Genomic DNA, 144,179 nt, shown 5'->3' with positions numbered 1-144,179 from the left:
GCTGCTCTGTGCCATTTAGACGGCATTTAAAATCTCTTCCACACACTTGAAACAATAAATCACATTCTTTAAACAAAACCACTTAAGTGTTTAATCTGCAAATGCTTCTCGGACAGCCAATTGAAAACATCAAGTGCTGTAGGTTAATACCAATATTTCAATGGGAAGAAACCTGGTTGTTATTGCGATGATGCAAACTCATCTTTATTATAGGGGACAGTTTACTGTCTTGTGTTTTCATTTCTTCGTCAGCAGCTGGCTACGTTGTTGAGTCGTATTTAGGACAAATACTAACTAAATGTGCTGCATGAGTTTTACACACAACAGTAAAACAGAAAGACAAAACATTAAACCTGAAATACCTTTTCTTTGGCCCCCTGGGGGCAGCAGAAACAGCTCTGACATACCATCACTAACAGTTGTGTTATTATTTACAAATCCAGAAAATAAAAAACATCAGCAGTAATTTAAAAGGTGTGTTTATGTGTTTATGGCCACTTAGTACCATAGTCATGCACTTCTCTCTTTCGTCACACTGTAATAGAGGGTGACATAGCTAGTGCATTTAAGACACAATCAGAAACCGATAAGTTTGCATGAAGCACTTGATGTTTTAAACAAAGCCGTACTTTATAGATTAAGGTTAACTGTGAGCGTCAGTAAATGTACGTGTGCAGTGAAGTCACATCTTTCTATATCATAAGGACAGAAGGAGGTCATTATCGTATTGTACCTAAGAGTCAGTAAATAAATCAACAATGATCATGTAATGTTAATGCAGTCAAAGTGACTCCCTCTGTGCCATTATTAAAACATTTTAATTATTAAGTGTCTAATGGTCACTGTTAATTCACTTAGCTTCCTGTGAGTGTGACAGGGACCGTACCTCTTGATTCGTCGGAGACGTCCCAAAAGCAATTTACTTCTTAACACGTGTCCTAAAGGTCTGCTCGGTGTCCCTGCCTGTCAACCATCGAACACTTAACTCAGACCGACCTGGAATGATACGTATTGACAAATTGGGTTCATATGAATCATTCAGGCGCACCTTTCATTTGGCCTTCAGTAGGAGAGGATTCCTTTAGTTTACGCTGATTAGCAGTTATTAGCGTACACATCATTTCGCTTCATCACTTCATCGGTGGAGCTGGAAGTTGAAGTGTATGAATCTTCTTTAACGAGGCCGGTTGAGCACGAAGAGGTTCGGATCACCTCCGCTCCGTTAATACCGAGGCAGCCGTGACAGAGGCTGCGCCGGGTTTTGGCCCCATGTTCAACAGGATTCCTTTGTGTGTGTTGAGAGCCAAACAGATCATCATTTATTTACTTGTTCCGTGGCATGCGATAGGCATTGTTGTTTTTGTAAACACGACTGATGTGTTGGGTGTAGTTATAGCTGGAAGGTTGCAGATCAACTTACATGTTGGCTCTTCTCATACCTTCACACAGATGGACGTTGACCTTCGCCTCTACATTTATTCTCTAATAATGTAAAGCTTTGAACAGCAAACGTGTTTCTGTATCGTTTGAAGCAACGTTATTCAGTGGAACACAAATGAGTTTCTATTTTAGGAGAAGAAGTGATCATTTAGTTATTTAAATATTAAACAATAACTTCCTATTACTGACACATAGACCTCCTAAATAAGAAATACTTAATACTTAAGTATGCCTTATTGTTTAGATGTAATACGATTCTTATTCTTTAATCCGTAATCCAACATTTTTGAATGAAGCTATTGTTTGTAACAAAAAGTTTGCGTTTGCTTTAACATTTTCTGTTCTGTGTTATAATAGTACAGCAGGACAAGTATTAACATGATGCCTACTGTAGTTTATCCGTTGAGTAAGACTGTTGACCTTTACTTGTGATAAGTGAAACTATGATGAACATGTGACTAATGTCATTTCAATAAGCATCCCGAGAGAAGTCTAGTGTTGTATGTTTTCCCCCTCAGCTTCCTTTCAACATGAACAAATATCGTATAAACCTCTGACTTTATTGTAAAAATACTTCTAAATGTCGTCACCTAATTTGCTTTTCCTTGCTCCCGTCCCCATAAACGAGAGCAGACGATGTCCCATGCCCTATGGATATAAATACACCCGCTACTCTCACTGGAAAATGAAATGGACACGTCAATGCCAGAAACGAGGACATTGGCAGATTGCAAAGTAATTATTTTGGGATTAAGATGCAGTTTTAGGGTCGCACTAACCATTATTAAACTCTGTAGCTTGATGTATTGTTTCCAAGTCCATAGTCTACAGAGTAAGTCTCATGGTCATTTAAATTCAGTGTCAAGGCTTCAAATCAGTCACTCAGACGGAGGAGTCTTCACTTTTGTGTCTCCAAATACAGAATCCTTGTAAACTAATACTGATCATATTTGTAATTTCATTCATTTACTAATGAACTGCTTAGTTCTCAAAACTTAAAACGTTTGTGTTGATAGCTTAATTGTATCAGTAATAGTTATTAACAATTAAAACATTCTCTGGATACTTGTAAACATTTGACAAGCAACAAAATGGTACAGCAGTTTATCTTCTGAATTAATGATGCGAGCGGGTAATTAGGGGGCTTTTCACGACACACTTACAATGACTTGACCAATTAGCAGCGGTTGTGACAGATCCTCCAATGTTAATAACCTTAAATTATTTAGATTTTTCTAAATCATATGCACAGGAGATGATGCTAATGAAGTAATGTTGTACAGTGCGGTGTGCAACAAGGAGCCTGTGAGGAGAACGTGTTTGATTAGAGACAACTCAGCACTTTCATCGCGCTGCAGTGTATTTGGTACAGTTTTAAAATCACTTAACACGATGTATTAAAAGTCAGTAAACTGAGAGAAGTTAAGGAAATACTAACTTTTATTTTTTGCTATTTTCATTCAAATGACAACACCTGCATTTGGCAATAACTTCCTCCATATCAAGTTTACAAAAGTGTCTGTAAACATTAAAGTGCAAAGGATTTGTTTGCCATTTAGGGCACATATCTTTTAAAGGTTCATGCTACAAGCACTTCAATCTAGTTTCATGTGAAGAATCCAGTCACTTACCTTTTCATTCCATCCACACAAATATACCCTACTAATGTTTTTTTCAACAAGTAAAACAAAAATGCTATTGAATAAATTCTGACGATGGTCCATAGTTTCAGATCAAACAAAGAGGAAACGGAAAGGCAAAGGATTCAAAAATAAAAAATCAGCTGTTTGTATAGTTAAGCCAGTCTTATGTACCCTGTGGCTGTTTGAACAAGGAACAGCATTACTGATGTTTAAAGTTGATCATACCAAGTAAAGGAAACAAAAGAACAAGAACAATAGAAAACACTTGTGTTTAACTGCTTGAAATTCCAACAACAGTCTTGGTTTGCGACACGGTTCAGAATGAGAGTTTTTGTTCAGTATAGGCTTGAATGGCCCCTTGCTGGTTTTAATTCATGTAAAGTTCAGTGCATTTAGGACCTATTCAAAGTGAGAATTCCTGATGAAGAGTGTGTCCATGAACACATTGGACTCCCCCGTACTGGGATGTTATAGTCTTTGTGCTTTATCAGGGAATTTCTGATTTCAAAAATCCATCAAGGAGGAACAGGGGAGGTTGGACGGTACGGCAAAGGGCCTAGGAGTTCTTTGTTGTCATTTCTACTATTGACTTCTGAACACGTCAAGTTAAGGAGCATCAGTGTTAGCTGGAAGCTAAGGCTCAAGCTTGCTCTGGATTGGCTAAGATTGGATTTACACAGCAACAGAAAAATCACATTTTTTTAAATCTGTTTTTTGAAATGTGCATCTCACGACGTTTCCCTGCCTCAACAGTCCACATGTTATGCCAAACATGGTGGCAGCAAAAGAAGAGAAAAGACTTCTGTTTGTGTGTAAATGTAGCTTATGTGTCAGGCATGTGGCCCAGAGGTGTGTCAGCGGGTCCCAGGAGCCGGTACTTCTCCTCCAGGGACGGCTCAGTGCTGCCCTGCAGGTGGATCAGTGGCTTGGTCTGCAACAGCACACAACCTCTTCCCCGGCCTCGTCTCTCCTCTTGGTTCCTGCGGTTGAAGATGTTTATTCTGTTGTCCAGCTCCGGGCTGGCCTTCTCTGAGCCAGTAGGGCTGGGAAGCTTAAGGTTGACAGGGTCCACTGCCAGGCCCTTTTGAGCAAGGCAGGAGTCCTCAGAGAGGGAGCAGAGTAGCTCCTGCACCACTATGCTGGGGTCCCTGCAGGGGTCCTGGCCTGAGAAGGAAGGAGGGCAACAGCGATGGGTGCTGAAGCTCAGACTGAGCTCCTGAGCTGTGCTGCTGCTGCAGTCTGTCATAGACGAAGCCGGGGTGTGGCTGCTCAGGCTGTGGGGGCGGGCCGTCAGGCTGCCACTGGACCGTGATATGCTAGTGGAGGCGTCACTTACGGCGCTGCCCACCCGCTCCATAGCGAGCATCTGGTTCGACTGAATGGGATTTGGATTGTTGGGAAGGTGGACGTCGATGGCTGCCGTGGTGATGACCCGGGCACCAAGACCAGAAGCTCCAGCATCTTGAAAAACATCGTATACATTTAGAGGAAACCGGACAACACAGAGTATCACTTTACTCCAACCACACAACAGTGTACTTTCTATCAGTCATAGCGACAACATTATGCTTTATATAACATATATAAAGGTCATCATAGGTACATCATTGAGATTTTTAAGGTTATACGGTAAGCTTGAGTTTAGATTTGAACTAGATTTCCAGCTCGTGTCAAAGTTTATAAGCAGCATCAGCCAAATGTATGACCAATGAAGTTTGTCCTATAACTTGGCGGCACTATAACCACTCAGAAAGACTTTTGACTCACTGCTTTAATTCATTTGATTTACATGTTCATGGGTTACAGTGAATGTTCAGTCACTTACCACTGCTTGCTTCACTGTAGTATTGGCTGATGTAGTTGTTCATGTCATCTCGCACAACTGGATCTGAGTAACGAAACAAAGTAAATAAAAAGATAAATAAATAAAGGATTTGACATCATTAATATTTCTTAATAACAACATAGAGCGCTGTAGGGGTAATTTTATTTAATGTAATTAATATTGTATTTTTAACTGATCTCTGGAGCAAGCATGTTTATTGTTATATATTATTCTGTAATGTTTTAATGTTTGCATCCGAAACCTTCCGACTTCAACACCTCCGCACCTCTCTATACAGACATGAGTCCTTCTTTTCTTCTCCACTGCCACTCCATGACATAAGACTGATGTCCACACCGTTAAAGTCATGTGCTGTTGTATTTGCTCATTAAAAATGCATAAATGATGCAAAGATATGCCTGTTGTCATTGTTATTACTATCACTTCATTGTTAGTTTGTGTTTGCGATGGTTTTTAAATGTTGGATTACACATAAATAAATACAAAACACATGTTATTATTATATTATGAATACAGAATGGAACATACATTGCACGTATATAGTTAGAAATGACCAGTCAAATGATGGTGTAATATAGTGTGACTGACTCATACTGCTAATGCTTTTTTATTTATTTAACCGGGCAAATGATTAAGAACAAAATGGTATTTACAGCGTCAGCCTGGTACAACACTGTGTGTGGCAGTGACACTAATTGGACCTTTTTGTCTGTAGGTCCATTTCAGTGTTAACCACCCGAACTAGTGCAAATGGAAAATATCTCTTATGTTTACAACATAATATTGACGGAGAGGACTTCTGCCTCAGGCCACAGGTACTTTATTGTCAAGTAGTCGGGATCACGCACTGCTACGCTGTGCATTAGCTGCACCCTAGTGCACCAGAAATAAACTGGGACAGGGTGGGGTTGGTTTCAGGGATGAGAGAAATGGGGGGAAATGGGAGTGGGAGCTCTTTGTTCATGCACAGATCCCTCCAGTCTAGTAGGCCTCAGCGTGCGTGGTGAATGGCTGTGATCTGCTACGCTCCTCTGTTCGCTTGATTGGTCTTGAGCTCACTGTCCGCTGGCTGAGTGCGAACCCAGAGTACCCTGAGTGCTAGCCCCTGTCCCTTGGGACATGTTGCAGACTCTGATGGGTAATTTCATTTATTTTTCAGCCTAAAATATTAATCCCTGAGCCACCCCTGGAGAGGAAGCATTGCACTCACTAAAACAAGACTGAGACAATCGCTCCACAATTAATAACACATGAGTCTTAAGAATGGGCTGTCCAGCATACATTAAAGGCTCTGCCCTTCTTTCTGTGACAGTCAAGTTAGCGGGCTGTCATCTGTCTGTGGAAGAAGAGAGGCGACATGCTGAGGTCCTTTTAGTTCAAATCTGAACTATAATGTTCAGTTCTGCAGCACAGGTGAGAGTAAGTTAAGAAACCGCTGCAGCTCATTTTAACAGGTAAACTAAGTGAACACTAAGAAATCATTTTTTATTAAATAATGGCATTCCCATCAGCCTCATCTGTACTTTGTGTTTGGTGCAAATGTTGGCATGCAAAAGATGTATTGACAACATGCCGATGTTAGCATATATGCTAATGCATATCCACATGACAAATGATGAACATGATAATCGTTATACCTGCTTAAAATCTGCATGTTAGCATTTAGCTCAAAGCACGGCTGTAGGAAAGGCAACAAAGCGCTCTCAGTATGTGAGAGAAACTCCACTGGCTCATTGATTAACACTTATTTTCACTGGATGTTTTTAAACATCTACATGGTTTGGTACTTTAAGGTGTCAAAAACCCTCAATCTCCTGAGAATATCATTCTGGTGAAGACCACTGCCCTGATAAGAGTTCTTGATAGTTTGATAGCACCGTGCAGGTGAGTGTGAGAGAAGGCCTTTGAGACCATGTGTGCAATATTGAGCAATACAAATCAACTTGGTTTGATTTGAGTTGACCTGACTTGACTTGAGCCCCGTGGCCTAAGTGCTCATCCCAATGACCATGTTTCTGTAAAAAGCCCTACTTGTTTCTGAGAGCCAGATTTCCCACTATGCCCTTGGGGTAATATTGTGGCCGCTGTGCAGACTCGTGGTGCCCTATTGTGGTTTACAGGTGAAGGGCAACAGATGTTGACAGGAGCCAAATCTCCCCGAACAAGACCCAATGCACACAGCACTCTGTACCTGAAATAGCCCAAGTGGTCTGGGCTGGCTAGGCTGGCCGCGGTAAGAGAGATAGTTGGAGCATGACAGAAGCCCATGCAAGCTGACGTAGTGTCACAGAACATGCTTGTTTTCTGCAGGATTCACCAGATCCTAAAAGCTTTTTTGCCCTCATATTGATCCTGGAGCGCCTGCGGTCAGATGGGTGTTGTGTGCGAGCGCGAAGGGGCTAAGAGCTTGGCCTCGAAGGTGCTCCAGGGCTACTGCTCCAGATTAACTGTACACTGCTCTGGCATCCAGTTGACCTGATGTTACACTGTTAAAGACTTTTTGTTCCACATAATTATGTACATAGTTTATGGTGCACCTCTCTCCTGGTTTGTCATGCTGCTTTCTCAAGCAAACACACTGCACGAGGTAATGTGTGTATTCAAATTAGCTATGTGTTTAACGCCACAGGTTTATGTCTTAGATGCATTCATTTTCAGTTTGTGAAATAGTGTTTTCAACCGTAAACCTGTTGCATTAACTCACTTTTATGCCTTTTTTTGTTACAGTTCAACTGTATAGTATGCATGCGTTATTTACTAAACCTAATCACTTAACATTTTAGTATCTTGCAACCCCGTCCCTAAAAGCTCTTCTTTAGAGACAGTACTGTACCTGCGGTGGCGTGAGGCTCCCTGGGGTTTCTCTGGCCTCCCTCGTCGTCAAACTCCCCAGGAGTCAAGCCTTCTACAACCTGGAAACTCCTGCCCTGTTTGCCCCACACATGGTGGATCTGCATGGCTGCTTCACGTTCGGCCGCAAGGTCCAGGTCCTGCTGGGCCAGATGGGCCCTCAGCTGCCTGATCTCAAACTGGAGATGGTTGGTTTGCATAGTAAAGGAGAGGGAAAGCAGCAGGTTAGGAGAGTGTGAAAGGGAATGTAGAAAAGGATAAGTGATAAGGTCAGATGTGGGAGAGGGAGAGAAAACTTGATCTGCATAGATATCAAAACAAGAACGTCACATACACTGATAGCAATATGGATTTGTCTCTATACAAGGAAAATGTACACAATACATTATGTATGACACCATCATAGATATACATTATGCACATGGACAAGTAAAGCTCGTCTATACTTATACGTGTAGAAGTTGATTAGTGGTGAACTGGTTCAGCACATTATCTAATCATGTGTTAGCCAAACTGAGTGCTTTACAGCTGTGATGTCACTGTATTGATTTGTTTATCCTGGAGAATCAACACGGACAAGAAAACAGCAGTGAAGTTTGTAAAAGGAAGTAAATGCAAAATATAGAAAACACATTGAAGCGACCTCTTTCATAAATTATACATGTGTGTGGTATTATAATTATTCCAACTGAATGTATTCTTAGTATACCTAATTAAATCACTGTTGTGTTTCGACTGAGGTCATATATGAACCTACAGCACCATGAAGTGTACATTAAAATAGTACCTGGAAAACTATTTTCTTTATATTCATGAAGAGCAATTCAATCAACAATTTTGAAAAAGGATCTGATCATTTCTTTTATGATTATTTATTTATAATAATATACGTCTGACGGGATCATCAGAGTGTGTGTGTGTGTGTGTGTGTGTGTGTGTGTGTGTGTGTGTGTGTGTGTGTGTGTGTGTAAAGACCTGTTTGTAAGGTGTTGCTGCCCTCCTCTGGTGGAAGATGAACGTGCAGTGTGATATGAGCTCATGTGGCCTAAATCAGACGGTCACTGTAGCAAATCATTTATCTTGACACTTTTCTCAGACTGGATGGTTATATGATTATAAATTGACAATAAAATGGTGACTGAGAAACTTCTACCATTTATTTGGAATGCTTTTACTTTTGGCATACAACTTAAACCTACAGTAAGTATGTGTGACTATGTCCATGATGACTTCAGAGGTCTACTCGGCGTGTGTTTCGTGCATGAGGACCCACATCCTGGTTTAAGTGGATGTGTTATCTTATTTTGTAGACGTGTCTGGGGACAAGCAGCCTGCAGGTTACATTTGTGGGCTTTTTGGTACTCACAGCCTGTTCCTGGCAGATCTGAGTGAGACGCTCCAGCTGCTCCTCTCTCATAGCCTTGGTCTTCTCACACTGCTGGATCTCCAATTCCATCTCAACTTTGACTTGTAGCACAAACGCTGACATGGAAAAAGGGGGACAGAGTTTTAAAACAAAGACTACAATGTGTTTTTAGAACGCTGAACTACATGATTAAAAGGCATTGCCAGGTGTTTGAGCAAGCTAAGCGAAGAGAAAAAAGTTTCTTAGTTAAGACAGCTGGTATAAAACATCGAGCACATCAAGGTCAAAGGTCAGTGTTTTTGGAACATTTGTCCTTTGCTCTATATATGTCTGTCATCACATATGCAACCCTCATTAATTACTGGTTACCAGTAACTCTATACCTGTACTGAATGAATTTTGCAAGGTGCTGAAAATGTTCCACAGTGATCTTGTTTCATGGGTGGGCGGAGGGTGAAGCGGACGATTTTATGGTTTCTTTACCCAACAACTTGAGAATACCGGACAGGCAGCTGAATCCATGCGTGAAAGCGTGATGCAGGTAACTAACTTTACATCTGTTGTACACAACATCTGCATAAACTGAAGTCACATTCCTGGAGAATGGATCTGTGTATTGGTTTAATATTTTGGAAATTTAAAGAAATGGTGAAAAATGGACAATGTAGCCTATAATAAAAGAAATGATAAAATATTAAAAGTATATTTTGCAGTGTAAACACTGTTGTTTTAATTACTTTAAGGGTCTGTTGTGCATGACAGATTATTTACGCAAAACTAAGCAATAATGTCTTTTTTGGAGCAATACACAACAACATTTGGATTTATTTGACATAATTTAAAATCCAAATTAGTTGCTGCTCCTTTAAAAAAAAAAGTACCATTATGGAAATGTTTCTAGTTGTATAATCTTGGCGGTCACATGGTCACATGAGTTTAATCTTTTTTCTACTACAGCACAGCCTTGAATCACTGCTGCTTCTTTCCTGTGACCTCTCTCGTCGAGTTCGAGGCGCACGCACATACAGTATTGGCTGCATGGTGAGCTCGTCGCATCCACCCCGCTCTCTTCAAGTCTTCCCATGCAACATTGTTTTTCCTTTAATCCTCACTCTGAACGCAGAGTTTCTTGTTGTCCTCTGCAGAAACTTAGTTTACAGAAGACTCCGAGCTGCTGCTCCGTCACTTAAATCTCTCCTGTGGTAATTACTCTCTCTGCCAGAGGGGGGAGACAAAGGTTCTGCACTCTCATCATCACTCACCAATCACAAAAATGCAATTTATTGGTTATTTATTCACGTAATAATTGTTTCAAAATATATATTTAATAAATGATTCCAGGTTAACTACAGGAAGTATAATCCGTAGCCATGCTGGAACTGATGCATCAAACACTTAAATCACATCTTGATAAATTAAAGTCCACCTCTTACAATCTTGACTGCACACTTGATGTTTTTACACGACGCACTTTCTGGAGCAGGGTGGGAAGGTGCATCTAAAAAAAGGATAGTGAGAGTAAAATGTGGATACCTGTTGTCATCACAGGTGGCAGACAGTCGGTCCCTCACACCTCTCTGTTATCACATTTGTCTGCCAGCCACACGGTATTACACATGGAAATACTGTGTTTCCTGAAATGTTGCAATTGGCAACATAAAGAGGTGAAACGTATTCAGTAATTACACTCGTCCTATTCCAATATCTCTGTTGATGTTTGATTGTGGTGTCTGAACTATTACGAGACTCAATTGCCGGCTTTGTCATAACAGTAGGAGGAGAATGAAACAGCCTTTCTGGTGCTGGGGGGGGCAGAGCAAAGCACGCAGCCATCGCCACATGCTCCTCGTACCTATTTATAGTCATGTTGGCACACACACGTTGCACAAGTGGGGACATCAGATGGGGTCAGTCCAGTAAGAATTCAAAGAGGCATGAAAAGCTCTATCGCAGGTTCCTTATTTAGCCACACAATATGCAGCAGCAATATATTTGTGCTGCTGCATATTGTATCTGTGTTTGTCACACCAGGACTCCATCGAGGCTCCTCTCTCTCTCTCTCCTCTCACCTGGAGTCAAGTGACTTCATTTAAACACCAACCAATAAAGCCCCGTTTCTGATCCGTTGTCTGTCTCTAACTATTGTGCTTTTTATGTATATTACCATTTACTATTATGGCACATTTAGTGACTTTGGTAAAATGGCTACACTTGCACAAGTATTGGTTTCATTGTCTTCATGTATAGAAAGTAAAGAGTAAGAACATTTGGGTTCTGAAGTCAATGCAAAAGAAGATATTCAACATCTCAGACTGTTTTTGGATCACGTATTCTACATATTTGGGAGGTTGATATTCCTATCTGACATATCACTCTGCTTATACATTCTGCTGCAGTATTTCCACTCCCATCGGACTGACACAAACATCACCAATTCATACGTCAAGCTAATTCTGCAAGAGTCTCAATCCCTCTCCTACGATAACCGAGCCGGTCCCTCAGCTGTACATTTATTGGTTTGAGTGTGATTTCTTTTCCTCTGGAGGTGTGTTGCCGCCTGCCTTAACACAGAAACTCAATCAATCATAAATATCAAATCTAACAGGTCGAGGTGCGCGGCAGGAAAATCACCAGTTCATTCCCTGGAAAGCAACACCGCAGCTGCACGATAAGAAGAAGGCAACATGCTTCTGCTGAATCAATGATGTTGAAAGCTGCATTGTATCGATTCCTGAAATGATTAATCATGTCATTACGATGTGTCCCTTTTTAGTTCAATATATTTGATCCATTAAAACAATGTACTCGTGTATGATTAAGAGTCTGGATAAAGCCATCCTCAAATCAACCGAGGCAGAAATGTCTATTCAGGTCCTGATCGAATATAAAAAGGAACATTTAAAAATATATAAATTAATAAGTAAGACATTAAAAAACAACAACATCTGTGCAACACTGTGGTAGAGATCACAAGGGATAAAGCATACGCTGCTTTGTCGGCTATTTTACACTAAATGGGAAAAAGAACATTATGCTGAATTGAAGACTTGACCATTAACTTGTTCGGAAAATGTTAAGTGAGGTAATAAATCAAGTGAGAAGTCTGGACATTTTCTCATAAACGTCTAAACAATCGGACTTCTTTTTACAACCAGTGGAGTCGCACGCAGGCCATCAGAAAGAATGCAGGTTTAAGGCACTTCGGCATTGGCTTCACTTCTCAGACCCGGAGGTCGCCGCTCGCTGCAGCCTCATCTGACTCCTCCAGAAAGCAAAAAAAAAAAAGGGGGTTTTCCTAAAACGTCAAACTATTGCTGTGAGGAGAGATGTTAGTGAAAACACTGGTCCACTGTCTCACTGGACATGAACACATTGCACACTGTGTGGTTTGTGTGCAGCTGATCCTGTATGCAGTCAGAGGCCCGTAGTGAGGGTGACCTCCCAACAGATATCGAACCAGTCTGCATTAGCATAGGAGAGAACAACCACTATATTCATTATGGCCTCTCTGAATCTACTTAACCATCCCCTTACAATCAATACAAGTTAGAGTAGCACAGTGGCAACAATTCACTATGAGGGATGATCAATAGCTATATTGCTCTGAATAGTAAATAATTAGTGTAATCATGGAGAGAATGGGGTCATTTAGCTCTTTCAAGGAAAGCTGATTTGTATGCATTCGTGTTGTCCTTTTGAGTGAAGAAAGACTAGGTAGCCTATTTCCTTCAGTTGCTCACACGCAGTTCTCTTAATAACACATCTTTGATAGACACAAGGTCTTCTGCCTCACCATCAATAATCCTCTTGACCCTCCAGATGCGTAGAGTGATGATTAGGCTGATGGCATCCCAGGGGCTGCTGGGTCCGTTGGCCACCGTGGAGGCCACCATGGGGGCCAGGGAGAGCACGATGACAGCACCATCAAACACCTGGGAGGTCACACACACACACACACACACACAAGCACATGCAAAATTCAAATATGTGCAAATGTTGTCGTGTGTGTGTGTGTGTGTAACGTGCATTTCTATTTATCTTACTGTTAAGTGTAGTCAATTTGAAAACGGGTCATCAATAATAAACACACAACACCAGCACTAACCTCAACTTTGTTCTCTATATAGTCCCAGATCCCGAGCACGACAATTCTGAAGACAGTCTAAGACAGACAGGGGGATATAAATGAAAGCATTAAAATAGATAGGTGAGGGAGTATGATTCATATAAAAAGCTCTTGTGATATTCTTAGTCTTTTGAGGTGTCATCACATCCAACACCCAAGATGTGTGAGCTTAGACTAGAAACTGAGAAGAGGCCTGTGCGGTGCAGTTTTCCCAAATAGAATAATAGCTATGCTAGAACGCTATATGTGAACATTAAAGCAAAACAATAAACTATTTGATTAGTGTGAAATATGTTGCCACTACAAATGTGGCAAATGTGTTCCCTCATCTTGATCTTTGACCTACTAAAGAGCAAAACAACACTTGTAATCAGACCACCCATCACATTCTACGTTGTGCAGACGCTGTTGTTTGTGGGATCCTTTGTTGAGCAGGGCCACTGATTTACACTCCCAATTAGCATGGGGTGTCATGTCCGACTGGTCGTGCTAATCCATCATCCGGAGCGCATGTTGGACAAAAGCGCTGGTGACAAATGAGAATTGCGGGGACTCCGCCCACATGTTTGAATCCTGTGTTCTGATTGGTGCAAGGGGGCCCGGCTGGTGATATGCTCCATCTATCTATCATCATTCCCAGATGACTCTTCTTCTGCGATGTCAGTGGGCGAGGTGTTTGGATGGATCGTATCACTGTAACCCCATCCCCGCTGCTCATTAAGCTCAGCTTTAATTATTGCTCCTGCTGGCTCACTGGTAATTAATGTTTGGTTTAGGGCATTGGGGCTGAGGCTGTCAGGGTAATTGGTTCGCACTGGAGTGGAGGCCTGTGGGCCAAATTCTCCCCACTCCATTTTGTTTTTCACAATTCTAGAGTGATGGTGAGACATTATCTTATCAAACAATGGCTAAAATTGTATTAACACTAATTACAATTATGGTTTACACAATAGACATTTCACCGACCATCCAGTCTCAAGGTAGCTGAAGCTGCATCCTGAGGAGAAGATAGACTATACTATATATAGTAGTAATAGTATATATAGTATAGTAATATATTCTAGTTCCCTTAGGCCTGTACCTGGTTTGCATTGCTATAAATATGACATCATCTACAGTTAAAAAAAGTTACTTTGGTTTAATTTAATTATGATAGAAATAGAAATACAACATGTCAGGGTGTGTGTGTGTGTGTGTGTGTGTGTGTGTGTGTGTGTGCCCATAAAGAACTCCTGTTACTATCAGATTTATATTAATGGTGTTCCCAGAAATAAGGTTTTGTAGACAACAATAAACGTCTCACCTCTGAAAAGAAGAGTGACAGGATGATAAGGCTGATCCAGTGGATAATGCTGGCAAATTGGAAAGCATTGGAAACTGTTGAGAGAAGAAACAAGGACGAATGTTAACCTGCAAAGATCTAAAGAGGAGCACACGAGAAACGAGATAAGCAAGATGTTCCTTTATCTATAATGTCACTCCAGAGGAGGACAGACTTTGTGGGTTTGTTTGTTGTGTTTTTCCCCCACTGTCCCGTCTACGAGGACATAAGGGATGCACAGTTTATTAAAATGAATTGCAATGGATTAAATATTTGACAACAACTGCAACTGTGTTTTTGGTGTCTTGTAAACACATGAGGGTCGGGCACTTTGTGTGCATGAAACTAACATAAAGAATATCATCATCATCATCATCATCATCATCATCATCCATGAGTTGAGCAAATTCATTTAAATTTAGAAATACAAATAATTGCCTAAATTCTTTTGTGCATCTTAGTTTGTATCTTGTAAAAGCATGTGTCCTTCCATTCAGTGGAAATATAATGCTTTCTTGATTCCAAGGACTAACACAAAGAAAAAACAATTCCCCTTTCCTGCCTGAATTATTCTTTTACCCACATCACTCCTCTCGCTTCTCCTAAACATTCTGTAAATCAGCATTTCTAGTATTTCCCATATCTCAGGGTCCACCCACCACAGTGCTAACCTGTATCTACTCTTGTCCTACGCCATTAATCTCTCTGTGCACTCCCACACTCACTCCCGCCTTATTGACCACTCCTCTGTTTGTCTTGCTGCAGACACAGCACTGGATTACAATAGATCTGAAGTGAGTCCTGCAGTCCCCGCAGTGAGACTCTAGCATCATGTGAGCTGGACGCCGGCCAGTAATCGATGGGGACGTGGCGCCCGCTGCCATCGACGAGAGACATGGTTCATTATCACCTTTCTCCATCACAACCATTTACCGTCCAACACCATCAGCTCCTCTGTGACGAGCAAAACTACGCCCGTTCTTGCCAGTGTTGGAAAGAGTGGACACTAAATGCACACAGGTGACTGTTTCATGAATAAATGTTATGGTGATTTCTACGACACTTACAAGTAACGGATCTTCAGACATGAAGCTTTGTAAATTGCTCTCTGTGGTGAAATAGAATGAGGGACAAAAGTCAAACTCACGTAGATTATTTGAGTTTCTCATTCTTCAAGTCTAAAGTATGTTGCTGTCACGGTAACCTTACATTAATTCATATTACAAGAATATATACACAAGTATTGGCGATAACCGTGATATTTAAAAGATGATAATTATCGTGTAACTACTCCAGTGCTTCTGTTCTCACTTTCTCTCCCTACCCCAATGCCACACACACACACACACACACATGAGTGTAATTCATTTTTCAAAACACACAAAAGTGAAAAAACCTTTTTAATTATTTTTATTTTATATATTTTATATATTTTATATATTTTTATGCGACAATATCCTTATTTAAAATAGTTTTGTCCACGATAATCATGTAGTGAATATCTGATATTGTGACCAGTGGTAGATCTGAGTAAAAAAAGCTAAATTACCATAAAATGAATACACTCAAATAAAGTGCAATTAACTCAAAATTGTATTTAAGTACGGTGCTTTAATTTAAAATGTTTAAGAATGTACCTATCGGCAGGTGGGTCACAGTGCAGGAACAGCACCAGTCGAGTTAGTAAAGATTCAGTTAACTGCTCAAGGACACTAAAGCGTTTAACTCCCCGCTGCTCCAGTGGAGCTGCTCCTGCGTGTTGCACTGGAGGCCTCCCAGCTGTTTTAACATCACACAGTGTATTGCTGCAGAAGAATATGCATGCTCAGCAAACCTCCCCCTTGATACAAAATAAAAGTTTGCAAAAAGGAGAAATAAATAAGCAGCCCCTATTTACATTGTAGGAGTTTGGTGTCTATGAGCAGCTCCAAAGACAGGAAAAGCACCACCAGGATGACGCAGGCCACCAGGATACAGTTGAAGCCAGCGCTGAGCAGACAGACCTGCCACAGGGCCACGCGGCGACCGCAGCAGGGCTTCAGCCAGTTGGACCTAAAGAGAGTAAACACAAACAAATGAGGTAGGTGTTTACAATATTAAGTGATTTGTGTCAGTGTTGGTTATTCTATTGCATTTCTAGACTACATAATGCACAAAAGAATAAAAATGTATAACATGAAATAAAAGTAAGATAGGCTTAAACCCCTGATAAATAATAATTAATCTTTTATAGCCACAAATTCGATCATTTGAAGTGAATGTATTGCCTTTAAACAAAGTATAACCAAGGCGAATGAATGAGTGACATACGGACATGTGACACCTAAATAATAAATTATATTCCAGAATACTTGCATTGAATCCCAGTGTGATTGCAATGCTGAACAATAACGGTTTGATCTTGATATTTGAACTCCCTGACATGGCCAACAGAGGGTGGTGGTTTACACTTATGAAAGGTGATGTCTGTTTAATCCAAGTAAAAGTTTTGGTGCTGATGGCCACAGCAAATGGAAAGGAAGTGTGGTCAGAGACAGCATTGACAGAGAAAAGGGACAGTGAAGCTCTGTGAACCAGCGACTGCACCAGCAGCCGTAGGTGTGACTGGCATATTGATGGACTCCTTTTAAAAAAGGCAATGAAGGGAGTCACTGTGGAGGAGGCTGCTTAGAGGGAAGGAGTTCACGTTCAGCAAAACCTGCGGCCCGAGACACAAGTGAAGGTGAGGGATGTAAACAAATATTTTCAAAGAAACATCAACCACATTAGCAAGCAATCTCGTATCTTTAGTATCCGGAGAAAATGGCAGGTGAACATGTTTAAAGACTTGAAAAAACATTTTGCCAGGTACTGTAAGAATCCAGCATTTAGGCCATTGGAGTGTTTGGCAAGATGACTCAATGCTATTTTGAAATAGTGGCTAGTCTTACAGACCAGCTACTACAAGGGGCTGACAGTAGGCGATGAGAGAAACAATGCCTCTCACCGGCTCTCCAGCTGGAGTGGAAAGTTGGCTCTGGCCACTACCTTTCCCTTCTCCCCATGCACTGGCATGGAGCAGACAGACGTTGGCAGAGCGTTTCTCTCCTCTGATCATGTCTTCATTCCTTGGCGTGGCGCTAATATGAGCTGCAACGGTGGCAAAATGGCTCCGTTGTCACTGTGGCTTCAAAACTGATTATGCTGCACTCATTATGGAAGAGTCTGGATATTTTATCCTTTTTTAATACCGATTATATCCTATTACACCACATCACGTTCTGGGTTTTAAATTGTTGGATGAAGGCGCTTTCCATCTTGGAAAAAGAGTTTTTATAGGAGCTGCATTTGAATGGGATGTAAATCAAACATCTATCATTAAGAGTACTGGAAGGAAACAAATGAATCCATTACAAAAGTGCTACCTTACTGTCAAGGTTTACATCCCAAAAACAATTCCTTTTGAAAATTAAGCTTTGAAACGACACATCTTTCAGTATTGTGATTAAATATATCGACTTCCTTCTACATCAGATACTTTCTTGGCTGGCTCGCAGTAAAAGCACATGACTACAGAAACATGCAGAAACCATTGACTGTAGTTGATGTAATGCTGTTGAACTATCCCTCTATCTATCAGCTGCTGTTGAGTTGATCACTCCCCCCCCACCCCTCCCCTCCCATTGGCTTTTCAGAGCAAAGTGTTCGTTCAAGGCTGGCATGGACGGAGCCACAAGCCTGTAAACAATGCACAGCTAATCTAATAAAGACGTAATCATGCTGATAGCAATCATCTTCTTGGCTTTGGGTGGGGTGGCACAAATGTGCGAGCTCCAGATGGTGTAGAATCTGCTCCACCAGAGTCTTGGCGAGACTCTGTGGATGCCAGGTGCCATGCCGTCCTACGAGGCAGCCTACAAAAATACGAAATCAGTGTATTTGTATGTTAATATAGTGTATTAATAACCAAAAGGCAACATGTAAACCTGGCCTAAACCCTATGCTTTAACCAACCGAGCTCAACTTTCTTTGCAGCTGCATCCTGCCATGACAAAGGACCAACTGACCACAAACTACAATCCTTTAAGGTAAAGTACACCACTCAGTGTCCAGTCACATGTATATTCATTTCAACAATACATCTGCAGCAGTTCATGTCTCATGCATGCCAGCCACATCATATGTTCCCACATTTAAAGGAACTACAAATCAAGCTGCTACATTACATCCCTGATTCTCCCCGAGGCAGTTGTGAAAATTAAGAATATTCTTCCAACCAAAGACAATTTGACTATGAAAAGTAAACCAAATAATCATTGTACACACAGTGTATGAGCAGTTGGAGTTTGGTGCCTCGCTGAAGGCCACCTTGACAGTTGAAGGTGAGGAGAGTTACTCATTCACCCTCTCCACCCACATCGTCCATGAGACTCTGGGGATTTGCACCAGTCAACCTCCAGTAATAACCTTCTCTCAGCTCTGATTGTATGCACGTAATAATACTGTGAGGATAGTAGGCAGTTTTGTCAGAAAAACTCAATCAAAAGGTAAAAAAAAAAGAAAATCTGTGCATTTCAGTCATCCGAACAGTTCACTGGTTCAAACAACCTCCATTTCCAGAGGTTGTGGTTTAGCAAACTTCCACCATATGATTAGATAGTCCATCAAAGTGCATCTCATATCAAATGATTTCACGCTTCATTCAGCTGCTGCAGGGAAGCAAAAAATAAGAAAAAATTACCAGAACAATAAAACTCCACGAGTGGGAGTAGTAAAAGGATGTGGTAAAAGTGAAATACTCTTCTCACAAACTTTATAAGGCTACAGTCTCCTCAGGCTTTAACGGCTCTAGGAATCCTGTCATAGTGGGGCCAATCACAATAAACACCACTGAATACAATACTTAAAGGGACAGTCCATGTGTGGGATCATTTCCCTCCGTACATCCCAAAATAGAGTAATAGCAAAGGATTGTAGATTCACTGAGGTCAAGAGTCAAAGTTCCCCTGGCTAGCTGCTTCCCCTTGTTTCTGGTCTTTATGCTAAGCTAAGCTAAGCTAATGGGCCACTGCCTGTATCTTCACATTTAGCAAACAAACATGAGAGGGGTGTCGATCTTCTCATCTAAGTCACTAAAATATCAAACTATTCCTTCAAACCCTTGGTGTACTTAGTGACGCTTGATCCAATAAACATCCAGTTCGACAAAAAAAAAAAATGCTAATCTCACCATACAGCAGGGGTGTCAAACTCATTTTAGTTCAGGGGCCGGATTGGACACTCTGGCGGGCCGGTTTTGGTCCCCGGGCCGCATGTTTTACGCCCCTGCTTTAAGCACAACATACCAGCGCCAAGGCAACATCCTGGTCAAGATCAAATCTATCACCTGAGGATATTATAATGAGTCAACAAGGCAATAAACATGTGTGTTACAATCTGTCCAGCATTGATAGCATGCATTTTTTACAGGCTAAGTGCACCGCACAAGCATCACACACACTCAAACACACAGATGAATAAGGGATGCGAGTTCACCAGCAGTGCGAGGACTTTGATACGTTAGACGAAGAGGCTAAATTCAGTGAATGTGTGTGTCCTATGTGTGTCCTTACTTCATGTCATGCCAAAACTAGCCCAGCCCAGAGGGGACACAGTCAGACGCTGCTGGTGACACATGCAGTATATTAATGAGTCTTATTAAAGCAACAGAACAGTAGCAAATGTTGTTTCTCTGACCCGCTCAGCCCTGACGTCCTGACAGAACCACCTGGCCCAAGTCACTAAGCACATACAGTGGGACAAGGTCACCTCCCAAACTGCTAGCTTTCAAACTCACTTTGGCTTCATGGATTTTAACATCCAAAAAAAGATTTCCCCACAAAATGTCCTTTTAGTAAGATTTTCTTTTAAACAAAAACAAGGAGATGTATTTGCTGTTTCCACTTGTCTGTCTTAATCTCTCATGCTTTCTCTACATCCTTTCTGCTGCCAGTGTGTGTTGAGCAGGTTGATATAGCTGTCACTGTTTCCCACTGCCGGCGAGATTGAGTGAAGCTGGACAGGGAAACAGAGGAGGGAGATTAAATCAGGGAAAGTAATCGATAGCAGCATGTTGAGTGAGCCACCAAACACTGGGACTGTCAGACTCACAGCACCTGATGGTCTCGGCAGATAAAGTACTCCACTGCAGTGGAGGGGGTTGTATTCCTTAAGCATTCATTCATTCTTAGTCCAATATAAAGTCCTTTCACTCGTCTATAGGTTTAATTTGAAGTTTTCCTCATTGGGAAATATGTTTGTACTAATTCTATTTCTCACAAGCAACTCGTTTGGCTCTGAAAGGGTCAAATGATGGTAAATCGATGCCTGTTTAGGATGAAAAATCCTTAATTTTTTAATTTTTAGAGTTGTACTAGTAACTATAGTTCCCATATTTGATTGATTACTTGTTTAAAGTGAATTCCACAGAATTACCTTGAAAACACGAAAGCTTCACAGAGACGAGACCCGGCAGGCCAGTGGATTCAAACATAGTAAAAAAAGGAAATATGTAAAGGGCCATGTAAATGTGTGTGTAAAGGGTGTATCACTGCTGCACACTGTGTCAATTATGGATCTGATTTCATTTCAAATACTCAAGCTCACCTGCACTTTTACTTTGGTCTTCGCAGACACAATGTATATTGCTGTAGTTCAAGTCCTTGGAATATTCATAGTAAGCAGATTAATTGATTGCTTTGTTTTGTCCAGGCACAAAAGAACATATCCAATTTCTTACAAACTGACTTTCAATTGAGTGTAATGAATCATTTGAAATAACATTTAAATACATTTTTACTCAAGAGATTTTTTCTTTGACTATTATTGTCCTATCACCTGAGGTGCTTTGAAACTGTGATGACAACTATTCCTGGGATAGAGAGAGAGAGAGAGCAAGCGAGAGAGAGAGAGCGAGAGAGAGAGCGAGAGAGAGAGAGAGCGAGAGAGAGAAGGAGCGAGAGAGAAAGAGAAGGAGCGAGAGAGAGAGAAAGAGAGAGAGAGAGAAGGAGCGAGAGAAGGAGCGAGAGAGATAGAGAGAGAGAGAAGGAGCGAGAGAAGGAGCGAGAGATAGAGAGAGAGAGAAGGAGCGAGAGATAGAGAGAGAGAGAAGGAGCGAGAGAAGGAGCGAGAGAGCGAGAGAGAGAGAAGGAGCGAGAGAGAGAGCGAGCGAGAGAGAGCGAGAGAGAGCGAGCGAGAGAGAGCGAGAGAGAGCGAGCGAGAGAGAGCGAGAGAGAGCGAGCGAGAGAGAGCGAGAGAGAGAGAGAGAGACAGAGTTTAGTTGAACAAGAGTAAGTCTACAGCTACACTCGCAGCTCTATGAGTGTAATCATTTCGCAAATGGGCACTGAAGACGCAGGTTCACTGACGTCAGAAGTCTCCATCCTCTGGAAACCATGAATGTGTGTAGAATATTTTATCACAATAGTTGTCAAAGTATTTAACGCCGGTGGACCGGCCAACAGAATCCTAATGAGCATTAACGCGTTTAAAGCTACGTTGAGCAATTTCTGACCACTAGAGGTCAGAAAGTGAGTCGAAAGCAAACTTCTAAAAGTAAATGTTGGCATGCTATCTCAACTTATCAAGTGTTGCTACATTACTCACATATCAGCAGGAACAGAGACGCATGGGATCCCCTCAGGGCATCTGTCAGTGTTGTATGTAAGAAAGAAAATCTGTTTCTGTGAAGTAATTACATTTTTCTTCTGAGCTTTCTCCACATTGACCTCACAGCACAGGCTCGTTAAATTATGAAACAAAAACAATTGCATACATTGAGTCGTACAATCACATCTATAATACAAAAAAGCCATCATTAATACGGGTATAGATTATTGCCCTTCAGTTTTAGTTTTTTTTTTTTTTATGACCGTCAGTAAATAACACCATCTTTGTTCATTTGTGTTATCGCCAAACCAGAACCTCCTACAGCCAGTGCTCCCAGCAGTGGCTTCAAGGCCCAGAGGTTGTCCATGTCAAATCCTGCAGCCAAACAACATGCTGCCAAGAAGCACTTCAGTACTCGTGGAATTGGTTTCAACAGGAAAGAAGAGAAGGGACAGCCTTTCTGAAGGAAGGATAACAAGTGTCCTTTCAAGCTAAATCACAGTCTGCTGATGGCAAATTCAGACTCACCTGACAAAGCAAACACCAAACAGTGTTCACCGTGTCTATCATCCCCTAGAAACAAATGTGTCTCCAGCAGGATCCCCATTTCAGCAACCAATGCACACACACACACACACACACACACACACACACACACACACACACACACACACACACACACACACACACACACACACACACACACACACACACACACACACACACACACACACACACACACACACACACACAATGTGTTATGCTAAAGCAAGCGTGGAAAAGGGGGAGCACCAACTAAGCATAAAATACATGCTGAGTTTCCTTGATGCTGTCAGATTGCAGGTAATTCATTTTACATTCGAAAGGTTCCCCGTTACAAATGCCCGTGCAGCATTGATCAGAAGTTCACAACACATCAGCAGGCAAGAGGCAAGCCCCAAAGCTCCTGCAGCGCTCTCAGTGGAAACAGAGGATCCAGAGGAATAAATGACTGACCCTGGAGTCACGATATAAATCTCTGAGGTGCTGACTTCTGCTCAGAGATAGAGCAGCTTTGGTTTTTTGGAAACTTTCACTCTGGCTAATAGCTAAAAAGAAATGACCCACATGTGAATATTATTATTATTATTATTATTATTATTAGTATTTACCTTCTTACATCATCAGTAGTTCTCAGGCAATCATATTATTTATTCAAATTGTTTATGTGTGACAGTTACATAACAGTTTCTTAGTGTCACTAAGAAAGTCATGATAGCAACAATAGCTGATACTGTGCTGGTTAAATAACATCATAAAATGTTAGTTTATGGAAAGTAATCTAAAGTTTAACGACACAATGAGTAGGTATAGACTCATACTAAAATATTCCATCTCAATCGTTACATGACCCACTAGAAGTGTCTACATCTACCAGGTGCCAGATCTTAAGCACCGATCCAAGAGGAAACTACAACAATGGTGAACACAGCGCCGGAAAAACGCAAATATAGCGAAGCAAAGGTACCAGAAGGTAATAAGTAGTCGGCTTGACAGTATCAGATCTAAATATCAAGCGACGCAGCCGCATCTTGTGTCTCTTTCACTCTGGCTGTCAGGCTCTTGCTTTATGGCAAAAATGATTAAACCTGATGCTGAAAGGTATCACATTTGATGTTACATATATTCTCCATGAGTGACATGATTTAGATTACATGTAACCTGCAGCTAGAGGCTTAAGTTTACTGGGAGCAGTTCCTTGACACAATGAACAAGGGCAACTGGTGTTCAGCTTTTCCTCGCAGTCCTGTGGGAGCGCTGGGGAGAGACTCATTTGTATGTTACAAGGGGACAGGAAGGTCAGTGTGTGTGTTTGTGTGAGAGTGCCTGCATGGGTGTATTCTGTATTCTGTGCGGGTACACTATGTGTGCATTCATATGTGTACAGCCAATCAGAGGCGGCCGAGTTCGGTATACTCTGCTGCAGTTAGTTACAGATCTCAGCTGAAGTGACAGAAGTGATCTGAATGAGAAGCCTTCGTGGAGCTCATTTAAGATGTAGGGGGTTAGAATTAATGTTGTTCTAATACAGGAAAATTATCTTTTAATACAGAGCTAAAGAAAAACAGACAACTGCACTGAGGCCCTCAAGCTGCTAATAGGTTTATGCTCCAGCACTTATCTCCCCCTTATTAGCTAGAAAAGCAACGTCACACTTCTAATATATGGGAATATAAACCACTCTGCGCCTCGCCGACGAAGGTGATTCAGGGGTTGAGTGTGGATAGGGGTTAAATGAGCAACACACGGGCTGTGCAGGTATTTCTTTGTGACCTTTATCATCTTATCAATACTACAAATGTGCAGCCTGTGGACAGCAAAGGCAGAACGATGTGTAAAATGTGGCACAGCTACAAAAATACAAAACAGATGACCTGGATAGGAGAAGTGTAAACTTGTACATGTGCCACTAGTGCGGTTATATTTAACTATATCATTTATTTGAGTGTCAAAAACTACCTTATTTTATCTGAATATTTTACATAATGACTAACACACAGACTAATTAATGATTGTGAAATTTAATTTAATCAAATACTTGTAATTTAGTGTTTTAGTTTTAGGTTTAATGGGCTGTTAAAATGACTGGTGTATTATAGAAAGAAGAGGGGTGGGAGGGTAAATTACATCCTCTGAACACATGTTTCAGAATCCCAAAATAAAAGCACTATTTCACCATTTTTCATCACTTGGAGGATCTCTGATGTAAAAGGTTTCTCGGTGTCCATTTGTCCTCGAGACAGACAGAAAACATCCACTTGACAAACATTTAGCTTCTACATACACGGGCCAGCAGCCATCCCTGTGGCAGAGGAATTAAGAAGCCTGGGAGATAACAGGGAGGCCGGTCGCTCCCCGGTCGCCGTCTCAGACAACTTCCTGTACTCTCTAATTAAATCAGGCCAAATTGGCTCGACCAGGTAAGAGCCTTCAGAGAACGCATTATTTCAGAAAGCGGGGCTTCAACATTTGACTCCTCTAACAAAGTCGCAGCGTGAAAAGTAAAAAGTAAAAATGCAGTGATGATTGCACAAATCTGTTCTGGTTTTGCTTGCTGAGAGAGGTACATTGTTAAAACTAAATGTTCCTTTCGAGCCTGCTGCAACGTTCCCCAGAGATGGTTACGAGTATATGCTGAATGCATGTTTACACGTGTTTATTTCCCTTCTTAAACCACTTTCTAAAAATTGCAAATAGGCGAGTAGTTATTTACAAAATGGAACATTTGGACCCTTGGTCTAAAGCTGGTGGGTGGCAGAGGATAGGAGCACTTGTTTTTTCCTCTCCCCCCCCCCCACCCCCCACCTTGCTCACTACAGATTTAGATGAACCATCTGGTGTTGGTACCTAACCCTGGACTCCTTGCACATTTGGAACAGCCGTATCAGCAACATATGCTTCTGTCTCTGCGTCTGGCAGCCACACACCCATCACTGGGATGGGAGGTGACATCATTCCACTGCTCAGGTGTGCACTTGTAACAGCAGGGGGGGGGGGGGGCTTGAATCTTAAGATATTTCTACACTGCAGGCTTTTATCCAGGTGTTATACCTTGTCTTCAAACAATGATAGTTCCCCTTATCCCTTCTCACATCGTCAGCATCATACTGACCTTTTCTTTCACCTCTTAATGTGTGTATCATACCACAGACGTCGGCAGCGAGATATTTTCAGCCACTGAGCAGGTATTGCGGCGGCTTGTGGAGTATCAGTGCCTTGCTGTAAAGTGGTGTTTTACACGGGATGGACTTAAGCTGAGAGTTAAAGTTAAGCCTAGTCTTGTGAAGTCATTGTCACATTACTCCATGACAGTGGACCTACGAGGCTTTGGATGTTGTTGCCAACAGGCTTTAATCGATTTGTTTTGACTCAAACTGTTTTTTTTATTCTGATAGAAATGAGCCATAACACAAATTCAATAATTCAATATAAACTTTCAAAGCTCAGCAAAATATTACCTCTGATCAAAATGCTGCAAACTAAATATGCGTACTATTGTGGAATATTTGGTTTCATTGACAGTTCAAAGCATCGATGCGAGCCGCAGACGAGGCCTTTCAAATCTCCCTCGCTGAAATTCTTTGTAACACCCGGCATCCCCCCCCGGCATCCCCCCCCCCCGATTTAAAAATCACACACCAGCAGCAGCCTACACAGATACAAACTGAAATGCACCAAAAGAACCCTTCAACCTAAAAAAATATAAAAAGTGAGCAAACAAACAAAAGCAGCTTGATGACTAGGAGGAGAGTGGGCGACCATGAAAGTGCTGAACACAAGCCCACGCCACCTTGGTCCTCCCAGCATTTTCCTAGACAGGAAGATGGATGGGCCCAACTCTATTAATAACTACACTCCACTTACCATGACGCCAAAACTGCTAACACTGCAACTGCCCCCTGATGCTAGCTAGAAAAACCACCTCCCACAATGTCGCCCACGTCTCTCCTGATAGGAACACTGTGTTAGGCAATAATACAGTAAACGAGTGCTGGAAGTCTCCAACCTGTCCACCTTTATTCGCTCTCACCACAGGACTGAGGCTCCTGGAGGCTTGTGAAGGTGCCTCTGGTAGTCGTGGTCAGTGTGATGTGCTGACGAGTGCGTACAGCATGATTTACGGTGATGAGAGGCGCTTCTTGGCATTTAGTTCAGTTACAGCTCAGATTGGCTTTCAGTATGGCGAGGCATACTTTGTGTGAAAGAGACGGCAGCGAGACACCGAGCGCGGAAAGAAAAGAGTAAGAAATTTGTGGGAATGGGAAGAAAAATCAGGAGAAATATAGAAATGTGTAGAAAGGTGGTGAAAGAGAGAGAAAGAAAAGCCTATCCTAATGTGCAGAAGCATCAATGAAGGAACGCTATTGTTCCTAATGAGATGTGACAGCGCAGTATAAACTGGAATATGAAGTGAACCATGATTACAGAGGATTAGATTAACAACCACAGTGAGAACGCTTTTCAGGCCTGGCATTGTTTCCTCCCTCCCTCCCTCCCTCCCTCCTCTCTCTCTCTCTCTCTCTCTCTCTCTCTCTCTCTCTGTGTATAAACACTCTGTGTGCTGTGTTTTTGTTCATGCGTGCAGAAATGTGTGTGTAAGAGAGAGGAGGGGTTGTGTGTGAGTGACTGCTTTGCCGTCATGTGAAGTGAGGGCAGCGTACTATACGAGAGATAGCAGTAAGGTCAGCTCCACCTTCACAATGCTACAGGCTATGATATGCAAACATGGCTGACAGTAGGTGCTTCATCACACAGTGGCAGCTTGACACAGGAGCCTTTTCTCTTGATTAATCCCCCCTCTGCTTGCTTCCTGCTATGAAACACATCACAACCATACAGTATAGGCAAAGCGTAACAACACAGAGCTCTGTTTGTTCAGCATCTAATCTGTAAACCTGTGAGAGAATAAAATACAACCTGCGAGTCGTCTCCGTCTCCCAACATGTAAATGTGATTCTTTTATTTTTTTGCGGTTTCAATTTCAGGGACTCATCAACAAAACTGATTAGTTCAATATCTTTGAAATACGCTAAAAGCTGGAACATTAAATTTGATGTAAACCTTTAACAGCCTACAACAGAAGATCTATCTGTTTAGTTTGCATGGGGTTTTTTTTTAACACCCACTTTCTTTCTGGAACGAGTAGATGCAAAAAGTTTTGCTGACAGCGATGCATTCCCAAACTGCCAGTGGGAATAACTTCCACCTCTCACCCAATGAGCCGTCACCATATTGATGAAACACCTCTACCGCGGTTGTGACATTTTCACTTTCAGGAGCGCGCGCTCTCGTTTTGCCAAACATCACTACAGAGCGTGCCTAAATATGTCCCATGCACAGCTTTCTTCATGACGCTCCTTCACTATCTCAGGAAGCCAATGAGCCAGCTAATGCAGGCAGGGGGTGGAGGTGTGGTGGTGGAGGGGCAATCCACTTTCTCAGGTAGGGTCAGTGGAGCAGCTAACAGATTCCTTTCCCTACATACATTTTCATTTTCATGTCTGGGGATTGCTTTCCCACCGTCGCTGTCTTGCCTTCTTTCAACTTCACTTCATCATTCCTACCTGCCCATAAAGAAAAGGTTCATTTCCTCTGCCCCATTTCCCTAAAAAAGGTGAGTCTCGCAATAGTTCTCTGCTAGATGCACTCCAGCATTTACTACCTGCCTTCTGAAAGCAAACGCATATATGGGCCTGATGGTGCTTACATACTGTTGTGACCCAACAAACTCAACTCGCATGTAAAGCGCTGACTTAAGGAACCCACCCACTGCTGCGTGAGCCTGTTGTAAAACATGATGATGGTGCACGGGCGTGGTGCTCATGAATGTCATTTAAAAAGGCTAATGGCCGCTGTCTGTTTGAGGGGTAGATCGATACGTTAACGAGGAGACGGAGGCGCTGGCGTAATCACCGAAAGCCCAGCGGTGCTGAAACCCACAGAATGGGAAAAAAAAAAAAGAATTGGGTCCTGGAGGGCGGCGGGCGGCGGGCTGACTGACACATTCAGTGAGACGCTCTCTCGCTACATCTTACTGATTCTAATGACGTGGCCTTAATGTCAGACGAGGACTAGTTTTCTCTGTCGGTGCTGATTCTCGCTACTTCACTGTGTTCTGTCTGACAATCTCACAAAAACACCTGATGTGATGCAAGACTTATAAACATCAGGGGCTCTTGCTGCTTCACCTCTATTATCACACATTAAGAGGTATAGGTAATAGTGATTAATGTGAGGGATTAGTATGGCGTTTATGGGATAGTGGAGATGTAACACACACATCACTGCAGCTCATGCCTGGTGGATTTAAATGGAATTTCATTAAAGCTAAACGAAAGAATGATGACTTTTACAACTCCCACTGGCAGCATTTTTACAGGCAGACATTTCGCACTAATGACTTGAATATGAAATAGTGACCCCATCGCACTAAGCACAGTTTGAGTAAATTGGGCTCACTGGTGAAATAACCTTCACCGCAGCGACTGGTAAATCTGTTGTTAGAGCTTCTTACAGCACGAGATCTTACAGCTTTTCAGCCTCGGGACCACAAGGAAGAACTTTAGTCTCTGCGCTCGGACCCGAGCTCATTTGAACATATTGGTAGTCTGGTTTTTTGATTACTCGACAACAGCAGGCCCGTGACCCAGTTATTGGCCGAGTCTCTGCTTAAGCAGCCTTACAGGTATTTCACAAGTGGAGCTACAATAGGAAGTGGCGCATGCATAATTATCACTGTACACCAAATGTTTCATAACAACACCAGCCCAAGACAGCGAGGACAATCACAGTAAACATACGCACGTCTATACATTATGCATAGGGATGGAAATACATGCTATCACTGACCCTGATATGAAATAGGACACATGAGGGTTGTACTGGCTGCGATACAAGCACAGTGTGAGTGTCGGCACCGCCTACTGTTGACGGTGCGTCTGCGAGATCCATCTGTTTCTGGCCACGACTAGCTAACTGAAGGGAACCAATGGAGTGAGACCTGATTTGGTGTCAAACGGAGTACTTGGATGAGGTAGTGTGCATGGATTTGGCGTGTGTGTGTGTGTGTGTGTGTGTGTGTTGGGTCATGTTCTACAGCTTATGGTGTTTATGTGCATCCTAGTGAGAACGTGTGCTAAGAGCCAGGTTTGAGTCAGAGTTGCAGGACAGAAGGGAAAGACTGGACGGTGAGCAGAGTGACTGTTAATGTTGTGACTAATCAAAAGGACAGCTGTGACGTGACCTCATGTCCGTATGCTGTGTCAGCGTTTCACACAGTTGTGTTAAAGTGGAAAAAGTAAGGAGCACGTGCACGATCAGCAGGTCGTAAGTTTAACTGAAATGTCGTTTTCTTATCATTTATAATTTAGCGTTTTCTTTCTTTCCTGCCTTGATTATTGTATGTCCGTGGTGCAGTGGAGGTGTCTATCATAAAAACAAAAACACACAGTCAGTCAAGAACAGTGTTTGGCAATGTGTAGGTTATGAATGACTTCATAGACGGCACTATGTCAATGACAAACAGCTGGAAGCGTTGCAGTTCAACCTTAAACAGACGGCTTTTGATCACTCATGCGAGACACAATAAAATAATTGAATGCGACTGCAGGTATAGTTAGACTGCACAAAAGACTTATGAGAAATTAAAAGTGGGATATTATCGTCTCCTGTGCTGCAAGATGTCACTTATAATAAAAGCTCCTATTGTCAGCAGGCGGGGGGGGGGCGGGGGGGGGGGATATTTTTGTGTGAAATGATGAATTGATCTCAGTTAACTTATGGAAGCTGGACAACTCAGACGTTGTCACTTAATGATAAATGGACGTAATACTGAGTAACGGGGACAGCAAGTCAAGGACTTGGGGAGGGAGACTTAATACATGATGGATGATAATCATGCATACTATGTGGCATTTAAGCAAGTGTGATGGGGCGAGAGAGAGAGATCTTGTATATACGTGTAAGTGAGTGATGAGTAAAAAGAAAAAAGTGATCGTAAATTACTTGTATAATATTTGCAAAACATTTTAGAGTGCATCGAGCAAAATGGAAATTCCAACAGTTGAATTAGGGGCGTCGTCATACAGTATATTACAGTGTATTAATGAAACCGTGACGTTACATCGAGTAAATAATCCAGCGCTTTTGTTCAGTTGTGGTTCCACCCTGCACTTGGATTTTGATTGCAAGTCATTTACCAAAAAAAACGCACAATGATCGACGTTAAAGGTTCATTTGACTGATGTCATAATAATATCGTGTAGTGAAAATCTGATATGGTGATAACCCTAAATTGCATTTACATACAAATGTTGGGGACAAACAAGAGACAGATCAAAAAATAAAAAGGAATCATCTCAAACGAAGCACCAGAGGCTCAAAATGTCCTGACTTATAGTCCGTAGTATGGGTGAAGCTACAGAAACAAAGCCAGCTGAATGTCCAACTCTACATCCTAAATGTGTAACACCGGCTTAAATGTTTAGCATCCAAAACAGACAAGGTGACATTGGAAAGCTCTCTCCAGATCCCCTCAAGTGTTTGTCGTTACACACATATTGTCGTTGGAGTTCTGAAATAGACGCCATCTTTATTTTCAGCACCTGGCACAAACTTTATACAACTTTGGTCGACTTTTACTGAAATGATCTAGAATTCCTTATACTACCGCATTTTAATTCATCTCTCCTGGAAGTCACAGCTCTCCCACAATTCATATTTGCTCATGAGACCAAAGTGATGGCTCCACACTGGTGTTGGTGTAAATGATCTTTCCTCACTATGTTTTCAGTGCAGACATTTGCTATAAATCACATCATGCTGCTAACAGTGGGACGATCATTAAAGTTTGTTTTTGCATTAATCAGGTCTTTAATACCTCCATTGTTGTGTATGAATACACAAAGTAATTGGGCTTTTCAGAAGAGTGATGTGTGTAGTGCTGAGAAGATGTAGAAATCTGTTGGCTCAACACAGACTGTGAGTGTGCGTTTGTACAACTTCCAAATTATTTCAGAAGAAGTCACCTACAGTCAAAAACAAAATAGCACCAGTGTGTCACTTACGCCTCGCTGTTGCCAAACTGTTCACACAAGCAAATCGCTGTCACTCGAATTCACCGAAGAAGCTGTTTGAAAGCGATAAATGATCACGTCTGTCACTCACTATCGCCAAATCATATTAGAAAACAAACAAACCAAATGTATCCATGAAACAGAACAATGCTCTCTGTACAACAGCAGCTTCACTCACCCTTCCCTGTTTTCATCTTCATCTGCATTGGAGAGGAGCTGCGAGCCAGCCAGTGAGAGGTCCAGAGCCGCAGAGGGGAAGATCTCTGTAGCCAAAACTCACCAGCTGGACTGGAGGAGCCAAGTACTGGTTCTCATCCTCCACAGGCTGCGAGATGATCTCCAAGTCCGAAAGACCTGCCTGCTCCAGTTCCCTAGTTACATGCCAACACCAGCAACAGAAAAACACAATAAACACACATGCAAGCACAAAGAGGAGAGGGAGAGAGAGAAAAGAGAAAAGCATACATTACTTGAAACAAAAAACCCACATTTCTCAGATGTGTGCAGAAATATTACATTACAGTTAAAACTATTTAGACTTAATGCGATGAGTGCGACTTTCAGGAAGAAAGATGCTACATTAGTGTCAATCTGGTGGTTTCTTAAAGAAGCCTTTTTTACATTTCAGGTAAATGTTTGAATACTTTGAATATCAAAACCACAGTTGTGATATTCACCAATTATCATAGAGGGAGCAGATATAGCCTGGATAACAGAGGAAGAGGACAGAAAGGGTTTTGTTGAAGAAGCGTATGTACGAGCACAAAAGCAGTGCGGATAAAAAAAGACTAATTATTCAGACCAGCAACTTCACTAAGAACGTATTCTTATTTACAGTGATGGCCTCGGGGAGTAAACGCAGGGTCAGAGAGGGTTACACACAAACACCCACTCAGCGTGAGAGAGATACTGAGCACTCACACAATGCTCCACAGATGAGGAGCAGAGGAGTTGCATGTATATGTGCCTTGCTCATGCTCAAAGACAGTGATCCAAAAGTAAACGAGCTTAATTCAAAAACAACATAACGCAAAATGTTCAGGTTAAAATAAGAAACAGTTGCATTGATGAAGAGGAAGAGGAAGAGACAAAGTGAAGACAGCTGAATACTGAGAGATCAACATTTTACAGTTTATATTGAAAACAATGTTGTGATGATAAAAGATTATTGAAGTAAACAACTCTAGATTGATTCTGTAGCGCGAACGTTTGTACATTTAGACCCATGTGGAGTAATAATACACATCTGTGGGAGTTTGAGGAATATCTGGAAAATAATATGACAAAGAAACAGAGCCTGATCATTTAAGGGGAAATTATAGAAATTAATACAATAAATTAAGTTCTAGTTTTTGTATATTAAGTTTTAATTCATGAAATTTGCAATGAGGGCATTAAACAATTTCACAGAACACTTTCAACAAGAACATTTAAATAATTCATACAGTAAACGACACGATGGATGTTAAACTAATAACTATGCCAACCTTCCTCCGCGTTCATACCAGCAAACCCTCTGTCCTACACACTTCTCCACCCAGAGGGTTTAAACCTCAATCTAAACACATCAAGGCTCCTCAGTTGTGGGCCAACAGCACGTAACCCAGCGTGCCCACAAGCCCCAGTTGTGTAAAAGCTGTGCCATATCAGTGGAGCGTGGAGGTGGAAACAAATGCTGAGTGCAGCTGCAGACTAACTGTGTGTGTGTGTGTGTGTGTGTGTGTGTGTGTGTGTGTGTGTGTGTGTGTGTGTGTGTGTGTGTGTGTGCCCTGTGGTGTGTATTTTTAGACCAGAGCAGATGCTGGTGTATCATGTCTGCTGTGACGTCATCACCTCTCCCTTTGTCAGCTGAGTGGATCCCCACTCTCATTCAAACGTCAAAAGGAAGTCAGGAAAAGAGTGAATGGGGATGGGAAAGTGGGAGAAAAGGGGGATGGATGTCAGGGGTTATAGAAGAAGGACATGGGAGGGCAATAAAGAAAGAGGAGACGGAGAAATAATAAATGTCGGGGTGGGGGGAAAAGCAGCACAAAGGTTGAGGAGGAGGACTGGTAGTGAAAAGAGGAAGTCATACATAACAGTAAGAAAAAGATAAGGGAAGAGAGAGGAGGAAATAAAATTGACCGTAGATAGGGCGTGGAAAACAAAGATGAAATGTAGAGGTGATAATAAGATAAGGAAGTCAGTAAAAGAGAAGAGAAAGTGCCTCCATGTTTTCTCACAGATACAAATATAAAATAAAGATAAAACCATACGACCGTTATCGGACAGTAGGAAACAAACTGTTGTGTGTAACTTTAATCATGATATTGCAGGTTATTCTCCATTTACCTCATGGCATAGGCACTCCAAAGAAACACTGTAGTGATTGCACTAATGGTTGTGTTCAGAGAGAACACCAAGGGTATTCCCAGCAGCCATTTGCCAAACACTGTTACACTTTGCCTTTCTGAATTCCTCACTTCCTCTCCTTCTTTCTCCCACAGTCATTTTCAAAAGGGTCGTGACAGAGAGCGCTGAGTGACCTAAAACATTCGGAGGACAGACACGCACTCTGACAGACAGGCATACCTTTAGGAAAGGACAGACAGGTAAACAGACAGGACAGGGCAGATAACCCCCCAACACACACACACACACCATGACCCTAAACTATAGTTTATGAAAATATACAGTGATAATATCAACTCTATAAAAGGACCGTTGATGCAATCTGGAGTGACCTGAGCAGTTGAAGGGCATCCTAATATCTGGGAATGAGTTAGAGTGTGTGTGTGTGTGTGTGTGTGTGTGTGTGTGTGTGTGTGTGTGTGTGTAGCCTATAATGGGAATCATAATGACGTCAACAACACATTTCTATAGAAGTACATATAACATTTATGAAAGTTAAATTAAGAAGGCAATGTGAAGCAAAAAAAGTGACGCATTAATCAGCAGTAAAGGTGTGAAGAAATTCCCATCGACATATATCGTAACTGTAACCTGAAGCAACAATAAAGCCGAGCAGCCTCGACACATTAAACCCAACAAGTGAACAAATGGACAGTTTGTGAGATGAACACCAACAGAGCATGAATATGAGGGGAAAAGGCACCAGCTGTAGTTATGTTAGCACACCATATCCACTGAACAAATGAACGATCACATCTATTGGAAGCAGGTGTATACCGTTTCAGGTGAGGAAGCATGTGCTCATTGGCTGCAAAGACCTTTAGCTCTACACGCTCTTTGTCCCAAACTCATGCACAGGCCAGACTCATCAAATTATCAATTTAAAATGAATTGCATAGTGATGCAAGTTAAGGGTTAAAGCTTCTTTAAAAAAGTAGGAGCTGCAGTTCCCAAGAGTAGTCCATCATTTCTGCATGTGTAGCATACAATAGCAGCGTTATTTGTTTTTCATTAATAAAAACCTTTTGTTTTCAGGAAGAAGAGTTATTATTCTCCAGTCTCAAGAGTTACTGCCCTCATCTCAATTTGATGGGATTATTTCCCTCGGCAAGAAGACCTTACATTTCTTTGAAGAGACATATTCTATATAGTCAAAGAGATAGTCAGCAGAGGCAGTGATGTTGTTGACTCATGTACAATGCAATATGTATTACACGAGAGAAGAAAATGGATATGAAAGTAAAAAATAACTTATTTTTCTTTGTAGGCAGCAGCGTTTGGAAAATGTAGTGATTGAAGTAATGTACAGGTACAATAGATGCATAGGAATGAAATACAATGAGGAATGAGAGAATAACACAGCGGGGCAGACGATGTAAGAAAATCTGTAAATGTAGGTTTAAAAAAGCAAGTCTAAAAATAAAGTTAAAAGAAAACGGATTTAAAAGAGGACTTCAGAGTCGGTTTTATAGCTTTATATTCTCAAACAAGGTCAGAAAGTCTGTGATGTAGGAAGTGACTGTTCTGAGGCAGCTTCACAAGTGAAGCAACAATTTAGCACTAATTATTCTCCTTTAAAAAAGGTCCTGAAAAACGATTTAATCATTTCCCCTCTTACTATAAGCGATGTGGTTCTACATAAAACACACAATGCTCCGCCAAAGTTGGAAAAGTTGAGAGATTTGTGTATTTTGTGTTTAGTCTGTGATCTTCTCGCTGGTTCGAGGTGGGCGGGGCTTAGTGGTGATGCATTTCTGAGCACCAATCAGGATTTGGCAACATGAAATCACATGCTTTGTTGCCAGGCTACTGTACAAGTGTAGTAAACTCATATATATATATATATATATATATATATATATATATATATATATATATATATATATATATATATATATATATATATATAGTTTTCAAGGGCTCCAGGTTTCACTTAACCAGAATTTAAATAATAAAACCAAAATAAATGCCATTTAGAAGAAGCAACATCCCCTACTGTAGTCATTAAATCTTTCAAGCCTACCACTTGTTTTGTTGTTTAATGTTTAATGTAACTTACATTGAGTTGCTTCCAATGCAACATCACTATCACTGACTTACTTCTGCAGCCAGTGCTGTACTAACTAATCACTAACCGACCGAGGGGATGCAACGTGTCATCATGTGTCCCACTACAGTAAATGTGCGTCAGGATGGACGCGTGCATTGTTGTACTGCAGGAAGTTGTATGAGCCTCTATGACAAAACACCTCTACACTTATTTCACTTGGCAAAGACTTAATTCCCGCTCTGAGACTGTGGATACACAGTATTACGCCACAGCGTGTTGGCCCTGATAGATGTTGTCCTCTCCACGCTTCTCCTACACACAACATCTCATCCATACCACCTCTCATCTACAGCACAGCAGCAGGTTTGGCTCTCTTCCCAAACAATCAGGACCATACACATAACCACTCATGACAGACTCAAGCTGTCCAGAGCCCGACTGCTCACAGCTTACAGTAATGTACCTGGTGCGCTGCCTGGCTGCCAGTTGAGATATCAGGAAAAGCTGCCGACCCAGCACATGGGTGTGAAGCGAAAAGGTTAGGCATGTATTTTGTGATAGATCAGTCTGTTTCGTTACTCAGAGACTTAAAACTTGCTTCTTATTTTTGCAATAGTTACATTAATGTTGCATGGGTGTGAAAAAGCAGACTCATTTTACAAAGTGGGCTTTACATCACAGCTCCTGATTGATGCTGTAAGAAAGAAACATGCTCCTTGCATTACAATCGTGCTGTTCAGCAGTGTTGTTGTTATAATAGAGTTGTAATTCATTAATATAATACATGGCATTGACTTTAATGCACTAAAATCCAAACAGTGTCGATGAACAAACAAAACCCGCCTCCGTTTCTATCCAAGTACAAATATAAATACAACATTTGTTGCTGTCTGAAATACAAATACTGACCTTTCCGAGTATCCCCGATGTTCTTATCTAACGGAAAGTGGCAATTGCAAAATTCTCAAAAACATTATTTTATGGAAAGACTAAAAAAAGACTGCAATTGCAGAAGAGCACCCACAGGAAATAAGTGATATTCAGGGGAGCAGGATTCCCTGAGGGTGGCAGATAAAAGTACATTGTGGACTGTAGAGTTGTGGGTCAGGTAGGAAAGGTCATTATGTGACAAAAGTTGCTCAAGGGACTTCACTGGCCAAAACAGAAGGTCATGCAAGTAACTGGGAGCCAGTGGAGCTGAAGAATGTTCTTCCTCTGACACCTGGAGGTGTCTCGCTCATGGCCCTTGTGACCCCTGTGCAATAAGACAGAATTACAAGCAGTCTTGGGGAAAAGAAACTGAATACTCTGGCTTTGGTTGCTTATTAGCAAATGTTAGCATAAGCATATTAGCATGCTGGTGTTAGCAGTAAGCTACAAGTAAAGCTTAACAGAGCCTCTAGCCTGGCTGTATAGTAGAGACTGCCTAACACATAAAAAGGCATAAAATGCCCCAAAAGTTATTATTCATTTGAATAAAACTCCTTGGAAGCCGAACTACAAAGAAAACAATTCTTACAAAAGATGTATGGACAATCCGATTTTGAACTCGGTACGTTAATATCCCGTTTAAAATTTAATTGGACACTGTTCATTAATCCTAAACTTCGCCCACACTCTGCGTCATGAAAATACGATCTACTATTCTCGGAATGAGATCCCCTTCATAGTTGTCCTATTAGCAGTGATACAGTGTTTGGGTACATTAGGTACTTGATTTGTGTTTGTCAGGTAATCTAGTTCAATAAAAAGAAAAATGGTGCCATGAAATGGTAATATGTGGAAATGTGAAATAAAAATGTGCCGTTTTTTTGCTCTCATGTTTTGACATAGTGTAAAAGATCTATGAAGAAAACTATGAGCCATTATTTCAAACATTACATCAAACATAGGTGCTTATCACCTCCCCTTGAAAAGCCCAATGGCAGCTTTGAAAATACACTTTCTGTGGGAGTAAAGAAAATGTATTTCCATCCAGGCACATTTTATCCTGAGTGGACTACAAGATCAACACGCACACGTTAGATTAGGCTGTCTGACCACAATGCCTGAGGATCTAAAACACACCCAAAACTTGGCCAGAACGTGGAGACACAAAGCAGATGTTCTCTGCTCCCACCAGCTGCTGTGGAGAACTTTGGAGAAGCTGGACATCACTGTGTATTAGTGTTACAAAATCATCGCATACGAGCATGTACACTGGTGGCAGAAGAGCAAACACAGCAAAGTATTCCACAACTTCTTACTTAAAGTCAGCCTTGATGAAGTGTAATAATTGTGTCTTGGCGACATATAGAGATTTCACACTTTTGTTGTAGCACCATAAACTAAAGAAATGTATTTTTCTTGCTGCTAGGAGAGTAAAAGGCAGTGAGTAATGTTTGTCTTTGCTGCTGACTCACATACAACGTAATATGGATTTCACATCAAAAGATGAAGATGAGGCAAGAAAAAGACCGTCAGCTTTTACCTACGGGACTTTACTGGCATCCAGATTAAAACATGCTAAAACAGGGATACCAGCAGAAAAACGATTCTTCACATCGCCTTTCTTACCACTTGCATTTTGGTCAATATACACCTCATTCAACGCACCCACCAGTCTTTTTAAAAAGGCAAAACATACCTTGTTTAGTACAGTGTTCTTGTTCTATAGGACAACACACCTGCCACTTCGACAGGATTTACAGATTGCTGCTGGTAATTTCCTAGAACACCCAATTCAACTTCCAGAGAAACTTTTGTAATTTGATGCCAGGGGATATTAATGAAGTCTGCCAGGCACATTAGCTCATTAATAATATTACAGATTAAACTATGATGAATTGGTGGACTGCACAATGGGTTGTTCTGGCCCTGGTGTGACCAGTCTCTTATCTGACCTTTACAGATACACGCTGTATAAGACACAGGAGACACAGAGACCCTCGTGGGGCAGGACTAAGACAGCACATGCACATAAGCTTTCTTCATAATGGAGAGGTCCGTGGACCTTTTTATACTGTGTCGGTTTCCAATAATAGATTATTTTAATTTCTACAGACACTTATGGGAATGCAGGTCTTGAAAGACTTAATGAGTGAAAAGGCAGATTTTCTGTAGACTTGTAAAATTTATATTTGAGGTGTTGCATATTGAGCATTTTGCAGAATTTGTAGCAAAAGCTGCATTCTTAATAAATTGTCAATGTTTAATTCAATAAAAAAAACTGAGTGAGTAATTATAATGGCATTTACAGGAACAATTTACGAGACTTTACCCGCAGTTAAATCTGATACGTTTGAAAATGACAACAATATGATGATATATGGAGGAAGCTGTAATGATACATGTCAAAGGAAAGGCAAGGATGGCTCCAAATGTCATAAATAAATTAAAAATTAAAAATTAAAGGGGCACTCCACTGCCCCTTTAATTTGACAAACTGACTGACTGATATTTTCCTGTCCAGCTCGGAGCCACTTGCACAGGCCAAATGTTTTAAAATCCATTGCTTCCTTGTTTTTTAAAACAAAATCAGCACTAACACATGTCATGGTGATATTGTAACCAACATTTGTTTTTATCCATAGCCAATAAACATCAAACATTATGCAATGGAAACAGCCAGTTAGACAGAATACGGGGCTACTCGTAGGCAGCATTTCTCCAAACAGGTAGAAAGACACCATGTGCTTGTCAACTCCTACCCTCTGAACAAAAGAGGCAGAGCCATCCAACCTCTCCGCTCTCACAGTGGCATTGAATAAATAAACAACAGGGTAAACAGCGACGTGGGGAGAGAGATGAATGGTCCCGAACAGCACCGAGGACCCTTCAGAATCCTAAAGGGAAAATCCACTGTATGCATTCATCCTGTGAAGTTAGACACTTCAGATTAGGGACATGAACGCATTTTTCTCTAAAGCTCGAGTCCATTCACAATTCTCGGACATCGTAAGGAGACAAAACATAGAATTGGTCAGCTAAAAGCAAGCAGTGGTGGAAAGTGTTTCCATTTTCTGATTCTTACGTCTATTTTACTACATCTCTGAGGGAAATATTGGACTTTTTCTCAAATACATTTCTTTGACATCTATAGTTACAGGTTACTCTTCAGATTTAGATTTTTGATTTAAAAAAACACATGATAAACTTGTTAAATACCAACAATTAAACCAGTGGCTCGCAGCCTTTTGGATTGTGACCCCTGCTTCAACGTCCAAATTGTCCAATATATATAGATTTTTTAAAGAAAGCAAAAATTACAGAAAAGTCCAAATAATAAATACAAATGTGTGCAGAGGAAATTATTTCTTCTTTCCAACCCCATTTAATCATCTCACAACCCCTCAGATATATTGTGTGACCCTTCGAGGGGTCCCTGACCCCTAGCTTGGTAACTACTGGACTAAACAACCCAACCGTATAAAGTAGTAAACAGAAACCTGCTCCTCCTCAAACAGCCACAACAGTAAAAGGTTTACACATCAGTAGAAACAATCTAATAACATCATAATAATACAATAATAATAAATAATAAATCAGTCACATCGGCCATTTTTCTGCAGAACCAGTAAAAATAGGATTTTGAATGAAGTACTTTTATTTTTATTTAAATAGTTTAACATTGTTATATTGGAACTTGTACTTAAATAAAGGATCTAAGTACTTTTCCCAACAATCTAAAGACGATACTGATTTAAAAGAACACCGATTCATTCACACTTTAAATCTAAATATGAATCTTTATGAAGCTGAGAATATGTCAGACTCACTCATTTGTATAAATAAAAAGTGTTTCCCTAATAATAACTAAGTGTAAATGATGTTCACACTGTACGTGCTACTTCACTATAAACAAAAGGTTGAAAGACACATATGAATGAATAATAATAGGAGGAATATAAACTGTTTCTTTCTCATTACAGATGGTTTGGTTTTCATACTGTATCTCAACAACATGATCATCAGTCTTCAAGAGTGAAAGCTTCTTTCTGCGACTGTGAGCTTTAGTCATCTGTTTTAGGACGATTTCACCTTAAACACAGCATGAGATGACATTGCTACTGAGACCCGCTGAGCTGAGCTCTGTATGGGACCACGAGCAGAACTGGTTCTCATATAAAAGCACAAATGGAGCAATGATTTAGGGCTATTCATCTGGGTCAAGAGAATAAATGCATCTAGTTACGAAGAGACAAATTAAAGAGTCATGCTACGTCAGCAGTATCATGAGTTAACAGAGAATAAAGATGTTTAGTGTTCACTTACTTTGTCTTCACACACGCACGCACACACACACACACACACACACACACACACACACACACACACACACACACACACACACACACACACACACACACACACACACACACACACACACACACAACAGCACGTTCTCTCGGCAATGCATCAGCTGTTCTCACTACGCACTAAGAGAGAGCAGTTTAAAAATGGAGAGCTGGGAGAAAACTGGAGGTGGAGAGGAGGTGTTGGAAAAATGTATTCATTTGTAACAATCATGGATAATAACCATGGACAACACTAATAGTAATAATCAATATACTTTATGTTGCTCCACAGACAGGATCAGCACAGTGACCTGTGTTTACGGCGGCTGAATGGACGCTCTGTAATCAGCATTGTGCAGGTGTGTTTCTGCATCTCAGTGTGCGTCTGTGTTTAGCATTCAAAATGACGAGGGTCAGGGACACCCCAACGGTAGCAGTGTGTGTGTATGAATAAAGGTCATTATTGTAGAAAGGGGAAGCACAGAAACATGGGGAACAGAGGAAGAGAGGAGAAGTTTAGATCAGAAAAAAAAAGAAGCATGCTAGGAAAATAAGTGTAATGTGAAAGGAAGAGGAAGGAATGCAGAAGACTGTGCTCTATATCCTCCAGGCACTCCCTATTAACAATTCTGCATCGCTGACATTTGACCGTATATTTTTTATAGGTTACACTTTGACCCATTTTTGCCATATGCTGAAAGAGAATATAAATAGTGGTGTGGAGTATGAGGAGAGAGGGAGGAAGACGAGAAATAAATACACTGTACTCACTCAGCATTTGCCATGATCCTGGCTGATGGAGAGAGGAGAGATGTGGAGATGGTCGTCACAAGGTTTCCCCTCAGTTCTGTCTTGCAGTTCACCTTTTCACCTGATAGTTGCTGCTTTCATGTTGAACCTGGGAAAGAACGTGGTCATTATTGCAAGTGAGGAAAAAAAAAGTTATAACATAAACGCAAAAGCCCACGGTGGCAGGAGAGCCAGACGTTTAGTTTAAAGCAGCATTATAATATCAAACACGACTGTGACTTTCTAAATATCGTGACAGATACTTATATTATACATTCTGACTTTAGGGACATTCGATAACATTGTTTTAAGAAAATTGGTTAGCCAAGTGAAGCTCCTTGCATCCTATGCTTTGTTACTTGTATCTGCTCGTGAAAAATGTTACATTTGGTGGAATCGATTGCTTTCATCGCACCCTTGATGAGCCAGGATGGACCTCTTCCAGGGCTTTTCCTCACGTAAATGTCAGACGAACAGAAACACTCGCAGCTTTATAACAAATGTTTTTGAAAAGTAGAATTAAATGAAAATGTAAGATGTCAACAATAGACTGGATCGACTCCACTAGTCTCCAAAAGACAGCTGTAACCCCACACAAAGTAACTTTTGTAAATGCAAACTTTTGATCACACCCTTTAAGCATTTGTCAGCTCACAGGGGTCAAACATACAATAAATACTCTACAAAACACAATTGGACGCATGTCAGACTTTTCTATTCCTGCCAACAGAGAAACAAATGCATCCGTGATGAAAACAGAACTGATTCACTTGCTGGTATCAGATTCCAACTAAATGAGAGTTCAGCACACAACTACGGAGAGCTCCTCGCTGTACGTAAATGAATTATTTATTTGCAGCACCTACCTGTGTGAGATTTACATTGTTGACGGGTAATCGTGCCTCCCGCTGCCCCCTCGCAGATAGTAATGTCTCCCTCGGTGGCGATCAGAGTAAGTGAAGCAGCAGCAGGCTCGCAGTGTGTGTAGGCTGCAGCTATCCTTAGCCCTTTTGCATTGGACGAGCACCACCACCGCTGCTGCTGCTGCTGCTGCTGCTTCCGCTGCTCCCACTTGCGCTGCTCGGATTTCAGTGCAAAACCAAAGCGGGGCTGAAGCTCAAATGCAAGAAGCATCGTCACACGGCAAGATCATATTAGCATCTTAGTGTTATTCAGACTAAATCAAAACGAGCTCGTAAATGCAATCTCCTCCTGGTTTTGGAGCGTTTAGGAGGATGCGTGTGCTGCTCCAGATCCAGATCCTCAGCCGAGGGTTTCCCCGGCGAGCGCAGCGGGGAACCCTGCGAAGAGAGCTGTCCAGGTGCTGAAGCGAGCCCGACGAAGCCTCGGCTCTCCACCGACCCTCTTGCACAACAGCAGCGGCCTGGGCAACACAGTGCCAATTTCATCCAAACGCCATCAAAACATTGACGTTTTCGTGGCGGAGAGAGTAGCCAAATAAATCGTGTGACATTTGCATCGCTCCGGTCACGACATAGCAGTCTAAAAATGTTGGCCGTGGGGTGGACGTGTGTATGTGCGTGTATATGTGTGTGAGAGAGAGAGAGAGAGAGAAAGAAAGAAAGGATGCGAGTAGATTTTCTCAGTTCCCGATTGAGGCCAATTTGAGAGCGGATTATTATTATCGCCACAGATTATTTTATTAGCTTTACGGCTGGTAGGTCGTCCCTCTCCGTGTCACGAGCGTTTTTTTTTTTTTTTTTATGGTTTCCCAAAATAAAGATACTATGGGAATATAAATTGCCTTTACAGCAATTGGCTTAACCGTTTGTCATTCATCGGGATTAGCCAGTCGATGGTTAAAGCGCACATCAATCAATCTCAAGCGTCTCTTCCTTTATTTAAACACGCCTGGACGGGGGCTGCTGGAGATGTTATAGGTTGACGCTCACATTTCAGGGTGTACGCAAATAAGGAAAAAAAGTGGTGATCTAAATTAACAGTAGTAGGCCTGTAGTTACAACCGAGTAGGGATGCGTAACGCCCAGTGTGCTCAGGGACTGGCTCTGGAGATGCTGGAGTGCTTTCAACAGTAGAGGGGGAAGAAACAAAACGGGGAAAGCTCATATCTACGTATTGGATGTGATTTATTGATGAGCAGAACAGATATGATTTGGCACATGTAGAAAAGTGCATCAACACCAAAACGGCTTTGTTCAATGAGCCATAAACACCAATTTAAAATACACTTTAATGTCACCTTCAAAACCTATAGGGGCAAATGTGTGAGTTATGACACATTTTTTATTTTTTTTAAAGTAAAAGTATTGGGATTTTCTCAACAACATCCATTCTTGCAACAATCATTGTTGCAGCTTTTATACGAAAAGCTGAACGTCAACATATAACCGCAATGACCTGACCAACAAACATACACTGTGTTCATATACATAGTGGAAATTGCACCTTCATGTCATCAGAATATTCTTCTTAGTTAGGAAAAAGCATGAAATTAAAATCAATGACAGGGCCATCTGGAGAGTAATACATTAATATAGCAGTAATGGGTTTGACGGAGACCAATATGCTTTTGTATAAAAAAAAAAAAAGGCATCTGTAAAATTTGGTAATTCCAAATGTGCAGCTAGGTAGTTAGTCTCAGACTATACTATCAGGATTTCAAAAATAACCTTTACCATTTAATACTTCACCATCCACGCCAATTAAATCACATTTTTTTCAGTCTTTGTAAAGTAAATCTTCAATTTCCAACCACTAATTGTGAGTTTCTTCTGGCCCACTTACTTGTTCTTTTAAACTGCAGGAGATGAAGTAACCATTAACGGTTGGAAGTAGGTAGGAGATATGACCCGACGTGTGGACAAATAAAAAGAGGCACTGTAAGATTCTGACTGATATCCTGTGTGCCCAATTAAACCGAGGCAGATAGATTTCTTCCAAAAACGTTTCACGTGTAGGCTAATGTTTGTTCGTCAAAAATGTAAAAACCGAAAGAGTAAAAAAAAAAAACAAGGAAGAGCATTCAAATCAAGATCCCCTTGATTGTGTGGAAGAGGAACCACGCTCTTATTTACATGAATAAAAAGTGCCTGCGCTGAATCAACAACTATAACAATAGCTTGTGGGGACACACAAGTGTATATTTCTTACTCACCTGCAGAGCAAACAGACCATGAGGTTGATGTCAGAGGGTAAGATATGCCTTGAATGTGTGCGAAGTTTGGGGAAAATATATACACATATATTTTACAAGTGGGCTCGATCACATTTGAATACTAAAAAAAGAGAAAATCCATCTCTTTGTATCTGAACTTTGTGAAACTGACTCGTTTTAATATGAAGCTGTGATTACACACAGTCTCAGAGGGACATCGTTTCCCTAACGATGTCATTACGTCGATGGCTTAAGGGAGAACTTTCCCGCTTTATGAGCAGAAATGGTGACGGCAATATTTTTTGATTCGTAATGCGAGTGACATCCTGTTCCCGACTGCTGTTGCAAACAGGAGCGCGAAGGGTCGTCTATTTCTCCCGTTTGTCTCTAGTCGCTGTGGGTCAGTCGGTCAGCCCACGTGGACCAGGGTCATGACTGTAGTGTACTCGTGCTGCAGACTGTCCTGTGTCAGTGTCGCACAGCGTGTAGTCGTCTTTGACGATTCGGTCGCAGCCGATCTCGCCGTTGCCGAACAGGCCGAAGAGCGGGGTGTTGGGGAACACCTTGTGGAAGGCCTCCGCCTCTACGTTGGCCTGGTTGTTGTAGAAGTTCTGGCCTCTCCCCACGCAGGCGAACATGAACCCTAGGGTGTTCTTCTCGGGGATTTTGGCTGCTTTTAGCCGCCCGATCGTGGCTTCAGCTGCCTTTGGGTTGCTGATGTCTTGGTCCAAGAGCACGGACGCCCCCTGCACCTTGGGGCCACTCAGGGCCAGGCCCACTACACCGTACGCACCCTGGCTACAGCTACAGAGTGAGAAATGATAGGAGAGGGAGAGTGTGAGTATTGCAAAGAGGGAAACTTTCACTGTTTATCTATAAATCCTGTCAAAGCCTATTTGCAGTTCCATAAATGGTGTGAAATGTGTTGTACTGATGAACTGTCTGCTTTTAATGGTGTTTGGATTGCTAATGATGTGCTCCCTAGTGGGAATTTAGAATTGTTCTTCTGTTTGTTTCTTAGTTTTTCAGAGTATGGTGTTTTATTGTGTCAGATTTAGAGGTTAGGATTTACTTTTATCTCTGTAAAATGTGCGTCACTAGCTGAAGAGGAAAATTACCTTTAAGCTATAACTGGTACAATATATGTACAGTACATTGTCCCTGCTAAATAAACAATGTAATTACATAAATAAGTAAGAGAGAGAAATAGACATTAAAACGAGGGGTGATTACCCTGTACCTACTCTGTACTTGCAATTGTTACGTTTGTATTAAAAACGTTATTCTTCCCAAAATAGCAAAGAAATAACCAGATTTAAGTAACGAGCATTAACTCACCAGTGTCTGGGAGGAGAGAAGGCACTTTCTACCAGCCCTCCAGCGATGAGAGCTTTGCTCTTGGCCAGCGGCTCCAGTATCTGGCTGAGGAAACGTGCTCCTCCAGATTTATACGCCTCATAGACAAACAGCAGAACCACGCGCAGCTCTGGGTTGTCAACTAATCCTGGAAAGAAAGCACAACAAACAGAGTAATGCAAACACGGCTGACACTTTGCATATCTCCGTTTAGATGATTCGATATTTGTTGTGAGTCTTCACTCACCCGCTTCTTTCAGAGCTGTCGGGGTGATGGTCTTCTTGCAAAAATGAAAGGGCTTGATGTGGACACCTTCTATGCTGGGGAACATGAGGGCAAAGCCAGCCTCACCCTCCTGGTACTCTTGGGGAAGGCTGGAGAACGAGCCAGTGGGAGTCACTGCACAGAGGAGCAGACATGAGGTAGAACATTAGCTTTCATGTGCTAAATTTAATTTAGCCGCCTCAGTTTCAGAGTCCTGGTATTGTGCCCGTCGGCTAACTCTCATGGTTTACTGGGACACTTACAGAGACACTGCTAATGGCATTAGTAACACGCGTTCTACGAGTCAAAATGTCGGCTATCGACTTCTTTACGGTCTTAATAATATACTATAATGAAGGAGCATTCTGTTTGACTAAAGGATTTTTAATTTTGATGTTGGCACAGGCAGCTTCTTGGAGTCAGCATCTAGTGGCCATTAGAGGAACTTCAGCTTCAGGCACGACTTTATTGTCCTCGTCAATCAACTGTGGTGCATCCAAAACTCAGGATCGCAACGTGGCCACTAACAGACTCTCACTGACTGAAGTCATTTATTTAGAGGTTTGCTCAACACCACAAACTAAAGCCTCGGATAGAGCAGCATGCACATCAGGAACACCAACAGGGAGACCAGGTACGATTACTACAGTTTCAGTTTACAGACTTTATGGATTAAACTCTAACACATTTACAGAATCACAAGACATTCACCACGACTACACCTTTAAGATTGGCTTATTGGCTGCTATCCCCGTCCTCCACTGTGTTACGGTTTATAGATTCCATGAAGCAGAGAAACAGGCCTATGTCGAGGAGACGGTTTATTACAAGTCATCTTTTTAATACCGTGCAGCCCCACCTCAAACATGCATACATAATTAGACATCTGAGGCTATATAACAGACTTATTACACGTAATCTATACATTCATTCCAATGAAAGATTTCATTCAATTGAATTAGATGTGCGTGGTGACCTTGCGGTGTCCCTCGGCTGCAATATCACAAAATGAGTGTTATCACAAACAGCTGAGGCTGCCATTAAAACTGATAGACGGCGGGAGCATGATAAGCCATCATCATGAGGAAAGAGAACATAGCTGATGGAGAGTCACTTCTCCGCAGGGTTGTGATTATATGGAGAAATGGGGAGCACAGCACCAGGCAGACGAGGCAATCGATCAGAGGGAGAGGCAGAGAAGTGCCAGCCACCACTGGTGCTTTCCAACCAGGCAGCAGCAGCGGGGATTAATGTGTCGTCTTCTGCGCTGAAAGGTGAACTATTCCTCTTTAATAAACCAGAGACATCTGGTTAGCTTTCAGAGCTGCCTAGTAGATGAACATGCGGCGGCCAAATATTTGTACCGTCACAGTTTTAAAGCTCATTTAAGACACATTTCTAAATCAACATTGAATCAAATGAGTCCCTTATGTGTTTACCCGGGCTTTTATTGGGGGGAGGGGGGGGTGAGGGGGGGGATTTTACTGAGGAATTATGAGCGACAGAAAAGAGGAACACTTACAGACGATGCCCGGGGCGGCGACGCCCATGATGTCACAGCCTTTGGGGAAAAGCAGGTTGAGTTCTTCAGCTGTGTCCGGACTGTGGCGACTCTTCTTTGCTTCAGAGTAGTTGGGGGAGAAACAAAAGGTGTTAATGATAAAGGTCACCGTTTTATATCTTTAGCATTTTTAATAAGTACATTACGAATATATTTCTGAAGATTTAAAAATGTTTTTTTATTTGATTTGTTTTATTAGATTCAGAGAGATGTGCACCAGCAATGAGACTAAGTCTTATTTTCTTAGTGATACAAAACACTGCTAAATACCCATTTAGTACATTCTTAAAAAATGTCTCAGATCTATACGAACAAAAACAAGCAAATTAATAAACAAGTCCTAATTTCCTATGTGTGCATGGCTGACAGGTGTCCGTTAGTGAGTCAATAGTTTAACCACAGTTCTAAACCGCTGTGCAAGGCATGTTAAACTGCAGCAAGTATGAAATAAACTTCCTTGTGACTTAACGTGGCTTTAAGCAAACTCTGAATGACACTTTTAACACATCTTTTCTGGTTTTAAGAAAGTAAACGACCATGATGTAACTGCCATATTACTCTCTAATGGGGTATTTGTGCCAAAAGTGCATATTATCTGTGTTAACAAAAAGAAAAAAATGTTTTAATGTCACAACAACATATGCCACTGAAAGTGCAGTGAGAATGAGGAAGTAGAGTTTAGTTTAGATCCTAAAGAAAGTCCCTTTGCTTTGAAACCACATGACTGGATGGATGTGCACACATGCATTTTGCACAAGGTTTAATACAAGGCTCTATGCATCCTAACTTTACTTTAAATGTAAATGTTTGTGTAAAATTATCCTTTATTAGTCGAGTAAATGATCCTACTTCTTAAAATACAACATAAAAATGAATGCTGCAGTTATATTAATCCAAAAAACATGATAAATAATAGTAAAACACTGACAGGGAACATTTTTATAGTTCAATAAATACTTTTACTTTTGATACTTTAAGTAAATATTTCTGATAATATTTACTTTTACTTAAGTTTTCAATGCAGGAGTTTTACTTGTATTGACACACAATATAATAAAGTCCAACAGCACCGAGTACCAATATCTAATACCAACCTTTATTCTGTCTGTAGCAATAAGCTTGTCCATTGAAGGCCTCACAGTCTACCAATGCCAGAACTGTTTTGGGCAGGAGAAACACTTTCTGGAAACAATCAGAAGCAAAGAGCATGTGTTAAAACCTTTAAGTGCAATTTGGACACAACAAACAATATACCACTACTTATTAGTCTTTTGTTTTATCAATACATGAGAGAAAAACATCAGCTTTTGACCGCAGGACTACAAGAGGGATCATTTCTGGCTGAGTATGCATGTTGAGCAAATCTTCAAAACATAACTACCATCAGGGTGTTTATACACCATTATCCTAATTAACCTTGTACATCGGACAATTACACGTCTTTAGAATTAGATATTTTTTGTATTGATCCCCAGTTGCTCCCATTCTATAGTAGGAATATAAACAGAGTAATAAGAAGAATAGAAATAAGACATATGTAATTTTAAAAATGCTCATTATATTAAAACATATAAACAAATAAATATGGAAAATTAGAAGAAATAGGCCTATGTAAAAACATTTTTTATAGTACAATATTTAACAGCATAAATAATAATTGGCTATATGATTAATTTTTGTCAAACAATATTATAAATTAAATTTTATAAATGCATTATCAATGCCAGAGTATTGCACCGTTTGAATTATTTCACAAAATGATTGTGCTGTAAAGTTAGTACAGCCAAGTTGAAGATATAAATAAATAGATGGGGGTTATAGCTGCAGACTAGTGAAAGTGAAACGACGTGCAGCAGCTCTCCATGATGTACCTCCACCTCCTCGCCGAGGATGCTGCAGAGAACATGGGCCTCTGTGTTGGACGGTCCGCAGGCTGACACCCAGGTCAGCTGCTGCTGAGTCCTCAGCACCCTCCGGGCACAGTTTCTCCACAGTCTGCACACACTGAGGAGAAACACAAACACACTCAGCCTTACCTGCTAGCTTTGTGGAAACTTGGCAAGAGAGTCAACGTTAGCTATTAAATTCATGCTCGTGTCAGAAAAACACGACTGGGCAGCTGCAAACAATTACACACAGATGTTATGTTAAGTAAAAACGAGTGCTAAACTACTCTGGCTGCCACATTAGCTTTCTAATTCTCCCATATGTCTCTGAAAAATAGTTTCACTTCCATTCGACAGCCATTATTAACGTTAGCGAAGTTAAGTGTTTAGCCTAGACATGTTCTGCTACCTTGCGATCCTGAGAAGCGATTTGGTTGGTACGAAGGTCAGAATTCGTTCAACCACTTCAGCAACATTGCTGAGTACATATGTAGCCTTGCTGTCTTGGAAAGCACCGGTAAAATCTTCATTTTCACCCATATTTCCCTCTCAAGTTGTGAGTTTTTCCAGCACGGCTGCCCTGCTATGAACTTTCACCTCTGCTCCTCCTCCTCCACTGCTGCTGTCGAAGTGAGACACCGCCCCCTGCGGCGAGGAGGCGCTATTGCAGTTTACAATTCCCACTAAATTCTAAATGTGGTCTTACTGTAGTTTCTTGTTAAACTTAATTCAAGGGACATTTTTCTGTTTTATTTAAAAATAGACAGGTTTTTTGTATATGACGAAAAAGCTAAAGACAATACAAAACAGGAATGTACAAACATAATGCATTGAAAATTCCTTTTCAATGCATTCAATGCAATGTTCCTTCCTCTTTAAAATAAAATCAGAGAGCTTTGAGAGACATGAACTCCAACATACCATTGTGATGCTACTTTAATAAAATGCAGAGGATTTTCAAGATTTGTAATGGATTAGGAGAAATATTTGGGGGTTTATCTATACCAAAAATGCATGATGGAGAAATGTTAGTTTGACCAATTATGTCATCAATTTCTTTAAGACATATTTCCGTATTCTATTCTAGTAAACCGTGAACATATGATCCCTCTGTACTCTTGTTATCACACAACTTTGATAGATCTTGGTTCCTTTTATGCATCTCATTGGGGTAATATATTTATTTTTAGCATGTTTTCCCTTGTGAATTACTGGATACTTTACCTCATTACCACTTTTAAAGTTTTAAAAATCACACTTAGTTTAACTGCTTGAAACTCATGTCCACAAGTAGACATCGTTTCATCTGAGAGCATTTCACACACAAGCACATATTCACCGCCTAATAATAATAATAATAATAATAATACATCCTTAAGTGACATGTTGTTGCTTCTTATTTAATCTTACATGTTCCCTCATTTCTTCTTCACAGGATCCAAAAACAACATTTATAATAAAGTCAGACTTGGAATAAATTATACTTGATCCATTTATTCATGATCTTTACATTTCCAAGATAAAATGGGAAAAGACAAAATAAAATAAAATGAACAGAAATGTGAGTACAGTGTGCAAACATCTTTTACTACGCTGATCATAACAGTACATTCAAGCAACTGTGCTAAGAATTCCTTCCTTGCTAACCTGCAAGTGTACATCGCTGACATGGAACACATGTTTACAATACAGAAGAAACTAAAGACACACACAAGCAACCTTACATAAAAGTCCCTTTTATATAACCTTGGCTAAATGTATGGCTTTGTTGACGATGATTATGTGCAATATGTTTCCCCCCAAAAAGTGCAAATTCTCCCAACATATACATGTAAACGTATTAATGATATGCAGTGAACTTTAGCTGACCTTTGATGACAGTGTGGAACAGAAACAGTGTTAACTGTAGCTCACCGAAGACGTGTGTGCTACCATGAGTAGAGCTCATTTCTTCAGGATGACAAGGTCAGAGGACACATATCAACACAAGGCCCAACATCATTTGTAGCAGCCATATATGGGAGCCCGCCATATTCAGAGCAGATGAGGCAACGTGGGGAGAGGAACAGAGCTGGGTCAAAGGTTAACCATCTCCATTAGAGTCTGATCCAGCATCTGCTTTACGTTCAGGCCCTCTTCTTTAGTACGTGTGAGTTTATCTGTTAATAATAGCATTGCATCGGTTAAAAATCATAAAAAACAAAAACAGCCCAAAGATGCACACAATATAAAAAAAACAGACAAAGCTTATAGCCCAGAGAAACAAACCGTGTTAGACATGTGCTGGATATTGTTACAAACCTTGCAGTGTGAGAAATGCCACGCAGTTAGCGTTCATTTAGTACATATCCGAGCCAACTCACTGTAAATATTATACTCGAGCTATAGACAGGGCTGCACAAGTTCACGAGCTGGAATCAGGACAAAGGATCAGACCTACATCATCAAGTCTAAGCGCCCTCTGCAAGCAGTTGCAGGTCAATCAACACAACAAAAACAAATGTTTGCATCATTTCACTGCACATGAGACAGTCATAGAAAACCTTCCCCCTTTATGTCACCAAGTATCCCCCTCCACAACTACCCCTTATATTGTTTTGCCTCTATATAATTATTTATCACAGCTTTTAATCCGTCTAAAGCTCAACGTTGTACCGCCACATTTCTGAAAGCTGTTGTTGACATGTTTCATATACCTTCCAATAATATACGACAACATATCTTCAAGAACTAGTCCGCTTTAGATTTGTGAATTCATATTCAAACTTGTCCCTCTTTCTGGGTAGCCATTATAACGTTGAAGAAGAGGATTCTGGGACATACAAGACATTCTGCACCCCTTGCTGCATTTTATGAGCCTTCCTCAGATGACGCCTACTAGCATCCTCACTGGTCTTCACCCCATGAGCAGTACAGTACAGAGCAGTACAGTACAGAGCAGTACAGTACAGAGCAGTACAGTACAGAGCAGTACAGTACAGAGCAGATGCTACAGCCCTGTCGATAACTGGGTAAATATATCAAATCCATTCTGCAACTTCTCATAGCCTGAGGGTGTCCGACCTCCCATCTGAAACTGCAGTTGGAGCATGCATAATGTGAAAAGCATACATTGTATTCCCCAAGCATTACTTGGTTTAAGCTGTGCGTCATAGACACAGTTGTCGATACCCTTTTGTTATATATATATATCAGAGCATTAGACAATATGCCTGGACGTTTGAGATTCAGAAGAATGAAAGAATACGAAAGCCCATTCCAGTTTAATCCTCGTTTAAGGCTACGCTCAGTTCATTGGTCAGAAGGCGGTTTTTCTCAATCTGCTTGTATAGATGGTCTTGACAGTCAGAAAGCAGGTAAGAGAAAAGGGAGACACAGAAGGCAGGTTAGTACAGAAGACAAAGAGTTAGTGCTTTGAAGATAAATCACAAAACTGCTGTCAGTTTGTATTCAAGCTAAAAATCAGCAACTCAATTATTCTTGCACTTGCTGCGTCTTTTACTCAGAATGTATTTCCTCCCCAAGATGTATTGAGGAGAGCCTGGAAGAGGCCTGTACATAAACACATAATCCACATTCAGTCAATGACTTCTGGTGCAGGGACGAGGCTGATCGTACCGGGAACACTAAAGATGGAGGATGCAGACACTAAAGATCATAGTTAAGATCTTTTAGTCAGTACTACCCTGGTGGTGCACGGTTGATCCTGTCGGCCACCAAAGTGTGCCGAAGAGATTGGAGTTTGGACTGCAAATGTACAATTAGGATGCAAAAGGCAGCCACACAAGTGGTCGAATCATGACTTCTGGTTATTTTAGCATATTGTTTTATTTCAAATAAAGACTGAGGGTATTTCATGTAAACATTAGCTTGTTACAAGTAAATATAAAATTAACAAAAGTCACCCAAATCCTGCGATTATACTAAGAAACGGTCGTTGCGAACAGAAAAGGGAAAAGTGAATGGAGAGGAGCTTCAGTTTATTCAAACGCAAGACAAAACACAAAAATTAAATTAAAGAAAGATAAATGGAAATGAAGAAACATCGCAGGAGAAAGGGGGGGGGGGGGAAAGGGCTGGCAGAGATGGAAACATGTTTATTTTTACAGAAAGCAATACGGCTCAAAGGTTTGAATGAAGAGAAGAACAAACGAATGGCAGCAGCGACAGCCCGGTGTGCAGTGTAGAAACACAGAAAGAAAAGTTGGGCTGCGCTGCACAGGAGAGAGATGATGATGATGTTCAACCAGCTTCTGGGGGGGTGGGGGAGGGGGGTGTAAACATTTAGCTGTGAAACACAAAAAAAGGAGAAGAACAAAAGTGTTGGAGATATAAAAAAAAAGGAGAAACGGAAGATAAATTGCATGCAGAGAGGAAAACAGGGTGCAGAACTGAGCCAGAAAAAGGAAATGAGAAGGAAGCTTGTGAAGAAATGTTGAGAAGCTAAAACTACTAAATGCAGTTAGTGGGTAGACAACAAGACTAGGATAATAATCTAGTTAAACACACTCACACACACACAAAGAAAAGGTTAGATAAGTAGTGAAGGAGGATAAAAAATTATATAATTTAGCCGAATTAAAAAATAAAAAATCACTGCACTGCCACAAGAGGGAGCTATTGCATGTTGGTAACAGTAGTTAGGGGTGCTGAGCTCTACAGAGGCAGACAAGCGTGTGGTGAATTACATGGAAGTCATGTCGTTGAGGGCGTGGTCCAGCTCCTCGCTGATGGCCTTGTACTTCAGTTTCTGGGCATACAGCTCGTCTAGTGTGCAGGTAATTATGTTTGAAGTGAAGGATTTGTAATAAAATAAGGGAGGAAAAATAATAATAATAGCGTCAGTGAACAGAAGTCAGAAAAGGAAAACACAGAAACTGACGAAAAGAAATATAATAAGCAGGACATGAATAGGAAGTGCACATTGAACAGATGATCCCTGAGGAGTCGCTGAATCACATGGTGTGTGTGTGTGTGTGTGTGTGTGTGTGTGTGTGTGTGTGTGACCCGGTGACGACTGCAACAGTCACTACAACAGAATGCCAAACATCATCGTGGAGAGAACTGTTGTAGCCAACATGAATAATATCACACCGGCCTCTGTGGATCAACGCTCTGTATCCTCCCCCCCCCCCCCCGATAGACAACTGACGGTGCAGATATTTGTCCCGAGGCATATTTGACACCCTGCTGCCAAGATAAACTTCGCATTGCACCCATCTTTACAAAACAGCCGTTTATTTCTCTTTTATAAAGTGTCAACTGGTGTTTATGTTATGATATTAGAAGAGACCTGTTGAGGAGTAACTGCCTTGTACGTCACACTCGCTCTGTAACAAATACACCCACACAAGATCAAGTGGAAAAAACATTCATCATACCCTCCAGGTCATCAATAGTCTTCTCAAGCTTGGCGACGGATCTCTCAGCAAACTCCGCACGAGTCTCAGCCTGAGTGGAGGGATACAGTCAAACATTAGCACACACACATACACACACACACACACACACACACCTAATTTAACTCACCTCCTTCAATTTGTCTGTGAGAATCTTGATCTCCTCCTCGTACTTGTCCTCCTTCTGCGAGTACTGTGGTTGCATACAAAAGGCCAGTGTTATAGAAGACCGTTTTAAACACCGTTCAAAGGTTTACCCTGTGGATTATTTGCAAAGCATCATCTCTACCTTTTCTGCCTGGGCCTCCAGAGACTTCAGGTTGTTCTGTACAGTTTTCAGCTCCTCCTCGAGCTCGGCGCATTTGCTATCGATTTATGATTTGGTCGAACGAGCGAGACGCAGACAAACGACACAAATTACAAAACAGAACGTGTCTGAAATGTCATTTTAAAGTTGTGACTTTTGGAGGAACAGATGGAGGGGGAAAGGGAAGGAAGTTGTTACCTTTCAGACAGCTCAGCGCGCTCCTCTGTACGCTCCAAGTCACTCTCAATGATCACCAGCTTACGTGCCACCTGAAGTCAACACGTACAGAGCTTAGGCAAAAGTAGTTTGCTACATCTATAGATGGAATTAAGTTTCTTCTACTACTGTATGACATGCATTTGACAGAAAGAGTCTAAAAAAGAAAATGCTAAAGCTCAGAAACATGCCTCCTCGTATTTGCGGTCAGCCTCCTCTGCAATGTGTTTGGCCTCCTTCAGCTGGATCTCCTGCAGCTCCATCTTCTCCTCGTCCTTCATCGCCCTGTTCTCAATGACCTTCATGCCTCTGAGGGAAAGGAAATAGTATGGCGGATAAGTCATGGACACCACAGACACAACAGCATGCCAATATGTTCTAATAATTCCCTGTTGTATGACTGACAAAGATCAGTAGTTTGTCAGGAAAAGCCACTTTTCTGTGGCCTAAAGTTTACCACAAGTCCTACGGTTCTTTCAGTCTCATATTGGTGAAGGGGGTCTGAAATGTGAGGTCTACATACATTGGATGACCATCAGGACAAAATGGATCATTTATAGGCACATTGATCCGTCATATTATGGTGGTGGGCAACAGGAGTGTACATGATGACTGTGTGTGAGCGGTCATTGAATAAACAAGTGGAGCATGACACACACTCATGGTGAGGAGTGTGACTGTATTATCCATGCTGTCGATACCTGCACTTGTCACAATAAAAATACATAATTTAAAGTTTCCGTCAAAAATACTACAGGGGTGCTTTCCACTTTTGGTCAGGAGCAATTGTGCAAAACATCATTTAAGAAAACAATACTTTTCTAACCCCATGTTTCAGCTTTCTGAACATTAGTGCAATACGACTTCCAGCCACCAGTGGCAGCACTGAGCACACATGTTAGGAGTGGCACTCCAGCAGCATGCATCAGGTGCAATACTTGATTTTTAATATACAAGTTTAGCAAAAATCCAGCATTTCAGAGTAATACAACTTCATAAGTAGAGTGATTCAGGACTAGATTTTCTTCTGTCCTAACCCGGCCACGTCACAAGGAGTATATTTCACAGACACAAATATTATGGAGGTGATGGAGAGCTAAGAATCACACAACATGTGAGGATCTATGTACAGGAACAGTACCGCTAACAGAGAGGATTATGAGTTGATTGTGTTTCCGGGAGAAAAGGGACCCACCTCTCGCTCTCATCAGCAGCCTTCTCAGCCTCCTCCAGCTTGGTCAGCCCTGTCGCCAGACGCTCCTGAGCACGGTCCAACTCCTCCTCAACCAGCTGGATACGTCTGTTCAGGGAAGCTACATCACTCTCAGCCTAAGAGAGCACAACACCACAATCATAAATAATCAAATAAAGTGCATTTGTATAGCATGTTCCAAATTGGCTTTGCAGGCATACAACACCCCAGCCCATCCCATACTCCCCCCAAGGAGAGCTTGGGCTGGGTCAGGAACAAGCCCAAAGGGGGGGGATGCAGGCTATAATGTGCACATTTTATTCACAGGGTTATGGGTGGCTGGCATTTCTCTTGTTTTAATACAAATGTTAAACCTACCACATGTAAGAAGCACCTTTCATTCTAGACTTATTTATCCAAACCTTCCTCCCATCTTTCCAGGCACACCTACACTTTCCTGAGTCACTGCGATTTAGTAATCCTGTCCCATAAATAATTAGCTACTAAACATGGCTACAATTGAGTGTTTTGGAAGGGGTGGAATCAGCCCCCCTGTGCTCCAACTAGCTAGTAGCATGCGGGAGTTTTACAAAGGAGAGGATTTTAGAGGACCTGTGGTGCTGCTGCAACATTAGCCTACTTGTTACATGGCTGTTTGTTTTCGTGTCGGGATGGTGCACTTTCATCCACTATCCATCGTTTACTCACATCCTACATTGGGCTAATTTCAAGCATGTCCATTTGAGCGTTAAACATTAATCCATCTGGGCCTAGCAGCCACGCTTTATGACCAGGTTTACGCCTAATGCCGCCGACAGCCTGGGCACTAATTGCCTTAAATGTAGTAGCGGCTTACTGATTCCCTCGCGCTCCTCTCCTGGTTCAGTTCCCGCTGAAGTAACGCCGCCCGGTCCTCCGCCACATCGGCCTGGTCCTGCAGCGACTTGATTTTCTTCTTCACAGCATCCAGAGAGCTCCCACCGGCCATTTTTGCTCTTTTTTTTTTTTTTTCAGCTAAGCTAGTTTTCCCTCAGTCAGCTCAGTGCGGGCTGCCTCAACTCGGACACACACACACACACATGGGGACACACACACACACACACACACTTGGAGATGCGGCGCGTTTGATCCCTACCCCCACCGCCTTTAATCAACCGCTGATGAGGATGGGACGTGCCATCAACCCCGGAAGTACCCGATTCCCTCCCCGTGCAAGTGATACAATTTATCAAATACATTTTTAAAAATGTAATAATTGTGATGAATTCCAGTGTTTCATTATTATTATTTTTTCATGTAATTTTTTCACATTCTTGTCATGACGTTCATGAAGTGCTTTGAGTGCATCCCCTACTGGGACATTGAGCTAACCCAACCACAATCACAGCTCCAAACATGATGATTCAGCAGCTTTTGCGTACACATATTTAATAGTCTGATTATTTAACACAACATACATCATGCTATTATCATTATTTGTGTGATTATTGTGATTATTATTATTAATATTATTGTTATTATCAGTGGTGGAAGTACAGTTTTGTACTTGTACGTGTGCAGGGCCTATTTCTACTCCACTACATCTCAAAGGTAAGATTAAATATTGTTTTTACTCTGTCTGTGATGTCTGCATTTGTTCATTTATTTATTAATTTCAACTTAATTATGTACTTTTTTTTGTGTATTTTTAATGTATTTATTTGTTTTTGGTTGTATCATTTTTATGGGATTTGTTTTTAAATGTATATTTATGTTTTCTTGTTGCATATGTGCTTGTGTCCTAATTTAATTTGGTTCAACAGGGAACTTGTGTACTAAATACGTGTGTATGGCGTATTGAGTGCCTGTATTTTAATTGAACGTGCTCTAGATAGCATACGCAAAATATGTAGTATGTATAGTTTTTAGGCTACTTTTCTGTGGTGTGCTTTTGTTTTTGTACTTTTTTTAGTTTCCCTGTCAATCAATCAATCAATAAAGTTATTATGTTACCGTAATGATATTGTTGTTGAGTTTTTGTTCTTTTTGTTGTTGTGGCAGGTTGTGACATAATCAATTAGGCGTATTTGGAGTAACATTAAACGCAATCATTAAGGGTTGGACATAACTGTAAAGGTCCAACTGAAACCGGAACAACCACAAACCTGTCAAGGATTTTACACGCCAAATTGTACTTGTAAATTGCCCCCTTGAAACCTCACACTGGTCCTCAGATTTATCCAAATGACTGTGGAATGCACTTGTAAGCCAGTGAGCTGGTACTGTACCATACACAGCACAAGAGCTAAATTTAACTATCCATATTTTTAATCCTATACAACCCAAAGGTCTCTTATAATTATTAGTTGCATAACTGAATCATTAGAGTAAATCTATATGGGGGCTTATTTTCCTGAGGGGACCCAAGGGGTAGTTCAAGGTCAAACCATTAGGCAGCGGGCGAACCACTGGGGCTTCTGCACCAGTCAGTGGGGCTGTCCGCCCAAACTCACATCTGTGGCTTTCTTCTCAGCGAGCTCAAGTTTCTCCTGGGCGTCCTTCAGGGCTTCAGAGTACTTGTCCAACTCGTCCTCCGTTGACTTCAGCTTCTTCTGCAGTGTTACCAGGTCATCCTCAAGCTTGATTGCAGAGAATAAAAAGAGGAGATTTACTAACATGTAGACAAACACCATTACTCTCAGACTCAATCACACCAAGTATGTGGCACCTCATAGTGTCTGTGAATAATCTCTAAGGTGTGAAAACATTGAATGTTTGCTCTACATATTAAGGTCTATACCAACCATTTAGAAATACAATCAATCTAGACTGTTAGAACATGTGTATTATTAAACATCAGAGCTGAATCCAAGAGTAAATGTAAATATTGCCTTTTTGAAGCCCAAATATGAATTAAAATAACGAAAAAACATCAGTTCTATGATTTCTAAAAGTGTATTTAATCATATGAAGACACACATATTAACCCTCAGTCACAGGACACTGGACATGCATGAATAATGCCACGCCAGTCGCACCGTGCCATTGTCACCGGTGCGTAAAAGCACCAGTGCGCGTTTCTCACTGGCTGCCGACCTGTTTGCTCCTCTCCTCAGCTGCTTTCTTGAATGACTCGGCCTGCTCAGCTCTGTCCAAGGCGGTCTCCTTGTCGAGCTTGAGCATCTGCATCTTCTTCTTGATGGCATCCATGGCTGCTTATTGTCGGGGGTGTCCGCCGCGCAAACAAAAAACAAAAGAAACTGAATGAAATGATCGGAGCGTCTGAACCACACCGAACACCAAGCTGGAGTGCGAGCTCGCCTCGGTTGTAGTGAGTCAAATATGTAGTTTGGCCAGGCAGTTACTGGATACCCAATACTTTTTTGGAAACAACTGCAGCTGTGTGACAACGCGGGACCTGCCTTTATTGATTCGCTCTTCCAAGACATTTGACCACCTTTATGACTAAACATGGAGAATATATGTCAGGAGGGCACTCCCCCCTCCCCCCCATCACGCGAAGATTTCTCAGTCCACTCCTTTTTCTAGCACCTTCCGAGTGAAAGGCAGGAAGAAGACTATCAATACTGCAAGAGGTAGCAGCTCCTCTGAGGGGGGCTATTTGGGAGAAACATGCTGAGATTATCACCCAGGACAATAACCCACATGTAAGAAAAGGCAAACACGTAATTAGACAATTACATCATTTAGTTTTAATAAATCATGTATTCACAACACATTTTGAATGTATTGTAATAGCTCCCTTCCCATGCTATAACAAATACATCTGATTGGATAAGCCCATGGGAAAGTTCTCCCCCCTCTGTGAGGTGTCTCTTTAGCCAGTATGGCTTGTTTGCCTTCCAGGGATCATTTGAGCAGCTCCCTCACAGCATAGCTCAACATCCGAAAGAGCAATCAGATAAGCTTTGCTGTCTGTAGAGGTATATCAAGAAGCGTGTCCAACTCTTCTCTCAGAAGCCTGAGAGTTATACAGCAAATGGACCACAGAGGATGGCGTGGAAGATACAGGAGGAGCCCCCCCCCCCTTCACTGAGCCGCAGCTGTCGCACACAACCTGTGGTCCGGATAGTGGACGGTCGAGTAATAATAGTTTACAGTTGACTAAAGTAATTAATGTTTGTACATGTTGAGGTAATTAGACCTTGAGGAGAAGAATCAGGCTCCAAATATGGCTGAATATAAATGAAAGTGTGAAATGAACATGTATAGGTTAGATATGATGTACACACGTGTGTTATGAAATAACTTTATGAACAGCACTGACGCTGACAGTATGTTGTCACTCTCTGAGGAGCCTTCAGACTTCAGCATCCATTTCTTCCCTTGTTGAGTGCATATTTTCGGGATCTTATTGCTTTTGGGTCCTTGTAGCCACAGCCACCCTAACTGAGCCTGACTTTTAGAAAGGGGGCATTAGCATATAACAAGCATCTTAAGTAATAAATTCATACCCTAAGTCTTGATCAATCATACATAGAACTGGAGACATCATACATTCTTCTTGGTTCGAACAACTGAAGGAGGAACACTTTCAAACAAATTGCTCTCAAAGGCTTTGTAGAACTTTCATCAAATTGTTTGTCCCTTTTATTCTGTTTTTAATTTTAATCCTATATTTGATCTCCTCCGTGGTCCAGGCTGATATCCTTCCTGTTCTTTAAGGCGGTCAGCTGTCACTGTGTTGTCATCCCGCTATGTGTTTTGTGGACTGTTAAGCAACCAGCCAGGCATGCCAGTCGTATACAGAGATCAGGGAGGCTCATGGCGCAATCCATGTCACCCTAGCACCCTGGTTATATAGCGAGACGGACATCGACACATTTTACCCGTCCAATAATTAATGATTTACTCAGATTGAGGCTCAGTTTTTGATTTAGGGGTCTGTAATTAATAATTATTATACAGTATGTGCAGGCAGAAGTACTTTTTAATGTGACTCAGTTTGTGATTTTCATATTCTCTTCAGGGCCATTAAAGCCTACATGGACATTTAGTATTTTTGATTGCAGCAAAGATCAAGTCATCATCTTGCCATCTTCTTTGGAGCCTTTCATCACATTGTTTTATTCACATTTATTCCAGGAAACTTTAAAATGAGCCCCATGTTGAGACATAAGTAAATGGCTAAATTGGCTAAATCAGGTCTTAAACCATATTTCTTCTCATTGTTACACATCCTAACCATTATTCCTTGAGTATCGCTCAGTGGAAAATGAATCAATGGCATAATTCTCTATGAAAAACATCTGTCTTTTAAATGGTCTGTAGGGAAAAAGTTTCACTGTGAGTCAGAGTTATAATAACGGGCGCCAACCTTTAGTATTCCCAGAATTCCTGTCATGCAGGAAAGTGTGTGGCCCTGTAACAATGATGTTACAGCTGTTTGAAGAGCCACATGTGACGTTTTTAAGACCTTAGACATTTGATTATATTAGGTGACTATTGTCTGTTGATGGCCGTGTATGCATTACTCATTTATTGTTGTGGCGTATCACAGCTCAGCATAGTTTGTTCAATTCAACAAATGCTGAATTGAGTCAAACTTAGATGCTGCAGTGTCGTACCACAAGGCCGGAGCGGTTTGTAAGGTGCATCATAGATGTGTTGAGACCACTGGGTGAGCAGCTCCCAGGCAGAACAAGTCTAGACTTTCTCACTTCCTCCTCAATAATTAAAAGTGTTGATCAATGTTGGTGTTCCACCCCATATCTTCAAACTTTATCTCTCGCTGTGATTCAACGTAATCAAGCTCATCAGAGGGGTTTAGGCGTGCAGGGCTCATATGTGAGGTCATGTATAAATATCAGTGCGATGAGTGCGTTTAGCCACTGTGCACAACGCTTGTTACAGAGTGTCATCGGTGGCTCCTTTTCAGTGGAGTGACAGAACAACCTGATGTGACACTGGTCTTCTTTTATTGAAATGAAAAAGTAGAAAATGAAGCAGTGACTGAGGTTCTCTGTGGCCGTGAAGGTGTCCTTCCTGCCTGTGGCGCCTTGAACACAACTGTCTTTAGTGGATGAAGCCTATAATCTTGTTATGTAGCACGCCGCAGTCATCAGTAACTGTACCCGCTTTCTGACTTTTATTATAATTAGATTTAGGGCATAAAAATAATGGATGAGGTGTCTTCTATCAGCTGCTTGTCCATATTAAATTCAATGCCCTCCCTCATCCAGGGTTTTTGCCATCTCCCCCTCAGCCAAGTCAGTGTAACAGGGCCTCTTGTTAAAACGCAGATCCAGTCAGAACTGGAAAACGTTTACGGAGTGTTAGTTAGATTCACTTGGAAAAGCGTCCTCGATATCAGCCTTAAGAACAAACTCTAAGACAGAATGTCAGAAAAGAGATTCCAGGTTTAAAAGCGGTGTTATATGAGCAGCTGTGCGCAGTAATTGACATCACCACCTCAATTCTTTTAGAGGCGGACATATTTAGCACAGCTCTCACTTCATTGCATGGACTCAATATAGCTTCAGGTTTAGTGCTGACTGAGAAATACCATCTTGTCCTGACACAGACGCTTCAAGAGACCTTGTTGGCTTGTCAGCACGCACCTCTCTGTTATCTAGTGGAACCGGAGAACCTGTGGTGGTTCTTCATCCTGTCGGTGCGGCCGCTCGGACCGTGTGTGAGGATGTAAGAGACACAAGAGTTGGACGTTTCATTATCTCATCAGTTACATTTTACTTTCTGTACATTTTATTTCTCAACATATTCGTCCAAGTGATGTTTCAAAGTCATCTACAAACTGAGTCCTTCCAGGTTTTATTATTGAACCTGAACACATCGAGTACCAACCGGACTGAACACGGTTTTGAAAGTTGGTATTTGATTTGTCTTGTTCACAGATTGATTTATCAGATATCTTCCGATTTAAATGTTCTTAATTTAGAACATTTTATTGAATTAACACTGATGTATTCATAGATTTAGTTAAATTAAGGAAAAAAGGTCCAAATGAAGTTTAAATGACTCAACATAAGGTCTTGTATTGATACCCAGACCAAGTTCTTTTGTTTTTCATTAGCCAATCTTAAGTACAGCGAGTCTGAACACACAGCAATAAGCTTTTAAAATGACCAAAATTAGTGAGTTTTAAATAATAGAACGGAAATTTCCCACAAGGTCGTATTGGCTGGTTTTTATAATTGAGGGGACTGAAGGTATCTCCCGGTTTCCCAGAGATCACGAGTGAAAGAGGAACTCAAACTGGGAAATGACAAAGAAGTTACCAGAAGGGGGAAGTGTTAGTTCATAAACCAGAGTGAGAGAAATGTAAATCATCCTCCGTCCACAAAAGGAAACTTCACACACACAGTTACATTGAAATGCTTTATTTTCAGTGAATACAAAAAATAGTTTTGTCGATGGCCAGATAAATATCTTTTATATTATCACTCAATCAATCTTAATTGTAGTAACGTCATCAATTTATTTCTGTTAAGGGAGGGACAAACGTACAGAACACTTCAATTACTCCACATCATTGAAATGCGTCACGACATCTTAATGGCGACAGATATATATCGAGATGTTCTCGTCACATTTATCTTTCGTGGAGGCTTAAAAAGCACAAGAACAGAAAAACAGCCAATCCATAAAACTTCTGGGACTTCATAACATACAATAAAGCAGTTGACAAAATCTCCAGTCTGTCGTAGTTTAGAAGCACTGTGGTACATGCCCATGGAATGCAGTACAAAAATGTGTTCATATGTTTCATATATATACTTATATACATACATATATATATATATATATAAGTATATATATATATATATGTATATACTGATGGTATACAGCAACACATTTCTTTGACTGGCGGACAGTTCCCATGTCATCCCGAAAAGGCCTTACATGTGGCAGAGAGAGTAAAAGAGAAAGAGGGGATGCAGTTGGTTGAGCACTTAGGAGGAACAGTACGTTAACAAGTGGGACAACAAAAGTAAGAAACCCCCCCCACCCCACCCACGGACATGAACCTACATTCCCAAACAATTGCTCATCCAGTAGCTTCTACTGACCTAGAGGTGAAGCTGTCACTCAAGCAGACCAGACACTGTATGGGCTACGGACTAAGGCACTAATAATAACACTACAGACTTGACTGATGAGTAGTGGACCCGCCCTCCCACCGCCCCCCCACCCACACTCACACACGAAATACAATGCCAGAAAACACCTTTGAATTCAGACCAAACTGTAAAAAAACCAACTGAGAAGTGACGGTCTGTCTTGGTATACCATGTTGTACGCGGAGGTCAGAATCACTCCTTGCATCCTTAAAAGTTTGAACTCCGTATAAACAAAGAGATGCATCTGAAGCACAAAGCCATGCATCTTCACAGCAGTACCTAATCTTACGATATGCACTGTAGTTTAATATCGAAACACACAGCCCACATAAAGTAAGACGAGGGAAACAAACACACTACAATCAAAACTCGGTAAACAAAAAAAAGGTTCTTCTATTGCAGCGAGTAGTATGTTCAGTAAAGTCGCACAGAGCACCCTTAGATTCAGAGACTGATGGAGATGAACTGCAATGATTAGTGATGCAGTCACTTCACTTTCAATCCACTTATTTTAATTATTTTGTTTGTTACAGTTCGCTTATTGCCAAGTTATGTTAAGATTTTCAATTTTGCTTCTTTAGAATTGGGAGGTGGATGAGTGATTGAGTATCGCTGGAGAAAGTACTTCAACCACTAACGGCTAGATAGAAAACACCCAGAGGAACAGGGGGGGCAGGGTAGGAACCATCAGACCAAAAGCACGGCGTTCAATTGATTCAAGACGTCGGAGGTATTTACAGTTATTCATATTTTGCATGATGGTGTAGCCAATCCACCTGCCTGGTTCCTCTAACCACATGTTCTACACTTAAAAGTAAAATAAGCTCAATTATACAATATCATCTCCTATATTATCACTTTAAGTTTGCATGGTTTAAGGGGAACCAATACCGCCCCCTAAAGCACCATCTATGTTATTGCATCATGATCAAATCCTGTTTATACTGTATGTGGGTCTCAATGCACGAAATGATAAGAGAGAACAAACAGAAAGGATGTTTGAGGGATTGGGGAAGTTTTCTGCTAGTGGTGGAAAATAAGTCTTGACCCTTTTCTGCTAAAAAAATACTCGAGAGTAATAAATATTCCTTCTAATGGTAAAACGTCATCCTGTGTAGAAAAATGCAAAAACGTTCTACTCGAGTCCGAGCGGCTGCACGTGATGACACCAATAATTCAAGAGCTTGAGATAAACATTCGTTGCACCTTTAAAAAAAGACGTGTAGAGCCCGTCAATATCCGCATTAAAATAACAAAAAGAAAAGCGAAGACGCTTATATCACCGTCTAATTTAAAAAGAGTCAGTATGGTCCAAGAAACGCCAATATGTACCCTACCTTGTGTAGTGTTGATGACCAGGGAATTTATCACATGAATTAAGCAGATATTAAAGGTGCCAAACATTCGTACAATATCAGAGTGCTCTCCGAGTGACGCTGAGGTTATATCACAAGAGCGATACAATCATTTCTTCACCTTAGAAGTTTATGAACTAGAGCTGCGATTTGTAAAAAGAGGAAAAAAACTGAGAATAAACTGTAGCTTGTGGGCGGCGCCGTTTGTCCCAAGCGTGTCACATTCTGCTTCACATTGGATCAGTCAGTTAGGCTATACATGAGGACAAAAAGCAGTTCTTCAGTCGAATCACTGCCATCTTTACGTTGTTTTCAGAGAGTAGTCAGTTCCATACAGTAGTGTTTCAATCTTTTGAGATCTTTCCATGTGACGTGGACTCGCTGCAGACTTCGGGCATTACTGCTTTTTGTTAAAATCACAACATATGGGAAGTCTCCGTAGGCCACATACCTGTTGAAGTGTGCCGTTCAAAAAAAAAAAAAAAAAAAAAGGACACAAACACAGATGTGCTCTTCGCACGGCTTCAAGCGTCTGCATAATGCCAGTTTGAATATTTAGTTGTTGTCCTCTCGTAGTTCGCTGGGCAGGAACTTGTACTGCTGCTGTCTGATCTGAGCCAGTTTCTTTCTGGCTTCTTCCAGCTCTCTCTCCTTTCTCAGCATCTCTTCCTGGGCTGCAATGATCTAGTGAGGAAAACAATATTTAAACTATTAGACCACTTGTGAGTGTGTGTCTGTGTACTAATCATTTAATTTCATTTAATAAAGTGCAGTTCTGGCATGAGTTCTGGATGAAGAAGAGAAGAGAGCATGAAGAAACAAGAGGAAGTTAATCTGATGTTAGACGGTGTGGCAAAGACGATTCAAGAATGTGATAATAATGGAAAACTGTTTGAGCATGAGGGGAAGTAAGTTAATCTAATGCAAATGTGTCTAAATGTTCATTTGTCAAAAACTATTTTTAAAGGTATATAACAAAACGATTTAACAAATGAACAATGACATGTTTTCAAAGTCCTAGTATCTCATTTAGGAGAGCCAAGTGAACTTATAGAAAGTCCCTCGACGTTCTTACCTGAGCTATTCCACCCACAAACTTAGTCTTGACCACCACGTTGTCTTCATCTGCTTTGTCGAACGCTGCCTTCTGAGCGGCCCGCACCAAGTTGTCCGACGCCTTCTTAACTGCATTCCCAGCAATCTATTATAGAAAGAACACATTTGGGGTTCAGTATCTTGCCCGAGGACACTTGGACATGTTCACTGCAGGTTGAAGAGGGTGGGGATCGAACCGCTGACCCTCCGACCGCTGGACGAACACTCTACGTCCTGAGCCGCAGCTGCCCATAATAAGATGCGTGTCTGTACTGTACCTGTAGTCTCCTCATGGCCTCTGAGTCCTGGTCAGCCTTCACCTTACAGGCCACCAGCAGCTGGGCGGTGGAAGCAGCCACCTGTTTGGCTGAAGAAATGAGCTTCTCCTCACTTGCGTGGCCTTGCACGGAGGCGTTGGCGGCCTCACACAGGTTGCTGGTCGCTGCTGCTACCATACGGGCCTGGAAGAGAAAAAGCAGAGAAAGAACATTTCGTTGAGGAAAAAGTGTGCCTTAGATTGTAAGCTGCGTAAAAAAGGCACTTCACTACCAGCACTTACAGCGGAGATGAGCCCCTGGGACCACTGTCCGTCGTCCACAGCGTTGGCCTGGATGAGGCCCACTTTTCCCTGAGCCACCAGCTCCCTCTGAGCAGCCGAGGCCGATTTGACCAAAGCGCTGGTGGCTGCAGCGATGGACTTGGCTGCCTCCAGGATCTGCTCCTCGAAGTTCAGCGTCTCGTCCGCTTGCTGAGGGGGAAGAAGACCAAATCAGTCAGACAAGATACCCTCATGGAGGCTGAAGTTACCTCCAGCACCACCAGGATTTAAATTCCACGTCAAATCATCGCTGATCACTTCTACACGTGAAACACCAAGATGACTTCCAAAAGCTTCACACAGTCCGATACAAAGCATCTCTTTAAACAGCTTATAAGAAGCGAGATGCAACTGAACACACACACACACACACACAGACACACACACACACACACACACACACACACACACGTTTGTAGACAGAGCGGGACACTGTAGGAATATGTTTGATATATAGTTGGGACGGAATAACAACCTAATATATCAAACATATCAGACAGAGCCCTGCAGAGAAGGCCTCCGGTGGTGGGGGGCAGGCAGGGGGGAGATGGGGAGGGGTTAGCCAGAGGACATGTACCGGGACAGGCTTTAGCTACAACTACCACAGAAGGACAGATGATTGGAAGAGGAGGGGGACACATGGAAGAAGGGGGGGGGGATGTGGCTGAGGATAATATTACGCAGTTTAGTTTAACACTGAAACTTGAATACAAACCACTGAAACAACACAGAGATGTTTACAGACAGGCAGAGGACGATGACATTTGTTTAACGTAAGAAAGGGTAACGCTTCAAAGCTTCAAAGCTTCAAAGCTTCAAAGCTAAATCGTCTCACTATATAATGAAGTATTCTAATGAACGCTTGTGTTTTATGAGCCAAAGCCTCCTGTGTTTCATAATGAACATTTTCTTCTGTAGTTAAAAAAAGAAATGATGATCTTGTAGCGTTAAAGCTTTACACTGCAAAACCATATTTCCTACGGCTCTGCAACTCTTGTAGGAACCACTCTGTAGTGAAATCTCCGTCTCCATCATCTCTCCTCACACACACACAAAGTCCCGCTGAGTTACCCGTGACGCGGTCACCAACCTTGGGCTTGGCTCGGGGTTTGAGCTGCTCCAGCTTCTTCGCTGCCGCTTCGATGGACGCCGCGGCTCCCAGCAGCTCCGTTTCTGCGATCACCGTTGGATCCTCAGGGTCCACCCACTCTGAACCTGCGGAGCGACACACACACACACACCATTAAGATTATAACCTTGAACATTGGCTTTCAAAAAATCCTTTTAGAAAGTAGTGTGTCAAAAGATCATGCTACACAACAACAACACTGTGATCACACACAAATATAATGTGCCACACATCACTGCATCCCATGCATAGCTGATGGAGGCCATAAACTGCCATTCACTGCAATGAAGATGGGAGTTATTTAAAATGAAATGAAATGAAGCGCGACGGTGTACTGGAGAAGCGTGAGAGCAGCTCCATAAGGAGAGAAGGTGTCGAACAGCTCACAACTGGTGAAATACAGTTGTGACAGTACAGAAAACAATGCTAACTTACCTCCATCTGTGGCAAGAAAAAGAGGACAGCGATATTACCAAACGATTGTTTAAAAAAAAGGACTTTTTCGCTGTTATTTGGGAAGTTAAAAATGTATGGATGGAGTAGCCTCCTACTGGGGATTATAAACATGAGCTTTAGTGAATCAAAGTCATAGATGTAGATTTGAGTTCATCACATATAACACTGTAAAAGGAGTCAGTGTGTGAAGTGTGTGACGTGTGTATGCGCCCTTACCTTTCATGGCCTCGGCGGTCTGAATGAGCTCTGTGACGGCTCCTGCCACTCGTTTGGAGCAAGCTGCCAGATGCTGCTTCTGATCTGCAGTGGGCTTCTGCAGGAGCTACACACACACACACACACACACACAAAGACACAAACACACAAACAAAACACGCACACATTAAAGACACACTATTCTGCTTTAAAAGACTTCAACTGAGATAACATTCAACACACTGTGGGGTTCCACTTGATGAAAATCCTGTCTTCATAATGCTTTTAAAGGTTAACTGAATGTCCCAACATTTCGAAAGATATGAAATATGTCAGGCTGATAACTGTCCTACACCGTGTACTGTGAAGTCATTTTCTATATTTGAAAACAATGTAGAGAGAAAATAAAAGGGGAGAATAAGAAAATACATCTAAAGTTGTTGGTTGCCGTAAACTTTGTCTTACTTGTGAATGCAACAACACCAACATATCTCTCCCTCTCTTCCCGACACAATGTTCAACCTACCACGAGCACTTGCTCCAGCAGAGCGATGTATCCGGTGGTGCACTCTGATCCGAACATCAGAGCTCTGTTCTTCACCTCCTCACTGACCTCTGGATGGTAGGCCGCTTGCTGCGAGACAGACACATACACACTCCAGATTCAACGTGACCGTTATAAGTAAACATCAAGATAAAGTATGTATATATTTCAGACATCATGTAACGACATTAAGACATTAGAAACAGAACCTTGCAGGTGGTGAGCATGTCTGAAATGGCCTTGCGGCTGAGGTTGGCTGTGTGGATGATGTCCTCCTGCCGGGCAGAGTTGCCTGCAGCCACCGCCTTAGCAGTTGCCATGGTGATGCCCTTAGTCATGCGAATGAACTCCTCGGGTGTGGTCGTCTTGTTGGGAACATCCCTGGATCGAAACACCTGGGGACAACAAAGTGGGTGGATGTCATTCTTCAGACAAAAACTAAAATCAAGAGTCAGCCCTTTCAGGAGGTGATCCTGCATTACTGGTGTCAGACCACCATCCATGACCACATGCCCAGCGTCTGTCCTCACCGCCAGTTCCTGTTTGATGCACTCGATCGTGGCCTCCAGCGCTCTGGTGCCTCGAGTGGCCTCGTCCTCTACAGCCTTGACCGTCTTCAGCAGGGACGTCACGTTGGTCACCATCACCTGACACACGAACAGAAAAACCAAATGTGAAAATGGATCAAGTGTGTTTATGAGTCATGATGACCGATGCAACCACATTATGTGCATCAGAGTAGATGACCTGGGAAGTATAGTTCAATCCATTTTGATTCAATGAAAGATTTAAAAAATAGTTAATATCTGTAATAAACAAAGACGGGCAAACACAACTGATGCCTACATATCACCACTTACACTAACATGTCTCACACTGGCTCCCCCTAACATGTCTCTCCCCCTAACATGTCTCACACTGGCTCCCCCTAACATGTCTCTCCCCCTAACATGTCTCACACTGGCTCCCCCTAACATGTCTCTACCCCTAACATGTCTCACACTGGCTCCCCCTAACATGTCTCACACTGGCTCCCCCTAACATGTCTCTCCCCCTAACATGTCTCACACTGGCTCCCCCTAACAGGTCTCACACTGGCTCCCCCTAACATGTCTCACACTGGCTCCCCCTAACATGTCTCACACTGGCTCCCCCTAACAGGTCTCACACTGGCTCCCCCTAACATGTCTCACACTGGCTCCCCCTAACATGTCTCACACTGGCTCCCCCTAACATGTCTCACACTGGCTCCCCCTAACAGGTCTCACACTGGCTCCCCCTAACAGGTCTCACACTGGCTCCCCCTAACAGGTCTCACACTGGCTCCCCCTAACATGTCTTACATTGTACATTTGAGGGTGCACTTCATCAAACTCAAAGATAGAGGGTGCACAGCAGCCATGCAGGAAACCCAAAGCCCTCAACACTCGAAGGTAAAATCTTTCGAATGATTGTACATGATTGTTCTTTTAAAACAAAATTCCATGTAAGGCATGTTGTTATCATCTGAAAGACTCATGTCACACCGAGCTGTCGCAGACTGCGAAACGTACTTTTTATTCTTATTTTTGTACTCGAGGTGATAATGAGCAGTCGCAGTGCCATCGGCAGATTTTGCGGCTTTGAAAATTACACTGCATACGTGTTGAAGCCAAAGATTCAGTTGATTTATCTTGGGATACAAATATCCCAGTTTCCTGTTACTCAGAACATAAATTTCCTGGCTCTTTACACAAGTGAGACCAAGTCTTCAGTTTAACATATGTGAACAGGTTTCACAATGACAGGAGGGGTGCTTTAACTGATTAACGGCCCTGCCTGAGGAAGAGGAGGATGTCTGCTACGCATACAGACAGACTCTGGGGTACTGCTACTATTTTCATCAACTTAGAATTAAGGATTCTATATATATATATATATATATATATATATATATATATATATATATATATATATATATACACACACACACACACATACACCTTTTTCATACCAGTTGTGAGGGAAAATAAGACTAATATCATTAGAAAAATAGAAAATAACAGCAATTGTTGCCAATCACATTGTTGGATTTTAAGATGAAGACGACAGATGGAATATTTAACTATTTAAATAGGAAGAGATAGTTTCAGGAGCTGCAGACTCCCTGATCCCCTCACCTTGGCAGCGCTCTTCAGCTGGTACATCGATGGATCATCTGCTGCCTTGCCAGCGGCACACTTGGTGGCACTAATGAGCTCGGCCAGCGCCTTGGCCACATCTTTGACAGCGTTTATCAGAACCACCTAAAGAGAGGACACACGGATAGAAACCAATTTATAACAACTCAGCCTGGGAAAGACACAAACACTCTGAGAAGGTTTTTGCCCGTCGCGGCTCGTTCCTCCACATCTCCGATAACATACACGGTGAATAAAAGACAAACTGAGGGGAAGGAAAACAAGGCTGTCTAACCTGCGTCTCAGGGTCATCACAGCCAATACTGGCAGCTCCCAGTTTAACCACATCTGTGAGCTGGGTAATTGTTCTGGCAGAAGAATGGGCGGCCTGAGCCAACCGGTCCTGACCGGAAGCCGCACCGGACACGAGCATCTTGGTGTCCTCCACCAGAGCCTTGGCTGTCTTCAAAATGTTTTCCCTGAGAGAGAAGATAAGCAGGCAGAAGACAAAAGAGTTGGATATTCTTTCAAAGACCGGAGCCCTTTAGTCCAGCGGAAATAAAATAGAAAATGTGTGAATCACAGTCATCAAAATGATGCACACTGACGCACATCTCTTTTCATATCAAAGACATTTGCACATCAAAGCTGGTGCAAACACAAGGAGGAATCATGGTGAGAGTCAAGTCTGTTATTTCTTGAAGATTGACAAGAGAACCTGAAGGAAGCTGCGTGACATAACTCGAGATATGAAGTGATTCCATTCCCTTTCATCCTGCCCCGGCAGGGCGTCGCTGCGTTTTTGCTTTTATGATTCTTCAGCGAGGTACAATTTCACTAACAATCATCTGTAAGGATCTCGGTTAATCATTTTTGGTCATAAAGACATGTAATGTGTCAAGCCTGGTGTTGGATCATTAGAGATGTACGTCTGTGGACTGCTTTCATTCAAATATAACTGGGCCAACTAAGTTTATCGCAAGTCAGACGCGAGATTACCGACACTTTAGCTAAACATTCGCACGACGATGTGGGATTTCATTGAATATAGAAATATTTCAGAATGATTTTTAGTCTGCCACCAGGAAGACTGAGAGATGTGACACTTCCTCAATCTTTCAAACCCCTGAGGGTCATTTGTAGTTTCTAACTCCAGAGACTCCCCGCCCTCAGTTCACACGCTAATATGTCATTCTGTCAGTTTCAGATGAACGATAAGCAGAGGGCGAGTCTCAGCCTCCAGTCACGCCTTGCACTTGTAGACTCAGTGATGTCTCGCACTATTTGTTTACGGACACAATCTGGCACTTTTGCAGCTCTGACCTGTGGTCAGCGAAGGACTCGTCATCCTCGGCGTTGAGTGTTCCGGCGGAGGCGAACATGATGGTGGTGTCCAGATCGGCGATGATGCCAGACACTGCGCTGGCTGCTGTGATGCAGGCCTGAGTGCCCTTGTTGCCTGCCTGGAGGGCCGAGAGCACCAGGGACACCTGAGGACACACACACACACACACACACACACACACACCCTATAATCATACAGGTGAGGATGTGCAGGTATCTTGACCACATTCTTTTGGTTTCTTACTGTACTTACTGAGTCGAACACACCAGCAGCAACACACTGCTTTAGATTCTGACGAACACTTCCATTTTGCATTGTGCGTGCAAAGCATCACTTTCTTGGAACGTGATAAATAATGCATTCAGACCGAAACACGAGTCGCAAGAGGATTTCTAAAAGTTTGCTGTGACAGCATAACGCCATGTTGGCGCTGAGCAATGCACGACATCACTCTCAGGGAAATGAGTTCCTGTCAAACTGGATTCGACGCCGTTTGTTTCTCTCACAGATGCCCGAGTGGCAAATTGATTAACTGAAGTTTTCCGGACTTAGGAGATCAAAGCAGAGCAAGCTTGACATGTTACACGGAGAACCCTGTTCTTTTCTTGTCACGAGCAGAATAAAACCCTTGCTTCAAAATGAAAATGGTCATAATTTGAGAGTAGTATCCATACAGCACAATGCTGGGGATTCCCCACTACTTATACCTCTGGAGGAATCTGTACGATGTTACTGGACTGCTCGGATGTGTTTGGTGCAAGCATGAATTATTAAAAAACAGTCTGCAGAGTAATGCGTCAGCCTTTGAAGCTGAAGCTTGCAGATAGCAAATGCTTTCTTCCAAAAATGCATTAATTCAGGAGGCGTATGATTAAATAAATTATAGTACTACTAACACTAATACCTTCTCTGTGACTGCGCGGGCACATTCGATGAGCTCTCGTTTGGTGAAGCCGTCAGAGGGAGTGATCTGCAGAGATCCGGCCTTCTGGACGAGGAAGATGCAGCCGTGTCCGAGCTCCTGAACTCGGCTCTTGATCTGGAAACCGATCTAAACGACGGAGAACACAGTACAATACAAATTTACCGAGCAATTATTCTTATGCAAGAAAAAAAGAACTCCAGGTTTGCAGGAAAGAAAGCAGATTAAAAAGTCAAAGATGTACTGTAAATGGTTGTACAGAGGATGTGTCACAGCTCTGTGTTCCTTCAGCTTAAGGCCTTATTTTTAGATGAATTAATTAAATGACTTTTAAAGGATCCGCAGGAACGCCGGCTCAACCATGACATGCTCTCTCTGTGTGCTGTGTTTTTTTTTTTACATGCATGCAGCTATAAGTGTTAAATCTGCCTCTGCAGCAGAGCTGTATGATGGAGACTCCCATGCCATCCTCACCTCCTCCGGCTCAGCTGTGTAAGCAGCCAGTCGACCCTGAACGGCCAGCTGGCTGTAGTCCACGGTCACCTGGGAGGCCAGCCCTCCCAGCTCGTCTGGACACGTCACTGATTTGGTCATCTGAGGGATAAACACACACACACACACACACACACACACTCACAGTCAGTCCAAACGCATGTTTACTCCACTTCATCTCTGGGCTCCTGGTTAATAACCTGTGCATGAGGGGACTGCATGTACAATAATAAAGAGCTTTATTATAAAGCGCTAAATGTGTTCCATATAAAAGACAGTATATACGAAACAAAGAGGTAAACCAGTAGACAGGCTGTAAGTGCATCAGACATTTTCATTTATACCAGCTGCTCTGACAGTGTTCTACTTCATCACACACGTTGCTTTTATTTTGATATAAGACAATTCTGAAAACATTGCATATTAAAAGTTTTTTTTAAGGCTTACCATTTCCTGAGCAGTGACAGCAATAGCCTTCGAGTGTTTCACCATACTGGTCTGGTAATCTACAAACGAGCCCTCGGGTTCAGGTGGTGTACCTTCATCCAGCTGAGGGAACACACACACACACACACACACACACACACACACACGTGATTGTTTGTCCTTCACAATAAAAAAGGTACAAACATTTTTAAACATGAAGACAATCAATCACTCAGCTCTGAAATTGCAGTGACAACATTAGATGTAATCTACCCTTCAATTATAATAATTCTGCCAGGTGCGCAGGCATCCGCTAATCTGCAAACTAACATTAATGCAATGTTACATTCAGATAAACACTCTGCATGATAAACACCCGTTATGAATGATCCCCCACAGTTACCCTGCAATTACAGCTTTAAAATATCATCAACTACAAAAGCATTTGCTCACCAGCTTGCAGTGCATACATTAGGTTTCTAGCATTTCTGCTGAATTAGACGGCGCTCAGTGTCACAGCAGAGACGACGCCACGTGTGGAAAGCATGCTGCAAGTACACGATGTTCGCTTGACATGTGAGACGACACCTTTGAATCTGCGGTCTTGACTAGGCGACTAAAAGTTCAGCAGAAAAGCCTTTAAATCACCTCAGAGTGGCCATTTTAATATATCCAAGAGGATTATCTCCTTTTAATAAACTACCGACACGCGGACACATCATGCCGATCCAAAATAAACCACTTCCTTTAATTATGCATAACGTCCCAAACAAAGGGCGATGCTGTTCCCGCTGATGACCCACACCTGAGGAACTCTTTCAACTTGGCAATAAGTGTCACTCAGAGAGGCGAGGAGGGGGTGGGGGGTGTAATTAGTCTGTGCTATTCTCTCGTTACTTGAGATAAAAGGCTTTTTCTAGCTTCACACCTGATGTGTTTTCCAATAGTTTGACTGTTAATTGGAAAGATGGTCTAAAAAAAAAAGGCGGAGAGTGGCTGCGTTAAAGTCGATTTCTCTCGGCTTCGATGGCGTGTGATTGTCATTATTATGCTAATCAGTGCCTCTTTATGGCGCCGATGAGACATCAATCTACACACAGGAACAGCAAACCATGAGTAAACATTTCCTTCTTTTTCTTTCTAATTAGAAAATGACGGTTGCTTTCCCGTCAGTGCTCCTGTACCCCCCCCCCCCCCCACCACCACCACCACCACCACCACCATTTATTCCAATAGTTTTCTACTTCAGTATTTGGGCGCTTTCCATTGTGGCCCTTTAGATTACGCTGAAATGGGAATGTGATGTTCAGTCGCAGGGAACTATTTCAGTAATCGGTGAAGCAGGAGGTTGAAAAGGAAAACCAGAAAAAGGATGTCTGGGGGGGTTTTCTGCTCGGTGTGCTGCCACTGGACGAGTGGATGGAGGAATCTTAGTTAAAAGAACCAGACGGTATGAATTGATTTCTCCTATCACAATCTTTGGGTCCAGGCCAACGTTTACGCTAATAGCCAGGCTCCGGTGTGTGTGTGTGTGTGTGCCGCGCCCAGCAGCTCTTACCTTGGCCATGGCCTCTGCGATGGAATCCACCATTCCTCCCACCATTCCCACTTCACTGGCAGCGTCATTCAGAGTCACCATGATATCATCAACCGCCTCCTTCATGAGCTGCGCTGCCTCCGCTATGGCATCGTGGGTATGGGACGCCTGTGAAGTGTGACGCAAAGACACACGGACACTTGTAAATGATATAATAGTAGGATTGTTGTTCTGCACCAAAACACCAAGTGTTGTCCTTTAATGAGAAAACCTACTTGAAACAAGACCTTGCAGGGGGGTGGAGCAGCAACATTTAAGAAAGAGTAAAACAGTTATACCTTTGGGTTTCCTCCACCCTCCTTGGCAGCGTAGAGCATCTGCAGGGCGGACTCAGCCAGGGTCTTAGTTTGGTCCAGGAAAGTCATCTGTTGCTGGTGGTCCCTCAGCTTGGATGTCACACCCACAGAGGCCATGATCAGCGGTTCAAAGTAACGGGCCAACTGGGTCACCTGGGGGGCAAAAGGTCAAACGTTTTTAATGAGTCATGTGAGGACGCTTTCTTAATTAGAGCAAATGTTACATTTTCAGATGGAAGAGTTGAAGTAAGTCAACGAAGCCCATCAATGATAATTTAAAGAGAGCATCTAAAAATAAAGGAAGTATAAGACAATACATTGCCTATCATATATAAAATAAAGTATTTAACAGTAAGATATTGATTAGAGATATTGCTGTGATAATTATCACAATACTCATTTTGTCCAGACAACTCACTCGTAACATGTGGAAAGATGTAATACTGCAATTAAAAAAGGATTAATGTGTTGCTCCACAGCTGCAGTATTTAAGTAAAGTAATTAACCCCCTGCCCTATATATACCTTATGTCCTAGTTGGGAAGCTTCGCCCCTGGCAGCGGTGGAAACCGGGTCAATTAAATGGCCAATTTCCTGCACAGTGGACGTCAGCTGATCTTGAAGCGCCTGAAGAGAGGAAACAAAAAGAAATTAGTTTAAGTCTCGCTTTTTATGCGAGACAAAGGTACATTCAAATTAGCCAGCTGCGAAGAATCACCCACAAGGAACTATAAAATACAAACATTTGTAAATGACATTAAATCCTTGATTTCTGTCTAATAAGGCACTTGTGACCTAGAAATGGACAGAAACCTAATTAAAACCACCAAAAATGCATCCATTATTTAACAGAGCGACACAAATAAACTAGATAAAACTTTAAAATTGAAAGAAAAGATACAGATAAACGACCAGACGAGGACAAATGCAAACCGGGAGTTATGTGTGGAAGATGTCGAGTTGTTTTCTGCTGGTTGCTTACCTCCAGTGAGATGTCGTCCCTGCTTGCTAAGTTCTGGCTGACTGCTGCGAGAGAGGCCTGCTCAATGTCCCGGATACTTTTGTTGATGTTATCAATTGACGAGTCGCACTCCCGCTGGCCTGGGGCCTTGTCCCTGAGAATAAAACAGGAACAGGAGAAGAAGAGAAACAGAAAGCAATAAAAATGGAAGGAAAAGTAAATGAGAAAAACGTTGAAGGATTATGTATAAGGGGGAGGGGGAAGACAGGAAGAAGTGCAAATATTAACATAACTAAGATTTATTAAAAACACAAGACAGGTTCTGGGATGTCTCTTTAACATCTTCTCTAGTGGCTTCCTCATCTCATTGCTGCTCAGGTCACACAGCTGAAATGTGGCCTGTAGGGTCTCGTCACTACACCGGGGGGGGGGGGGGGGGGGGGGGGGGATCAAGCTGGGCAGCCAAATTAGCTTTGAAGCGTCTGAGTGGTGCGGGCCACCGGCCACATGGGCAGAATAACTTGAGCTAAACATCCATTTCCATGCATGGTGGCACACTGAAAGTAAAAATAAAATAAAATCTCACCGATGCGTGTAATGAGACTAACAAAGCTGTGAGGTTGGTCCATTCCTATGTGTGTTCTTTGGCACCGCAGTGCATCACTGAATGCCATTAAAAAAAAAAAAAAGGTCCAGGGCCAAAACTCCCAAGTACTCAATTTGCCGTCTAAAAAGGAAGACCGTGATAAGGGCCTCAGGATTCGAGATGCTAAGCTGGCTAACGTGTGAATGCAAACGTGCAGATGTTCTGAGCCAAGCCTTACAATCCAGTGCGTTGTGTCACTGGGAATTAGTTCCTCATGAGCATCAGTTTTGTTCTGATCAAGGTCGGGAACAAAAGGTGTGAAAGAGGAGATTAAAAATGTAAGTGTTGGAAGTATAAGAACAACCATTTGTCACGCAGTGCTACAGCATTTGGGCATCCGTTGTCTCGTACGCTGCGTTAGTCTCACAGCAATGTGTGAAAACTTGAATGAATCAAAACTTAATTATGATTTTTACCTCCCATAATCCCCCTCGTGTATACAGAAATAACTACATCACTGCAGTGAAACAGCAGAGTGGTGCAAAGGATCAAAATGATGATGTTTTGGTAACTTTAAGACTACAGGAAGTCGCATACTACACGTAAAAGTATGAAATGTTGTTTTTAAAATGTGTTTTTGATGCAGATTAGTGAGTTTTAGAGGTGTTGCTAGGCAGATTATTGTACTAAACTAAGGCTGTTGGCGCTAACTTCATATTTACTAATATTTCCCAAAACTATTCCTTTAAAGTTTGAACTTCAGATACTGTGTTTTGTCACCTATCCCTTCTTTAGCTATTTGTTACATCAGAATACATATACATACACACGTATATATATATATATCACTAACCGGATGGCTGTGATGAGACTCTTGATGGAGTCGGACACGGTACGAGAGTGACCAGCCAGAACAGACCAGGTGGGCGGGTCTTTGGGGTTGATAACCAATGAGCGTGCAGTCTTGAGCAGGTAGGTGGAGCTGTCAAGCATGGAGCGCGCCGATTGGAGGATGGGCTCCTGTGCCGCAAAGCCCTACAGCAAAACAAAAGAATGCAGAAATGAATGCATTTAATACAATATCCTGTAATTCTTTCTGCATATTACACTATTTGCTTTAACACTTTGATTATTGATCTAATAATAGCTGCGCAGGAATACTTCAGACACTAATGTTCACGTGGTCGTACCTCATTGCTGATTTGAGCCGGGATGCTGGCAAACTCGGGGTTGGAAGCAAATGTTGTGAGGTTTTCAACAGCCTCGATGAGCGGAGCTGTGGCGACTCGACACTTGCCCCTGTTCTCATCTGAGAAATCCCCATCTAAAGCCTGGACAGTGAGAGATGGAGTATGAAGGCAGCATGACACAAATCTGATTAAACTCAAATGCCAAATAGGTTGTCTAACCCAAGAGTCAAGAATTAAACTAATCATTGACAGACGTTTGACAGACAGAATGTCAAACGTCTGTCAAACAGAATGAGCGGATATGACTCACAAACGTTTCTTTTAAAATAGGATTCTTCAAAATCTCATAAAAATCCAATTGGCAAAGAAATCCTACCTTGATGGTTTTGACCAAGTTGGCGGTGCTGTTGGCCACCTCCTTGGCGGACTGGACAAAGTGCCTCTTGGCGACTGGGTTGGTCGTCCTGGAGGAAGCCAGTCGGCAGGCGTTGCACAGCGCCGAGGTGTGCTTAGCGACAATGGTGGCTGCAGAGAGCACCTGCCACATGATAAACAGGATGTTAAATCAGTAACTGAGATTGTATATGAAATCATAGCCAGGTGAAAGTCCAGCGTTGGTACCGCTGACATTTCTATGTGCTAAAAGGTGTTTTACTTCTGCACCTTCACTTCTGGTGTGGACTGCTGAGCTGGAAAGTGACTCATGTAAAAACGCTGTTGGGGGCTTATAATGAGGCTGTATCTGTCTTCAACAGAGACGGTTGTTGAAGTAAACAAAAAGATGATAATGGAGGTAAATATTGGACTTTCAGACCACCTGCAGTGAAGGCATTTGGCTACACAGTTTCACATTTCTGCATCAGGTGATTGCATAAAATCAACAAAAAAAATTGGGCTTTTTCAGCTTCAATAGTTTGAAGAAAATGTAATTATGTTCTGCTTGTTATGACTTTAACATTCGTACAGCTTAGGCATGGTGAAAAAGAGAACAATGTAAGTGCATGCCTGGGAGGGACTACTGTCGGGGTCCACGAGGTTCTGACAGGCCATCTGGATTGCCTGGTTGGCTTTGGCAAACTGGATGGGATCCACTAACCCCTGATGCCCTGCCTGACTGTTGGGATCAGACACACCCACCAGATAGGCGGCCTGTGTGAAAGAAAACAAAAAAAAACCTCCCATTATCATCATGCATTGTGATTTAAAAGCTCCTGCACTGTGAGAGTTGTTTCTCCACATTCAGTACCTGACCCGCAGCTTCAGTGAGGCCACAAAGGGCTTTTGAGGCTGATCCCACGCTGTCTCCAAACGCCGACACATCTCCAGTCTTGCAGTTCTGAGAAATACCTGCCATCGACTCTCCCAGGACCTGGACGGAACAAAGGGGCACGTCAGCAGAACAAAGAGAGACGAAGGAGCGTTTAGGATGCTAAGCTCTGTGTGGGCAGAGCGCTCGTGTGTTTGATCGCAGGCCTACCTTGGAGTTCTCCATCACACTCTCGATGCTGTCGAAGTAGGAGAGGTCACTGACCGGCTCGTTGGGATTGTCCAGCATTCCTCTGACAGCCTGGGAGATGAAGGCCAAGTGGGAGAATTAGAGACCATGGTGAATAAACCTAGATTAAATCTCCCATCAGTCCTCGCTCACAAGGTTGTAAAGTTCTGTTTACCTCCAACTCTCTCAGGGCGTTGTCACACTCGTTCTGGCCAGGAGCCTGCTGTGTGCACAGCGTGATCAGCTGGTTAATGCTGTCAGTCACTGCCCTGAAACAAATGAACAAGCAGAGGAAGAAAGAAAATCACACTCTAGTCATTGAAGGTGTACGGTAACAAGCGTTTGGGAGTATGCAGGCGTTGACATGTGTGAGCACATTCACTGGAGGTTGCAGCCTTGTGTACATCTGTCTGTTTGTGTGCAAGCTCATGCAGTTCATCATTTGGAAAGATGAATGTTTCCTACTATATAGGGAATATTAAGAATTAATATATTGTCCCAGAAATAATTGTGATATATGATATTATTGTCCTTTTAAGACCATTTTACGCCACTGATATAATTATAATATAATAGCCTAATAATGAAAGTACAACCCTTCAGAGAGCAATGAACTCGTTATTTTTAATAATATTCAGACACTGGAATTGGACTGTGAATTTATTTTATTTCCTAAATAAATAAAAACATAAATAAAATAAACCCACACAACCAAAACAATGCGTCTCTCTGGCTCTTATAACAGTTGGGAAAATCCTGCTGTTTATTCTGGCATTATGTTGGCTAAATTGTGAATGACATGGTTATGCACACAATGATCGCGACAGGCCTAGATGAATAATAAACACACAACGTGTAGGTGTGTGTGTGTGTGTGGCTGGTTGTGGTACCTTGCAGCTGCAGAGAGCAGGTTCTTGGCATTTGCTGCTGCAGGGTCGACTGACAGACTCTTGGCTGCCAGCAGCAGCTTGCTAGAGGCCATCGAGATGTTCTTCAGGTTACCAATCACCTGCACCTGGTCGTCCTTTTTCTAGAATGACAGATTATTATAACAACATATGAAAATATTTTCTAATTTGAAATCCTAATTTTGTTAGGAGTGGTAACAAGACCGACCTGAGTGTGCCCGGCCATCTCTATACCAGCATCCAGGAACTCATCAAAGTCTTCGCTGAACTTGCCAGACGCCATCGCCAGCTGGCTGCTGGAGCCTCTGGAGGCGTGGACCACGTCGCCGGCCGACTGGTTCAGCTCGGCTGCCGTTTGGCTCAGCCCGCTCTGGGCTTCCTGGAAGGACCTGGAGGCTGGAGGGATCTGAACGACATAAAAGGAGGAGTTCATGAGGAAAGAAAGATATTTACCTTTAGTTAATTAAATAACACTTAGATGTAGATGTGACAGCAACCACAACGCCAGTTCATTGTAAACTGTGGATAAGCACTCAACTAAAGAAATACTATATCTAAGCCCCATTCAAACAGATGCAATTTCCCTTATGTGTCATTTATCGCGATACTTTCCTCGAGGAGCTTTTTGTTGTTGTTGCTGCGGGGCGTTTAAAGAAACACATGATGCGATGATAATTTGGTGAGTCATAAAACTAAACTCACAGTTTCAATCAGCAGCTTCTTGCTGGCCTCCCCGATGCTCTTGAGAGCCATGTCCACATCCTTCTGGCCGGGCAGACAGTTGACGCAGTTATTCAGGGAATGAGACACAGCCTTGGCCACCTGGAACACACAGCAGGTTCACAGCAGACTGGGTTAGAGCGTGTTCTCTGCACACAGCGAGCAGGCTGAGCTAGAACTCTGAATTTAAAATGCTGAATAGCAAGGTGGTCTTGCAGAATAATTGATATACACGTTTTAGAATTTTTCTTTTATGCCTATCAACCAATAACTGTGTGTGTGTGTGTGTGTGTGTGTGTGTGTGTGTGTGTGTGTAGACAACATGAAAGGGACCTTATTGAACAAAGAGCCAGTAAGTTAAAAAGGCTTCTTAACTTAATCTTATATAAGTCGTATTGTATTAAGAGTATTTTGTGTTTTTCTCTTGACATTTAAAAAAGAGAAAAACTAATAATTAATAATTTAAAAAAGGTACTTGGCCTATAAATGTGCCACCAGGTTTATTAAAGGAGTCCCTTGCTATATTTGACAGGTGTTCACGTTCATGTATTCCTCAGCAGATGCAGACATTCATCAGACTCAGATTTAATCAGATTCTATATGAAAATATTAAATATATTGAGCACTGTTGACCAAAACAGCTGACTTTCCTTTCAAGTTCACATGGCTGCACGTTTCATTTCTTACAAATGAACAGATTATTTTAGCCACCTTTAAAAGTCACATTACTACCATGTAAAACACAGACAAACATGTGTTCTATGAAATGCTGAGCATCATTAAACTGTGTGATCCAGTCCAAATTCAGACTCATACAAGAGTTCTAACTTAAGATAAAACGTGTAGATTGATAACATTAACCTTTGGAGGGGGGAGATGATGAGGTTGCAGTGATATTTGATGGGGTAGACAGACATGCAGAACAGTGTCCATACCCCGGAGCAATCCTGAACCATCTCACCTGCGCCAGCCTCTGCTGACTCTCAGCGTCTCCTTGGGAAATCAGTGCCTGCTTGGCCTCATGAATGAGAAGCGCCGAGCCCTCCATAACATCCCGAGCGGAGTCCAGCATGGCTGCCGCAGCATTGGGGTCTGTGGTGGAGGCGGCGACGCCGCGGGCCGCCTGGGCCAGGGTTCTCAGGGCCTGAGCCGTCTCCCTGGCTGCTATTCCTACACACAGGATCAGAGGCAACAGAACCACCATCAGAAAGTATCTCAGAGACATCAAGTCACGTAGTATTGGGTCGTTGTAGACGGTGGCTGTTGGGATTTTGTATGTTCACAGCAAACATCGCATGTTTATGACTAAAGAGTCAAGAAATGAGTTTATTTGAAAACGAGGCGATTAGATGACCTCCGCTCCTTGGTAGAGGTTCAAGCGTTTCCGTCAGTACGTCAGCAGTACGAACCTGTGTAGTGCTCGTTTCCTTGTGCAGCACAGGTGAGCAGCTGAGCCATGGAGGATCCCACCGACTTAGAAGTGCTGCCCAGATCCTGAGCACACTTCTCCAACTACAGCAGAGGGGAAAGGTTTGTGAATGTAAGTGACTAAATATTATATATAGGTCGCAAACCCATCAAACACCGCTTCAGGCACGAGTTGCTGGTGGTCGATATCTTTTGTAGAACTTGATTTAACTTCACGGGTCTAAAGGAACAACAACATCTCTTACCGATTCTCCAGGTAGTGGTTTCAGTTGGGCATTAACGGCAGCCAGCATGGCATCTTGCAGCTCACATCTCAGGGTCTGGATGGCAGTGAGCGCAGAGTCGATCTCCATGGGGCCGCAGGCTTCATGAGCCTAGAAAGAAAAAAAAAAAAGAGTCTGCTGTCACTCATAATTCACATAGTTACAGGGATTATTACTTGTGGAGTGATCCTTTAAAAGATAATCTTCTTGTGAGTTTAGGCTCGTTATAAACTCAAACAACCGCTACACAAAACATACACTCGCAATTTAGTACAGCAGTTTACAATTCAGTGCATCTGCTGTGGATTAAGCAGTAAACATAATTACTTTTTGACTTTATTATTGCCAATGCCATGATTTTAACCACGAAGCAGGCACAGTGTCTGTCTGCAATGATGACTGCATGTATGTAAAATGTAGTGACTTTCCTGCATGCACTCATGTGAGAGTGCCTCTTTGCGCCTGTGCACTACCTTCTGTGCAGACGTCCTCAGCTCAGCCAGGCAGGTGGCCAGGTTCTTGGCACACTGACCCAGTTGCATGGCTGCAGCTTGATCCGTTACCGTGGGAACGGAGGATTTGGCCGAGGTCACCATCTTACTTCCCGGCTGCAGTTTAAAAGAAAAAAGGGAGAAAAGAAAAAATACCTTTGACCTTCAATAAAAATGATATTTTCCCCTTAAAGCATTAAGAACCTGCCGAGGAAACTAAACGCAGCTCCGGGCGACAACAAGCAACAAAAGGTTAAATGATGTGTTGGTATTTGTGTCGACTCCACGGTCCTCCATCAGCGTTGAAAGTGCAACAGATGCATTAAACACATAATCCCACCGCTGCGTCTTTAACTGCCTGCTTACTCCAAAAAGAGGTTACAGGCCTATTTTCAATGGATCCCCACACGGCAGGAACACTATTTATACCTTGTTCAGCCTGGTTCCTAATGTAGGACTGAAGTTACTCTATTTGAGCATGTGGACGTAAAGTTTTAACAATCTCCTCTCCAAGGTGTGTGTGTGTGTGTGTGTGTGTGGTGTGTGCTGCACCTGTAAGAAGTTCTGGCTGGCAATGATGAGCGCTAGTTGTGCACTGATGTCCTCTGCTTTGGCCTGACTGCCGCGCACCCCCTGGACGAGTTGTGGGATGTGGTCCGCCACTGCCTATACACAACACACACACACACACACACACACACACACACACACACACACACACACACACACACACACACACAGTCAAAATGGAGACTTCATAGTTCAAATAAAACCCTCAGTATAAAATCCCTCTATTATACTATTTTATAAATCATCAAGCAATTTGTATGCACACAGTGTCATTAAATAAAAAATATTAGGAAGTTATCATTTGAAATCCTTTTATTAAAAAGAAGGAAGATGTCTGCACTGATCCTCACCTTACAGCTCTGCACCAGCTGCTGGTGAGCAGCAGTGTTCTTGTTGGAGGCAGCAGCGTTTTGAGCAGCAGCGATGGTCTGCGTGGCCGCAGCAGCAGCTTGCTTGGCGGCATTCTGAGGAGATCCATAAAAACATCCACATGTAAAATATGGAGAAACAGTAGCTCTGTGTCTGTGTAAGCCAAGGGTTTTTAAATCTGGATGTAATGTGTAAATACAGTATAAATAAATGTTTTACCCTTAAATGTACAAGTTCAATTTAAGGTCTTACACTTAACTTATACAAAACTAAAAGAAATAATGTAGATACAACATCCTAATATTGTGACAACTAATAATCGTGAACTTTAAAAGTACAAGAAACTTGTTGAGCGTGTAACAATTCATTAACCTCGTTAATGAGCTTAATATTTCAGTTTGAAGTGTAATTGAGACACGAGTCAAATAACCCTGAGGCACACGAGCACCTTGGGATCCATTCTGATGATGGAGGACTCCTTTTCCTATTTCACGAATATTTGAGAAGAGCAACAACAAACCTACATCGGTCTCAGAACCCTGACATTTAATGTTGAAAGACTTGCTGCTGAAATCAACTTCTAAGCCAAGTGAGGCCTCCAATTGGTGCTTTATAGAGATGGTGACATTTAGGATTGGTCTTTGTGTTAATGTCATGTTTTTATTTTCTATTTGCACACAAATAAGGCTGTATAAAATACAGCAAATAAAGACATAACAACATGTGTCAGGAGAGGTCAAGCAGCCACAGGCTATTTACAACCGACCTGCGCTCAACTTAAGGAGAAATGTGAATCTTTGAAACTTCTTTTGTATTGTAAATATTGCCTGAAGTAGCCATTTCTCTTGGGACACAGTGTGTTAAAGGTTCAGCCGTCGTCACTGACCTCCAGTCTGTTGATCAGTTTCTTCTTAATGGCATTCTGAGCAGCAGCGTTGGTGGCCACACGCAGCCCCTCTGCAGCCTCCCTCAGTCTTTGCTGCTGGTCCTCATTCTCTGGGTACGCAGCTGCACCCTGAGAACACACACACACACACACACACACACACACACACACACACACACACACACAGTAGTCAGACCTTTGAACATGACGCAGATTTAAAATCACTGAACTGAACCCCTCTGCAGTTCGTCTCCATCACCTTTAAACGCTTTAATTCATATTAACAAGCAGCTCTTTCCATCTTCACCCGTTTATGAAAACCAGCGGTGCAAGTTAACCTAGTTCAGTGGAGACCAATATCTCCTGCTGCTGGAGAGAAGGGAAGCTAAGCCTGCATCCATTAGGTTAATTAATTGGAAGCTCGGTAGCTTCTACTGCAGCTAGAGGTGAGTGTTCCCGTTACTGACAACCTGTGTCATCGGGGGGCGTTTTAACCCCACAGCTAGAGTGTACGAGCAGAAGAATATTTTCTGTTTTCATAACTAGTAATTTAAAATCGATGTTTCGTTTCATCATTTTGTGTTAATCACAGTAAAACGACGTTAGTGCCCAGAGCTTCAAATCGGTGACAGCAGCTGTCATCTTGCCCGTTGGCAACCGCTGACACCATTTGTCAATTTGCATAATTATTTTTAAAAAGTGAAGATTTCAAGAGGAACTAACAAGATATCACATGCAATAAGTCATAATGGGGGAGGTCTGTTTCACAGCCAAACAATACATGTATAATAAGCGTCGAATCGTTGCACGACGTAAACATACAGTCCGACGATTAATCAGTTACTAAGGCAACGGCCGGGTGGAGCGTCAGCCTCCATTGACACGGATACATGTACAGCTGTGACAGCGACAAGTCTGGCATCCAACCAGCTGGAGGGCGTCATTTCATTTTCATGGTGGAAGAGGAGCGTTATTAATATCAGTGTGTGATTCTGCAGACAGATAATGAGACTGATGCAGAGCGATAGCAGATAAACAGTTTGGATAGAGGAGCGTGCCCTTTAGCAGTCTGTGAAGAAGAGTTCGACGTCTTCTTCCTCTTTACATCACGCTACGCTGGGAGGTGTGAGAAGGACTGGATGGGAAATGTAAACGCTGTATGGATTCTAATGTGTTTGATTATTCACACAGATGTCTTCATGGGCTTATTCCTGGCACTTGAATAAACCAAAGGATTAGAGCAGGCTGTGTACAAATCAATGTGCGACACAGGACTGTTTAGTTCCAATTCATTAAAACTGTCCACTCCCATGTTAACACAAGATATGCAACATGGAGCGTAGAGCCAGCAAAGTAAAAGTAAAGTTATATTTTGTACTTATTAAGGGGTTTAATGTTCATGAGATTAAAGAGAATAAAGTGTGGCTCGGAGAGCTCCAAGTTGCCTTCTGTATCGAGCAAAGGATTGCAGCAACTCTAAAAGCAATCCCATCTTACTTGTTGTCTGAAAGGGATATCTAAGCCTCATCCTGCAGCTGCTACATGGAGAGTAAATAATTGAATAACTAGAATGGCACTCTGAGAACGCAGACCTCCGCCAAGGACAACGGTGCATTCAAGTGCTCCTTGGATGGTTCCATTTCCAACTTTGTATGTTCATTAGCTTTAAGTCTTAATGTGGAAACAACACGGACACTACACAGATGATGTATTTTATTGCTCAGAGCTTTTAATAAAAACGTTGATAGCAAGTTTTTTTTGTGAATTTTCCCAGTCAAAGTTACTTTCGGATTATTTCCACATGAATGCAGCACAAACGCTCCATCGCAACATTATTCATGTTTCAAATTAGTGGCTCCTTCTTTGGCCTGTGCTTCAACAAAGTTTCATGAATATCGGGCTAGTAGCTTTTCCGTTCTCTTGCCGACAGCTGAAAACACAACCTCCTTGGTTTAGGTAATTAAATCACACAAGGTGTTTTAACTGAGACACATGTTCTCATTCACAACTCAGATCTCTAAATTCAGACAAATCTAATTAGAAAGGAAAAAACTCTGCAAACCCATAAAACCGGTCACTAATTTAATGTCTGGACCCACGTGACCACGTGTGCAGATGTTCATCAACTCTTTCACAAACACACCTTGGGACTCTTATTTTTTATTATCATTAAAGAAAGCTTTAAAGTTCAACTCTCATTGACGAAGGAATGCAGAATCTCACACTACACACACACACACACACACACACACACACACACACACACACACACACACACACACACACACACACCCCTCTGCTGTCACTGAAAAGGTCGCCCTGTACTTTTCATCTCGTTGAGATAATGTCCTATGCTTTGCGTCTCACGCGCTGCTTACCTTTGCTGCCTCTACCATCCTTGCGGTGGCGTCAGCCAGCAGTTTAGCAGCCGCCAGCAACTTCTTAGAGTTGTCCACGTCCACCTCGGCCTCAGCGTCAGACCTCATGGCATTCACCAGGTCGGAGGTAGCCTGAGCCAACACCCGCGCCTGACGAACCATCTCTCCTGAGACGTGATGAGAGAGGACAGAGAAAGTGCGGAGGCGAGGGGAAGGGGAGAGAGATGACAAATGTTGGAGAGAAGTGGATTAATGGATGAGTCATACTAATAAGAGGTTAACGCTGTGGTTTTAAATGCAACTGCGTAGCTCTATCCTTGTGCTGAAAGTCCTCCTGAGTTTATCATCAAAAACATCTTCATTTCTCGAACCGCCTGCAATACAAATCAAACGACGCCCGATTACTGCTTTCTTCTGCGTCATTTGGGGATAACGGTGCAATGCTGGCAAAACTGAGTGGAGCAGATAAATATCTCAACAAAACTGCATTGATTTTTTATTTGACACCATTTCCGTTTGTGTCAGTAAGAGAAATTCAAAGCATACTTGTTAAAATCGTTGGCAGTAAGTGGAGCAATATTGTGACTGAAGTCGTGAACAATAGGAGACTTTTAAACAGATTGATCGAAAAGCACCTGGTGAGAGGAAACAAGAAACAAAACATCTCGTGTGGCTGAATCTCTTGCACGGTTGTACTGCTCTCCCTGATCGGATGTGCATCATGTTTTAACACCTGTAGAAGACTCGTGAACACACAATTAGACGGAATATTATTAGAATCAGACTAATGAGAAAAGACAGAAGGGTTGTTGTCTCTATTCTCTCCGTCGAAGCAGACCTGGCACACCACACAAGCTATTTGGCGAACATGTGAATGCACCTGCCAACACTCACACACCTGGATTCACTCTTTCTGCAGGTGTGACATAACCGGACATATTTGACACCAGTTCAAAAGGCGATATTTGCCAAAGTAGCTGCTCGTAGTCAGGGCTCAGCAGAGCAGACAGCAATTCTACATGTCCATCAAACCAATCAATTCGGCTAAGCTGACTGCTGGCCCGGGACGTTCTCTGTGAATCTCCTTCTATCCAACTGTCTTTCTCTGCTGTCAGACTTGCTTACATCACTGTCAGCTTTTTCTCTGTGGCTTCACCATGGCTGACAGCAGTCCATTTACACCCACCATCATGCCAGTCTCTCTGAGGAGAAGATGGGATGAAGCACGGACACACAGTGAGACATCTACTCGGAAAGCAGAAACTTTAGAGGCTATGGAAAGCAAGTTTTTGCAGCTGAGATTACAGGACTTCAAAAAGCACGACAGGAAACCAAAATGGTGTCGTATTCATTTGAAAACGTTTTGGTGGGTTGCATTGAGCATCAGGCGTTGGTCACAAAACGTGTAAAAATGCAAGTAACTGCCAACAGTACGACAAAAAAAAATCAAATTTCAAAATAAGATAGCTTTCAAATAAGACAAAAACACTGCAATATCAATACTGAGCTGCGTTTCCAAACCATCAGCTACTTTGCAGTTTTTTTGTTCTTAGTTTCTTATTTTTTACCATAAATGATCTATAACTCTATAAGAGCATTTCTTTCCCTTTATCTTAATTCTTTATTTATATTATCAATAAAAGATCAGAGAGTCTGCAGCCACTGGCTCTGTGGACTGCACTTAGACAAATGCTAACATCAGCATGCTAACATGCTCACAATGACAACGCTAACATGCTGATAAACAGGAAGGTGCTGACGTTTAGCAGGTATAATGTTAACTATGTTCAGCGATTTAATTTAGCATATTAGCATGCTGACATTTGCTAATTAGTACTTAACACCGACCTGAGGCTGACGATAATGTCAGTAGTTTTGGTCATGAATAGAAGTATTGGACAAATTGAAATTATGATCTGATGATGGCTCCAGATTAAAATATAAGGGATTTGCAAAAAGTGGTAATTTAATCCTGAGGGGGATGTGAATATCTGTACCAAATTTCATGGCAATCCACCCAACAGTTGTTCAGATGTTTCACTTTAAAACTACAAATGTCAGCCTCACGGTGGCGCTGGAGGAAAGGTCAGAGGCTCACCAATGTCAGGCTTCATCCTCTGGGCACCATGAATGTCTGCAAAAAATGTCATGGCAATCCATACAATAGTTGTGGAGATATTTCAGTCCAGAGTGGCGGACCGAGCGATCAAAGACATCCGTAGAGCCGTGCGGCCTGTACGGCTAACAACAACTAAAACCTCACTGAAAGTAGCTGGCTCTGGTTTGTACTGTAGCTGACACAAAGATTTATTTTAAAATCAAAAATACATTTGCATTTTATGGGAAGTTAATTAACCTGTTCCATGCATACTTACTTACAATCACAAACAAAAGTGCATTAATATTTCAGCCTTCTGTATTTTATAGCATTTGCCATATTGGAAAAAGTCCCCAAAAATGGCTGCATGTGGATGCACAATTAGTATCCTCTCTTGGACTCACCTGCGTCTCCCATCGAGCTGAAGATGTTCTCGGTGACGGTCATGATGGTGTCTGTGGCCTGGTCGTAGCGCCCGATAGGCTCTCCCCTGGAGGTGTACTGACGGACATGCTGCAGGAGATCTCCCAGAGCCTGACTCACCACGCTGGCCGCTGCGCTCACCTTCAACACAGGATGAAGCACATCATCAACGTTAGTGCTGCGTTTCTTAAGCTGCATTATTCCATCAGGGAGAAGCACACAGGACTCATTATCTTCATTGCTGCTTAAGCTGGGAGTTAGTACACACACTGAATACCCTAAATAAAATAAAAAGACCAGTTTAGTTTAAACATGTAGGAAACCAGTCGACTCCAACCACCAGTAAGTCTTTTCTGGGTCAAACTTGCTATAATCTGAGATGAAACAAAACAATTAAACATAAAACAATAGAGTTGAGTGCAGCGCTGGTCGATGCAATTAATCAGGCTGACCTGTTTGAGGAGCTCGCCATCTTCTGTGGCTGAGAGGCAGGCCTGGACGCAGCTCTCCACAGAGCGATCCACCAGCTTTCCGGCTTCAATCAACTGCTCCTGGCAAACCGGTGAACTGATAGTGGGACTCACCACCTGCAACAAGGTAAGGAAGTATTAAAAATAATAATAATGGGGAATCATGAAAGTGAAGAACTCTCCTCCATGTCCATTTATACGTCATGTGAAAAAGAGAAAAACAATGGCGGCATCCTGTGGTGCAAACGTTACGCATGTGTGAAGGAAGATATTGTAAACGTCCATCTAACTTCTCTAATCCAAACATAAGCAGTACACATAATTTAAATTAAGAGTAAAGCCACTGCTAGAACAGTCTTCACATCATCACACAGAGGAAACAGAAAGAAGGAAACAAACCATTTGAAAGGATTCAGCAGATGCTTCTCATCACATCGCAGAAAGGTGAAGACTTGTTTAGTAAATGCAACTCTTCTCATTTGGAGCCAGGAGGGCATTTCAACTAATTAGAGGCATGTGGCTTGTTAAATTAAATATGTGTAAATGCGATGCTGGCGCAGGATGTTTAACGGTGCCTTGGTGCATTCTGATATATTCAATGCTCCAAACATTTCTTTTTTAACTGCAGCTTAATTGAAGGTCATTTATGTATTTGGGTAATCTCTATTTACCAAAACCTCACTGCACGGTCTACTTATGAGAGAATATGAAACAGCAAATGCATTGTCATGCACGCACAGTAGATTCCCGAGCGACATCCTTACACCATCTTCAAAGCATAACATTCAAATCCGAGACGGTTCCGACATAATAAAACGTTTACGTCCACTGAATTTACTTTTTGGGAAATGAGCGCATATTGCACAAACGCCGATATGATGATTTAGTCGCGAATATTCTCGTACCTTGGCGCAGGCCACCAACTGAGAGGTGGACAGGGCACACTGGGTGGCAGCAGCAATGACGCGGTTCTGGAGCACGCCGTCCTCCGCAACCTGGGCCACGTTCTTGGCCTTCAGCACCATCATGGCTGCGGCGTTGGCGACTGCTTTGGCCAGATTCATCAGGATGTCCTACAACAACAACAACAAGGGATGGCAAAGATGGGGAAAAAAAATAAAAACACACACACAAACAGCAAACATCTGTGCAGTCTGTCCTTTTATTCTCATAAACTAATGACACATATTGTGGCACTGGCATTTGGATAGTGCAGATAGAAATTGTAGCTTTGTGCCATGGGATTGTGTCCGGAGATGGGAAACTACGAAACGTTTCACAGAAAATATGACATCCAACTCCCATTGTATTGAATTATTAACAGGAAAAGCAACGGCCTTGTGCTTGTTGCACATTATGTAATGGACTAATCTCATTAAATGGCAGCAACAACAATCATATGTACATGTACAACTCATCATAACTGAATTACATATTCTCCCGTGTGCGTTGACAGGCTGCAAGACCAGTTGTATTGATTTGATCCATTATCCTCGGCAAACGTTGCGTTACAATAACAACCGTGATTCAGCCAAGTATGAGCTACATGAAAGAAAAACACAAGCTCGACCGCTATAACGGCATTCACTTCAAAACAAAGCACAACATCTCCTCCGTCGTCCTCTGGTTACAATGTGTTTCTGATTAACAGAGTTCCTGAGGACGGAGCTTTGTAGGAACATTACACAGAGTGTGGTGAGGATGCAGTAAACGGACGGCGTGCAGCGTTACCTGGAACCTCTCGTCCGTCTCGCTCTCTCCAATCTGGCGCAGGAGGTCTCCACTGGCCTGGCCGATGCTGCCTGCTGCCGTCAGCACGGTCTGTCTGGGCTGCACACACACACACACACACACACACACACACACACACACACAGAAAACCATCAGGATGTAAAAGTGCATTTGGACGCCTTGCATCTTGAAAAGGCTTCTGAGTAACCTTTAAAGTGTTTTATTCTGCTGTATGTCTAAAGCAACATCGTGCCATTCGAGTTCTGCACATTGCTCAACACGTCGTTGGTTATTTAAACACAGAGAAAGATATCGTTTTGCTAGTACTGCAATATGATACACGCATAACAAGAACACCAGATTAGCCGGTAACACTTGTATCGTGGGAGCTTGGCCGGGGACGAACTCGTCGAAAGTACAGAGCTGAATAATTTACTCTTTAATATCTGCCTAATAAAAAATACATCATCCTTTAAAAAGAATATGCAGAGGCATTTATTGGCATGGCAACAGAGCTATATCCCCCGTCCCAAAGCTAGACAGACCTGTGCATTGTGCAGATTACCAGCCAACAAATGTACAGTACATTAACTTCTGAATGACACTTCAACAACAAACTCTTAATAGACCTCAGTGAGAACATTACAGTTATTGCAACACAAGTAGATGGAGACTACATTAGCACAAAGCGTCCTTGTAAGTTTTTAAGCTCTGTTTCCATAAAGGCCGAACAGCCTGAGGTCTTTTATGGAGACCGACCTGGACAATTGAGTTATGTGAAGGCGGCCAGCAGCAGAGGATGTTAATATAATTAGCTGTAGTTTGGAGGAGCAGGAGAGACGCTGCATTATTAAGAGATGGTATATTTTGTCGCAGAGTAAAGCAGCTCTGAGGCAAACTTGATTAATGTTTCAGGTTGTCATTTTGGAAAGAACAAAAACATTTCAACTGTATTCAGATTCAGGCTTCACTTTCACACATTATTCTCAATTTGTCTTTTATTTTATCCACCCTCTCCATCCATGTGCCCCCCCCCCCGCCTTCTCCATTCGGTTCGGGCTCACTATGGTGTCCAATCTTTGCCACATTTCAAAGATAACCCAAAAATAAAAAGACAAATTGAAAATGTTGTCTTACTTATAGATGCATTTCTAAAATGTACGGTAATGTAAAAGACAGTTGGTGTTCTGACAAGACATTGCATCACCATCTCAGGGTTCGGGGTTCCTTTGCTCACCTCTCCAGAAGCCGGCTCAACAGCCTTAAGCAGGTCAGACACGGCCCCTGCTAGTGTCCTGGCAGCCCTCATCAGGTCATTACCTCCGCCCATGTCGTCCTCCATCAGTGCAGCCAGCAGCTTCACACCCTTTGACATTTCTGTCAGGTTGGAGGAGATGGTGGTGATGGCGCAGCCCACGGCGGTGTAGTCCGTGTCAGTTGGATCGCCTGCGTACGGGGAGCGGGGACAGAATAATAAGGGCCATCAGATAAAGAGAACTCTACAGAAGGTAATAACACAACGCTTATCCAAAGCCAAGAGTCTTCTTACGATTAACTTTGTAAAACAGCCTAACAATTCAACCAGGAGACAAACATATGTTCCTTTAACTGAGACTAGAGACTGCACAAACACTTCTGCCCATTTTAGTAAAGGGAAAAAAGTGCAGAGATATCGCTCTAAAGCACAGATGAAATTAAAACAAACTACCGATCGCCCTGGAACGGTTCAGAACGGCACAAAGCCAACAGACATCTTCACCAGTCAATATTCACCAAACCACAGCAGGATATGAAGGAACTATTAGACTTTACACAAGACCTACAATCATGTTAATGAACACCAGACTGATGGAAAGGTTCTGCTTTAAAGTTACTAATTGGCCAGATCATTTTAACTTTGCAGAAAATGGAACCCCTAAAATGTACTCGTAAAACTGCGGGCACATCTTAACACTTTCACTGGCTTCATTAAGCCTTCCTAAAAGGCTCATAATAAATCCCACAAAGGGCTATTCAACAAAACATAATGTAGTCTTTCTCTACTACCAAGACATTTGCCGTATATCTAAGCCTTAGCAGCAGAGCACAATCTGCTGAGTCATGCCCGTGCCACTGACCAGCTGTGAGGTTGACAACGGAGGCCGTTCCTGCAGTGATGGCGTCGACCTGTGAGTGGATCTCGTGTTTGGACTCATCCATCTTGTTCTGGATCCAAACCTTGGATGCCTAAGGTACACAGAGGGAAAACACAAATCATTGCTTTGCATGCATGAAATGCATCTAAAACATGGCCGTCATTCTGCAGACAGCACTATTATTTATCACTATCATTTTCCTTTTATGGCCGTTTCACTGAAAGCATGCATTGGAAGTGATATATTAGCATAATATGTGTATAGAGAACGAGTATATGAAGGTTTTTATGTGCACTGTACCATGTCCTGTCCCAGTGGTGGCAGGTTGTCCACCTCCCCTAGGTCAATCTGGGCCTTCTGCACAGCTTGCATACTGGTGTTGATGGTTCCCATCAGAGCCTGCTGTGCTGAACTCTACACATACAGGAAGACAAACAGGTTTGTTTCTCACCGAACGCAACATAGAGGGATTTGATTGCCACCTTGTGTAGCTAATTGTTAGCATGTGTAGGAACCAGCGACGAGGAGGGGGACGAAAGATGATGATACACCCGTCTAGTGGTGCAGCCTAAAACAGACTCTTGTATGGAGGGGCATTCACCTTTAACAGAACTTCATACACAAACATCACACTGAGAGACATTTTTGTCGTTCTTACAAGCGGTGGCATGTGTCCACGGTGCATCTGACCCATTGTGATCTGCTGTTGAGCAGATGGCATGGTGCCCATGCTGAGCGACTCTGTGCCAATGGAGCCGGAGCGAATCACCCCTGGCAGCGCCACTGAGCCATGCTCCATCCGGCCCACGCGATTAAACTGCTGCTGAAGGATGGTGGACCTGCGGGCACACAAGCAGGCAGTTAATATAGCATCTAGAAAATGTTAAGGGATAATACCTCGTCACTAAAACATCAAGTCCTGTCTTAAAGGAGACATATACTTCAAAACACATTTTTATCTCATACTTTCTGAATACATCTGTCTGAAATGCTCCGTTTCAGCACCTGTCTCTTTAAGACCCCCTCCCGAAACAGCCCAGTCTGCTCTGCTTGGACTGGGTTGTCTGATTTCACAGTTAGCGGGTTGTTAGGCGCTTCAGATACCCAACTGTATGTAATGATACGTCTCCTTTAAGTTAAAGTAGAATTATACACACAGCATGAAAACAAAGTTTTCTTTTAGAGAGGGAATCTGGCAACTTTCATGTATTCACAATGATTTAGATTTAAATCACACCATCGTTGAAGTTTACAACTCAAGCTGGGAACATCTCAGTTAATGTGTGCTTGGTTGATAAAGCCTGAGCGTCACAGGGATCCATTTAAAATGGTGCACTTGCAGAGAACGAGGGCACTTTCTAATTTCATTCATATGGTCACATCGGCATTTATCGGCAAAAAGGAAGTGAAGGAGGAAATAAATCAGGTGGAATTGTGATTAGTCATTATCCTCTCAGCCACACAAATGACTGGACTCACAGCTTGATAAAGTTGTGCCAATCACAGCGGAGCATGATGATGAATGAGTTCTCCGAGTAGAAAATAAATACTCCGCCCTACAAATGTGCAGAGAAGACGATTCCAAGGATGAAATGTACTCGTGTACAATGTCTTCAAAGTGTTATTCCACAAAGCCAAACCCCAAACCCCAAACCCCAGTACACGTTTGGTCAAAATATCAAAATATGTCCCACATAAACGAGGCAAGAAGTAACAGCAGCTAAATGAATGTCAGTCAATCCTTGACACCCTTATGGTTTCATTTTGTTTTTCTAAACTTGTGCAAAATAATCATCTTAAAAAAGCCATTCATTTTAATATTCATCAGTTTCGATTTGGCTCCCCTGCCTTTAATTACTGCTCTCCGTCTTTGTCGGGCAGTATTGACAGAACCATAACTTTTTTTTTGCCGAGTAATGTTTCACTGAAAACAGACCTGGTCCTCTTTAATGTCCATTCGCAAAAATACTAAAACAAGAGAGCAAAGCACAAAGCCGGCCAATAAATAACCTAACAAGCAAACTCACACTCACAAAAAGCACACATGATATACAGAGGCATACACAGCGACACCATGAACACTAACGCTAACAAATAGGACGAGCTGAAACGATGGCGAAACACGTGAAGACGTGAAGAGATGCGGTCGCTAAACGGAAGACATAAAGAGAGCATGTTTCTAGTTCCTATGTGTTCATGGGAGAGATTCAACACCGAGCAACGTGGCTGTGCTCGTTCTCTGACAGTGGGCCAGGAACACAAAGCAGAGCGACATTGCAGAGTCTTCCCACTGTGTACTTCTGGAAGACAAAGCTTTGTTTTGTTTTTCCTCAGATAAGGCCTTTCAGAGATTGGCTTGCTATGTGTTTGCAGTATTAAAGACTTTTGCCTTCGGCCCTGCGCACAAGCCCAGATAAAAAAAAGAAAGCAACACAATAGCAATTGCTGCAAAAAGCCTCAGTTTATAGCAGGGAAGTAATATCAATTGAGACGGGACATGAAAAGTGGCTTCAGTTCCACACCGAGAGTCCGCTGTGGATAAATGAGGTAATACAAATCTAATCAGGACATGTTCAGCCTCTGCTTGTCCAGTGCAACAAAATGTCCTCACATAATGATCATCTGTGCGGATAAAGTCCAGCGGAGGAGGTGTTCATGTGGTGAAATGAGGTCCTGTAAGATGGATGTGTGCGCCGTGGTCAAGGGCCGTGGAGAAAAGGAAATTGAAAAAAGGAGCCAGTCTGATATTTTGTTTTGATGGGAAAAAAAATTTTAATAACTTACGTCACGTAACGCAGGGATCATATGGAAACTACGGGAAGGATTCATCCATACAAATACAAGTTTGTTGTCCAGTACTTTTCATTTCATTGCTTTTTGCAAACTGATGGAGAGATGGAGCAGGGACCCCTACCATATATATTGTATAGCATTGTGTTGTATATTAAACTGGGCCTAGTGCCATGTATGAACATAGTTATTCAATACTAAGATATTCAGTCTCTTGCCTCCATTTATCCGTTCGCTACAAAATGTCAGATTCATGTTAAAGTGTATTTAAAGACATTTAAATTGAATAAAAAATTGTCTAATCAACCCAAATGTTTGCGACACCCCCTGCAGTACTTCAGCGGGACCCCCTGCTGAAGACCTCTGTTCTACAGCATTTCTTTCTAAGTGCTTGATAACAAATGTGTGGCCATGTCAGCAGCTCTGTGAGGCTGTCAGTGTTGCTTTGAGCTAAATGCTAACACGAATGAGCGCTAACAGACCAAACACTTAGTCATTTACATACTTTTTCGGGGATACGGATTCTTCAAGCATGGTGGACTCCTCATCGCCCTCTAATCCAAAGCGGTCCTTGCTTTGCTTCTGTAGCAGAGAGAAAAATACACCAAAGTTTCAAAAGGAGTTCACAAGGATTTAAAAAAAAAAGCAACGCTGAGGGCAATCTTAAATATTAGATTTACTGTCGCATAAAAATAAAAAAAACATGGGCTGAAATTCATCCTGTGATTCAGAGAAGGAAATGAGTCTCAGATTGACAAATATAAAATGTTATTTTTGGCTTTGGATACAACAGATAAAAAGGTCATTTAAACTAAAAATGTCATAAACCAGAAGAAAACAAATCAGTGAGCAGGATGCTCTTCGGCAGAACTTACATAATTGTGTCAACTTTCTTAACTGTGGAACGAAAGAAAGAAAGAAAGAAAGAAAGGAGACCCACATATGCAGGAAATAACTCTACGAGTTCTTACAGTGCACCTGCGCCACATGTTTTTATTTAACAGTAACAGTGAGCATATCAAGCGCCGACAGATCTGAGACGTTATCGATTCGTCGGTGTCTCTGGAGATAAATAATAAATGTCTCACCTTTTTGAGGATGATGTCGATGTAACCAGCAATGAGCTGAGAGATCTGTTCCCCTTCAGTGGTCTGCACTGAGTAATAGCTTTCCTGGTATTCCCCAAAGTCCTACACACACACACACACACACACACACACACACACACACACACACACACACAATCTTAAACATGCATTTTACACTGTAGTGCTTGTACTGTACACCGGCTGAGGATTAACAGCGAGGATTATTGTGTAACCAGCTAGTGTCAGATGAATATTAGATCTTGTGTTGGATGACATGAAGCTGCTGCAACACACACACAGTCAGAGAGGACTTTTTCTTAGTAAAGATCTGTACACCTCTATACATCAATGGGGTGACGGGACGACCCCATCGATTTACAACATCTCAAAATCTGTTTCTCCTTCAACATGTGAACGACAGATCGAATCCATCTGGAATCCCAAAGCACAAGACACTCCGCTGAATTAACAGCAAGAAAGAGAGCGAGCGTTAATTTAATAGAGACAGTACATCTCCCAGATCTGCAAGATTAAATCCAAGTTGTTCATTGACTCTGGCTGCTGACACAAAGGAGGGATATTGACAGGGAAGACAAAGGAGTCTGTTCAATAACTACAGAAGTGCGTGAGGGAACGAACAGACAGGCAGACTGAGCCCTGCAGTGATTGTTTAATGGCCACTGCAGGGAACAGTCGGGTTTACTGCGAGCTTGTCTTTATTTATTACCAGGGACGTATGCTCAGTGTGGACGAGTGTCCAGTCAGATGTTTTTCTTTCTGTGCGCGTGTCTTACCAGGGTGAAGCTCTTGGGTGAGGCCGCCCACCTCTTCACGGTGGTAAGTGGCCACTCCTGAACTACATCTTTGGTCTTCTCCTCCACTCTCATCACAGACTCTTTGGTGATCCCCAGGAGCCGCGGCACCAGCTTGTTCTTGCTCTTCATCTTTTCCTGCAGAAACATCAACTTTAATGTCATTTCTCAACAAAACAAACGGCTGCTGATTGTTTACGACTGAGACAAACCTAACGTCATGCGCTTTGGTTAGAAAGGTGCTCGTTTCGAGTTTAACACGGTTTACACTCGTACACAATCGGTTGGAAGAGATCTGCTCGTTGCCGTATGTTTATGTGAAGCAGGAAATCAAACTGCTTCACAAGATCTCACGGCTGGATTCTTCCGATAAACGCAGATAAACATTTCCCTCCATTCAGATGAAGTAAACCTTCTTTCTTCTTCCTCATTTTGAATTTCTTTGACATTTAGGTTTCCACACTTTGCATTTCATTATTTATTACCCCTCATGTTAACCCTCACTATCACAATCCTGCATACTTATTCTTGCGCTGAAAAACCCACCTTGCAACATACACATGCAAGTGTTACTAATATCATAAACGACGCCTCTGCTGCTACTGATACTAAACACTGGTGCAATGAGCCCTCATAACACTGCCTGCAGTACAGTAGGGCCATGATAACCCACCATAGTGCTACAAGTACTCTCAGTTAAACTGCTGGCGGCCATGCAGTGCTCCCTTACATCCACTAGTTTCAATTGAAGCTTTGTGTGTTTATGTATTTGTAATTGAAACTTGTATTATGGTGGTCTTATGTACGCAGGACATTTGTGCAAAAGGGTTCACTCTCATTGGACCACATTGTATAAATAAAAAGTAGAATGAATAACCCAACAAGACACCAACCCCCATGATGCAAAACAAAACAAATTGAAATGTCAATTTTATGCTGAGGGCATTACTTATGAATAAAAGACATTCAGAGAAAAGGACAGATCAACAGTCCACGCAACAACTTTGAACCGCATAGATAGACCTAACAGATTTAAACTCTTAATGCCATCCCACTGATCTGCCATGATGGGTATTCATCCGTCTAACCAGTTTAAAGAAATGTTTTTACCCAGTTAGTAATTAAAGCGTTATGACTTAATCATAATAATCTGCCTGTCAAAAACTCTCATCCTCCCGCCGTCTTCACTAAGCCTCTAATGTCATACTCCAGTTGCTCTCTGAGCCGACAGAAACGCTGACTTCTTATCCTTTCCCTTGCATGGACAGACAAAGTGTTTCTCAAGGAGCTGCAGTCGGTGAGCGGACGGACGGGCTGTGACGGGCTGTGACGTGAGGGCAAAGAGGTGAGTTGTGTAAAAGTCCTGGAGGGCCTGTAAAACCCTTCTGGGCCTCCGGGGTTTACGGGTTGGAGACTATAGGCTGCATTTTTTTTTCCCAGGGTTATTTTTAAGATGTTTCTGCTCCACTGGATTACTCTGGAGGATGACGACGAAGGTGAGAATGTCAAACTGATCAAGGGGAACGCAGATCCGAGGCCAGGAGGTGAGGCACGGTTTAAGACGCGCGTGTCTTTTTACGCTTTATAAAAGGAATAACATTTGAAGTACAGTGTGGACTTGCAGGAATAACGACGTGCTAGCAACTGCAAATGACCATTTGATGAGGTAATAGAGAGTTTTATTATACTTCATCTCGACCCTTATCCTCTGGTGCTGAAAGCCACTGATGAAAAGCCAGGAACCGTCTGGCAGAGAGTCAGTAAGTGACCTTTTTTTTTTTTATCCAAGCAATTACCAGAAAGGATCTCATTTTCTACGAGAGCTCAGCAGAGATGCAGTCACAACAGGTGACAACTGGAAAGCAATTTATCAATGCAGACAGGGAGGTTTCCCCCATGACCCCGTGCAGGATGTCCTCTAAGTGGCAAATGATGCGAGTAAAATCTGCCAATGGCTCGCTGGCGGTTGGACTTAGTGTCGCAGGTTTGCCAGTGCGATCTCATTCAGTCCACTTTCTCCCCTGTATCATCTGTAGCGGCACAGAAAACATTTGGTTTCCTTCCAGGAGCACGCTGACCTCCCTGCAGACAAGCTGCTGCTGCTGGTGTGTTGTATGTGTGTGTGTGTGTGTGTGTGTGTGTGTGTGTGTGTGTGTGTGTGTGTGTGTGTGTGTGTGTGTGTGTGTTAATGAATACATTATACAGAGAGGAGAGAAAGATGCATGAGAGACAATGTATGGCAAGCAAATACCCAAGAGTTCCTTCATTTGTAGAGTTGTGTCTGCTGTGTAAAAAAGTTGGATTCATTTTTATTTTCTTTATTTTTTTACATTTGCCAATAATAAAAATACTTTCAAATAATTTTCAAAAATAACTTAATGTTTATAACAAAAAAAATAATACTTTAATTAGTTTTTTACCAGCCCTAAAAAATAATGACCTGCTCACATGTGTACAGTTTTTCCCTTGAGAGTGATTTGAGAGACATGAGAAGCTTTGAGGGTGTACGGTCTCTACATTTAAATGTTGTAAAACAATCAATGCATGCGTTACAACTTACTTTGACCAGGAAGAAGGAGACGCCATATGTCCGCAGAGAGCGAGCAAGTTTGACGTATTTCACTTTTGCTTCGATCTCCGTCATTTCTCCACAGCTGTTGTGATCCTGCAGGTTGGAGTATACACGTGTGTGTGTGTGTGTGTGTGTGTGTGTGTTTAGCCTTTGAACAATTGGTGCTCAAATGAGTTGAATGTAAAACAAGCAATATGTGCATTTTCTAAAAAAAAGGACACGCACCTGGAATATTTTCTTCTCAGATCCTCTCTGCTTGATGTATTCTTTGGGTAGAAACTCCTTCATGCTGGGAAAGAAATAAAACACAAAAGAAGCTTAAAAAAAAAGAGCAATCAATTCTCCCAAACTCCAAAACCTGGATTTATAATGCGAATACAAATGTGTCTATTTCGATCGAGTGTGTGTGTGTGTGTGTGTGTGTGTGTGTGTGTGTGTGTGTGTGTGTGTGTGTGTGTGTGTGTGTGTGTGTGTGTGGAGTAAAGAAGGGATGTTTTTACATACTCTAAGAATCCAGGTTTGTGTTTATACTCTATGTGAGGTCCAAACTGGATCTGGGCCTGAATGCCTGCAAACTCGCAGGCCTTGTCAAACGATACGGGGTGAGAGCCGTTTAGGATGTCATCTCGAGCCTGAAAGACAAATAAAAACGTTCTTTAATTTGGGTAAAAGTGAAGCGATGAAGCTTTATATTACAGCTTCGATGCAAGTATCTGTGAAGAGTTGACGGCCGCTGCACATTTTGGTAGCTACTCGTCACCATTGATGGATATAATGGAGGGTACTGTGTGTACTCCGGTCTGTAGTTTTCCCTTCCTCTGGTGGTTATTATGTTAGAGTGGGGGGGGGGGGGGGGGGGGGGGGGTCACACCTGCACGTAAAGCAGGTTGAGTTGGACAGGATCTCGGGAGTCCACGTTCTGGTCGGAGTAGAAGAACTTGCGTCTGAGCAGAAGGGTCTCGTTCTCGTCCACGCCTTGCTCTCTGAACGTCCTGCTGTGGTCCAGCCAGTTCACTGACGACACAAAATGCAGCACAGGGATCAGATTGTAACGAAGTCTAGGAATAAATCGGTTAAAAGTTTACGATAATGCAATCTGTGAGGTTACAGAGAAAGAAAAGGATTCAAGCAAAGACAGATAAAAAGAAACCCGTGTACGTTTGGGAGCCAGTAATACGTCGTGTGTAAGATCTGTTGGTTTTAAGCATTACCTTCATTCTCTAGATTACATGCCCATCAACGCCAAGTCATTTCCATTAGTCCTCTGTTCATTATCTTTCACTACTTGCATCCCACTCTCTCTGTTTGCCTGACGGCCAGCTCTATTAAAAGTCAAAGAGGTTCCAAAGCTGTACACTGTGAACTGTGTAATGATATGTGCGGACGTGTGTGCCTTTCTAATCTGCGTTTAATGAGCCGAACTGTCATACTGTGCTCCAGAAGTAAGGATCTGCATAGGGCGATACAAAAAGGAAACATTTTCCCCTCAACCTTTGCTGTCAAGATGGCCAAGGAAAAAGAAGTATCTTTCAGTACACAGGGTTTATTGGTACAGATAAGAGGGTGTCTGGCCTGAGCACATTGTAGAGTGCAGCTTTGGGGGTCAAGAGATCTGAAGTGAAAGTTGGAAATGTAATTCTACTGAACTCACTGTCGTCATCTGTGTGCAGTTTGGCTTTCAGCTTCTCCATTTTCCTCTCGTCTCGCAGCAGCGTCCTGTCTTTCTTCAGCGTGCCCATCCCGTCCTCCTTCTTCTCCTCCACCGTGTCCTGGATCAGAGAGTATTCTTCATAGTTTGTGATGCCTGTAACCAAAAAGGAAAAAAGAAAAAGAAAACGGTTGGATACATCGTTTAATTTAACGTTTAATCTGCGTTTTATATTTGCACTAACAAAAGCAATTAAAATGGTTAATTTAGTGTATTCACAATCCGTTTGTGTCCCGGTGAGTAAACTGTTGGGATTGGGAAAACACTCAAATTATGTTTTAACACTGAAAAAAAACCTACTAAATGGCAAGTAACCGTTTTACAAAGTGTGAAACCTGTGCAGAGCACCTCAAAAGCATGAAGAGAAGGGCTAGTAGAAGAAACCTTGTACCTATTCTACTGCATATAGTCACAAGCAGCTCGCCCACAGTTTTGGAGTCGTCCACCATGATGGTTTTAACCGCTCCGTCCAACATTTTGATTTTCTGGGGCCTCTGCTTCTTCTTGTATTCAAGGATGTCCTGTTCCAAGACAGAAAGAAGAGAAATAAGAGAAATAAGAGAACGGGGGGGGGGGGGGAGTCAGAAAGAGGAGAGAGGAATGCAGGAATTAAATGTAAGAGAGAAAGAGGCGGAGAGAGACAGAGAGGCTGAGAAAGTGCCCGCTGAGAAAATGATCAAATGCATCCAGGTTGCATGTAGAGAGAGGACAATATGGTCCAGAAAACCTTATTTAACGGCTGACTATCACAGCCCGCTGCTCCCTTGCAATCACAACAATGAGGAGAGATTTGGTACAGAATAATTGGTCACAGTCATGCCTTCTACCTGGGTTGCCTTTGGTGGATTTGAAGAGGAGAAACCATTTAGAGCTGCAAAAACCAAAAGGCACAGATGTGCTGAGAGGCAGCACTACACGACAGAGCAGAGTCGCCTGGGAGTTTGTCTGCAGGGATCAGAGGCTGGCAAAAGGATCTGCAGCGGGCTGGAGCACTTCTTTAAAACCTCTTTTACAAGACTCCTTTGATGTGCTCCTTTTTTTCTTCCTTTACGTCCAATTTCATCGTGTGCTTAGCTTGTTTTTCTGATAACGTCAATCATTCATACGGATAAAATATTGTGTTAAAAATAACAAAGATCCTAAAAATGTGGCTCAAAACTGGATGCAAAGTCAATTAATGACAAAGCACGACGCTGACGCTGCACAAAGGGGATACAGAAGTGGAACGGACCATTAACTTGACTAGAAGGATTGATTTCTCTAAGTTTGAGTACACAACTCCACAAACTCTATAACGTAGGTCTAGTCGTTTGCAGACATTGTGTTACAATCATTTACATTGTTGATATTTTCATAAAGCATTTTGTCAACGATCATCACTTTGCTTTGTGCCATACCTCGGTGCATAGTCCAACATCTGGAATGGAGTTTGGAGGGTTACTTAAACAACGACTGTAAACATGATCGTGTGTGTGTGTGTGTGTGTTGGATTAAAACGGTTGGTATATTTACCCCATTGCGGAGCATGTAGTAGTCCATCGTCCTTCCAGACTCCAGCCAGATTCCTTTTCTGGGGTCTTCGTCAGACAGAAACAGACCGTAGTCTGAAGCTGGAGCGGTGAGGAGAAACATCAGCATATTACACACTGTTGTGATGGAAGTCGTTCCTTATGGCGGGATCAGAGCATGCCGGGACCATAATGATCCCGACCTGCTAAGACGTGGGGCATCGGGAACAAAGCTGAGCATTGGGCACAACTATGGCTCATTGTAGTGTGCTCATGGACGAGAACAAAATCGATGAAGCATTTGAGACACGCCCCACAACCTTCTCTCGTCGAGTCTGTAAACATGATGCTGTCAGGAGGTGCCATCTCATTCTGATCACCTGCATACATCGGTTACGCGAGTAGTGCAAGCTATGAGTGATCGGGGTCGAGCGTGTGGTGTCACGTTAAGTATTTATGACCCTACAGTCGCTTACAGACAGAAATATCATGTAGTCTGACCCCAGCATTAGACTATAAGACATATTACACAAGACTAAATCTGAGGGTCACAACAAACAAATGAAAGATTATATTTATTTGAATGCAATACTTTTCTTAAATCTGTATTCTAATATTTACTTTGTTATTGAAAACCATGTGAAGTGTATTTACAGTCGTCTGTGAGCCCCCGAACATCCAACCAGTCAAGTTGAAACATTATGCTAATGTAGTTGCATAAAGTCCTTAAATGTTGTAATTAATTGTCAAGTACAGTTATGTGAATAATAACGAACATATTTAGATGTTTAGCTTTGGAAAGATCTTGACTAATCTTAGCGCAAACACACTGCGTTCCTCATCTTGCATTATCCCTTTGCATCCCTGTTTCTTCTACAGTTTACACGCCATTGGAAGTTCTTTTCTCTTTCTCACCCTGTCCACTCTGAGCCTCGGGGACCCGCTCTCTGATGATCCCGCAGGCGTCATAGACGGCCGTGGAGGGCTCAAACTGCATCGTCTTCACAACATTGCACTGGCGAACGCAGATCTTCAGCGACAGCACCACCATCTTGGAAGGCGGTGTGGGCGGGGGCTGCAGCTACACCTGTGGAGAAGAAGCAGGACAGAGAGGGGAAGGACAGAGCAGCAGAGGAGGAGGAGGAAGGGGGGGGGGGGGGGGGAGTTTATTGCATGGCACACATCCAGGAGGTCCAAAACTTGAGAACAGTGATAAAACTCATCGGCTGTGATGAATGAGCCAGATGTTGGAGGAGAATGACTCTCCTGTTGTTAGAGAGCACGCGCACACGCACACGCACACGCACACACGCACACACACACACACACACACACACACACACGATCTTCAAATGTGAATATCCTAAAAGTTACATGAAGCCACTGTGGCATAGCTGCTCTGCTTGATATAACAAGTAACATCTTTTTTTATATTCCCCATCAGAAAACAAAAGCACAAACTAAAAAGGCATCTTTTCTTCACACATCTGCACTTTCTTGTCGACTTGCTGTTGTGACACTGACACTCACACACTCTCACACACACACACACAAAAAACTTATTTCACTCGCACTGTCAAACAATGACATTTTATGAATGTGCGGAAAGTGCTAATTTGTGCACAGTGAGGCCATTGTTATGCTTCATAAAGCAAAAGAACCGACAAAAAATGTATCACTTTTTGAGAACGACCCATCTGGTCCCTGCTGGGGATAAAAGTAAAGACTCAGAGTGTTCTGAGCAAGAGACTTTAAAGATCAAATAAAGCAACAAAGCCACCCACAACAACTGGAAGTGGTGAGGCAACGCTCTACAACAATACTTTTTATACAAGCTGTGTGAAACAAACCCCTTCTTTAACATCAACGCTTCAAAAAACGGTTTCTTTCCCAGTGACAAAAACATCATCAAGAGCCGATATGTGAAGAGGAAGCTGTGTGTTCAGAGGCAGCGGGGCAATTTCCAGATCGTTGTCTGCGTGTGTCCTACTTGAACTGGGCAATTATATAGATATTATAGCAATATCGTGATATGAGACGAGGTACGGTCCTAGATTTAGAAAATCGTAATATGTCACAAGTTTCGTCTTTTCCAGCGTCTCACTGCACACAGAACTCACTAATTATTATACATTGAAAACTATAATTAAAACGGCTGTAATCAATATTTTTACGTTAACAATGTATCAAATGGCAACGTGAATACGACAATGTGAAAGGGGTCGCTCGAAGTCATGAACCTACAGTGACCCCCCTGACCATCAGACACAGTTAGCATCTCGGCGGTGAACATAGCGTTAGCATTTAGCAACTAAAAACCGTGGTGGAGACCAAAACCAGAGCAAAAAGAGAGTGAATATTGGATTTACTTTCTCCATGAAAGATAATGTTGCTCTATAACTGCTGGATGTATAAATAAGCAATTGTTTGCTAACAAGTTCACCCAAAAAACTCAAATCAGTTATTGCAGATTAGAATATGAATAATAAAACGATTCGCCGCAGCTGTGGTTCACAGCGATTACATGCAGGAAGAAGGATAAGAAAGTGACCTCCATAACAGAACACCTCCTGTCCGGGATAAATGGGAACACAAAGCCCCTCTCTGTGCCAGAGGGGGGGGGGGGGGGGGGGGGTCGAAGGTGAGGGGTCAGTGCGCGCCATGGCTGAAGTACAAAGGCGGACCCTCATCTGCTCCGCTAGCTTCTGACCCTGACTCAGACGCTCAGAATCTGGTTCCTATGTGAGATGTGTTCACATACAGGAGAGAAGGTGTTTGTCTGGCACACGATGTCGACACTCCTCCGCAGTATCCTGAAGCCGACTGTGGTAGTAGTACAACCAGACAAAAGAGTTTCGCATTTAGCTCCGTCACGAAACACCATTCCTCTGTAGCACATCATTAAAACACTTTACTCAGAATAATGAAATATGTTTTGTTGGTCTTGATAACTGCCTTTATTGTTGCACTATGTTTTAGTGAAGCCGGTTTAAGGTGGAGTCAGAGATTCTAATACAATAGACTTGTTGTCAAATTCAGCTAATATCTCCTCACGGCCAGCTAGCGGTCTGTTCTGTGTGCGCGCGCTCTGGCTCTGTAAATCGGAAACAAACAAAGTGCCACACAACACCATTCCAGCCTATCGCCAACGGGGGACGTCCGTGTTCGTGCACAGGACAGGGGAAAAGCCGTGGATGTTTAAAGAGAAAGGCAGCGAGAGGAACGGTAAATCTATCATTAGTATTTGTTCGGCGTGTTTCTCCAGTATCGCTGAATCGACCTTTCATTTGTCTCAGTTATTGCTTCGGGCTCCGTCTCAATCAGTCAAGCACAAACATCCTGTTGGTAGCGATTGGACCAAAGCCAGACACTTTGTACACAATCACTCACACGGTCAGAGGCTGACTGAGCTTTAAGGACAAACACCTTCCTACATATATGACCTGTTGTTATTTGAGTGATCCCATCCTGTTAAACCTAAACTGTCACAATGACAACGTGTCACAAGGGAAGGAAGACGACGGCGATGCCCCTTAAAAGACCGGACCAAGAGCTACTTCAGAGAAGGAAAGAAACAAAAGCGACTTTGTGGAAACACTGACAGGGCTGCGGGGGATGTGCACGTATTGTTTTAAATTATACAAATATTGCATCGTCCTATAAATCCTCATAGCATCACCACCAGAGTTGTGTTTCGATTTGACACACACTGGAGCTTCAGTGGTCTTGTTACGGACCCTTGGGTTGGTATTTGTTCGCCACCACAAGCAGACAGAAATAAATAATGTGATATTCCTCTTTTAGACTGTAATCGCTGCATCTCTACAAGTCTGACGGATAAGCGGTCAGGCAGCAGGAAGAGGGAAAAAGATGAGGAGGTAGCAATGAGGAAAGAACACGATAAACTAATAATATAATATAAATCAGTGGAAGTGCCAGCAGGCTCGGCCGGCAGGACTACTGAGTGTGAACTATAGAGAAAGGATTACTTCCATGTAAGCCTCTTCCTAAATATCAATTGATCTGACTCATTCTAAAAGCATGTGATCGTCAGGTGGTACGGCGAACAATACAGCTCTGATGTCTTATTTTGTGCCGTCTCATTCAAAAGATTCTGAATGGGTGAGAGAAACCTTCGTCAAGAGCATGCACGGCACAAAATAAACTGTACGCTGCACGCCAACACGTCCGGGACATTTGCCGTGTCCTGCATAGACGTGGCTTTCTTTTTCATGTCTTGGATTTGTTAGTTTCAAATGCCTTTCATAACACGAGAGAAAAGTCTTGATTGTGTTCAACATGTTCGGGCTGCATGCTTTAACGATGCTTCAAGGAGCTAACGAATACCAGCGTGTTCGGTATCAATATTAAATACAGGCAATTCCACCGTGAGCCCACAGGCCGCTCTGCTCCTTTTCGCCCAATTGGACCAAATTACTTTCAAACATACAGCTGAATACAAATTTAAACCAACGTTGCTACAGAGTAGTGGAGCTACAAACAATGCACAGTGTTCGCACAGCGATGCTACAGGCTATTCTTTTTAGGTGTACAAACATTACTTAAAATCAGCTCAAATAAAATCCTTTTCAGTTTTAGAACTTGGTTGTGTCTCACACTCCCTCTCTCACTCACTCACACACACACACACACACACACACACACACACACACACACACACACACACACACACACACACACACACACACACACACACACACACACACACACACACACACACACACACACACACACACACACACACACACACACACACACACACACACCATTGTTTATTGTTTATCTTTCCTTGAGGCCTGATGTGAATTCTGTGTGAATTATAATTTATTTCACTGCACACAAACAACACTTTCATAAACAAAACACAAATGGAAAACACTTTCAACTTGTTTAACATCAAACTTCTTAAAACTGATTAAACACAAATCACGCCTCACAAAACAAATTATGAGCACGACATTCAAATGAAGCCAATTAAAAAGAAATGAAGGTAAATCTCTCCTTCATCCCGCAGCAAAAACACAGCAGAGTCTCCATCAAACCCGGATTACCGCCAAAGCATCCCATCACACATTTTCCATTTCCCGCGATGAGAAAGGATTTGCAGAGATCAAATGTGATCGGAAAGCTCCCCAAACACTTTAGCACAACCAACTCATTAGGCTGCTACCAAATCCAGGGAGGGAAGATGGCTCCAGTGTGCGTACGACAGTCAGAAACCCACCTTAGCATTAATCATGCATGTAATGCAATTTAACAGACAGCCCTCTCTATTTAGAGAATTAAATCCTAACAAAGTGAAAACAAAGTGCAGAAGGTGTAAGGGATAGGTCATGCTTTTACACAGGTGCACCAATACCATCTCTGGCCTCAGCATCTAGCAACATGTAAACATGTTCTTTATAGTCAGAAAACCATGATGGTCTGTACAAAACGTCGTGGGAATCCATCCAATAGTTCTTTGAGATTGAGATATATCAGTCTGGACCAAAGCGGTGGAATCTTGTGTCATACTCAAATCTTATCATGGGGGAATTGTTGAATGGGGAGTGTCTTTAATCCAATAAAATGTTTCCTTGAATTCCTTAAATGGCCTATTTGGGTCAATTAGGGACTAATTACTTGATAACATTACAGATACAGAAGCACAAGACGTGTTAGCAGTGGACTTTACGATCGCACACTACAAGGAACAGATAAAGCAAAGCAAAATACTACACGAGGTATTTCTACATGCGATCAAGAAGAGCTGCATTTATTCTTTACATGACTGCAGCTGTGTAATCTCACCTACTGCAACCCGCTCCATCACTCTCGTCTCCGTCTCTCTCCATGCTGGTAAACACAACTGGATGCTGGACCATCTGTTTGTCTTCATGCTTTATTTACCTGTCTTCCTGCCTGTCTGTCTGTCTTCCTGCCTGCTCTCTCTGACCAAACCACCTGCTGCACAAGGGTGGTGTCAGTCTGCAGCTTTATCTGTTTACTTTACACGCTTATATCTCACTATCAATGCCAAACAGAGCAGTGATACCCTTCACATCATCAAGAACCTTTTGCAGTTTTCCGTCATAAGAAATCAAATGCAATGTTCTTATCCAACATTTTAAAAATTAAACCAAATTAAAGCCTTTGAGCCTCACACACTGAACCAACCAATACATGAAAAACAACAGACAGAGAACACGCTTTCATAATCATTAATACGCTGTACACTCCCACACTAATGCAAAAGCACAAAGCACCCCCCCCCCCCCTGACTTTATACCCAACTGCACCAGCTACACCTACACGCCTTTGATCTACTGCAGGCTCACATAACAAAGAATATCCAACAGTACTGCTCTGCTGTAAGCAACATTCTTCATGTGGTTTACTCCACTGACAGCAGCACTTTGTTGCCGTACAAACATTGATGGTTTCCCCAGAGGATAAACCATCCTGACTTCGGTGAACCCCGACGTGGTAATCACATTCATGGTCACCAGAGGATGAGTTGTAATGACTTTGATCCCCTGACCTTTCCTCTCGTGCCATCCTCTTCTGTACTTTGTGTGGTAAGCTAAATAAAGATGGTTAGCATGCCAACATGCTACACTAAGACGGTGAATATGATCAACATTATACGTGCTAAACAGCAACATGCTAGCATTGTCGTTGGGAATATGATCTAAGCACCAAGTTTCCCTAAAGTAAAGAAAAAAGCACACCTGGCGATCATGAGTGCATTCAAGTGGCCGAGCCCTGAAGGTGCTTTTTAGCCTTGCATCATAATACTCCCACAACAAAAGGGACACACTGAAGATGTCCATATATCTGCTGCCAAAGACATTGTTATGGTGAGGCCACTAGGAAAGTTAATCCTGCAACTACTCAACAACACAGTGCCCTGGAGAAAAAGTGCAGGCCGGCTGGATGCGTCATTTTAGACAAACAGACGGCAAAATCCATTGGAATGAATTGAGAAATGTCCCCATTTTAAATGTTTATGTGACTGGGCTTTAATTGTTAGTAACCTGGACTCTCTGTAGGGGCAGTGCACAGTCTGTCAAGAATCTGATGACCTACCAAGACTGTTTCAGGGTGAGGCTGAGACACTTTGTCTTTGACATAGATGCAATAAATAGACACACCAGAGAAAGACAGAGGCAGCGAGCAGAGAACACTAAAGATTGAGAGTAAAGCAGGTTACATTTTGCCACATGTAATGTGATTTCATTTGGCGAAAACTGGACGCCTAAGAGTCGGACAAAGGCTCATGAGATAAAAGGAAAAGGATACCGAGCACTGAAACATGTAGCCATTGTTCAATAGATCAATGAGACAGAGCAGTGCCTGCTGGGAATGCCCAGGCCCTATTACTGTAACATGGCCTCTAATCCAATAATAGAACAGCCAACAAGTGAAACAGCCCAATCCTAGAGGAGTTCTGGACCGGAGAACATATTCAATATTTGGACAGAGCGTGTTGGTAGCCTAGTTTCTGCACCAGGGACAAACTGGGATAGCACGGGCGTGGTAGTTAGAAGAATGTGACGCCAAAGACCTGTTTTTTCCTTCCTTTTCATAATAAATGATAAACAAAACAAAAACACGTTGACATTATTTTTGACTATAAAAAGGGATAACTAAATGTGATCACACTTTGAATTAGCAACTTGTTGCCTCCAGCGATGCCTTTTCAAAAGCATATTGTTCCCGACATAAAGCGAGGCCAGAGCACAATAGAACCTTATCACATGACATTCTGACATTCACTGAGACACCACGCGTGGCCTCAGGAGATGCAGGGAGGGCGACGGCTGCTGGAGATGAAAAATGAAGGATGCCTATACTATAGAAAAATAGAAAATGGAAAAAATACTTGTGGTTAGATTTATTTATTAATGTTTGTATTTTTTGTATGTTTCACTTTTACCAGAGAAGAGATATTCTGTAAAAGCTTAAAAACACTTTTTAATCTTATAACAGCCCCATGCACAGCTGACAGTTTGCTGTCCTGCTCTCTTGCTACTCATCTCGACTGGCCTTTCAAGTGTTAAAATATATTTAATCAGTGTCTTCTCACCCTCCCATGTACGCAGAGAGTTGGAAGTCTTAACTATTATTCCACCGTTTCTTTTTTATCACCACTGTCGTCATTTCCATGCAGACACAGCTTAAACAACACATTAGAGACACTGACTAATCATTGGGCAGAAAAGAAACTGATCTAAAGCATACAGTCTTAGTCACACACACACACACACACACACACACACACACACACACACACACGAGTGTGTCGGCACAGTTCAGAATGAGGTTATCATCATCCAGCAGGTTAAATAGGGATGCGGTGGCCTGGAGGTTAAAAGAGTGTATCAGGTAAATATCACTTTCCCTGATATTTGTGCTAGGAGTGTGTGCGTGTGTGTGTGTGTGTGTGTGTGTGTGTGTGTGTGTGTGTGTGTGTGTGTGTGTGTGTCCAAGAATCACATTTTTCTCCATTTCATTAAATGGCATGAGGCCTGGAGTGGAGAGTAGAAAAATGTCAAGTTCCTGATGACAATACAAACTACCTTCTTTCTTTACTTGATTCAATTTGTCCCGACACTTCTGATGCAGAATACAACATGAATAGGTTTCACCTGCATGCCAGAGGGAATACAAATAGCTAAAAAACTCCAGTTTAATTGCTCTTCACTGTGGCACTGTGTACGCCAATGCACGGGGATACACACTTCTTCACACCCCTCTACTTGATTAGGAAGCTACATGTGAGAAATAAAGCCTGTTAGCATAATTATCCACTTGGTTGGTGGTGGAGTCAGGTGACAGACTGCATACTGAGAGAACGAGCGAGTTCGGCAAATGTTTGAGGCAGGCAGGTGATGCCTCGTCGGCAGCAGCACCAACGCATGTGTCAAGTTTCATGCAGAGGAGAGACAAACAGTTGCCCAACACTCCCACGAATCAAACATAAGAGCTTGCCGGTAATGTCTCATTCAACATAGAGAGGCACATAACGTGGTAACTTATCATCATTACCTTGTTGTTTTATTGAGGCCATAAAAAGAAAACGTGTTCTTTCTAGCTAAGCATATCCTCTTTCCTGTCTCCAAGCTGAAAGCAGAACATGAGAGGGATGGACCTGGGATCAATTCAGCCTCTTCACTAGAGGAGAGAATCATTTTGAAATCTGAAGCCAAGCCTACAGTCACTCCGCATCGTTTTGCACAAACCAAATATCAACTTTGGTTTGTACCTGAAGACAAAAAGGATGGCTGTACGAGCCGCCACTCAAGAGTTCATCTTGTATTACAAACCTCACTCACTCCCACATTACAGTATTACTTAAAAAAAAGTAATTTTGTTTTCCATTTAGAGTATAGATCCAGCCTTTAACATTACTCGGACTTTATTGCCACTTGAAGATGTGTTCAAATACCAGTTGCCATGGTTACGGAGGCTGGCAGTGGCCTGACTAATATCTGATCCGTTACAAGGCAAGAGAAATGAGAAAGCCCTAGAGAGCTTTACTGGTGTTTGTGGATTAAAGCTACTGCTAGCTGATATGTTGTGCTTATATTCAGCGTCTTTAAAAACATTTCAGATTTTTAAGCCATAGATATATATATAAAAAAAAAGAAAAAGGTTAAATTATTCATAGAAGTTCTTGTAAAGTAAAGAAGAAAAGCTGAAGCTGTAATCGGACGCTAATTTTTATCTCAGCTTTTATTGCATATTAAACAAACGGACACTTGAGAGGCGGCGGTGAAGTACGATCAGTTACAGTTTGTAATTAACAATATCACCATAATTAATTTCCGTTCTTCCAAACTGCCACTTGTAAACATCAGAGCCCCCACAATGTAAAGACGTTACAGCGAGAAGGAGCTTTGCATGAAGAGCCAAACCTTTAAAAACAGCTAAAAGAGGTTAATCATCCACATACATCAACCTTTTCCTGGCACAACAGCGTGCATACATCAAACTGGGTCTGGGTCAAACTGAGCTTAAAGACCACCATGACAAGATGAGCACGTCTTCCATAAAAAGACCTGAAACAAACCACCGTCACTTCTTGATGCATCAAATGCTTTACGCTCTCTCAAATACAAGAATCGGAAAAAGAGCTGCATCTCGCAAAAGCGGCGCTCTTTGTGCGACGCCTTAAGTGCCGATGATTTGGAACTATTAAAAGAACAACTTGTGCAGTAATAACAGTTTCACCTCGATACTGCACGACGCTGACATGCAGCAGCAGAAATGCATTACAGACTAACAGAGCACTCAGTAAAATAAAGTCATCCACATATCGGTGTGCAGGAAAGGGAACACAAATGACAAAACTCTTCAGTTAAACTCATCAGCTGGTTGGTGGTCTATAAAGCTCTCTCTCTGACTTTGATTCAGAGCTCACATGCCAGCATGAATTCCTCTCCTTGCACTCGCTGCTTTCTGAGCGTCTAAGGAAAGCTGAGATGCATTCCTGCTTTACTGATGGATGTTAGAGTCGCCAACAGGCATGTGCTCGTGCATGTGTGTTTATATGTGCATCCTGCAATCCATTTGGTGTCCCCTTTAAGCAATAATTTGAGATATTTCACTGGCTGTCTGTAGTCTATTACACAGAATGATAAAACGTAGTATAACTATATTGTAAAACTAGCCTATAATTCCACTACTTTACTTTGATGCTTAGTATTTACAGTCTGTGCTACTTTACTGTCTAACATTCTTGCTTTTAGAATGCTTTAACTTGTAATGGAGTGGGCGTACATATTGGTATTGGTACTTTTACTTATTTGTAAAACAAAGCAAACATATTTCAGTGTTTTTGTATTATATATGGTGGATCAAGAAGGGCTGAGGCAGAGATGTTTGTTAGGGTTACCTCCGGTCAGGATTTGGCATTTTTATCATCTGTGCCCATGTCACATAAACACCCCTAAAACACAGAAGCCACATGGGCCAATCCCAAGGTGATCGTGAATCAATGAAACCTGCCGTGCACTAGAAGTCCACATAATACCTGTGCTTTGTTGTGCATTTAACATTTATTGGAGGTGATTGTCTTTCTTGCGGGACCTTCTGGTGTAGTTAAAAGCCAGGGATAATTCTGGCTGTCAGACCAAAGATTCAGTCTAAGCCTTTACTTCAATAATAATTCCACCGTCTTCTGCAGTATAAAGAGAGATTCGAAAACTGTATGGATGAATCATAGTTCTCTTAAAGAATCCATTACAACCAGGAGGTGAGAATCAGATGGCGAGATAGTGAGAGTAATGTCAGTGTTGCCACATTTAAGTATTGACATTGTTGCAGGTATAATGAGTCTGACACATGATAATATGACTGCAGGTCAAAAGGAAATCAATGTGTGTGGATCAATATCAGGCCTCTGGTGCAGGAACAAAATTCAACATCACACAAGTGCATACCTTTTTTTGTTGGGTTGAAAGCGGTCACATATATTAAACAGTATCACAAACGGCCTTATTTTAAAAAACTATCAGGGTCAGACCGTTTCAATCTAAACACAAATATAAACACAGGCATCATTTGAGGACAGAAAAAGAAAAGGAGACCCGCAGTAGCCGCCTAGATTTGGATGCACGGGAGGCCAACGGGTTTCTGGACTCTGTGGCCTTTTCTATTTGGGAGTGATGCAACTGGGATTACTCAACCCGTTTGATGGGAAGGCCACCCTGCCGGAAAAAAACAGGTGATTCACTGCGATGGTGCCAGCCAGCTGCTATGGAGATGGCCTTAGGTCGACGGCCTTGGTCACCCCAACCAGAAGGCACGATCGCCAGTAAAGATGTCTGGCGATGGAAGGAATGCAGTGATAGCGTAAAAGAGTCAGAGTGTAAGATGCAGGACAAGAGCTAGTCGTGAGTCATGGTCAGGCCCCGTGGGCTCTGACAGAAAAACGGGAAACGGACACAAAATGCCAAATAAAGTAAATTATTTATTGCAAGTGTTCCAGACTTGGTAAAATGGACCGAGGCCATATCCCATAAAATGAATTAACCGCGAGTTGACAAACTGAATGATTAGTCACATTGCAGCCCTGAGGCTCACTTCATTACTGATACCTCACATCCAACTAGGATCTGCTCCAAGTCATTTGTTTGCCAAGAGAAACAGAATTAAACAACAGTTTCTTACCATTAATCTGGATACTTCTGCACACTTACAGTGATACGTGACCCAAATTCCATCTTGTGAAACTTTCACTTCCAATAAGCTTGAGAGGTAATGTGCAAGTAGGTTTTGGTACAAGTCTGCAGTTTTGGGGGACTTGACAGACAAACCGCGTACAGTCAGCACGGAGAGTGACAGACCCAGTCGTCATCGGTTCTGATAAAGTCACCTTTATCAAGTGCAGGTAACAATGCTGCTAAATGATGCAGCCGCTCTGAGTTTGAATCTGGGTGCAGTCCCAGTCTGGACCAGATCCAGAGGAATACACTCTGAGGAACGTCTAAACATGAGCTCGGTCAGGCTGGGAATGGACCTTTTTAGCCATCTTCAGCTCAGACATGTCTCTCTTTAGAGGAAACATGGCAGCACTGTTGTAACGGTCTACACAATTAATATAGTTTGCAGTAGGGTTTCCTACATCCAATTACGACAACCACCCCAAGGGTATGCCGTGTGGAAATGTTGAGATGTTTAAAATGTTATAAGCCTACTTACATAGTAATTATACTCGCCATAGCTAGAGAAACACACATTTGCCAGTTCTAATTAAAGGTTTCATTCCTCTTGGCTGAGGAAATAAACCTAAAGTTATGCCTGCAACAGTAACAAAAAAAACAAGTAGATTAGTGTTAATAAATATCCAAATTAGGTTTACAGCTGCCCAATCAATAGCAGAGCTCTTGGTCATTTATAAATGTCAAAAAAACTAAATGAGGAGCTGCAGCATGTGCGACTGTAATTCAATTCCTTTGAAAATGGGTAAATTATAGAGCGCGTGTGTACAGGACAGGAAAAACATGCATTTCATATTAAAAAATAAACGCTTTTAAAAACCCAAGAATAGCAGTTATGTAGAACATACAGACAACAAAACTATACTGTACATATTGTATCCAAAGTAAGTTCCAGTGTGTTGTCTCACCATGGTTTCATAATCAGGCCATGCTTGACCAGTCAACTGTGAGCAAACCGACTGGACAGTAGAGACTGGCTGAGGCTGGAGTGACACTAGTCGAGTACAGAGTGAACATATACAAGACAGACTCCCACTGTACTTTGACAGAAAAGTTAACGTCGGACGCAGCTTAAACTGTATTCCAACCGCAGTAAACTGAGCGCGAGGCACCATTTTAAAATGAACTTTAACATTTTGAAATACAATGGTATTTGAAAAAAAGCTTAACATGAGTGCTGTCAGAATTAAAGGTTGTTTCTTACGCTAACAAAAGTCATATAAAAAAAACACATTGTGTTTGGACACTGATTTGATTTTTTGCCCCGTGTCTTCTAGACCACCTGAAGCAATTCAAAACGCTCTCTCTCTTTCCAGCAGACACATATCAGAGGAAAAAACCAGAGGGTCACTTTACTGCATTCTAAAAACCAATATTTAACCTGTCGCCTCATCGTGTTTCAGCTTTGGACTCGACGCGCATGTGATCTGGCTGTTTATTGAAGCATGGCATGAGACAAATCAACATTATAGCTCATTACTCGTAGGAAAACTAAAATGCACAGCGACCGTAAACCTCATTTGTGGGGCAGAGCATGGCAACAGCGAGAGGCTGGGCACCATAGTTACTGTAATTGCCCTCTGAAAGCAGCTCATCGAGTCCGCTTGAAAGTATACATTATTGCATACTGTCATGGAGAGATGCAGATGTTCAGGCACATGCACATCTTCAGTTAATTATCTAAAAGTAATTAGCAACTTCTTTTGTGTCCACTGAAGAGATCACATGGGAATCGATCCAGTGCACCTGGCAAGCGGCTTTAAACCAGGTCTGCCTGGCTTACACACACACACACACACACACACACACACACACACACACACAGCCTTGCTGGGTAAACACAAACCTTTTATTATGAGTGAATCATAAAAGACAAAACATCCAACTGTACGTGTGAGAAAATACAGAGAAACTGTGGCTGAGAAAAAGCAAAGCACAAACTATCATGAAGAAAGATTCCAGGCTTTTAACCATTTCACAGTATTCTTCCATACTAATGTAATGTATTGGTTATGTATATTCAGTTTGGATAAAGAAAAGAATCCAAAGAAAAGCCCACATGTCCGGTCGGTAGGAGAAACACGCCTGCTTTTAAATATTAGGAAAGATTGGATTCGACAACATTTAGCTTGGACATCAGCAGGTTTTTGGATAATGAAGCAATGGCAACCCTATTCAAGAAGATGATCGAAGGAATGTAAGAGGGAGGCTGTGTTCGAACGGCCAAACAAGTGAGACGCCGGTGGAAAGCTTAAAGATAATGACTATTTCCATGGCTGCAGGGATACGAGAATATTGGTGAAATATTCATTTTCATTAGCCGTGTGAACAGCGTAGTGGGAATATTGTCTTTTTCAGAAGAGGGGCAAAAAACTGAATATTTTGTGCATGTAAACGTAGTCATTGATGCAATGTACTCCATACTTAATGTGAATACTGTGGGCCATGTAACACAGCTTCACTACAAGAACAGGTGTTGGGGAAATGAGAAGATTGAATTGACTCCAAGTCTGTGTCAACACATCAAGTGCAATGTTTCTATTATAACTATTCAAATGTGTGATTTCGTAGTTTAATTTAATTCCATCACATATGTTCAGCTACTTCTCTTTCATGCACAAGTGACGCACAAGTGACGCACAAGTGACACACACACACACACACACACACACACACACACACCTTACCTTATTGCTGAGGAAAATGCAGCCTTGGCTGTATGCTGATCTTCACAGCTGAAAAGACAAACGGTGGACATGTGTGAGTTTTTCTAAGCATCCTGGAACATACAAGTTATTAAATAGTGAAATATAAAATAATTATAAATGATTCAACACATAAACTACACTGAACATTTCTGACTTATTATTGGTTGAACTTAAATCAGCGGTCCTACATGGTGGAGGCCAAGGCAGAGATTTTCTAGAAAGATATTTGTTATCAAGGCCGCTCAGGGCATTTTTATAAAAAAAAGATTTGACCGTATCGGATACATTCAGCTTGCTCCATCTCTTGCTTATTGTTAAATCATTGCACTCTAGGTATGGCAGCTTCCAAAAACACCCCTGTGCTCTAAAATACTCACACAACGTTGAGCGGCATAAACAAAGACACGGCCGTCAGCACTTTTATTAAATGATATCCAATAGACAGCGTTCATCAGGCGGCGATAAGAGCAAAGCCCAAAGACATTGAGGGAAATGTACTCGCTAACTTGGAAGAAACTTTACAGCTAAAAGAAGGAGAATAGTCGAGTAGTTACATTTTTTTAAAAGCGCAATTGCTGTCTCTAATTATGTAACACACACGTTTTGACATCATTTAACAATTACAACAGTGATATGAAGTGCAGATTCTGACTTGGGTCTTTTAACCGCCAGCTGTTGCTCGTTTTACTAACGAGCTGCTAGCTAGCTGTGTGTCTGTTATCAGCAAGCTTGTTTATGTAGAGAAAGTCCAAAAAAAAGACACAGTCCACTCACTTTGTGGCCTTTTGTTTCTTCACAAAACCATCTTTGGCTGATTATAATGAAAACATTCACCAGACAAAACCGCCAAGAGTTTTATTTTATAGTAAGCTCTACTCCAAGAAACAACAATAATTAGCTACAGCTGGCTACATTTGCAGGCTGATTTCTTTACAGCCATTATAGCAAAAGCAAAAGAGGTGGAATAATCCTTTTACTTGTTAAGACATGAATCTTGTACACCATCTTATTCTACAAGCTGGTAAAATGTTGTCTACTCCATCTGGTAATGCAGTAAAAACAACAGCAGTTCTATAACACAACAGTGACAATGCCACATGTAGTCAAGTATAGCATGGTCTGCAGTCAGTTCAATACATGTGCTATTTTGCTGCAGTTCTGGACTAGAATATTGTGCAATATGCAGAGTGGGTTATTACACCTGCCCAGGGTGTACAGTATAATGCCCACAGCCAGAGTCAATGACAGGGGCTGCAGCTGCTCCACTGGCAGGCTGATGGGGGACAAGTGAGAGACACTCAAGATGGATTATTGGAGGGAAAAGCAACACACTGAAGGCTCTCACTGTCATGCACACACACACTGCAGTAACACCAACACTCACAAACACACTCAACAATACTGTTCTGTAAGCAATGATGCTTCAGCCATGCAAACCTATAAAACAGGTGGTTTGTTTTCACACACACGCACGTGAGCGGATTAAGTATTTTTCACAGGAAATAAACGGACTGCAGCATTTTAATCCATCAAGGAATCCATCCATGCGCAAAGAATTCCAAACAATGTAGTCAGCGGCTCAAATCCATTGTGATGAAAGCATTGGACGGAGCTGCTAACCGCTGTTAGCCATCTCTATCCGACTTCTGATTCCCCGCTTACTCATCAGACTCCAGCACAGCTTTAGCTCGGACATCTAGCAGTAACAACCCGTCCTTGAGCATCATTGACCCGCTGACATTTGCAGGAAAAGGTTTTGGGTTTGTTACTGAGGTTCACACAGTGACTCCCTTCAAATTCTACTGAGGAGGTAAAACATTATAGTTTCCAGTAGTGTATTTCCACTAAAAGAACAACGGTAAAAGAAAAAGGTAAATATCTTACAGGCAAAAAACCTGCCACCTACATTACCCACAATGCAACTTGACCACCAAAGGTTTGATGGGAGATTCAGGTGTGTTATGCTAGTAGCGGCTAATGTAGCCTCTAGCCTCAGGCAAAGATGAGGAGCGGGCTTCTGGAGGTTTGATAAGCTCACTTCTTTCTAACTCCATACCCCCAGATCTTCAGACCCAGCCAGCGTTTACCGGAGAGCCATCACTTTAGCAAGAACCTTTTTTCACATATGCAATAAAACTCCAGCAGATCTGGAAACAGACAACCAAATCTGACATTTAAAAAGCAATCTGTTAGCTCAAAGTCTGGCAAAGATCCAGTTATAAGTCAAATGTCACTTAAACTGTATTCTACAATGTTTGTACTCGGTAATAATAAGTGGTTACAAAACGGTGCCAGGTAACAGGGCCTCATATTAGGCTGTATTAAACCCACATCAAAACATTACCAGGAGGGAGAGCTGAAAATAATGAGACAAAAAGGGGAAATGCGAAGCCTTTTGCCTCCCGGCAAATAAACGTGAACACACAAATTAAACGAAACACGCTTGAGGAGAGAGAAACCTTATCTCACTTAATTTAAGAGCCATTTGCAATCCTGTTATTGTCTTTTCCGAGCCTGGAGGGGGATTGCCTTGAGCAAAATTCAACATACGAAGTTTAGGAAACACCACCCAGGGGTCGGAGACATTAAGACACCAGTAGGTACTTTGTGCTTAAACATCTAAATGAACTCTCAGTATATCTTGTTAGATTAACTCTTGTCAAATCTGTGAAGACCAAAATGACAGGAAATAAGCCCGATGAAAAAATGAATAATAGGGGAAACTCCTCTGGTCCCCTGGGATTTTCAGAGGTCGGGCGGAGGGGCACATCGCCACTGGCAATCTTAATAAGCACAATATGCCACTGGAGACTTCATTGTTCCATGCGTCCTGCAGTTTCATTAATCACACACACTGCAGAGGAGGACAGAGTGGGGATAGGTCAGACAATATGGTGCCCGCCTGAGAAACACCTCGTTCCATCCCCAAAAAATGAGGCTTTAATATAGCTGCCCACTATGACGCCTCAACATCTCGCACAATCAACACAGCTGGATTATTACACAGGTCAAAGTGGCAACCCATGTTCCTTACCGTGTGTGTGAGAGATGAAAGGATCGATACCACTCTTATTTGTCCATCAAATGTGAAGCTATAGCCAGGAGAGCGTTAGCTTAGCTTGAAAACTGGTAGCAGGGGGCAACAACCAAGCTAGCTCTGTCCAAAGATTAAAAAAATAAAATCAATTTGAACCACAATGTGTCGTTTTTACGTACAACGAGATACAACATGTTATTTAGTGAGATTTAGAAGTGCTGGTAGGTGGATTTTTAGACAGGGCCATGCTAGCCCCCCCCCCCCCCCCCCCAGACTGACCAAATCCCACTAACTAATTGTCTGGTGTCTTGCGATCGTGTGGATAGGTAGCAGACCCAGAGATGCAATTAGCTAAATGGGTCCATGGGATCTGGGCTTAATAAATGAAGGTGGGGGGAAGCTCCTTATGTGGTAGGGGCCTCATTACCCACCGCCCTCTCACTGGGAGCCACCTGTCTAAAACTGCACTCATCACATTGAGCTTATTAGCCTCGAGAAAAAAGTTACGGGAAAGTAGAGCTAGAAAAAGCACCCATGCAACACTACTAAATAATGTGCGTAATATATAGGCAAAAGCAGAAATAGTTCTATTATAAGTAAGCAAACATTCATATTTCCAACCACCTGTGCAAAGCAGATCATTTAACCTTATAGTGCAAACATCAGCCGGAGCTAGAATTTCACTAATGTCACAGACAGAGAAAGATAATGACAACTGTTTTTTTTCAGCTGAGCCCAGCTATGTGCCGCTCCCAATAACAATCCTTATAAACTCCATCTATATAAACACAAACCATCTGCTCTCGCTGTGCTTGTGTGCTTATAAGTTAGCAATATATTTTCAACAGCAATGCAGACTGTGGGGAATGGAGTCCTGCAGCAATGATCCCATCCTGCATCAAGAACGCGGTGGTTCTGTTTTCCTATTTCCTGTTTTATTTGATCAATGCGTAATGGCTGCTTTGGAAAAGGGATTTGGAAAAGGAAAAGGGATCATGATTTGGTCTATAACATTTTTGAAAATGCACATCACAACTTCCTGAAGCCCAAGTCGAGGTTATCAAATAGTTTATTTGTCCAACCAAACAAAAAGGCAGTAAGTCCTCACATTTGAGAAGCTGGAATGACAGAATGTGTAATTTCTGCATGAAAAATAACTTAAATGATTAACTCAGTGTAGGAAAAATATTCTGTTGATTGACTAATCAATGGGTTTAGCTCTAGATTAAGTAAGTACTATTAAAACATATATATATATTTAAATGCATGTGCACGCATAACATTAATTTCCCTATACACCAACAGCAGCAAACACATTAAACTTGTTAATACCTTCACACACTGCAACACATAGTGCATTGGTCCTACATGAATGAAGGCCTAATGTGACTCACAAATGAATTAATAACTACAGTAAATATTCACACAGCCTCATCTATACCTCTTTGGGATTTAGATTCTCTTTCATGAGTTCTTTTTTTCCCTTTTTTGGACATCTGGAGAACAGCTGTTGCTTTGCATCACGCCACGCACACGCACACGCACACGCACACACACACCCCCCCACCCCCTCTCTTCTATACAAGGCAACTATACGACCCTCTCTTGGGACGGTAGAGATTCTCAATGATTAGTCCTGCCCTTCCAGAGGGAGGGGGCACGGCTACTAATTCAATTACACAGACCCTCGTCCCTCTTCAGGCCGACTCCCAGTTCCATGAATGGACTCAAACCCATCCAGGGGGGGGGGGGGGTAGTAGGGAGGACTACAATATGTTTACATTTGTTTTACACTTGGGGTCTTTTAGCTTGTGAGGGGGCCCCTGGGTGAGTGTGCAGGCAGCTGTGTGTGTCCTATTGCCCTTAACACTGTACTATACTGAACTAATGTGAGACAAAATGAACAAGAGTATCACAGGCTATAAAAAGCATATAAAAAGGTGAAAACCACAATTTCTCAAGGTTTGTTGGAATAGTCTGCAGTAAAGTGACATTAGAGCAAACATCAGTGCTGAAATTCAGTATGTAAGATGCTTTTTTTTCTGGATAACTTCTTTTCATACCACAAGGTTACGAGAGACTGGCCAAGACATAAACCCTGAGTGCTAAAACTGCATTCGTATACGAGGACAACAGAGACTGGGGCTGGAAGACAGTGCAAAAGGCAACGCAGAACTGGAAATGAGGGGATTATACGAGCTGTTCCTTACAGCCTTAAACAAATTCCCATACCATCTCAAGTGATAGCTTTCTGAAGTCTACATGCTGCACTAATAGTCTGAGGAAATTGCATTCACAATGTTCCTCTCCTCTGTAGCAGTAAATTAAATGATGACAAGTCTGCCCAGCGTACCATCCTCTTAGCAGCCGTCACCGAGAATAGCAAAAGTATAGCCCTGGCTGACAATTCAATTGTGCATTTATGGAGGGGATAGAAATGTACGGATAATAAAAACAACCCGGTAATCAGTCAAAGAGGTTTATAATAATACAATGCAGACCTTTAAAGGATGCATTAGCATGATTTTGAGGACGGTTGACAATTCTACTTGCCATTAAAATAAGCATTTCCAACCTAAATGTTTTACTTGTTCCTATTTGTTAGTCATTGACCAGCACTCATCCCCAGGAGAAAGGCTTCCACGGGGAATTCCCTTGAAATGTTCGACCCTGAAAAAAGGCAGGTCACGTCAGAAAGCGCCTTCCCTCCTTCACTCCCTAAAAGAGCTGAACAGTGCAGCCTTCACAGAAAACAGAGAGCTGAGGGATAAGAGGCTAAACTGTAACTGCCATCATTGGCGAGGATGTCAGGCAGCAGGACTGGCTTTAAATGACACAGAACCATACCACATGCTACTGCACACTCAAATAGGTTCAAGCCAATTCCCTCGTCTGACAAACAATAACTTAAAATAACTATTGGTAATCCCTCAATCTACCCTGAACAGGTTTTCCAGGGAAGCCGTCCGAGGTCGGGACCTCACCTAAAGTTTCAGTCTGACCGTGCTGGTCGTGGAGACACCAGCTGCCAACCAATTGTGGCATAGCAGAGCAGCTTGAATCAAATCCCACTTTCGCACTCCATGGCAGAGTATGATAGATACGGTGCTCTGGTTACACCACCTGGTCATTTTTGCATGAACCCCCAACACCACCTGGAGCTGCGATCTCAACATAGATGTGCAATCAAACCGCAGTGCAACTAGCAGTTGGCTTCAATGTTCCTATTGTACATTGTGAATTGGGTCCGTATGTGCTTACAATGTTTACAGTGGAACACAGTTGAGCTACTGAGGTCTGGATATACCCCATTACGTCTGATAAAAGCCCAACAACAACAAAAGAGTGCTGCATTACCAGAAAGGGAATCACAGCTAATGAGAACGCTGCATGAGTTACTCCAGAGAAGAACTATCAGTAACTATTCTGTACATTTTTCAACACAATACGTTTTCTTTTATGCTGGAGTTGGACAGTCACATATGGGCTGCTTATGTCTTCTCACTCTTAATAACAAACGAGCCATAAAAAAAAGCATAGGCAGCCAAAGAGGCGAGTTCATCATTTACAATACACAATAAATCATCAAAGCCCAGCCCAGCGGTCCTGCAGATTAGGATTTGCCGGGCCTCTTGATGAGCTACCGACCTAATCTTCTTTTGCATCTCAGCCACAGAGATATGGGAGTCCTCTAATCCGCTCATTGGTTGGACAGCTGCGAGCAGACGTTTAACTGTGTGCTCCTGTAGCTCCAGCCGCTTTGGCCTCCAAAACCCAATTTAGACAACAGCTATATGGCTTGACATACATTTTAATTAGAATAAGCACTGCGCTGCCATTTCTTATCTTTTCCATTAGCAGCGTTTGCAGTCAAGGTTTTTTCTAATGAATGAGTGTCTTTCTAAGTGTGACACTTTCCCTTTTGAAAAGTCCACTGCAATTCCAGGCCAAGTTGATGTGATAGCAATTCCAAACAGGTGAGCCAACCGACAGGCAGGAGAACCAATTAAAAAACTGGCTGGTGGCTGGGCAGAGGCTCAGGGACACTGGAGAAGAAGAAAAACATGACACGGGAGGTAAACTGCCTTACAGGGCTGTGGCTGCCTATTGTGGGTGAACAATCCAGCGACTCCAAGCCCGTTTTTTTTATGCTGTCTGCAAAGTGAAAGCTTGGCCCCTTGCTTGTCAGTTCTATTGTTAGTAGCAGGCAGGAGCCGCTCCCCATTCACCTCACACACATTAAATACTCTGCATTGTTTGGAGGGTCAGATGGCAATGGCAGGCACACATGCTCAAGAATGTGCACACACAGCTCTTGCTTTTAATATCCCATCGTATGAAGAGCTATGAAATATACCACGGCTGCAGCTAATTTAAAATGGTAAATGACTTCAGTTTGCATCTAAGTCAAAACAAAAAAAAGACCAGATCCTGAGTGAAGGAGCCATTGGTGCGGACCGTGGAGGCACCATTGTAGTTTCTATTTAAGACAGATGGTTAATAGGTTAAATTACATTTGTGTCAAAATAGCTTTTCAATACTGCAAAATGTCTTTAGCTGATTATCTGATAATCTATGAATTGTAATGTACCCAAGTGTAATTGAGATAAACATACGGCACACAATGTAGGTTACATCATCCCCAGTATTTAGAGAGTGGAAAGAATTTTAGTGAAAATCCTGGCATTGTAGGATAAACATTTTTCAGGGGAATTATTTCTCATGATATGGTCTTTGCAGGCGAGTTACAGTGATACTAAACGAAGGTCAGTTGATCTATTTCCAGTCACCACAAATCATGCAGGAGAAGTCCATTTTTTAGATACCCAGACGAGCGCAATCAAAATAATTTAAAATGTCAAGCAGGTAGTGTGAATATTCTGTCCATCAATACGTCACCCTTCATCCATTTACCAGATGTGTGTGAGCTGAGTTATAGCCCCCAGCAAGGCAACCTGTGTCATTTCATCCATGCGACTGGGTTGCAGCCGAGGTGTTGACATGCTTGCTAGCCTCGGGGTTGAGGAGAGAACTTGCGGGGTGGTGAAAGAGAGATAGGTGTGAGAAAAGAGAGTGGGGTAGATTGTGGTGGCAGAAAAAGAACAAGTGAGTAAGATGGAGGGAACGCTGGATTGAGCCGAGTTGGGGTATGGGTGTAGAAATGAGGGCGGTGGGGGACGACTGCTACCGTTTCCTGCTATGTCAGCAGATTGGGCTGATTCTAGGACGGCTTATCTTTCAGCAGGCATATCAAAACCTCAGCAAAGGCAGGGACAGAAGGGAAGGAGGACACCAGCACTACTATATTCCATGCATGCTGCAGAATGCTGGGACTACAGTGAAGATGACAACCTCAACTTTAACGCCAACAAATGCTGCTGAAGAAGTGACAATAAAATAAACAGTGGTGACATGCTCTATGTTTAAGCTTTGCATATACTTTCCCTATCATAAAACCAAAACAATGAGCTGAAAGATCCTAAAAAAGCTTTGTAGAGCTGAGGGGAACTTTGAGTGATAATTATCTTTTGGGTTCATTAGTGCGAGCTACTCCTTTCACATCGTAGTGATCTATACAGTATTCATTATAGCCGCTTCCAAATGGAGATATGAGTGTATCCATCTTCTCATTTAACTTTCAACAAGAAAGCAAATATTTTATATTCCTTTAATATCTGTCCACTTGCCTATTAACACCTATACATTCAGCATGCCAAGTGGCATCTCTGTATACACTCCCATAAAAAAACGAGTGCGTGTCTGCTTCTTCTCAGCGCAGCCCGCTTTAAAAACAGCCTTAGGGGCTCAAGGAAAGTTGTGGAATGCGTGGCAGTCCAAAGCGCATGGAGATGCCAGGTTTGCCGAGGAGCGTTCACCTACTCCCACAGCTGCATGAAAGTAAAAGGCTTGGCAACACAGTTAACAGAACTCCAATCAGGGAACAAGCTGCACTTGATCTGAGGGAAAACAGATCAAAAACAAAAATCCCATTTCCCATCTGCCACTTGTAAATGGCATTTAAAATCCACCATCCTACCAACGCATGTTGCCTAATCAAAATCAGCAGCACAGAGTCTCTGCGTGATCATTCCCTGAATAGTGGCCAGCAACCTGGTGTTTGCCCATCAGCCTTACAAACACAGATACTCTTGTAGCAAATTGAGAGAATGTCTGACAGTATAAATAACAAACGGGTTACTAAGTCCTCAAAAAGGAGAGACATCATTCAACCGTGTTGTCGAGGAGGTGAAGGGATGGGTGGGGATGCCTCCCCAACTTATTTCCCAGAGGGTGTGCACTGCACCAGGGAGATAAGTAACCCAACTGAGGACAAGGCTGGCATTCTACCCTGAGTCCAAAAGACAAAAACTCAGAGTCCTTCTAAAGAGAGGAATCTGACAATGCAGCATTTGTCTCGTTGCCAGCTGGAAGAACAAGCTCCCAATAGACACGTCAATATGAAACACTGCACACCAATTTTAAACTCAGAAGATTACTATAAACAATCTTATTTTAAGTTGGCAGAGCAGAAAAAGACTGATTCTTGGATTTTCTCAATTAATTTCAAACTACGACAGAAGCGACCTTGGAAAAAAAGCATATAGCTTAGTACTTATGAAGCATCAAATCCCATGAGTCATTCATTAATCCTGCATAAAGAAAGAAACACCAACAAGTCGAAGGTAAGGCCTTGTTCAGCAGCTTGCAAGTTATGCAAAGTGCATTTAATAAACAATCGTATTCAAAACTGTGCAGCCGTGTTGAATATGCAAAGCTGGCTGCTGAATCTGAGCGTTGCAACTTATGACTAAGCACCGCCCCCACTACTTGCATCTACCACCCAAACAACAACTGTACTCTCACTAAACCGAAGCCTTGTTAATGGGTTAATATAATGTGTTGTCCATAGACAAATGGTCTCATTTACTACTTTAAAAATGGAGACCTAGCACCATGGTAACTAAAATATAAATGATCCTCGCCATCGTCACATCAAACCCACTGGAGACATGTCTCTAGAGACACAGGAGCACTTAACATTTAATACTGTTTACACACACCATGCACAACTTAACATCCATCTGACAGCTGGCACCTGCAAGAACCAACGTGCAACGGTACACTCAAGCAACCATCTTTACTGAGTGGCTCTAATGTCCCATCAGCACCCGTTCTTATTCATGTGAAGTAGCAGGGCATAAGAAAAACATTCAATTCAAACCGTTAAATGTTTTATTAGCTGACCCTATTTGTTGGTTTCATTACCTAAATTATACTCAAGCTACAACCAATAAACACCTACTACTAAACTACTATAGACTTTGTAAAAGAAGTGGACTTAAGCACCGTGACTTCACCCATTGGTCAGTGGATTACAGTTTCGAAGCCTTGAGTTTGACATTTTGGCCATCGCCATCTTGATTTCTGGCCATCGCCATCTTGCTTTTCAGAGAAGATAACATTCAGAGATGGTTAAGCGTAACCAGCTACCTAATAACAATAGCAACATATTTTGACATCAATTTACATGCAGATCAGGTTTTACTATACGATAGCATGTATTAATTAATTAATTATTAATTATTCTTTTTGTAACCTGTGGCGTCGCCACCTGCTGGCTTTTTGAAAGAATACACGTTGAAGGCACTTCCGCATTGGCTTCATTTTTCATGCCCATAGTTTGTCGCTTGTTTACTATAAATCAAGCTAGCAGCAGGTGGATTACGTCTCTCCAACAATCTCCACTGCTCATAACTAGCACACACTGCCCATAGCACAGTGCACAGATAAAAGGCTATTTTCGGCCACTTGATTAACACCAAGCTTTCCATGTGTAATGTAAGCCAGCTGCCACACACACACACACACACACACACACACACACCACACCACACGCACACCACACGCACTTACAGCTCTTCATAGCAGAGTACACTCGGTTTGAGTGGTGTTTCTTCTTCTTCTTGTCCCCATTTTCTACTCTGAGAGGCCTGGCAGCACTCCCTTGTACTCTCCCTTAACTAATAAACAAAGAATGGTTTCCTTATATAGCTCTATTCAAACTCTACAACCTCCACAAGCAACATCAGAGGCTTGCAGGGAGTTGGGGAGAGCAAGCAAGTCCGTTCCAGACAGAGATTTCGGCCAAGGGCGAGGAGCACCGGCGGTGCGATTGTGTAACTGTGTAACATGTCATACATTAAGAGCCACTTTAAGTGCTATTTCTGGTGCCATCAAAGTTGAATACGTTTGAGAGGGCTGCAAACTGAGACACATCCAACACAAAACTATCTGGGGAAAAAATAAAAAAGCATTTGAAGCGTCACAAATCAACAAAAATGGAACTTTTTTTTGCAGTGGGTCAAAAGAGAGCACCATTAGGTCAAGGACGATGACATTTTAAAAATAGTATCAAAGGAGAAATGAGGACCATCCTGCCAGTTCAAAGTGTATGTTAAAACCATTTCCCTTGTGGTGTCACTATGTGTGATGGTGCCATTTTGTCAACATGCACTTTGCACCTTGATACGTTGTATGACGAAAAAAAGAGAACTGAATACTAATCACTGAATAAAACAAGAAAAGCATGTCAGATTTGCCATGTCAGGTCTGTATGAGAAGAACACTGACACCCAAGCAAGCTGTCATGACAGAGAACAATCCGCTAATCATTTTCAATTATAAAAAGGAAAACATAATAACCTGTCAAACTAATTCAGTTACAGAGAACTACAAATCTTTTTTAAAGAGTGTTGGATGATGTCTGACTGACGCATTTGAAGAACTCAATTGGCTTTAAGCACGGTGGCACAACAATTTATACAACTTATCAGTTGGTAGTAGTAAACAGCCTGTGAAAACAGCCGTGTAACAATATCTTCTGTGACTGGACAAACTTTTCACAGTCACAAAATAACCTGAGTTATGTCTGGTTATGCCAGCCTGGGCTTGGAGACTACTGTACAGCTGCGTCTCAATTTGCGTTCTTCCGTAATTACACTTGCTATTTTGAGTGCATGATTGCGTTTACACTGACAAGTATGACAAAATACAGTGCGCTATGAGAACCCGGACACTCCTCACCCTCAATGGTCGCCATCTTGGATACGTAGCAGAAGGGGAAGGACCAGCAGCAGTTGCTCGAGTGAACACAATATATACTATACAAACGTAAGTTATACATGTGGCCATCAAGCCATCAGTATGTTTGGTTAATTTAGCCGTCTGTTGGTACCGCGAACGATAACACAAATGCTACGTAGCTAGCTAGCAAACAGCGGCGATCATCATTTCCATTAAGTGCACAACAGGCGTGATTTGTCGAAATTCACAGTATAGTGTACACAGAGTACCATGTGGAAGTGTACTAACAAAAGTATTCAAATTGAGACACGGCATTTAAGTTTTTAAATGGAACGCCAATTTTACTAAAAAGGTAGCTTGGAGTATGAGAGACACGGGTGTTTACCAGCCAGGGACGGTGCAGTTTATCTCTCTGTTCCCTCCAAAGCCAGTACCGTCAAGACAGTTTAATGTTATTTAGAAAGTTATTTGGGCAAGTGATGTAGTATTTTTTACATTTCTCTAAAAAAAATCCAATATGTTGACTTATTCATTGCTAACTGCAGGGATGCTCCCAAATATTAACTGCTGATATATAGCAGCTAATACAACATGATCAAATAACATAATAAAATCTTATCTATTATTTTGTAGTGTGGCACCGTGTTGTTTGACATTTCATGGGATAAACGACACAAAAGAAAAAATAAGAATACTGAAGGACAATTTCCTCCAGCATAGCCAAATATTACAACAATGTGTTCATCACACTCTCATATCCAGAATATTTTGTCCTTTCTATTCTGCAACACTGGGAGCATTTCAGCCCCCTCTGCCAGCACGGTGGCCTTATACAGCGGGGGTCACTCCCCATACAAGTTAGCTACCAAACATTTGTAGGCAAGAATTTATCCTTATGAGAAAACCAAGAATAGATGCCCCGGGCTGCAGGAGGGCTGAGGAGGAGTGAAGGGGTGGGATACATTTCCAGCACTCCCAGAATGTTCACTCACCCCTGCGCAACAAAGCTCCGAAGTCACTTCCTGGGGAATTCCAACACGGGATTATTTTTCACAAACCACAGCGTCACTGGGACAAAAATAATTTGATGAGTGATACAAATGTTGACATTTGTCAACAAAAAACAAACATGTTGAGTAATGAGAACACCATTTGTTCATGTCTTATCTGCATAGTTACAGCCAAGTGCTGAGGGATCTTTAAAGCAGACAGGCTTGCTCTCACCTTTAAAACATAAGGATGGGGCTAAAGTTTCCATTGGTAGATCTTCAAAGCTATATACGCTCGGCCCCCTTCTTTTATTTTTGGTGGCAGATCCAATTGATAGCCCGTCTTGTTCAAATGCCAAGCCTTATTTTTCTCCTCTCACAATATGCACTGTATAGATATGAGTTTAGACTGCACACTACAAAAGTAAACTCGCAACGGTGTTTACTTCCACACGTTTAATGTTTTCTGATTCATCCGCAGTACTTGGGAGTGACGCATGCAAACACACTTTGAATACCAGAAATAACCACAACAAGTAGCATTTGGCATCAAGTAGTAGTCCACTCTGTGAATCTAAAAGAAACACACTTGTGTGGTGGAGAGAGTGATACACGATTCATTTCCGAGCTGCAGACTTTGCCTGGGGAAGCAAACCAGCGATCTCTATATACACGAGGCATGCTTCTGTAACCTTTATGCAACTATTGCATTTCTTGGTTACTTCTTGGCAAGATTAAATAAACCGCCAAGCAGAAGAACAATTGATTTGATTGCCTAAAGCAATACGCAGTAAGTGTTAATAACTAATTCAAGTGAAATTTGAAAATGACTCGAGGGTGCTTGACAACATGTGGTTTTTGTACAAAACAGCCAATCTACACTCTGTGTTGGCAGTGCGGTAAGCTTATGTACTGGGCGCAGCAGACACCTGATTAGGTTACATTTCTGCCCTGGTGACTAAGAGGCATGAGCCTCGAGGTGGCAACCATGGCAGCAGGGATTTCTGCCAGAGATGCACTCCAGTAATAGCTGAAGAGCTCAGCTGCAACCTGAAACACATTTCAGAGCAGATCCACTTTCAGACAGGCGTCGACATGTTGCTTTAATTTAAACTCTTAAAATTACAAACTGAGGTTTTAAAGGGAACCTAGTTTTGGCACAATGAGTAGTTGATATTTGTGCAACTTCATGTCCTGGTCGATATTTCTACCAAATGATGGAACTAAAAAGCTCAGATCAGGACTAACCAAAGTTTCAATATTTACAAATTGAATATTTGTCAAAGGTAAAGTCAACACCAGAGAGAGAATTTTAGCAGACTAGTGCAATATTAGTATAATAATAGATGAATAAGTCAACACAGATCCAGCCATAACGGATTCCATGACGAGCAGTTCTGGAAGGCTAATAAAGACACTTCAATTCAAAATAGATGGTATTCATTTCCAAACCTAACCTGGGGAACTACACCTCATTTCACCACGGGGATCTTTCAAGTTTCGTATCATATTTAACCTCGAGTTATCTTCTGGAGCGTGACCATCTAATGGACACATGACATGGTGTAGTCATAACTCTTACGTCCTCTTGAAACACATTAGCATGTGTGTATTCCACCTGATGAACATAATGTTTTGAAGTGTTGCTCGGGGACATTTTTGGCACAAACAGAAAATCACTGCATTGAAAGCAGAAGCTTTGATCATGCAGGTGTGGAGCAGCTGACAAGTCAATGTGGCAAAAAGGTGAATTCTCAGCTCTTAAGTCACCAAACTCCAAATGACAGTTTTTTTTTTTCTTAGCCCATATAAGCTACCTAATACTATACAAAACTGTCCACCAATCTCAATCCATTACAAGACATAAACATGATTTGAACCGTTCAAATCAACAACTCCATTCAAAATGCCTACTGAGCAGGAGGCAGCATGGGTTTTCATCCCCCGTCACTATGACAACCACACTGGCTCCTGCTTCACCAGACTGCTCAGCAAAATGTTGTATTTTTAAACCAGACTTTGGGGTCCAAATGACTTAAAATGACCAAAAAAAAAAACACAGAACCACATAAGCAGACTGCAGGGCACAGACTGCTCCTCCTGAAATGTACTCCATGTTTAATTATAGACCGAAAAAAAACCCAGCCAACATTTCCTATCCTTGAGTCATACCGAGTATTTAAAACCAATCAATTAGCAAAGGCCACTAGGGCAGAAATAGTTCTTCAGTGTTACTGGCAGGCAACCACTGGACTGGCTTATATTTGTGATGCAATGTACATTGGCTGGTGGACTGAGAGTGGGGGGGGGCAGGCATACCAGAACTTAACAGAAAGTAGATGGGCCTCTGCTGCATCCATCCAACAATGAATCAGAACTTGTACATCAGTCTCAGTACATCACAGCGTGACCACTAGAAAGACAAATCATGATAAACAGCTACAGTACAATCTCTTAATACTCGTGTCATGTAATTATAACTATTCATTTTAATATAGGTTTGGGGATAGGACAAAAGAGAAAGTGATTCAGTGAGTCTAAAACTAAATAAGTGCTGTACATGTGGAAGAGCACGGGGACCCTTTAACAGGAAGCCCTGCTTGGAATCTCGTGATTTGACTCTTATGTTTAAAGGTTACTCATGCCTTGGCTTGGTCACAACGAAGTGTGAAATTCTGTGATATTGTTAACTTGAACTAGGCCAGACATTCCTCCGCCTCCATTCAGACCCCCCCCCCCCCCCGACACTACAGAACTCCATGCATTAAGCACATTACCTCAACATAGCATTACCTCAACATGTGTCTTAGCTACAATTTGTAACATTGCAAACTGCTAATTTGAGAGAGTCTGAAGTTATGCTCCTTAAGATTTCAGCACTAGTTGATTTGGAAACAACCTTGGGTACCATAGTAACAGCTAGTGTGGTTGAATACTACAGCAAACTCTGAGCAGCTACTTTGTCACAAAGAACAACAGAAGAACAGATGATTTATACGTTTACAGTGCAACCAAACACACTCACATTGTAGGTATGTGTAGGGAGGAGAGTGGAATCAGGGCAGGAATGGCGGACTCCGCCACCAACGATGAAAACCACTGGATAGAAATATATTTACAGAATGTAAATACATTAAACAGCAATAGCTTAATGAATCACAATAATCATATCTTTCCCTTCAACACCAAGGAAAGTGTGAGGGGAACTGACAACACATCAATATCACAGTAAGAACCCATCCCACGTACTGGGAATACAATTCCAAAACTTAGGGGAGCAATTTATTAAAACTATGCAAAATTATACCGTCAAGAGAGCACATTATATATGCACAAGGTTGGAGGTTAGCAGAGGAGGAGAAGTGAGGTAGAACGGCAAAAAAAAAACTTAAATTTCATCTTCATCTCTTCATCTCCAGCTCCAATCGGACACACTACAGATGTACATCTTACAAACATGCAGTGTACATGTGCTAATGACTGTCTTTAATTATGTAACCACATATAACCATTATGAAATATCAAATAAACTAACCTGGGGCACTTAGATTTTGCCCTCAGATTTTGGTTGCCAATTTGGCAGCTGATGCCTCGTTACTAACCTGGCAACCATTTTAAAACATTTGTTTCAGGCTCAGAGATCCATAAACCATAAAACAAGGAATGAGTTCCAGGTGACCGCGAGCTGCGCTGGGAAACGAGCAGCGCAGCAGACACTGATTCTGCATTACCAGCTGATTATGTTTATTTCAGAACAACAAAAAAGGGGATGCTGATAGTTAGAGATGTTGCTTTCAAAGACTTAAAGCAAATGTAATGTAACCATGCTTCTCCGTACAGCTCAAATGCTGTCCCCTAAACTTCAGCTTCTTTCCACCTGCATGAAAAAAAAAACCTCTCATCATCGCAGCTTTTGCAAAAAACACACGCTTGGGGTTTCCTTTCTCTTGCACAAGCCCTTACAGTCTCTAGCAGACAATATGTTATTAATATGAACTGTACTTGCTTGACTGTACCCCGCAACTTTGATGGACACTTCCTGTACGCACAGCAGAGCTACCTGGCTGAGCCTGAGAAGCAAACCTGTTGGCTTCCTTCCTGTGGCCCAGTGCATTAACATGTATGCCTCTTTGGATTAAAGTGTCATTATGGGTTGCTTATTACTTCCTCTCTGTGGTCACTGGTGACAGCAAAGGTCTGTTTTCATGAAGAACAAAAGGAACAGATCAATAAATTAGTAACGTGTTGCTGATGAGTAACCCCTCCACTGCCGGATGAGATTGACGTTGAAGGTCTTTACAAGTCAGAAGCACATGACCGTCGAAGGTTAGTCCCCCCAAGGCTGCAGACCAAGCTGACGCTAAATTGTTTGCTTTAGCATATTTCTGTTAGATGTTTCAATGACAACAGGGCTATGGACTGTATGTCATTCACAGATTGATTTTAAGTTCTTCCATTAATGCAAAGCATACTTGCTTTCAGCTTTCATTGTGTGCAGACTCCTGATGATTCACAGTGCTTCTCCTTTCCTGCCACAGATTTCAGCACTCAATAACTGAACAGCTACACAATGCAGAGTGTCATTTGAGAAGATTGGTTTCAAACCTCTATTTGCATAATGGAGGCATAAACACATTCACCAAAAACAAAAAGGTCAGTGCAGTTGATGATGTAATGAAAAAGCTTTTGACTGCTGCTTTTATGTCAGGGAAGCCAGATAGTTTGATCAGTTTAATAAATGGTCAGTGATGTCGCTGGTGGCAGAGCCACATACTAAGCAGCAGCAGCAGCAGCTGATAGTAACAGTTAACTATGAGACTTGAGAAAATGACATTTTCACAGAGATGAAACAGAAGCGGAACCGATCAGAGCAGAAGAACAGGGACCTGGCTCATTAGACGAGAGCTGCCATTTTGAAAGGACAGAGTTTAACACCGGGGAACTTGAGGGGATGGGATGACATTCTCGTGGTGCTGCAATTTTCTTCACCACTTTTATTAAATATAGATTTTTTTTTGTTACAGAAAATCCATTTAATAACTGCAAACCATTCCCACAAGAAATCCTAACACCCAAACGGATCTCAACACACAGAGTGGTGCTAGACATACCTCGAGGATGTGTAACGAAACAGTCAGAGGAGAGCACTCGTTCCTGAGGCATTACACACACATTGGCGCAGCCTGCAGCCTATAAGGTCATGCGTCTTTTTCTGACAAGCCAAGGTCTATGCAGCCAGAGGGGGGAGCAGGGAATTGAGTATGTGTATGCATGTGTGTGTGTGTGTGTGTGTGTGTGTGTGTGTGTGTGTGTGTGTGTGTGTGTGTGTGTGTGTGTGTGTGTGTGTGTGTCTTCAGGCCACGATTTACTTTTGCCCATTAAACTGCCAGAGAAACTCACTTGCACATCAAACATCGCAGGCATCTCTTGCTCCACCGGTGCCCCCCATCTCATATGACCTGTCATGTCTGCCTCCTATCCAGCTCACACAGTCCCACACCCACAGTCCCACACAGGGCACTCTGCCTTTTCTGAAATGCATCGGCTGCTCATTTGTGATCTTCTCATTTGCAATACTAGCATGGAAAGTATTGATCCTGGAGCACAAACTTGGCACACAAAAAAACACCGAAGTGATCATTCAACTCAAATCCTTGACAAATAGGAAAATATCATGATTCCCCTCAGTAATAATAATAATACAAATAATAATAATAATAATAATAATAATAATAATTGCAACAACAGATATAGCATGTAATAGGTATAACTTGTGCGAATGGCAGGCCATCAGAGCCTTGTATTTCTATGAAGGGGTGTGGCAGCGGAGCCGGCACAGACAGCCATCCCCACAATGCATGCAATATAACCTGGAAGGATAGCTGCTGCTGCTGCTGCTGCTGCTGCTGCTGCTGCAGAGAAGCCCATACATTATTCTCTATGTCGCACTTGACATTCCCCCCCCCCCCTGCTCCTATTGTACCCTAGACCGTGCCAACCCCATGCACATGAACACAGGTTTCCCTGCATGCTATATAATGTTTAACGGCGTGGTGAAGCTATAATGTGTGGAGTCCCCCTTTTTGGAGGAGCTGCTTCTTTAAAACACAGCAGCCACGCGCTTTACACAGGTGGCCGCCCTGTGTAAAGCGCGTGTCAGACATGGCATTATTGACGACATGTATTATTTAAACAACAAAAAGTTGGAAACAATTGCCTGTGGCATTAGTGGCAGCTTGAATGAGATGGTAAGTTAACATGGCGGTGGCTGGTTTTTCCCTGGTCCGTGAACTCTCCATGCCTCTTTGACTCTGCACACAGACACACACACACACACACACGTTGAATCCTGCAGCCTCAGAAAACAAACAGCTTTGCCAAAAGAAATCCTCACCGGGGTGAACCCCTGCAGCAGCCCTGTGGTCTGTAAAGTGGCCAACAAAAAACCCAAAACCGATGCCACTGGAGAGAAGTCGACAATTAAAAGCCTCCACAAGTTTCGTTGATTCAAATGAGCATCGCTGCCCCTGAACTTAAGCTAGAGCAGGGATCCACTCCAAAGCAGAAGAAACCAAAACGTGAAGCAGTCAGAGAGAGAGAGAGAGAGAGAGAGAGAGAGGGAGGGAGAGAGAGAGAGAGAGAGAGAGGCTCCCATCCAGCAGGCTGGGACTCACGCTGGGCTCGCACACACACAGCGTGCGGGTTTCATTAGAAAGCTTTTGGTCGGAGAGAAGGTCAGGCAGATCTCTACGTCTGCTGCGGGGGGAGATGGGCAGCACAATAAGCCGATTACAGGGTTGTACACCTACCTTCAGATCCTCTACTGGGGCATTTCAAGCTAGTCAGCCCTGAGAAGATGCACATTAGCCGACAGTCCCGCTTCTCAGCAGTAAAATATCCTCCGCGTTGAGGGAAATTTCCAAGTGGCTGGACAGTGTTGGAGCAGCGGCACTGTGTGTGTGTGTGTGTAAATGGGGAGGGGGGAGATACGGTGGGGCAAAGAGGAAATGCGTCACTATTAATCGACCAAACGCTCTGTAGTCCATCCATACACCCCCCGTTGTCTACCGAGACTACAAACGGGGGGGGTGAATGAATTGATATGTATTTATATTTGAAATGTGTTCGTGGGATCACTATAAGAACACTTACCTCACGTGTACACGTTTCTTTAGTTGTAACAATGTATTTTTTTAATTATTGGTTGGCACCAGATGATCCTGTTATGTTTGGGTAATAAGTAATTGCTCTTTAAATATTGGTTTCAAGCATAGACTGTAGATGTAAAGCCAAAAACAATGAAAAGGAAGAAAGGAGACTTCCCTGTGAAAGGCATCCAAACATCACCACCTGCTCAAATATAGGCCTACTCGTTGTTTGTTTTACTGTAGAACCAGTGACCTCAAACCTGCCAACGATATGCTTGTTTGTCCAACAAACCAGCATACCATTTTCTTTAAAGGGTACTCCGGCAATTCAGTATTTCGAACTTCTATAATGATGAGCAAACCCCCTCCTGACATGTTTTAGTCCTCTTCCATGGTGTCCGCCGCTATAAACCAAACACTGGCTTGAGATAGATACACATGCACGTGTTAAAGGGAGATAGACCCTCCTCCTTCAGCAGATAAATGTGCATAGTGTGTCAAACTCAACACATATGTTCATCATCATTATGTGGATGTCTAATATGCAAGTCGGCAAACAATAAGAAAAACACAATTTTGAGTAGTGGGGGACTTAAAGACTAAATCTAAGCAGTAGAGCCCGAGACGTCCTGATTTTTAGTATGGGTCAAACCATACCAACACCCCCTGTTAGTAAAACAAGCTATTAGTTATACATGTGTAGTCTCCAAACCCAAACTGATGACATCACTACTATGACCTCGTCATAGTTTCTGAAACTTAATAAACCTCCAGAGCCACAGAAGACATTAAACATGTGTGTGCACCTTGTATTGAGAAAACTGATCATGTGTGAAATTGACAGAGTGGCCCCTTTAAGGCTAAGCGCTGTGGTCTAAACTTATTTTAGCCATAAAATACTTAATGTGGGGCCCGGCAACTACCTGGAAGTGGGACATTTGAGAGTTTATTATTTTTTGCAGGGGTCAATTGAGGTGAGGCAGGACACAAATATAAACTGAGGGATTGGAGGCATTTGTTTCACATGCTATAAATGGAACCTGGGTCCTTGTTGTCAGGGT

At 42.3% G+C, this 144,179-nt stretch overlaps 4 protein-coding genes across 17 annotated transcripts; all 4 read right to left on the bottom strand.

Moving 5' to 3' along the window:
- Window positions 1–2,868: 2,868 nt before the first annotated feature.
- On the bottom strand, window positions 2,869–43,381 carry LOC115005825 (transmembrane protein 266-like). The gene is given in 12 exon segments (XM_029427794.1): window positions 2,869–4,544; window positions 4,909–4,971; window positions 7,763–7,958; window positions 9,146–9,261; window positions 12,939–13,077; window positions 13,251–13,307; window positions 14,575–14,648; window positions 16,490–16,644; window positions 32,011–32,081; window positions 32,083–32,203; window positions 42,321–42,447; window positions 43,205–43,381. Coding segments are annotated over 11 exon segments (1,644 nt in total). The 5' UTR covers window positions 42,335–42,447; window positions 43,205–43,381; the 3' UTR covers window positions 2,869–3,906.
- Window positions 43,382–44,429: 1,048 nt separating this feature from the next.
- fbxo22 (F-box protein 22) lies at window positions 44,430–51,168 on the bottom strand. Its single transcript, XM_029427801.1, is given in 8 exon segments — window positions 44,430–45,937; window positions 45,939–46,278; window positions 46,813–46,978; window positions 47,078–47,230; window positions 48,618–48,716; window positions 49,751–49,838; window positions 50,528–50,660; window positions 50,952–51,168. Coding segments are annotated over 8 exon segments (1,164 nt in total). The 5' UTR covers window positions 51,083–51,168; the 3' UTR covers window positions 44,430–45,883.
- Window positions 51,169–52,016: 848 nt separating this feature from the next.
- On the bottom strand, window positions 52,017–60,845 carry LOC115005840 (tropomyosin alpha-1 chain-like). 7 transcript variants are annotated; one of them, XM_029427827.1, is made up of 10 exons: window positions 60,732–60,845; window positions 60,149–60,274; window positions 57,660–57,793; window positions 56,656–56,773; window positions 56,447–56,517; window positions 56,231–56,306; window positions 56,072–56,134; window positions 55,924–55,993; window positions 55,231–55,309; window positions 54,789–54,830 (listed from the first exon to the last, which is right to left on the bottom strand). In XM_029427827.1, exons 1-10 carry the CDS (start codon window positions 60,843–60,845, stop codon window positions 54,827–54,829), a joined length of 855 nt encoding a protein of 284 aa, XP_029283687.1. In that variant the 3' UTR covers window positions 54,789–54,826. The 7 variants fall into 7 exon arrangements, with proteins under 7 accessions (XP_029283697.1, XP_029283680.1, XP_029283714.1 ...); XM_029427837.1 differs by lacking the exons at window positions 54,789–54,830; window positions 55,231–55,309 and adding an exon at window positions 52,017–53,879; XM_029427820.1 differs by lacking the exons at window positions 54,789–54,830; window positions 55,231–55,309 and adding an exon at window positions 52,017–52,701.
- A 4,135-nt stretch (window positions 60,846–64,980) lies between these two features.
- On the bottom strand, window positions 64,981–142,910 carry tln2a (talin 2a). Of its 8 annotated transcripts, none has more exons than XM_029458313.1 (60): window positions 142,780–142,910; window positions 122,840–122,887; window positions 108,841–109,012; window positions 107,930–108,027; window positions 106,809–106,938; window positions 106,361–106,513; window positions 105,581–105,723; window positions 105,214–105,341; window positions 104,935–104,998; window positions 104,698–104,802; window positions 102,120–102,275; window positions 101,326–101,427; window positions 100,743–100,819; window positions 98,106–98,286; window positions 97,748–97,861; window positions 97,430–97,538; window positions 96,550–96,758; window positions 95,313–95,411; window positions 94,487–94,654; window positions 93,564–93,698; window positions 93,093–93,252; window positions 92,689–92,724; window positions 90,591–90,757; window positions 88,213–88,341; window positions 87,308–87,421; window positions 86,940–87,053; window positions 86,325–86,504; window positions 85,879–86,007; window positions 85,615–85,717; window positions 85,167–85,375; window positions 84,188–84,307; window positions 83,694–83,891; window positions 83,468–83,607; window positions 82,753–82,846; window positions 82,560–82,649; window positions 82,329–82,451; window positions 82,088–82,231; window positions 81,459–81,620; window positions 81,083–81,223; window positions 80,746–80,927; window positions 79,328–79,460; window positions 78,871–78,972; window positions 78,329–78,499; window positions 78,012–78,158; window positions 76,475–76,576; window positions 76,010–76,129; window positions 75,518–75,664; window positions 74,592–74,758; window positions 73,564–73,747; window positions 73,269–73,394; window positions 71,640–71,756; window positions 71,319–71,504; window positions 71,092–71,199; window positions 70,587–70,692; window positions 70,350–70,355; window positions 69,876–70,000; window positions 68,747–68,935; window positions 68,466–68,648; window positions 68,168–68,293; window positions 64,981–67,776 (listed from the first exon to the last, which is right to left on the bottom strand). In XM_029458313.1, exons 3-60 carry the CDS (start codon window positions 108,974–108,976, stop codon window positions 67,648–67,650), a joined length of 7,716 nt encoding a protein of 2,571 aa, XP_029314173.1. In that variant the 5' UTR covers window positions 108,977–109,012; window positions 122,840–122,887; window positions 142,780–142,910; the 3' UTR covers window positions 64,981–67,647. The 8 variants fall into 8 exon arrangements, with proteins under 8 accessions (XP_029314173.1, XP_029314185.1, XP_029314182.1 ...); XM_029458325.1 differs by having other exon boundaries at window positions 86,370–86,504; XM_029458322.1 differs by lacking the exon at window positions 142,780–142,910 and adding an exon at window positions 142,365–142,501.
- Between the last annotated feature and the right edge of the window lie 1,269 nt (window positions 142,911–144,179).

This window comes from Cottoperca gobio, chromosome 3 (assembly GCF_900634415.1).
Source record: "Cottoperca gobio chromosome 3, fCotGob3.1, whole genome shotgun sequence".
In the NCBI taxonomy this organism is placed as follows: domain Eukaryota; kingdom Metazoa; phylum Chordata; class Actinopteri; order Perciformes; family Bovichtidae; genus Cottoperca; species Cottoperca gobio.
This window is presented reverse-complemented; position numbering and strand designations above follow the sequence as displayed.

What these genes read in the sequence shown, in the direction of transcription:
- LOC115005840 (XM_029427812.1), bottom strand. Translation starts at nt 60,845, where the DNA reads ATGGATGCCATCAAGAAGAAGATGCAGATGCTCAAGCTCGACAAGGAG. An exon ending in TGGAGGCCCAGGCAGAAAAG is followed by an intron (nt 56,135 to 56,230) that starts GTAGAGATGATG and finishes ATGCAACCACAG; the next exon opens with TACTCGCAGAAGGAGGACAA. An exon ending in GACTATTGATGACCTGGAGG is followed by an intron (nt 54,831 to 55,923) that starts GTATGATGAATG and finishes TGTGTTTCACAG; the next exon opens with CTAAATGTTTACACCCCCCT.
- tln2a (XM_029458313.1), bottom strand. Translation starts at nt 108,976, where the DNA reads ATGGTGGTGCTGTCGCTGAAGATCTGCGTTCGCCAGTGCAATGTTGTG. An exon ending in AACCACTACCTGGAGAATCG is followed by an intron (nt 85,718 to 85,878) that starts GTAAGAGATGTT and finishes CCTCTGCTGTAG; the next exon opens with TTGGAGAAGTGTGCTCAGGA. An exon ending in TGCTGGAGCAAGTGCTCGTG is followed by an intron (nt 70,693 to 71,091) that starts GTAGGTTGAACA and finishes GTGTGTGTGTAG; the next exon opens with CTCCTGCAGAAGCCCACTGC.